The sequence below is a fragment of the Schistocerca nitens genome, chromosome 3, assembly GCF_023898315.1.
Source record: "Schistocerca nitens isolate TAMUIC-IGC-003100 chromosome 3, iqSchNite1.1, whole genome shotgun sequence".
NCBI lineage: Eukaryota > Metazoa > Arthropoda > Insecta > Orthoptera > Acrididae > Schistocerca > Schistocerca nitens.
This window is the reverse complement of record NC_064616.1, coordinates 866,982,901-867,120,720: the sequence shown is the minus strand read 5'-3', so window position 1 is coordinate 867,120,720 and position 137,820 is coordinate 866,982,901. Positions and strand designations below refer to the sequence as shown.

Genomic DNA, 137,820 nt, shown 5'->3' with positions numbered 1-137,820 from the left:
TCTGATACAAAATCTCTCATTTGCCGTATATGCAATTTAAATACCTCATTTCTGAGACCTTTAAAAGTTTACAAGTCATATCAAACAAACATATATTTATAACGGTACTCCACATAAAAAAATGTGCTTTGACAATTTGCTTTACTTTTTTAACTCACTGTCAATAGCAGTGACAATCTTCACTTACTTTTAATTTGTAAGCAAAACACTAATGGCAATCAGACAGCAGAGGCAGGTTTTTTCCTTTTCTAAACTCACACTGTTGCACTAAAGTAGTCTTAATGTGATAATCCTGAATTCCTGCAACAGAGTGTACCTTTTTGTGATACATTTTTAACGAGAAAATTTTCTACGTCACTACTACTGAGACTATATACACTCCTGGAAATTGAAATAAGAACACCGTGAATTCATTGTCCCAGGAAGGGGAAAGTTTATTGACACATTCCTGGGGTCAGATACATCACATGATCACACTGACAGAACCACAGGCACATAGACACAGGCAACAGACGCAGTGGTTAGACACTGGACTCGCATTCGGGAGGACGACGGTTCAATCCCGCGTCCGGCCATCCTGATTTAGGTTTTCCGTGATTTCCCTAAATCGCTCCAGGCAAATACCAGGATGGTTCCTTTCAAAAAGGGCACGGCCGACTTCCTTCCCCGTCCTTCCCTAACCCGATGAGACCGATGACCTCGCTGTCTGGTCTCCTTCCTCAAAACCCACCAACCAACAGGCAACAGAGCATGCACAATGTCGGCACTAGTACAGTGTATACCCACCTTTCGCAGCAATGCAGGCTGCTATTCTCCCATGGAGACGATCGTAGAGATGCTGGATGTAGTCCTGTGGAACGGCTTGCCATGCCATTTCCACCTGGCGCCTCAGTTGGACCAGCGTTCGTGCTGGACGTGCAGACCGCGTGTGACGACGCTTCATCCAGTCCCAAACATGCTCAATGGGGGACAGATCCGGAGATCTTGCTGGCCAGGGTAGTTGACTTACACCTTCTAGAGCACGTTGGGTGGCACGGGATACATGCGGACGTGCATTGTCCTGTTGGAACAGCAAGTTCCCTTGCCGGTCTAGGAATGGTAGAACGATGGGTTCGATGACGGTTTGGATGTACCGTGCACTATTCAGTGTCCCCTCGACGATCACCAGTGGTGTACGGCCAGTGTAGGAGATCGCTCCCCACACCATGATGCCGGGTGTTGGCCCTGTGTGCCTCGGTCGTATGCAGTCCTGATTGTGGCGCTCACCTGCACGGCGCCAAACACGCATACGACCATCATTGGCACCAAGGCAGAAGCGACTCTCATCGCTGAAGACGACACGTCTCCATTCGTCCCTCCATTCACGCCTGTCGCGACACCACTGGAGGCGGGCTGCACGATGTTGGGGCGTGAGCGGAAGACGGCCTAACGGTGTGCGGGACCGTAGCCCAGCTTCATGGAGACGGTTGCGAATGGTCCTCGCCGATACCCCAGGAGCAACAGTGTCCCTAATTTGCTGGGAAGTGGCGGTGCGGTCCCCTACGGCACTGCGTAGGATCCTACGGTCTTGGCGTGCATCCGTGCGTCGCTGCGGTCCGGTCCCAGGTCGACGGGCACGTGCACCTTCCGCCGACCACTGGCGACAACATCGATGTACTGTGGAGACCTCACGCCCCACGTGTTGAGCAATTCGGCGGTACGTCCACCCGGCCTCCCGCATGCCCACTATACGCCCTCGCTCAAAGTCCGTCAACTGCACATACGGTTCACGTCCACGCTGTCGCGGCATGCTACCGGTGTTAAAGGCTGCGATGGAGCTCCGTATGCCACAGCAAACTGGCTGACACTGACGGCGGCGGTGCACAAATGCTGCGCAGCTAGCGCCATTCGACGGCCAACACCGCGGTTCCTGGTGTGTCCGCTGTGCCGTGCGTGTGATCATTGCTTGTACAGCCCTCTCGCAGTGTCCGGAGCAAGTATGGTGGGTCTGACACACCGGTGTCAATGTGTTCTTTTGTCCATTTCCAGGAATATATATATATATATATATATATATATATATATATATATATAACACCTATAAAAAGTACAGAAACACTGGTATTGTGTAGATCTAAAATAGACTTGTGAAGCAAACTAGCATTTTAAAGATACAAAAAAAAGTGATATGTATAACATGTGAAACAGGGCGCATGGAGTGCTGTCAGCCTCCATTTTCTAGGCTCAGAATACTCACAATTATAAGTTTATAATAATTAATGTTTGTGCTCTATGTTAAAAATAATGTTTCAGAATTTGCTGCTATGGAGGAAACTCATGAACACATCACCAGAGCTAAGGCTAACTGAGATATACCGAGGCACAAGTCAGCAACAACTGAAAATTCTCACAAAGGAACCCATTCGAAATTTTCAACAAATTACCAATCTATGTTCAGTCTACGGGTCAAAAATTTTTTTAAATTAAATGGTGCAGCTGGTTATCAGATCACCCATTTTACCATATTAAAGAATTCTTTGAGATGCCTGAGGACGATATTAGCATTTAACAAATTTTCCCATAGTCAACTGCAGTATTGTGTGGTGTGTTTATTTTTTGTATAATTATGTCCTGTATATTCTATCCAATTTTTATTGCACAGTGTTTGTATCATACTACATCATAGGATACCTTATGGGCACTAGCTCTTAGAAATCTTCCTATAGCGTATTTTTTATTGTGGTGCTTAACATATGTACCACAGTTAACTGCCATTAGTTTATTTTGTTATTATATATCCCTATGTATTACTACAACCTATATTATACAACATGATGAAGCCTGTTTCAATGTAAAATTATTAAAGATGAATAAAAATTTTTTATTCATATCTCACAAAACCTGTCACCTGTATGTGAATGTCCAATCCAGTCCACTATATTAATAAATACTTCCCCACCTCCAGAACTGTTAAATACACTCCTGGAAATTGAAATAAGAACACCGTGAATTCATTGTCCCAGGAAGGGGAAACTTTATTGACACATTCCTGGGGTCAGATACATCACATGATCACACTGACAGAACCACAGGCACATAGACACAGGCAACAGAGCATGCACAATGTCGGCACTAGTACAGTGTATATCCACCTTTCGCAGCAATGCAGGCTGCTATTCTCCCATGGAGACGATCGTAGAGATGCTGGATGTAGTCCTGTGGAACGGCTTGCCATGCCATTTCCACCTGGCGCCTCAGTTGGACCAGCGTTCGTGCTGGACGTGCAGACCGCGTGAGACGACGCTTCATCCAGTCCCAAACATGCTCAATGGGGGACAGATCCGGAGATCTTGCTGGCCAGGGTAGTTGACTTACACCTTCTAGAGCACGTTGGGTGGCACGGGATACATGCGGACGTGCATTGTCCTGTTGGAACAGCAAGTTCCCTTGCCGGTCTAGGAATGGTAGAACGATGGGTTCGATGACGGTTTGGATGTACCGTGCACTATTCAGTGTCCCCTCGACGATCACCAGTGGTGTACGGCCAGTGTAGGAGATCGCTCCCCACACCATGATGCCGGGTGTTGGCCCTGTGTGCCTCGGTCGTATGCAGTCCTGATTGTGGCGCTCACCTGCACGGCGCCAAACACGCATACGACCATCATTGGCACCAAGGCAGAAGCGACTCTCATCGCTGAAGACGACACGTCTCCATTCGTCCCTCCATTCACGCCTGTCGCGACACCACTGGAGGCGGGCTGCACGATGTTGGGGCGTGAGCGGAAGACGGCCTAACGGTGTGCGGGACCGTAGCCCAGCTTCATGGAGACGGTTGCGAATGGTCCTCGCCGATACCCCAGGAGCAACAGTGTCCCTAATTTGCTGGGAAGTGGCGGTGCGGTCCCCTACGGCACTGCGTAGGATCCTACGGTCTTGGCGTGCATCCGTGCGTCGCTGCGGTCCGGTCCCAGGTCGACGGGCACGTGCACCTTCCGCCGACCACTGGCGACAACATCGATGTACTGTGGAGACCTCACGCCCCACGTGTTGAGCAATTCGGCGGTACGTCCACCCGGCCTCCCGCATGCCCACTATACGCCCTCGCTCCAAGTCCGTCAACAGCACATACGGTTCACGTCCACGCTGTCGCGGCATGCTACCAGTGTTAAAGACTGCGATGGAGCTCCGTATGCCACGGCAAACTGGCTGACACTGACGGCGGCGGTGCACAAATGCTGCGCAGCTAGCGCCATTCGACGGCCAACACCGCGGGTCCTGGTGTGTCCGCTGTGCCGTGCGTGTGATCATTGCTTGTACAGCCCTCTCGCAGTGTCCGGAGCAAGTATGGTGGGTCTGACACACCGGTGTCAATGTGTTCTTTTTTCCATTTCCAGGAGTGTATAATTACAATAGTCTTTGCCCTATTGGCAAATTCAATACACTAAAAGAAATGTTACATAAAATATGTAGCTACTCGTGAACTGCCGTAGTTGGATATGAACTTCTCGAGGGAAGTACATAAAGCTCTGTATTTAAAGATCAAATACAGCTCCAGATTAATGAAGGAAACCGGTGCCAATGATGTTTGTGCAGACATCGGTGATAAACACGGGATTCAGACCAATGTATCTGCGTAATTCTCTCTGCTCACAAACTTACATAATTAGTCAGTTAAGATTATAAGAACTGGAACACTTTTCTGATGAAAAATTACTTTTAGTTTGGGGAGTGAATATTAACTACGTTTTCAGTTGTGGGAGCTGCATAAGCGGCTTAGGCGCTTCGACGCATTGTGAAGATTGTCACATCTTACATGGGATTAAAAATTCCACTTTTGAAATCCATGCAGAATGAATGATACATCTCCTTGTCCTAAAGGCGAATTTAAGCTTTCGCTATCTGCTACCAGGAAGCCGCTATGACCTGTACATCCGAGTCCAGCCGAGCGCAACCGATCGGCTCACCTGATCGGCAACAAGATGTGCTGTCTCTAGATACAAGTTACATCACCGCTCTGCACCAATGCCATACTTCCACATAGAACTACTGCGACGCATAAACATCTTTGAACTGTATTTATATCGATTCACACTTGACGGAACGGAACGTCAAAAAACTCCACTATGCATTACAAATCGCGCAATTCAGATTTGATATACATGGAACGAGGCGGGACCGAACAGCACGCCAGTGTCACAGTTTCTCGAGAAGGAAGTTTTGATGCTAGAGTTAAGGGGGGGGGGGGGGGGCAGTGGCGTTGACTGCAAACATAAGTAGTTGACCTAATCGTGCTCTCATAAGGCCTGTCCATACGCAACGCTCTGCCTTCGCAAATGACTGCGCACATAACACCTGCAGAGACAGCTCGCTCGTTATGCAGATATAAGATGTCCACAAACGTGGAAGTTGCAGTGAGCAAAATTGCTCAAAATTGTGGCCATCAAAGTCATCTGCGCAGATAAATTGCAGCATATGGACAGAAGATCACTGCAAATCTGGCGCACTTAACGTGTTTGAGGTGGCTGTTTCTTCAGTCTGGAGTTTCTAGTGTATGTGTGCACAGTGAATTTTAAAATCACATACGCACATCTGTTCATTACCAGCACTGAATTTATTGAAATGTATAGATGTAACACACGTTTTTGAAAAAATTAAGAGCAAGAAATGCTGAGAAAGAGATAAGAAGGCGGTGATTATAATTTTTAATTGGAAAAATACTAGTGGTTGACACTATGGCAAACACGGAAATGATAAAAAAAATCGTTGCTGACTGTTTACCACAAAGAGCCCAGCAAAGCAACGAAATCCTAATATATTATGTGGTTCGTAGCAAAAGTGATTTAGAGGAGAACTTTATTATTCATTACCACAGCACTAGAAGTAAAACATTCCAGATAGACTAAAAATCCCTGTCTAGAGTTCGCAACAGACTTTTATATTCTGTCCCAACGATTTATAATAGGCTGTTGGTAGACTTCAGGCAGCGAATTTGAAATTGGGACTCCAAAACAATCTAAACTGTAGTTCATTGACCACACCTACAATTTCTTAGGAAATTCTAAGTTCCAAACATGTCTAAAAGCGTACAAACGTTATCTGTGCTTTCTCACAATTGATATATTACAGAACTGAGATACATTACTTGCCTTCAAGAAATCCTCCTTCAGGACAGAGTAAACAGCTTCCACGCCTGTTGCGTATGATTTCACTCAAAGCTTGTTTCAAAACTGCATTTGAAAATTCTAGAGCCATGTAGCTTCTTCCTGTTGCCATGAATCTTAACGTCACTGCCAGCCTCTCATGTGGAGACAATGTTCTCTTCATACAAGTATTTTTTTATGTTATATGAGGAGTCTGAGCCTCAAAAGATCATTACATATTTCCAAATCTATCTGCTAATAATTATGCCAGTCGTCTGGAGGAACTAACAACGATAAATTTTCTTAATAGCCAAAGCGAACTTCATAACATATGTTCCTGATCCGTATTGTGCACTAATGTGCTGAGAAGTGAAACAACATTTCAAAACATCGATATTTATTTTCTAGCGAAAACATATACAGTGTGTTAACTGTAAGATAGCTGAAGTTCATAAGGATGAGCAGCGAGGAGAGGAAGCATGCCCAGCCACCACACAGACTAACGTGGTGTGAGGAGCCATGTGGCGGGGACTAGGCATGCCTACCCTCTGCAGTGCTCACACTACAAACTGCACTTGATATTTCCGTGTTTCCGTGAGAGTTGAGATCACACACTGAGGTAAAAATCACTGCGAATGCTTCCAGAATGAGATTTTCACTCTGCAGCGGAGTGTGCGCTGATATGAAACTTCCTGGCAGATTAAAACTGTGTGCCCGACCGAGACTCGAACTCGGGACCTTTGCCTTTCGCGGGCAAGTGCTCTACCAACTGAGCTACCGAAGCACGACTCGCGCCCGCTACTCACAGCTTTACTTCTGCCAGTACCTCGTCTCCTACCTTCCAAACTTTACAGAAGCTCTCCTGCGAACCTTGCAGAACTAGCACTCTCGCAGGAGAGCTTCTGTAAAGTTTGGAAGGTAGGAGACGAGGTACTGGCAGAAGTAAAGCTGTGAGTACCGGGCGCGAGTCGTGCTTCGGTAGCTCAGTTGGTAGAGCACTTGCCCGCGAAAGGCAAAGGTCCCGAGTTCGAGTCTCGGTCGGGCACACAGTTTTAATCTGCCAGGAAGTTTCACTGTGAATGCTGTTTTAAACGAAACTGGAATTGTCTTACGCCTTAACATGGTTAATAAAGATTCTAAGCACAGCAATTAAGTACACTTATCGCGAGGAAACGAAACAGTATGAAATAGATACAAAATTTACGATGCAATAAATGGCAAGTTATTTTTTACATTTATTGAAGCTGCCACAAAACTAACAAGCAACGACTGAACAGGCCTTGGAGGCCCAATGGTACCGCCCAGCGGTGAGTCGCCCTCAGCCCTTGGGCTTCACTGCATGCAGATATGGAGTGGCATGTGGTCAGTACACCGCTCTCCTGGCCGTTGTGTTTTCGTGATGGTGCCGCTACTTCTCAATGCAGTAGCTCCTCAGTTAGCCTGGCAAGGGCTGAGTGCATCCCACTAGCGAACAGTACGGCAGAGCTGGACAGTAAGTGCTAGCCAAGCCTGACAACGCTTAACTTCAGTGATCTGACGGGAACCGGTGTTACCACTGAGACTAGGCATCCACTCTTTTTTAAAACGTTTCAGATCATGTGGTCATTCACTTTCACTGTAATGATCTGATGTTTACTTGCCTAATTCTTCCTTATTTACGTCTGATGTGATGTACTAACGATAATGTCATCGACTGTGGAGCTGTATGGTAATATGAATGTGCTTCGAAATAATACAATAACATGTGTTTCCATACAAAGCAAAACAGCAGCAATGAAAGGTACAATATGCGCAAAAAATAGAGGGCTCTTTCAAAGCGATCCCAAACAAAATATCTAAAATGGAAACTTATCAATTCTTCCCATGCGTTTTCAGTGATTTGCCAGGATGATTCTTGGAAACTGTTTGAACCATCCAATGCTATGCATGCCTTGTCCTGTGTACGTATCAGCTCCCAAGGAAGATTTCTAGATGAAGCGAAGTAATTCTTTCTGCTGCCCTTCTGCAGTGTTCAGTCACAAGCAAAATAATATTTTCAGCGTTGCTACGTAGTACTGATTTCGTTATAACAGTGGGCCTACTACCAGACATTGTAGGAGACTCCTGAGAAGTGCCACGTACTATAGCACTCATTTTGATAACATATTGCACACACACACACACACACAAAAGCACCCAGATCAGTGAAGTGCAAAACAACAAAGCAGACGACTCTGACTACCTCACACAGTTTGGTCAGTAACTGTACCTAATATTGGCTGTGTCCAAAAAATAAATGACTGTTGGTCGAACCCTTCTGACATCTACCGACTTCTACTGTTTATGCCGACTAAAAGTTAATACACTATGCATACAAACACATCAAACAGTATTTACCACAAATACTGGCCATGAAAGCGAGCTTTCTGTCATTAACACAATGCATTTCAAATGGCAGCTTGCACACAAACCATCAATGGCACCACAGAACAGACCAGGACTTCATCATCAATAGAAACTTAGGAACAAGTTTTGAAGTTGACGGTGATGGACAGACAGTGTCGTCGTCCGCTAATATTGGACAGTTAAGCTATTCTAGAGGCACTCCTTCGTGCTATCGTAGAGGACTTCTGCTTTGTGTTTTCTGAAGCTTTACTTTATTATTTGCTTAGTTTATGTGACACGTTGCAAATGTAGCATAAGGGCTAGGATAACGAAGAAAAAAGATTTTATCTTACCTGGTCAAAGAAATAGCCTACACTGTATAGAAATCTAAGGAGATTGAACAGTTTTCAATATACATAACGTTTCTTTTAGTGAAATTGTCAGCTCTATTGATTAAAAACACAGTTCTTTGATGTTATTCGGTAGTTAAAGAAAACAATATAGAGAGATGAAGTATTGCTTTCTTAATATTGTTTGACACATTTATCTTGATTAAATAAATGTTGGTACTACGAAATGTCTAAACAACACTTTTTGGATTCTTACAGGTCTCAGCTTTGTCTCAGAACACCTTTATCAAGAACATTCGTTATGAATTTTGCTTTGGCCATTTATAAACTCTACTATCATTCCTAGTTCCTTAATTCTGATAATATACTCTGACTTTTGTATCATGGTCTGTATCTCATTGCCTCACTTTCACCATTCAGTGCTGGGTTAAGTGAAATGAAGCTGTTTTAATGTCTCATCTATTATGAACACAACTACAACTGATGGTGTTGTGCCCTCCCATTCCTTCACGTTCTGTATACGTCCTGTGTGACTCTATCTTGTATCGGTCAGTGACAACTGACTGGAATTGCCACTTTGGAAGGTTGGGATTACTTTCTCCTTGCTTGGACTTGGTAGCAGGTGTAAGCTCTTTGTATCTACTGCTTATAGTACTGCAGAGAGAAATTAGTCAAATGTGAGGGATGCATAATGTCATCCACTAGATCACTATGAATAAATCAAATATGGGAAGGACTTCTTGTCAAATTAATTCTTCTTTATCCAAGACGACTAGTAGCTGTATTGTCTGTATAAGGAAATGTAGTGGCCCCATTGGCTATAATAGAGAAGGAACTATCACATCATAGTTAGCTGTGAAACTATTGACAATAAGGTTTCAATAGCACATCAAAGACTTTCGCAATAGTGGGATAATCAGAAGAAACTACTAGGGATCAAGATCAATCAATGTTAGAAGCACCAATCAATAACCACTCATGCTAGCTATTGAACTGGATAAAAATTTCAATTTGACTTTCTACACTGTTCATGAACACTGTCGAACTGCGGGTTTCCATCACTGGAATCTCTCAAAAATAAAAATAAAAAGCATAGACCATTACATCTCATCATGTAGAAGCAAACATAGCATTCTGCCTCAAGTGCCTTCAACCTGGTACAGATTTGTGGGACTTAACGATATGGTCTCACGAAAAAGTCTTTTGTTGAGACGAAAACCTGTAACACTTGCTTCTCTCTAAATCACGTTCTTGCCACAGCACAAAAAAGACGAATACGCTTGACTTAGAGGCTAGATGATTGAACTCAGAGAAGGAGACATAGCTGAAGCTTCATTCAGGATGCGTTCAGTGGAAATCATTCACTTTTTATCTGAATGGTTACTCAGTATTTGAATACAAACAAACATGCTTGATCATTATTGTCTCGAGACTAGGAACCCTTTTATGAATGAAACTGAGACAATCTTCAGAATCATATCTTCCTCATGTGAGAGGGCATTATTTGACAGCAGTATATTTGTAGCTCCTTCACATTTTCTCTTTGATAAGCGTAGATGATGAGAAGTGTTCCACTTAGTACGTCATAATTCCAATTTCATCAATTATTTCATTAATTTTGAGCTCACAAAAAAATTTAATGATTCCTAAATTGCTCAATCCACAACTGTTCTGGGAAATGAGACTTTGTGACCCTAAAATAAATAAGAAAAATGTTATAATTTACATTTATTTCATTATTCCAAATATTATTTAATTCTTCTGCACTCATGGATCATTATGCCTCGATGAAAATATTTATTTGTCATTGTTCATACGGTCTAGTTTCCATATACTATACAACAATGAAGAAAATACCGTTCATAGATGCTCATTGGCTTTTATAACTGCATTTAGATATAAACCTTTCAATAATTGTAATGTTTCCTGATACAACCTGCACAATGCAAGCATACAAAATATGCAAAACAGGTACATAGTTTCTGGAGGAATGTCGAGGACCAAACGTATTTCAAAATTATTAATTGCAGAACCACTATCAGTTTTTTGAATGTGCGAGTATTTTATCCTCTTGTCCTTAGATGGCATTAGTATTTTTTTAAAATTATTCTTCTAACACAAATAATTGTCTTCATCAAACAAACATGTTATCATTTGTGTTTTAAAATTAATGTCACCAAATGGTGCGTTTTTCCCTGCATAAACGGCTCTAAATAATTTGTACGACCTTCATTACTTGCATAGTTATTGTGTTTCTCCAAAGGTAAACTAGCCCTCAACCGTTGTAAATGATCATTGATATCTTGGATACTGGCACTGGGACAGAATTGACACCTAAATGGGTCCCACATATGTTCTATCTGTAACTCACCTAGAGATGTTGCTGGTCACAGGAGTACCTCAACATCAGACAGTCAGTTCATAGAGACATATAGATGAGCATTGTTCTCTTGAAAAGTGGTACCATAATACTGTTGCACAAAAGGTGACACATGAGGAAGCAGTACGTCCATGACATATCATATTGCCATCAGAGTTCCCTCAATCACTACCAACTGCGACATGAAGTCAAATCCCATGGCTCAGCAGATTATGGTGCTAGGAGAAAGATTGTTGTGCTTTTCTAAAACATTAAAAGGATTGTACGTCATCACAGATAACCATACTCACTGTTGATAGTCATCCATTGCCATACAAAACCGTGATTAACTGCTGAATACCATGTGATATCATTCATTAGCAGTCCATGCTTTCCACTCATGGCACCACTCCTAACATAGCTGTTTCTCTTGTGGTATTAACGGCCGGCCGCTGTGGATGAGCGGTCCTAGGCGCTTCAGTCTGGGACCATGCTGCTGCTACAGTCGCAGGTTCGAATCCTGACTCGAGCATGGACGTGTGTGATGTCCTTAGGTTAGTTAAGTTTAAGTAGTTCTAAGTCTAGGGGACTGATGACCTCAGATGTTAAGTCCCATAGTGCTCAGAGTCATTTGAACCATTTTTGTGGTATTAATGGTAGTCTACGCATGGGACAGTAATTACCTAGTCTAGCTGCTGCTAATCTCTGACCAACGGTGCAGGGTGATACAGAACGTTGCTGTGAGTCCACTGCTTATTCTCAGATGATAGGCACAGATGTGAAGGCGTTATGATGTACTTGGTGCACAATACGGCGATCCTTCCTTATAATGGTCACACCTGGTCGACCATAACCTAGACAACGAGTTCGCCTGTCCTCACATACCCATGTACGATGAGCCAGTCATATCCAAATGCCCTACAGCTCTGGATATTCCATTATTCGACCAACCAGACAACTGGAGACCTACACTGAGTGCTATGTTAGTTGCTGATAACACTATCTCACATAAGTACACAGTATCACCTGTCCATTACAGTTATTATTCAATATTGGAAACTGTTCATGCACCTTACATAGCCCAACAAGCGTGGTATCAATTAAAAATAAGATAAAATTCACTTAATACCTTCCTAAGAATCCATTACATATATCCATTCCTTCCAATGTAACTATATCAGTGTAGACCATATGTGACTTAAATTCAAAGAAATAGTATCGATGACAGTTCTACATCTACATCTACAAGATTACTCTGCAATTCACATTTAAGTGCTTGGCAGAGCGTTCATCGAACCACAATCATACTATCTCCCTACCATTCCACTCCCGAACAGCGCGCGGGAAAAACGAACACCTAAACCTTTCTCTTCGAGCTCTCAGTTCTCTTATTTTCTTTTTATGATCATTCCTACCTATGTAGGTTGGGCTCAACAAAATATTTTCGCATTCGGGAAAGAAAGTTGGTGACTGAAATTTCGTAAATAGATCTCGGCGCGACGAAAAAGTCTTTGCTTTAATAACTTCCATCCCAACTCGCATATCATATCTGCCACACTCTCGCCCCTATTACGTGATAACACAAAACGAGCTGCCCTTTTTGCACCCTTTTGATGTTCTCTGTCAATCCCACCTGGTAAGGATCCCACACCGCGCAGCAACATTCTAACAGAGGACGAACGAGTGTAGTAATAGCTGTCTCTTTAGTGAACTTGTTGCATCTTCTAAGTGTCCTGCCAATGAAACGCAACCTTTGGCTCGCCTTCCCCACAATATTATCTATGTGGTCTTTCCAACTGAAGTTGTTCGTAATTCTTACACCCAGGTAATTAGCTGAATTGACAGCCTCGAGAATTGTACTATTTATCGAGTAATCGAATTCCAACGGATTTCTTTTGGAACTCATGTGGATCACCTCACACTTTTCGTTATTTAGCGTCAACTGCCACCTGCCACACCATACAGCAATCTTTTCTAAATCGCTTTGCAACTGATACTGGTCTTCGGATGACCTTACTAGACGGTAAATTACAGCATCATCTGCGAACAACTTAAGAGAACTGCTCAGATTGTCACCCAGGTCATTTATATAGATCAGGAACAGCAGAGGTCCCAGGACGCTTTCCTGAGGAACACCTAATATCACTTCAGTTTTACTCGATGATTTGCCGTCTATTACTACGAACTGCGACCTTCCTGACAGGAAATCACGAATCCAGTCGCACAACTGAGACGATACCCCATAGGCCCGCAGCTTGATTAGAAGTCGCTTGTGAGGAACGGTGTCAAAAGCTATCCGGAAATCTAGAAATAGGGAATCAAACTGAGATCCCCTGTCGATAGCGGACATTACTTCGTGCGAATAAAGAGCTAGCTGCGTTGCACAAGAACGATGTTTTCTGAAACCATGCTGATTACGTACCAATAGATCGTTCCCTTCGAGGTGATTCATAATGTTTGAATACAGTATATGCTCCAAAACCCCACTGCGAACCCACGTCAATGATATAGGTCTGTAGTTCAATGGATTACTCCTACTACCCTTCTTAAACACTGGTGCGACCTGCACTATTTTCCAATCTGTAGGTACAGATCTATAAGTGAGCGAGCGGTTGTATATGAGTGCTAAGTAGGGAGCTATTGTATCAGCGTAATCTGAAAGGAACCTAATCGGTATACAATCTGGACCTGAAGACTTGCCCGTATCAAGTGATTTCAGTTGCTTCGCAATCCCTAAGGTATCTACTTCTAAGAAACTCATGCTAGCAACTGTTCGTGTTTCAAATTCTGGTATATTCCATTCATCTTCCCTGATGAAGGAATTTCGGAAAACTGCGTTCAATAACTCCGCGTTAGCGGCACAGTCGTCGGTAACAGTACCATCGGCACTGCGCAGCGAAGGTATTGACTGCGTCTTGCCGCTTGTGTACTTTACATACGACCAGAATTTCTTCGGGTTTTCTACCAAATTTCGAGACAATGTTTCGTTGTGGAACCTATTAAAGGCATCTCGCATTGCAGTCCGTGCCAAATTTCGCGCGTCTGTAAATTTTAGCCAATCTTGAGAGATTTATACCAAATAAATTAGTAAGAGATGGAACAAACACCTCATGATACACAAAATGGTCAGAACACTGTTGCAGAAGCGACGAAAAAAGCTTGTCATATTTAAAGGAACATAAAATCTCCAAGGTTACCAACATTTTACAGAAGTTCGAAATTTAGCGTGGATATCAATGTAGCCGGCCGAAGTGGCCGTGCGGTTAAAGGCGCTGCAGTCTGGAACCGCAAGACCGCTACGGTCGCAGGTTCGAATCCTGCCTCGGGCATGGATGTTTGTGATGTCCTTAGGTTAGTTAGGTTTAACTAGTTCTAAGTTCTAGGGGACTAATGACCTCAGCAGTTGAGTCCCATAGTGCTCAGAGCCATTTGAACCATATCAATGTAAGACGCTTTTAATACTTCATACAGTGAAATACGATGTCGACATCTGACAGAAAATCCAAAGAGATTTTGGTCATATGTAAAGTACACCCATGCAAAACACAATGAATACCTTTAACAACTGATAGCAATGATAATGTTGCTGATGACAGTGCCACTGAAGCGAAGTTACTAAATATGTTTTTCCGAAATTCCTTCACCAAAAAATATGAAGTAAATATTCCAGAATTTGAATCAAGAACAGCTGCAAACATGAGTTACCTAGAAGTCGATACCCTCAGTTAGCGAATCAATTTAAATCACTTCACAAAGGCAAGACTTCCAGTCTACATTGTATAGCACGTAGGTTCCTTTCAGAGCATGCTGATGTAAAAGCTCTATGCTTAACAATCATATACAACTGGTGGCTCAGTGTGAATTCCGAACCTAATGAAGGAAAGTTGCACATGTCACACCATTACACAACAAAAGAAACAGAAATAATTCGCTGAATTACGGTTACTTATCGCTGACTTCGAATTGCAGTAGGATTTTGGAATATATGCTGTGATCGAACATTATGAATTACCTAGAAGAAAAAGATCTGTCGACCTATAGTCAGCACATATTCACGAAATATCGTTGTTGTGAAACAGAAGTAATGAGTGCTATCAACGAGGAATCTGGAATTGATTCCACCCTTCTAGATTTTTTGACACCATTTCTCACAAGCTGCTTCTAATCAAATAGCACGCCTACAGAGTATCGTTTCAGTTATGCTACTGTATTCGTGATTTCCTGCCGAAAAGGTCACAGTACGTTACAGCTCGTTATAACTATAAAGTCACCGAGTAAAACAGAAGTGATATCGAGTGTTCTCCAAGGTAGTGTTATGGTCTCCCTGCTGTACCTAACCTATATAAATTATTTAAGAGACAGCCTGAGCAGCCCTCTTGGATTGTTTGCAGATGATGCTGTCAATTGGTAAACTTATCAGGAGACCAAAACCAATTGTAAAATGATTTAGACAAGATAACTATATGGTGTGGAACGGGCAATTGACTCTAAATAACAAAAAGCAGTAGGTCATCTGTGTGAGTACTAAAACGACTTCATTCAGTTTTAGTTACATGACAAATCACATAAATGTAAAGGCTGTCAATTCAGCTAAATATCTAGGGATTACAATTACGGGCCATAAAATTTGGAACGGTCACATCCATATAATTTGGAATGGTCATATGGAATATGTTACCGGGAAGTCGACCAAAGACTGTATTTTATTGGCAGAACACTTAGAAGATGCAACAGATCTACTAAAGAGACTACTTACACTACGCTTGTCGGTTTTCATCTGCCGCTGTTCTTCACAAATAGTACACAGACGTATTATGTGTAACTCTACAACCATGGCGATAAGAATAAAAGGAGACGCCGTGACGTCACTGCTGCTAAGATAAGTGAAGCTGAGGGTAGCCATCTTAATCCGACAGAAAAATTGCTGCTGTAAGCTTGTGTGCATAGGCTTGTCGCTCGTTTTTGGAAGGATTTTGCGCTATTATGGTGACTTGCGTGGTGTTCAGGTGTACGAATCGTTCTGATTGTGACGTGAAATCAAAGGGAATAACAGTTCATGTGCAAGTTGTCTCGCTAAGTGTGATTTTACAACTTGATTGTGAAAGAACATGTACAACATCTTTACTTGTACTATAGCGTATTTTTCTCTCTTATGATTTTATATTTCCTAAAGATGAAAATCGGAAAGCTCTGTGGGAGAATGCCATGAGGAGAAAGAATTGGCGTGCGTCTAAATAGAGCACTATATGTTCTCAGCATTTCGAGAAGAGGACATTGACCAAACTTCTCTTTCAACAGTACAGCTCCAAGAAAACGCTGTACCATCTGTTTTTTCTACACACCCAAAACATTTGCAAAAGGTATGTTAATTCAAAGATTTAAATTCTTAGATTTGAATTTCATGTTTCAGTATAATATGTACATATCGCCGATATGCGAAGTGTTGAGTAACTCACTTTCTGTCTTCATCATGTACCAAATTATAAGCTAATATTAATTTAACTGGCGCAAAGTATAGGCCTAAACAGGGCACTGTGTAGATTTATCAATCTATGTATTTCCGTAAATATTGGTGTCATTGAACATTGTTTCACAGTAGTGTAACATAAGTGAAATGTTACTGTACGTATCACAATCATGATGTATTTATGGGGCCTTGGAATGATGGTAGAGCTAACTTAGTTTTCAGGTTCTATTATTCAGCCGTAACTCCAAAAGTAATTGAATACACATATGAATTACATTTTATCAGTTATGTGAATATTGAAGGCAGTAGTTTGTGAACATCTCACTTTGTCTGGTGTACTGTGTTGTACTACATTTTTATTGCACTGTCTTTGCTAGTTAATGGTAGATATGTTCTAAGAGTAATTGATACAGCATAAGTTTACTTATCTACGTTGATTGTGGGAGGATTCCTTCAGGTCCTTTGAATAAGGAACTCGCCAGATGGAAAGACAGTAAACCAGATCGACCATGTGTCGATAGATTAGAGACACAAATCGGTCCTATGTGACGTGAGGAGTCTCAGAGGCCCGAACATAGTTACAGATCATTTTCTGGTATGGGCACCGGTGAGGGCAAGGATATCTAACACAGCGAAAGGAGCCCGACCCAGGGCACAGAAATATAATATAACAACTTTAGGATCAGTGGAAGTTAGAGAACAGTATCAGGAGAAGATAACTCGGATTCTGGAAAGTGCTGGAGAATATAATAATATCGAAGATCAGTGGGAAGCGATATAAAATGCGGTGGAGACATCGGCAAGAGAGATACTTGCAATTGGGACAAGACAAGTAAGACCATCATGGTTTGACACTGAATGCAAAATAGTAACTGAAGAAAACAGAAAACATATAGAAGGACACTGCGATCACACTGTACGAGGAAGATAGTAGAAAAATACAAAGAAAAACGGAGGATTGAAATGAGGACTCACCAAAGAAAAAAGTGGGAATGAATGAAAGCAAGTGTTAAAGAATGGAGCTCATGAGAAGCAAAAATGAGATAAGAAAATTCTATAGAGAGGTGAATGTGGCACAGAAGCCTTTTGGTAGTAAAACAAGCTCAATAAAATATGAGACAAGGAATATAATAAGTGAAGAGAAGGGAATATGCGAAAGATGGCGCAGGTATTTTGATAGTCTCCTCAACCCTAGAATAACTACACCAAGGAATCCAACAGAAACGAATGGGGAAGAGGACCCAGATAACAACACTACTCCACCAAATACAGAAGAAGTGAAAACTGCCATGAAGAAATTGAAAAACAACAAGACAGTAGGGACAGATGGTATTCAAGCAGAACTGTTTAAGCAAGAAGGCAGAGAGCTGGAGCGAAGCCTTGTGAAAATGGTCATCAGAATATGGGAAGAGGAGGAAATGCCCCAACAATGGAAAGAGGTTATCATATGTCCCATATATAAGAAAGGAGATAAGATGGAGTGTGGCAATTACAGATAGGATCACACTACTTAATTTGATACAAAATATTCTCTAATATACTATTTGACAGAATATTCCCAATCATACAGAGGGAGACGGGGCCGTACCAATGCGGATTCCTTCCCGGGAAGTCAGCTATAGATCAAATATTCACCTTAAGACAAATCCTGGAAAAAACAAACGAATACAGGATTGGCACGCATCACCTCTTTATAGATTTCAAAGCAGCTTATGATAGCATAAATAGGGAGCTCTAGATGAACTGGGAATCTCGAGAAAGTTGGTAAGGCTGGCAAGAATGACAATGAGCGACACACAAGGTAGTGTAAGAATAGGAGGAATGATGTCCAATACAATGAGTATTAAAAACGCAGTGAAACAAGGGGATGCATTGGCATGTCTTCTCTTTAATGCCGCCCTAGAGAAGGTGATGAGAAATGCAAACCTTCTGAATAGGGGAACGATCTTCTATAAATCAGTGCAGATACCGGCCAACGCGGATGACATAGATATAATAGCAACAACCCAAAAAGCAATGGAAGAGAAATTTACAGCTCTCGAACAAACTAGTAGGAAGATGAGGTTAATTATTAATGAACAAGAAACAAAATATATGGCAGTTGGAAAAGCACATTGAGAAAATATGCCAAATACAATAACAATGGGCAATTATACGTTTAAGAGAGTTGAACATTTCAAGTACCTGGGCTCAACAGTTATGCATCTAAATGATACCTCCTATGAAATTAAGCAGAGATTAATACTAGCCAATACAGCATATTTTGCCCTAACAAAACTTCTATCCTCAAGGCTTCTGACTCATACCACTAAATTAACTATCTACAAATCACTTATATAACCAGTGCTTACATATGCCTCTCAAGCCTGGACATTAACCACTAAATATATAGAAACACTGGATGTATTTGAAAGAAAGTTGCTTAGACGAATTATCAGCCCAATCTGTGAAAGAGAAAGATGGAGGAGGAGATACAACCATGAGTTGTATATCATATACAAAGACCAACCCATCAGAAGGATAGTGAAATCACCCATACTGAGGTTGACGGGATATGTGGCTCACGTGAATGATACATAATTACCAAAAAGAATACTACAAGGAAAGGCAGGAGGGCAGAGAGGGCGTGGTCGACCAAGAGCCAGGTGGGAAGATGGAGTAATCGAAGATCTTAGGAAGATGGGATATAGAAACTGGAGAGTATTGGCAAAGGACCGAGAGAAATGGAAGGAAATTGTAGAAGAGGCTAAGGCTCACCATGAGCTGTAGAGCCAAGAAAGAAGAAGACTACCTTCTTGTCAACATTATCCACTGCTGTGGAATATTGAATATACATCAACCACTAACGCAAATTTCGATATAACACACAATTTTATATCATTAACTGTTGGACGAGTTATATTAAGAGCTTGTTTACTGAAAGTACCCATAGCGATACAAAATAGTAGAAATATTTTACATGTACAGAGTTTACATTTTTTAATTAAGTGTGTATTAATTGTAGCTTCATGCATGGGAGAAATCTCAAATTTTCTGCTGAATGCAACAATGGTTTTTGACAGAGTAATGAGTATTTTATGAACAAGATAAATAGATGCTGAAAAATAGAATTTATATTTCTGAAAAGGACTAAGAATAGGAGTATTTAATGGGCTGTAGCATGCTGTTCATGACAAACACTGTAACACCTTCAACCACCTATTAAAAAAACATAAATCTTAAGGGGACCACACCTTGCCTATCTAACCCATGTTAATTTAGGAAAGTGTTTAACCCATTTCTGAAAAAAACTATTTGATGCAGTACCTTAATATTTTACTGTATGTTACATGATGCTAACAGAGTCAACTACACTAAAATCTACTTTATCTATTTTATAGTTTTTAAGAAATACTTTTTTTAATTTATTAAAAAAAATATTAAGGTTTTTCTGCAGAAAATATTTTTTGTGAACTTCCTAATGGGTGAATATTAATTAATGTAGTACCAGAGTTGGCTTTTTATGTTATGCAGAGTCATTGAAAATGTCGTTTCATTTATCTATGATAGTTCCTGATATAATGGGGCATATGTACTGAAAATTTTAGTTTGTGGGAAATTGACTTTAAAGAAGAAACTTTTGAAATTGGTTACTTACAGTTAATTAAAACTGTCCTGCTGCATATGATGGCCCTTCTTTGGCCTCTAGCAGGTCTTCCAGCTTCTTTTTCACCTTCCTGGATGTTTGTCTTGCATTTTTGGCCATATTAGATGCAGCCCAGAGATCATATTTTCACCAGGATTAATTCCCAGCTTTTTTGGTACCCAACACTTTCCAATATTACCACAACTGAATGTAATAACAGCATCATGAACTCCTAGTTTCGTTGTATGCATGCCTACAAATACAGTTTTAGGAAGGTGGTTTCAAATTATGCTGTTGAAACATTCATTTGGGTTCTGTATCTGCCCATGCAGACATTTACTTAGTTCAGGATGAGCCAAGTCTCTGAAAATAGGTTTAATTGCTGTAATAACAGCAGCAGGAAGAGGATGCTGGTGAGAATAAGATTCTCCAGTTACCTGAGCCCTATTGTATTTGCACCACGAATTTTCTCCTGATGGACACAATCCATGACATGGCTTATCATCAGTAGAGGACTCATGGAAGAATATGTCCCAAACATCTCTCTTCATTACCTCCAGGTTTTCTTTATTTCTCCTAATTGCCTGCCCATTGTATACCTGCAAGTTTTCTATTTCATTTTTAGTTAACTGACACTGTCCGGTCAACAGTTTTCCATCTTCTAATTTTTTTCCTCTCGTATCAACAGTTAGTTTTCTCAGCCTTGTTCCCAAACGTAAAAACATGGCCTACACATTCTATTTTGCTAATAATGGCATCTCCATATGGCTTAGAGTTCACCACATTGTTGTATGCCTTACTGTCACCATTGCCCAAATATTTGGTGCACCGTACGCCTCTTGTTTCTACAGAGTGATGAAATATTTGTTGTACTCCATGAACTTCCATCCCACCACTTGTTCCCCTAAAATTAGCCACACAGTTGTGTTCGTTATGTTCATTGACTTTACAACATTTGCAATATTTAGACATTATCTCCACATCTAACACTTTACTGGTGTCTACACTCATGTCAGTCACTACTCCATTAAGAGAAGTATGTCCTCTTTTCTGCCAACTTCAATCAAGTGCGACTGCAATATCCAAACAGCCATCATTTTCTTCCACTGCTTCCCTAGCAGCCAGTTTCATGCTTTCCTCACTGACCTCACATACAGCTTTCTCTAATATTGCAGTCAGTTTTTCAAATTTATTTGGTGGTTGATGTAAGTTCATCACTGAACAAGATTTTCTCCCTGCAGCCATGCCCTTGCCAATGGATCGTAAGGCATAAACTAATCTAGTATTGATTTCATAAGGGCCACTTTAATCTGGTTTTGAAGAACTCATAAATGAAATCACAGCTGAGCATTTAGTGCAAATTAAATCCAAAGCAATTGCTAGGTCTTTTGTTCCACTGGCACTCTCACAAATTTTCACACTCTGTGACTCACCACACAGTCTACATTGTACAAATTTGGAAATTATATCTGATAATATTCTCAAATTTATAACAATGTTACTGCACCCCTTGTCACTTACAGTAAATTCGTTGTAACTCTGTTGCAATGGTGAGAGCATCTTTGATGATGCACTTGATGAAGAATTACAATTAGAAACATCGTTGCCAGGCGACTTAACCTCTTGTACAGAAAGCTTTCTCAACTTGTTTCCTCTAAATTGTCGTTTCTTGAAAATGCCTTTACATTTCGTCATCTTCAATAAACACAACGAAACACACGTAAACAAGCACTGCCAACGAAACCATAACACCTACTCGCAATCACACTTGAACAAAACTAACCACGTGTTTCAAAGCATATTGTTTACAAACTGCAGAAACAAAAGAATACCGACCATTGCATTCCAAGGATAGCCAACACACTCGGGAGTAAAAAAATAATACGTAACGTGTAATGTAGGGGATATAAAGGTCTAAAATATATGCAGAAAAGTGGGTGACAGAAAAGTCGACATGGCACATAAACACAAGTGGTAGGAAAATGCTCTTCAAATCTTCAAAAAAAGTTTTTTTCAGCAAAATCCTTTTTAGAGTAGTTAAATAAAACCTTAATCTATCAAAATATGATGAAAACCGAAAATCAATTTTTTTCGACCTGAACCATGGTGTGGTCCCCTTAATGTTTTCCATCTGTTTATTTTCTTTAGGGAGACAGGAAGAGAAAGCCACCAGTGCGGAAGGATAGCTCTTCCTTTCCATCTTCAGTTTTGGCTACCGTCAATAGAGTGCAGGCTGAGGTAGTTCCTGTTCCTAAGTACACTGCAGGACCACTAGAACTTAGTCAGGCATCCTCTAAAAGTGCTGAACTGAAGAGTAACTATGAACGCCTCATAACAAAAACTGAACAGTAAAAAAACAACTAAAACCTCTTCAGCAGTCTAAGCAACGACTTAAGAAGAAAGTGGCTTCTTCGTGTGCTGTCGTTAAGGTACAGAAATACAAGCATCTTGTGGATGAAAGTATACCTGGAATGCAGACAGACTTGCTGCAGGGGCAAAACTGAGAAAGCTAGTGCACAGGCTGTACCTACGACATACAGCCCAGAACTGTGCTCCTTTGCCTTGACGCTGCATTTTTATTCCCACAGGGCATATAATTATGTTAGGCGCTGTTTTAATACACGTTTGCCACACCCTAGAACGTTATCGAAGTGGTACCAATGTGTAGGTGGAGCACCTGGATTCACATCCGAGACGTTTAAGGTAATTAAGGCAGAAGCTTATCACTCCAAAACAAAGTTTCCGACTCTATGTAGCTTGATAGTTGATGAAACTGCCATCAGGCAACATGTAGAATTTGATGATACATGCTATTATGGGTATATCGACATGGGGTTATCTGTAGACACAGATAATTTGCCCTTTGCCAAAGAAGCATTTGTGCTCATGCTTGTGGCTATTAATGCTTCTTGGAAGATCCCAATTGGGTATTTCTTGACTGTTGGTATAACTGGCGAGCAAAAAGTCGAGTTAGTAAGACAGTGCAATGATCTTGCCAATTCAAGTGGTGTGAAAGTTTTCAGTTAGCAATTTGCAAATGGCTAGATATTTAGGCTCGATCTCAATTGTAAAACTTTGAGAAGTACTTTTTCAGTTGTAGGGAATGATCATGAGATGTCATTTTTCCTAGACCCTCCACATATGTTGAAACTTGTGTGCAATGCTTTAGGAGATAAAAAATTTCTTTGGAATGAGCAAGGTGGTGTCATTTCTTGGTACTTTTTGGAACTATTACATAAATTGCAGGTCAAGGAAGGGCTCCACTCGGCAACAAGATTACTGCCAGTCACCTTAATTTTAAAAAAATGAAGGTGAAACTGGCTACTCAGCTGCTTAGCAATTCTGTGACAGATGCCATACAGTACTGTTGTGATATGAAACTCCCGGGTTTTGAACAGGCATCTACAGCAGTAAAATTTATACGCGTTTTCGACTGTCTCTTTGATGTCTGCAATTCCAGAACACTTTTACAAAGTGGTTTCAAACAGGCATTATATACAGCAAATTTTAGTGCTATAGAGGGATTTCTTTTAAAGGCACAGAGATACATCAAGGAACTCACTGTCTGTCCAAATCCTCAACCAATCAAAGTCGTTGACACAGATAGAAAGACAGGATTTGTTGGATTCCTGGTGTTTATATCCAGTGTTTTACACATGTATAGCAAATTAGTGGGAGCACCAACTCATGCTTTTCTACAGAAGTTCCTACCTCTGTACATATGTTATCAGGGCCACTTGGAAATGTTTCTTAGTGCCATCGAAGTCGTGGTGGTTGGAATAACAACCCCACTGTTTTCCAGTTTGTTGCAGCATACAAGAGGCTTAAATTCATAGTTAGATCCGTGGATCAGAAAAAGGGAATCGCACATCTTTGGAAGAAATTCGCATTCTTACTTTCAGCAGTTCCAATGTTGAAGATCACATAAATCACACATCAGAACGGTAGCAGTTACTAAGCATGGAAAATGGTGCAGCGACACCTGACCACGATTACTTTGCTACTGGAACTTATCTCTCTGAAGAGGCCATCCGATTGTAGTGCACATAGCTGGGTTTGTGGTGCATCACACAGAAAGGACCTTAAAGTGTTAACCATGTTTATCCGTGTTGTGAGGGGGTAGTAGGCGTGTTGCTTATTCTCTCGTTCATCGAAAAAGTAGGGGATGGTTGGTTTTACCATCGAATGATGTTGATATGGGTGTGCGTGTGTGTGTGTGTGCAGAAAAAGTGTTCAGGCGCTATACTACAGGTAATTCAAAAGTTCCATTGAAAAATCTCTTTACCAAATGTGTTTCTGAGGTGCTTAGTGAATTCATATTCAAGCCAGTGTTCAAGGAGTTAACAGACCACATGAAAAATCAGCATTCCTTGGAAAATCATATGATACTGCTGATTAAAGCAATTGCCACACAGTACCTCCTTACACGGTAAAAATATGCTGCCAAGAGAATAACTGATGCATTACATGAAAATAAAATCAGGACAACTTATACAAAACTGGCACTCTTTAAAGGTCAGTAACTGATATTTATACACAGAGATCTAGTATGTGACGTATCTAGTATCAAGCAGTGATTATCTTGAGGCAAACTGAAAATGTCACCTTATTGTATTTAATAAATGATGCACATTCTTCCTTTTCTGTTATGTCTGTGTTTTTATAACCAGCTACAAAAGTTTGTGTTGTCTGTATCGTGAAACTAATACTACTTGCATATTCAGTTTATGAAAATTTGTTCCCAGTGTGTGATGGAGTCAGACAATTATAATTTCACTTGCGTGTAATACCTTTCAAATATACCTTACACAAACAAACATTTATAACTACTTTATATGTAGAGTGTTTCCATCTGATTGATACGCCACCATACCAGTATGGAATACTAGTTTTGCAATAACTTGTGATCTGTGTGCTTCCAAATGGGACACACATTGTTTGGCAGAGTATACTATAGTTTGTTCTAGCCAGCATTGTTAATTAAGTTGCCATCGCAAGCGACAGCTTATTAATGAGAAATGGAATTGTCTCATTTTTGGCACATTGAAATACATTCGCATCATTGTGCAGTATGTTACGGTTTTTGCTTGTTGGTCATTACAAATTAAATTTTTTCGTGACCTAGTCTGGCAGTAGTTTACCCTCAAAAAATCAAAGAGAGATATTAGTGTTCACAGGTGTGCATTATCGTTGCTTTTCTACTTCATTGAGCACTAAATTTGCTAGCAGTCTCTCCCCTAATCCACTGAAATGGAAACTACAGCCCACAACATTTATATCTGTAGTAAGACATATTTTATAAATGATTGCATATTTTCTTATGTTTGTCTGCTGGACTACTTTCCTGGTTATGCAGGACCACTGTGATAAATCATATCTATGTGAAATGCTAAATAGTATTACATTTGTATGAGTCAGGAGTCTTGAGACATTTCTTCCATTCTCAACAAGCAATAGGCGTTTCATTTATGTAAGTGTCATTTGAGCCACCATACTACATTATACAATCCATGGGAGTTAGTTTACTGACTTGTGATAACTTTGTCAGTTCACGTACTTTGGTGAAGATTGATCAGTCTCGATGCATTAACAGGATGCAACAGTGGCTACCTGCGAGAACTTAACTTTTTTCTATGATTCTGATATCGAAATCAAGTAGTGTTGTTTTGCAGAAGTGTTGGAACATGCCATGTTTTGTGTCTGTTTGTTAGTAGCCTAATTACCGTTCTACTATCTCTCTGAAGTTGGTTTGATTAACCTTGTTTTTGTGGCACTATATTGCTGAGTGCTTTGAAGGTTTTTCAGAGGAATATCAAGTAAGCACAGTGTAATTACCAGTATCTACACTCCTGGAAATGGAAAAAAGAACACATTGACACCGGTGTGTCAGACCCACCATACTTGCTCCGGACACTGCGAGAGGGCTGTACAAGCAATGATCACACGCACGGCACAGCGGACACACCAGGAACCGCGGTGTTGGCCGTCGAATGGCGCTAGCTGCGCAGCATTTGTGCACCGCCGCCGTCTGTGTCAGCCAGTTTGCCGTGGCATACGGAGCTCCATCGCAGTCTTTAACACTGGTAGCATGCCGCGACAGCGTGGACGTGAACCGTATGTGCTGTTTACGGACTTTGAGCGAGGGCGTATAGTGAGCATGCGGGAGGCCGGGTGGACGTACCGCCGAACTGCTCAACACGTGGGGCGTGAGGTCTCCACAGTATATCAATGTTGTCGCCAGTGGTCGGCGGAAGGTGTACGTGCCCGTCGACCTGGGACCGGACCGCAGCGACGCACGGATGCACGCCAAGACCGTAGGATCCTACGCAGTGCCGTAGGGGACCGCACCACCACTTCCCAGCAAATTAGGGACACTGTTGCTCCTGGGGTATCGGCGAGGACCATTCGCAACCGTCTCCATGAAGCTGGGCTACGGTCCCGCACACCGTTAGGCCGTCTTCCGCTCACGCCCCAACATCGTGCAGCCCGCCTCCAGTGGTGTCGCGACAGGCGTGAATGGAGGGACGAATGGAGACGTGTCGTCTTCAGCGATGAGAGTCGCTTCTGCCTTGGTGCCAATGATGGTCGTATGCGTGTTTGGCGCCGTGCAGGTGAGCGCCACAATCAGGACTGCATACGACCGAGGCACACAGGGCCAACACCCGGCATCATGCTGTGGGGAGCGATCTCCTACACTGGCCGTACACCACTGGTGATCGTCGAGGGGACACTGAATAGTGCACGGTACATCCAAACTGTCATCGAACCCATCGTTCTACCATTCCTAGACCGGCAAGGGAACTTGCTGTTCCAACAGGACAATGCACGTCCGCATGTATCCCGTGCCACCCAACGTGCTCTAGAAGGTGTAAGTCAACTACCCTGGCCAGCTGGTCCAACTGAGGCGCCAGGTGGAAATGGCATGGCAAGCCGTTCCACAGGACTACATCCAGCATCTCTACGATCGTCTCCATGGGAGAATAGCAGCCTGCATTGCTGCGAAAGGTGGATATACACTGTACTAGTGCCGACATTGTGCATGCTCTGTTGCCTGTGTCTATGTGCCTGTGGTTCTGTCAGTGTGATCATGTGATGTATCTGACCCCAGGAATGTGTCAATAAAGTTTCCCCTTCCTGGGACAGTGAATTCACGGTGTTCTTGTTTCAATTTCCAGGAGTGTAAATAGGGTCTTGTGCAGCAGTGCTCATGCATCTGGGTTTTGATGCTTGGTTTCAATAATACTGTTTTCAGTTAGGACTGAAAAACTCCTAGGTTCAAGACACTGTTGGCCACAAACAGTTTAATTGCATAGTTGTATCTGTAATGGTTTCAGTTCTATTGTTTGGTGAAATCTTGTTTCATAATAATTCATTTTTAGTAAATGTAAGTCGTGATGTGTATATAATAGTATAGTAATACTTTATAAATATTATAAAAATAAAATAAATATAATTTTATAAATAAAAATATAATTTTTTTACATAAAGCTGTGTTATTTTTAAATTCCACAATCTTGTAAACAAGGCAGTCAACTGAAAACAGTCACATTGTAAAAATTTTCTATATGCCAATAACAGGCAATTCGACACAAAGTGGATAACCACAGATCAAGAAAAGCTTTTTTGCTGGAATAAAATTCTGAATATAGTACCTAATGTTTATACTTTATTTCAGTCCCAGTTACCACACTTTTTATGAATGAATAAGGAATATATAGCCAACACTTTTATTAGGACAATGATTTCAAAAGCAAAACCTAGTTTCAATGTTAACAAAACTTTGTCATTGGTAAACAATGAAACTTCTGCTTACTTACTGAGACATTCCACACTTCTCAAACTCTGATATAAGGTTTTGGTCCATGAGCTCTGTCTTAATTCCTTCATCATTTAATTTTGTACCACAGTAAATACCTGTCAGCTTGACAAGAAAGGACTGGATTTAAAAGACTGAAAATTATAAAATATGGAACGACGTAAACAAAGCTCAATGTAAAATGGTTTATACCTAAGTTACCTAAAAACGTGGGACACTGTTGCCCTGTTAAGAAATTTCTTTAATACCAAAATAAGAAATTGGAACCTAAGGTAAGTAAACAATAACTAGAACTCCTTACTAGTATTAAAATGACTCCCATAACAGATGGAAATTGGAACACTGTTATACAGCCTCGGCTAACAGACATGTCATGTAGCAAGTGCTGCTGCCGCAATTGATTTGTTAGTTACCAAAAAAAGTGCTCTAGGTTCATACAAGAGCTGCTGCATACCTCTTAAGAGAAGAAATGTGGGCATTTGTTGATGTGTATATGAATTGTATGGCAAAGAGTTTTGTTTTCTTCCTCAGGGTCAATGTTATCCAAACTGAAAGTATCTTTTTTTGTGGATAACAAACTCCTAATTTATATTTCTTGGGATTCTCCACAGTTCTGTTACATTTGACAACAGAATGAAGTTGTGCACAATGTGACAAGTTGTTGGCTAAACATTAACGCACATTGAGTTGTTTTATCAGACTTATTTATCCGCTTTTTCATTGTTTAAATAATTGACAAAAAACAGAGCATTTAGTTACCTCTTCAGATATATGTGGTGATCAGAACTGCAACCAGACTGTTACACATTAGTAAATAGCTGCTACAATACATCATTCTGAAGTCAAACAATTGAAAAGTATTGGTATGTATGTCAAGAAAAAAGGAAAAGACATTGTCACTTGCCGAAAATCTGCAACTGATTCGTCCAATCAGATTGTTGTATCAGACGATCATAAGAATAACTAAAGAAAGAACCCAAGTTTGTGATTCACTTTTATTACTAAATTAACAAAATTGTATCATTTACATCGAAGACTGGCATATACTAGCTATTCGTAATAATGCACTAAAACTATTTTTAATTGGAAGAAACATGAGATTTCGCCTTTACGAGAATTTATTTTAAACAAAAACTTTGAAACAACCAAGTTGATGACGTTACATACGTATATGGTGCAATTAGCGACTGTAAATACACACAGCACTATAGCACACTGGCAATGTTTTGGTCAAAGTGTCATGGCAGCGAGCCACGCCCCTATGCCTTCATAACGTAGTACGGCTCGGATATAGTAATAATAATAATAATAATAATAATTTTATTGTCATTCGGCCATTACAGCAATAGACAACGTCATATACATACTAAAATACAATTAATAGTTTGAAAGAAACAACAGGTTTCTTGTTAACATTATAGTATTATATTGTTGTTGTTGTGGTTTGATGCAGCTCTCCATGCTACTCTATCCTGTGCAAGCTTCTTCATCTCCCAGTACCTACTGCAACCTACATCCTTCTGAATCTGCTTAGTGTATTGATCTCTTGGTCTCCCTCTACGATTTTTACCCTCCACGCTGCCCTCCAATGCTAAATTTGTGATCCCTTGATGCCTCAAAACATGTCCTACCAACCGATCCCTTCTTCTAGTCAAGTTGTGCCACAAACTTCTCTTCTCCCCAATCCTATTCAACACCTCCTCATCAGTTACGTGATCTACCCACCTTATCTTCAGCATTCTTCTGTAGCACCACATTTCGAAAGCTTCTATTCTCTTCTTGTCCAAACTGGTTATCGTCCATGTTTCACTTCCATACATGGCTACACTCCATACAAATACTTTCAGAAACGACTTCCTGACACTTAAATCTATATTTGATGTTAACAAATTTCTCTTCTTCAGAAACGATTTCCTTGCCATTGCCAGTCTACATTTTATATCCTCTCTACTTCGACCATCATCAGTTATTTTACTCCCTAAATAGCAAAACTCCTTTACTACTTTAAGTGTCTCATTTCCTAATCTAATTCCCTCAGCATCACCCGATTTAATTTGACTACATTCCATCATCCTCGTTTTGCTTTTGTTGATGTTCATTTTATATCCTCCTTTCAAGACACTGTCCATTCCGTTCAACTGCTCTTCCAAGTCCTTTGCTGTCTCTGACAGAATTACAATGTCATCGGCGAACCTCAAAGTTTTTACTTCTTCTCCATGAATTTTAATACCTACTCCGAATTTTTCTTTTGTTTCCTTTACTGCTTGCTCAATATACAGATTGAATAACATCGGGGAGAGGCTACAACCCTGTCTCACTCCTTTCCCAACCACTGCTTCCCTTTCATGCCCCTCGACTCTTATAACTGCCATCTGGTTTCTGTACAAATTGTAAATAGCCTTTCGCTCCCTGTATTTTACCCCTGCCACCTTCAGAATTTGAAAGAGAATATTCCAGTTAACGTTGTCAAAAGCTTTCTCTAAGTCTACAAATGCTAGAAACGTAGGTTTGCCTTTTCTTAATCTTTCTTCTAAGATAAGTCGTAAGGTTAGTATTGCCTCACGTGTTCCAACATTTCTACGGAATCCAAACTGATCTTCCCCGAGGTCTACCAGTTTTTCCATTCGTCTGTAAGGAATTCGTGTTAGTATTTTGCAGCTGTAGCTTATTAAACTGATAGTTCGGTAATTTTCACATCTGTCAACACCTGCTTTCTTTGGTATTGGAATTATTATATTCTTCTTGAAGTCTGTGGGTATTTCGCCTGTCTCATACATCTTGCTCACCAGATGGTAGAGTTTTGTCATGACTGACTCTCCCAAGGCCATCAGTAGTTCTAATGGAATGTTGTCTACTCCCGGGGCCTTGTTTCGACTCAGGTCTTTAAGTGCTCTGTCAAACTCTTCACGCAGTATCTTATCTCCCATTTCATCTTCATCTACATCCTCTTCCATTTCCATAATATTGTCCTCAAGTACATCGTCCTTGTATAAACCCTCTATATACTCCTTTCACCTTTCTGCCTTCCCTTCTTTGCTTAGAACTGGGTTGCCATCTGAGCTCTTGATATTCATACAATTGGTTCTCTTCTCTCCATAGGTCTCTTTAATTTTCCTGTAGGCAGTATCTATCTTACCCCTAGTGAGACAAGCCTCTACATCCTTACATTTGTCCTCTAGCCATCGCTGCTTAGCCATTTTGCACTTTCTGTCGATCTCATTTTTGAGACGTTTGTATTCCCTTTTGCCTGCTTCATTTACTGCATTTTTATATTTTCTCCTTTCATCAATTAAATTCAATATTTCTTCTGTTACCCAAGGATTTCTATTAGCCCTCGTCTTTTTACCCACTTGATCCTCTGCTGCCTTCACTACTTCATCCCTCAGAGCTACCCATTCTTCTTCTACTGTATTTCTTTCCCCCATTCCTGTCAATTGTTCCCTTATGCTCTCCCTGAAACTCTCTACAACCTCTGGTTCTTTCAGTTTATCCAGGTCCCATCTCCTTAAATTCCCACCTTTTTGCAGTTTCTTCAGTTTCAATCTGCAGTTCATAACCAATAGATTGTGGTCAGAATCCACATCTGCCCCTGGAAATGTCTTACAATTTAAAACCTAGTTCCTAAATCTCTGTCTTACCATTATATAATCTATCTGATACCTATTAATATCTCCAGGATTCTTCCAGGTATACAACCTTCTTTTATGATTCTTGAACCAAGTGTTAGCTATGATTAAGTTATGCTCTGTGCAAAATTCTACAAGGCGGCTTCCTCTTTCATTTCTTCCCCCCAATCCATATTCACCTACTATGTTTCCTTCTCTCCCTTTTCCTACTGACGAATTCCAGTCACCCATGACTATTACATTTTCGTCTCCCTTCACTACCTGAATAATTTCTTTTATCTCGTCATACATTTCATCAATTTCTTCATCATCTGCAGAGCTAGTTGGCATATAAACTTGTACTACTGTAGTAGGCATGGGCTTTGTGTCTATCTTGGCCACAATAATGCGTTCACTATGCTGTTTGTAGTAGCTAACCCGCACTCCTATTTTTTTTATTCATTATTAAACCTACTCCTGCATTACCCCTATTTGATTTTGTATTTATAACCCTGTAATCACCTGACCAAAAATCTTGTTCCTCCTGCCACCGAACTTCACTAATTCCCACTATATCTAACTTTAACCTATCCATTTCCCTTTTTAATTTTTCTAACCTACCTGCCCGATTAAGGGATCTGACATTCCACGCTCCGATCCGTAGAATGCCAGTTTTCTTTCTCCTGATAACGACGTCCTCTTGAGTAGTCCCCGCCCGGAGTTCCGAATGGGGGACTATTTTACCTCCGGAATATTTTACCCAAGAGGACGCCATCATCATTTAATCATACAGTAAAGCTGCATGTCCTCGGGAAAAATTACGGCTGTAGTTTCCCCTTGCTTTCAGCCGTTCGCAGTACAAGCACAGCAAGGCCGTTCTGGTTAATGTTACAAGGCCAGAGCAGTCAATCATCCAGACTGTTGCCCCTGCAACTACTGAAAAGGCTGCTGCCCCTCTTCAGGAACCACATGTTTGTCTGGCCTCTCAACAGATACCCCTACGTTGTGGTTGCACCTACGGTACGGCCATCTGTATCGCTGAGGCACTCAAGCCTCCCCACCAACGGCAAGGTCCATGGTTCATGGGGGAAGAGTATTATATTACAGCTGATAAGCTGATAAATTCTCTTATGTCATAGAATGGGTGGAGGACTAGCCGGTCATGAATTGTTTGTTTGAATAATTGTTCAGGTAATTCTTGAACAGATTGAGGAAGATTATTAAACAATTTGTACCCCATGATTTCGTAGCTGTTGAGTGACTTTGACAATCTGTGATAAGGAATATAGAGGCACCTATTCCTTCTTGTATTGTGGCTGTGTACCTTTTCTCTGGTTTTTGTTTCTGGTATTTTCTTCTTCGTATAAATTAGAACATAGTATATGTACAAGTTTATAACAGTCATGATTTTCTGTTCACAGAACAATGGTTTACAGTGTGCCTTATATGCAGAACCAGGAATTATCCTAATAGCTCTTTTTTGCAGTATTAATATGTCATGTACACAGCTAGAGTTCCCCCACAAAATAATTCCATATGTTATTATACTTTGAAAGAATAAAAAATAGGATGTTCTAACGTATTTTTCAGGAACACAATCCATAAGTCGCATTAACAGGTAAATAACTCTTGACAATTTACCACTAATATATCGTACACGTTGACCCCAAGATAATTTATCATCAATGTATACCCCCAAAAATTTGACATAACTTGGATCATCTGACAGAAGCTTGTCTCTAAGACAAGACGTAGCGCCATCTCCCTGTATTCTTACCTCCATGTCTACAACAGTCAATAAAGATAGCCTTTTGAAGAGAGGTCGACAGTACTCTGTGGGACCAGTTTTGTACTTTACATGTAACGCTGATGCTGTTTCATATCTTTTTCAGAATTTTGGTAATTTATGAGCTGTGTCCCCAGATGAGGTCATATGTAACATGTGATTGGAAGAGTACAGAGTGCAGGATGATTATAATTAAAGTTAAACTTTCAAATTGCTGTAGAAATAACACCACTGGTCAGAATGACGCCAAATTGCAACGGAATTTTATCAGAGAAGGGGGAAAACGTACGGCAGAAGAAAAATAAATAGTTACAAAATGTAACAATAGACGGCACTGTAAGCATCGTAATTTAATAGTGGTCGATTACAAATAACAAATGAACCATACAACAATGCGTCAGGTATACGTTTGACGTTAAACAAACTGTACTAGTCAGTGTGGATGGTGTACAGGTGCGATACTGTTAGTTACGTAAGCCCATTCATCACAGCAAAGTCATATCACATCGGATGGGAAAAATTGGTTTTTAGTTGGCCTGAGGCCAAAAACCGCTTAAGAAGCATCAATCGCATCGGTTTTTAATTGTCCTGACGCTAAAAACCGTGTAAAAAGCATCAATATCTGATCTGATTATTATTATTAATTCCCGTGTGACTGGTGCAAAACATGTTCAGTGTGCTGTCTATTGTTTTCTGCAACTATTTATCAAGTAATCGAATTCCAACGGATTTCTTCTGGAACTCATGTGGATCACCTCACACTTTTCGTTATTTAGCGTCAACTGCCACCTGCCACACCATACAGCAATCTTTTCTAAATCACTTTGGAACTGATACTGGTCTTCGGATGACCTTACTAGACGGTAAATTACAGCATCATCTGCGAACAACCTAAGAGAACTGCTCAGATTGTCACCCAGGTCATTTATATAGATCAGGAACAGCAGAGGTCCAAGGTCGCTTCCCTGGGGAACACCTGATATCACTTCAGTTTTACTCGATGATTTGCCGTCTATTACTACGAACTGCGACCTTCCTGACAGGAAATCACGAATCCAGTCGCACAACTGAGACGATACCCCATAGGCCCGCAGCTTGATTAGAAGTCGCTTGTGTGGAACGGTATCAAAAGCTTTCCGGAAATCTAGAATCACGGAATCAACTTGAGATCCCCTGTCGATAGCGGACATTACTTCGTGCGAATAAAGAGCTAGCTGCGTTGCACAAGAACGATGTTTTCTGAAACCATGCTGATTACGTATCAATAGTATTAATAGTGACATACTGTACAGGGTGGCAGTCAGTCAAGTAATACGTTAGGAAATTGGTTCAAAACATTTGTTTCAAAGGCCCAGTCAAATCATTATGAGTTTTCTCCCAGAGCAACTTCCGCTGTGGCTACGTGACACAAGTTGCGTGTCTTCCACAACCGAGGCAGTTCTGTCCAGTAAAAGCTGCTGACAAGAGACACCTTGAGCCCTCTACTGAAACTGCTAGCGAATTCACGCCATCGGCCTTAGTCAATAGTGTGCATGGGATACAGGTCACGTGCGTGGACTCTGGAGGATTCTCCAGTGCAGAACGCAGTTGCCTCTCTCTTTTGTGATCCAGACCTCGAGCAGAACAGACGTCTTTCTTGGGAGACAGAGCCTTTGGCTCTGCGTTCCATGACCGGCCACCAACATCAGTTAACATGAACCGCCTCCCCTTCCGTTGCCCACTTATTTAGTTGTTCGACCTCCTAGACTGGCCTAAACCTGGCAACTTCCGACCCTAGACGCGCCCCTTGTATACCGTACATTGAAATATAGTCTCTTTATTTTTCATAATTCCCTGTTCTATCATTTAACGGCAGTCCTCGATGCCCATTTACAAGTCCTGACCGCTCGACCATTGTCGCCGCAAGCCTTTTGCAACACCCTTCTTCCCCCATCCCTGCCCATGTACAATGCTTTCAAAACACCTTTCATCACCTATTTCACCCACTTATATATAAATGAATCTACTACTATAAGTAATAAATCTCTCCTTGTAAGTTGTCTGAGATGGACCATTCGCATTAATGGGCCAGTGCAAACATTATTTTGGGATTTTGTAGAGTTAGTTGACACAACAACATTTTCAACAAAAGAAGCTCTGCCAAAGAATTTCGATTCACATTATCTAATTGTAACTCCCCTTAAAGCAGATGTAGTGGGGTTTTCCTGTGATGGGGCCTCCATAATGCTTGGTAAGGAAAAAAGTGTTGCAACACAAATGAAAAAAAAAAACTATTTCTTCAAATTGACAATGCTCAAATCATACAATTGTGGACTTAGCTATTAATGATACGCCGAGAGTTGTGGAGGGTGTTGTCAATTTTCATTTTTTTTTTTCATAAATTGTTTACTACAAGCAGCTTGCCCCCAAAAAGTCAGCTATAACTTGAAGAATGTGCAGCTGCTTTAGGACAGGCATTATCCAAGGTTGGAAATATATTCATCATAGGATGGGCAGCTTCGAGCTTAAGAAATGTCAGAGCAGTGTGAGAGAATTACAGGCTCTTAGTAAAGCACTTTGCACGATCTGCGGATTCTCGCAAAAGAGATGGCAAGGAAAGTAGCAAGTACAATGGTCTATGCAAAATTCTGACTAGTAATGAGTTTATTGAAAATAAAGGTCTACTGTAAGATGCTCTAACAGAATTTTCCGAATTATCTTTGTATCTAGAGTAACGAGAGGTCACACTCCCAGATACAGACAGTGCAATTAAGCGCACAATACGTTTTGCAGAATCAAAGATAAATTATCCAGGTCCATATTTAAAGCAAGCTAACACTACAGTGAAATCTCAGTAATTTAAAGACAAAACTCTACAATGTAATAGCGAAGTAAAAGAAATTCACAGTGGACAATTCTTGAGGAGCCTGGCAGAAAATCTAAAGCAGCGGTTAGTGCAAAATGTGAGCCAAGCTTCACACCTTACTTCTTTAGACGTCAAATCCGATGAATAATTGGAAGCACTGTACGAAGACTTGAAAACTGTGACTGCGGCTCATTGGCCTGAAGAAACATACATTACTAAAGGTGACAGAAGGATAAGCAATCTGTATGGTGCAGTTAACAGACAAGAGGAAATATATACATGGATTCGGGGAATATACAAGGTGCTCAGAAACAGTATGAAAATCTTGTAAAGGTGTTACATGTTAGGTTGTGCTGAGAAAATAATGGTTAAGAAACAAAATCGATGCCTTGCGCCGTTTCCAAGCTAATTAGGATTGAAGTTAGCCAATCAGGCCCTTACGGATGCAGAGTCAATTGGCCCGACGGTGACAGTGTTACCAAACGTGTTCTGCGTCTGGCTTCCTAAAACCGATCAAGAGAACGATAAAAAAATTGGACATAGGACGGTAGTAACGATCGAACACGAGCCACAGGCTGAGCAGTCTCGTGATCTATCATCTATCATCTATGAGAACAACTGACACTAATTGTATCTGGCGGCCGCTTTAATTTCCGTGCATGCACAACTTCAGTGCTAATTAACTTGGAAACAGCGAAACGTATCGATCTTTTTTTCTTAACAATTATTTCTCAGCATCACTTACCCTGCAACACACTTAAAAGCTTTTTAGACTGTTTCCGACCACCCTGCATAGAGACAAATGTGATGCCCTTTGATTTGAAACTGTTAATGCAAATTATCTTGCAGTTGCAGTTTCCACCTCTGAGTGCGAAAGGCGATCAAGTGACATGGATAAAGCGTTAACAAAGAAAAAAAAATGGTTCAAATGGCTCTGAGAACTATGGGACTTAACATCTGTGGTCATCAGTCCCCTAGAACTTTAGAACTACTTAAACCTAACACATCCATGCCCGAGGCAGGATTCGAACCTGCGACCGTAGCAGTCCCGCGGTAAAAAAAAAAAAAAAAGTATTCATATTCATTTAGAACTTGCAAGTAATCTTGTTTTTATAAAATTAGTGGGACCACCGCATGATTTTCTGGATTCTGCTCCATACGTCAGATCATGGCTACAAGGAGGTAAGATGACAGCAGAAGAAACGGCATACAGGAAATGTCAACCAAACAATAATGTTCAGTATGAGCCGATGTGGAAAATTTTGAAGTGCTGTGAGTACTAAAAAATATCTTCCAACTAATGCACTGGCACCAAGAACGACTGGGGTGGAATTCCCACCAGTTACACTTACCAGTGTTTAATGCGCAAACCACAGTAACCACTTCGGTCTCACGATTGCGAGTTTCGGTAACGTTTTTGTGACTGATTTTTGAGAGGCTAGTGACTGCATAGTGGAAGTTTTGGGACTTTGAATACTTCACGAGTCCATCATGAGATAAAAGTTTTCTGTGAGTAGGATTGTAAAGTTTGATTGGGAAGTGTGTTAATGCACATTAACAACTTGAACAATATATCGTGTGTTGTGGGAGATACTTTAAGTCTGCTTTGTGAATTTGGCTGTCCGCTACAGTTTAATGAAATAACTAGTGACACTGGTACTGAAATATTTTAGGAAATAAACAGTTTAAGACCAAAGGCATTCAATGGATCGTCTATAATATTTATGATAGACAACTCCAGCTACGTTCTACATATACATCCATACTCCGCAAGCCACCTGACGGTGTGTGGCGGAGGGTACCTTGAGTACCTCTATCGGTTCTCCCTTCTATTCCAGTCTCGTATTGTTCGTGGAAAGAAGGATTGTCGGTATGCTTCTGTGTGGGCTCTAATCTCTCTGATTTTATCCTCATGGTCTCTTCGCGAGATATACGTAGGAGGGAGCAATATACTGCTTGACTCTTCGGTGAAGGTATGTTCTCGAAACTTTAACAAAAGCCCATACCGAGCTACTGAGCGTCTCTCCTGTAGAGTCTTCCACTGGAGTTTATCTATCATCTCCGTAACGCTTTCGCGATTACTAACTGATCCTGTAACGAAGCGCGCTGCTCTCCGTTGGATCTTCTCTATCTCTTCTATCAACCCTTTCTGGTACGGATCCCACACTGGTGAGCAATATTCAAGCAATGGGCGAACAAGCGTACTGTAACCTACTTCCTTTGTTTTCGGATTGCATTTCCTTAGGATTCTTCCAATGAATCTCAGTCTGGCATCTGCTTTACCGACGATCAACTTTATACGATCATTCCATTTTAAATCACTCCTAATGCGTACTCCCAGATAATTTATGGAATTAACTGCTTCCAGTTGCTGACCTGCTATTTTGTAGCTAAATGATAAGGGATCTATCTTTCTACGTATTCGCAGCACATTACACTTGTCTACATTGAGATTCAATTGCCATTCCCTGCACCATGCGTCAATTCGCTGCAGATCCTCCTGCATTTCAGTACAATTTTCTATTGTCACTACCTCTCGATACACCGCAACATCATCTGCAAAAAGCCTCAGTGAACTTCCGATGTCATCCACAAAGTCATTTATGTATATTGTGAATAGCAACGAACCTATGACACTCCCCTTCGGCACACCTGAAATCACTCTTACTTCGGAAGACTTCTCTCCATTGAGAATAACATGCTGCGTTCAGTTATCTAGGAACTCTTCAATCCAATCACACAATTGGTCTGATAGTCCATATGCTCTTACTTTGTTCATTAAACGACTGTGGGGAACTGTATCGAACGCCTTGCGGAAGTCAAGAAACACGGCATCTACCTGTGAACCCGTGTCTATGGCCCTCTGAGTCTCGTGAACGAATAGCGCGAGCTGGGTTTCACACGACCGTCCTTTTCGAAACCCATGCTGATTCCTACAGAGTAGATTTCTAGTCTCCAGAAAAGTCATTATACTCGAACAAAATACGTGTTCCAAAATTCTACAACTGATCGACGTTAGAGATATAGGTCTATAGTTCTGCACATCTGTTCGACGTCCCTTCTTGAAAACGGGGATGACCTGTGCCCTTTTCCAATCCTTTGTAACGCTACGCTCTTCTAGAGACCTACGGTACACCGCTGCAAGAAGGGGGGCAAGTTCCTTCGCGTACTCTGTGTAAAATCGAACTGCTATCCCATCAGGTCCAGCGACCTTTCCTCTTTTGGGCGATTTTAATTGTTTCTCTATCCCTCTGTCGTCTATTTCGATATCTACCATTTTGTCGTCTGTGCGACAATCTAGAGAAGGAACTACAGTGCAGTCTTCCTCTGTGAAACAGCTTTGGAAAAAGACATTTAGTATTTCGGCCTTTAGTCTGTCATCCTCTGTTTCAGTACCATTTTGGTCACAGAGTGTCTGGACATTTTATTTTGATCCACCTACCGCTTTGAAATAAGATCAAAATTTCCTAGGATTTTCTGCCAAGTTAGTACATAGAACTTTACTTTCGAATTCACTGAACGCCTCTCGCATAGCCCTCCTCACACTACATTTCGTTTCGCGTAACTTTTGTTTGTCTGCAAGGCTTTGACTATGTTTATGTTTGCTGTGAAGTTCCCTTTGCTTCCGCAGCAGTTTTCTAACTTGGTTGTTGCACCACGGTGGCTCTTTTCCATCTCTTACGATCTTGCTTGGCACATACTCATCTAACGTATATTGCACGATGGTTCTGAACTTTGTCCACTGATCCTCAACACTATCTGTACTTGAGACAAAACTTTTGTGTTGAGCCGTCAGGTACTCTGTAATCTGCTTTTTGTCACTTTTGTTAAACAGAAAAATCTTCCTACCTTTTTTAATATTTCTATTTACGGTGAAATCATCGATGCCGTAACCGCTTTATGATCACTGATTCCCTGTTCTGCGTTAACTGTTTCAAATAGTTCGGGTCTGTTTGTCACCAGAAGATCTAATATGTTATCGCCACGAGTCGGTCCTCTGTTTAACTGCTCAAGGTAGTTTTCAGATAAAGTACTTAAAAAAATTTCACTGGATTCGTTGTCCCTGCCACCCGTTATGAACGTTTGAGTCTCCCAGTCTATATACGGCAAATTAAAATCTCCACCCAGAACTATAACATGGTGGGGAAATCCACTCGAAATATTTTCCAAATTATCCTTCAGGTCCCCAGCCACAACAGCTGCTGAGCCAGGGGGCCTATAGAGACATCCAATTACCATGTCTGAGCCTGCTTTAACCGTGACCTTCACCCAAATCATTTCACATTTCGGATCTCCGTCAATTTCCTTCGATACTATTGCACTTCTTATCGCTATAAACACGCCTCCCCCTTCACTGTCCAGCCTGTCTCTGCGGTATACATTCTATTATTTAAATCGCAGTTAACAAGTCCAGAAAGAAGTGATAAACTTGTAACCTTTCTAAATAAAAAGTGTTTTGCGGCGGTTTTAAATCGGTCACTAGACTTTATATGATGAGCCAAAATCACGTAAATCCGATACAGTATTATGTTCCAATCCTGAGATACCTGCAAGAAAATAGAATAGAATAACAGCTAGTAACCTCCATCCACTACACATGCGTCACACTGAGAAAGCTCACATTCCAAAGCCCAAGCAACCCATGACTGATCTCGAATGCCTGTGATCCAATATTACACAAAAAAAACCTGTACATCACATCTGCATGTACACTCCACAAGCCAGCTTACTGCATGTGACAGAAGGAGCATCTCTTACCACTGCCGTTTCCCTCATTCCTTGTTCCATTCGCGAGTGGCACATGGGAAGAATGATGGTAAACGTCTGTGGTAGTTCTAATTTCTTTAATTTTCTCATTGTTGTCATTTCGTGAGACTGCTACCCCTGCTGTGTTCATACATCAGGAGTCAGGATGAAAATAGCTCGCTCCAGAACTGCCAGGTTGCAGCAACTGGCCTGCCTTTTGAAGGGCAAGTTTACAAGATGCAAGCAATTGACTTGATATCTTACTCCCACGGAAAGTACAGGGTGTCCCACTCGAAAGAGGCCCCACAAAAACGTGTAGTAATTCGGCTGAAATTGAACCATGCCATTTGTGACGTTGGACGTGGCAACACTGCACTCTGCAACGTCGTTTGATGCAACAGTGTGTTTCCACCCGTCGCTGTGGCTGGAGCTCAGTGTTCGGTGGTAAGTGACAATGTATTGCTATTCCGTCGAAGAGTGCGTGTATCTTTTCAAACAATATTAGATTACAATATTGAATTTGACATGTCAGCGAATGTTTGTTGAAAACTTTGGTGACCAGCATATACCGTCTAAATGCCGCATACAAGAGTTAGTGAACAAGATGGATGGCAGTAGAATGGTATTGGACCTTCACGGCGGTGTAAATCCGCCATTATCGGAAAAAAATATTGATACTGGTTTTGCAGTTGTTCAGGAACTGAATGTCAATTACAAAGACAAACGCGTCACATTTAAAGTGTGATTTCAGCAATTTTTTACTCAGAGGCCAGGAATATTGCAATACACATGGTTCAGTGATGAGGCATGGGTCCAACTCTCTGGCTATGTGAACTCTCAGAATACATGTTAGTGGTGTAATGAAAACCACGTCCGCTGGTGGAGCAAACCCTACATTCACAAAAGATTGGAGTGTTCTGTGCAGTATCACAGTGTTGCATCACCAGACTAATTTCTTTCGAATCTACTGTGACAAGTGCAGTTTACATCGAAATGTTTCGGGAATTTGTAAAGCAGTTGGATAATGAAGAACTTACCCTCGTTGGTACCAACAAGATGGAGCAACGTGCTACATGATTTTATTTATTTTTATTTACTCATCTGGCCGATCGGTGTGGTCGAGCGGTTCTAGGCGCGTCAGTCTGGAACCGCGCGGCCGCTATGGTCGCAGGTTCGAATCCTGCCTCGGGCATGGATGTGTGTGACGTCCTTAGGTTAGTTAGGTTTAAGTAGCTCTAAGTTCTAGGGGACTGATGACCTCAGATGTTAAGTCCCATAGTGCTCAGAGCCATTTGAACCATTTACTCATCTAGTTCTGTTGGACCAAATTGAGGAGCAAATCTTCAAGGTCATGGAACATGTCAGTGCATGCAATTACAACATAAAAGTAATAACAGATAAAATAAAATGTTTATGAATCCAAAGAAGTCAAACCATAACCTCAAGTAAACGCAATCAACAATGTAACATACGAATCAGCTTAATTTTTCAAGGAACTCCTCGGCAGAATAGTGTGACCATGGCTGGAGTCGAATCATTTTTGCCCGGCAGAGTGATTTCGAAAGGACTGTGGGCCCAACGTCAGCTGATTTAACACCACCTGACTGCGCTTTGTTGGCAGAACACTTAGAAGATGCTACAAACCCACTAAAGAGACAGCCTAAATTACACTTGTCCGTCCTCTGCTGGAATATTGCTGCGCGGTGTGGGATCCTTACCAGGTAGGATTGACGGAGGACATCGAAAAAGTGCAAAGAAGGGCAGCTCGTTTTGTGTTATCGCACAACAGGGGTGAGAGTGTCAATGATATGATACGCGAGTTGGGGTGGCAGTCACTGAAACAAAGGTGGTTTTCTTTGCGGCGAGATATATTTATGAAATTTCAATCACCAACTTTCTCTTCCGAATGCGAAAATATTTTGTTGACACTCACCTACGTAGGGAGAAATGATCATCATAATAAAATAAGAGAATCAGAGATCGAATGGAAAGATTTAGGCATTCCTTTTTCCCACGCGCCATTCGAGAGTGGAATAGGAGAGAAGTAGCATGAAAATAGTTCAATGAACCCTCTGCCAGACACTTAAGTGTGAATTGCAGAGTACCTGTAGATGTAGATGTAGACTTTTTCCTCTGGGGGGCCTGAAGGACAAGGTCTACAGGAACAAACCACACAACTTGGAAGATTTACGCGAGAACATTATCCGTGAAATCCAGGTAGTGACACCAGAAGCTCTGGCAGCACCATTCGAGGATCTGCAGCGTCGTATTAAACTGCGCATGTAAATCGAGGGCAGTCAGTTCCAGCACCTTTTGTGATTCATCATTATTTCCCGATGAACAGGATATAACATGTTCATTCATTTCTGATTTTTATGCAAAGCCTTTAAGTGTAATTTAATCAAACGTTTTTTTGTGAGGTCTCTTTCGAGTGGGACACCCTGTGTTTGGGCTCGAACAAACACAATTACAACACAGTCCCGTGACGGATCATTCCACTATCCCTTATTGCACCAGTGACATTCGTTTATCTGCAAAGCTCTGCAGTCGTCCATTAGAGGCTGCTGAGTAGGCCACGCCAAACTCGACGTTTGGCTATCACTACGTTAGTCGAGACCAGTAGAGACGCTGCAGCGTGTATTCGTAAGTGAAGCTGCGTTTTGTGAAGTTACACTATGTGATCAAAAGTATCTGAACATCCCCAAAAACATACATTTTTCGTGTTAGGTGCATTGTGCTGCCACCTACTGTCAGGTACTCCATATCAGTGACCTCAGTAGTCATAAAACATCGTGAGAGAGCAGAACTCACGGATTTCAAACGTGGTCAGGAGATGCCATACGTCTGTATGCGAGATCTCCACACTCCTAAACATCTCTAGGTCAACTGTTTCCGATGTGATAGTGAAGTGGAAGCGTGGAGGGACACGTACAGCACAAAAGCGTGCAGGCCGACCTCGTCTGTTGACTGACAGACCGTCGACAGTTGAAGAGGCTCGTAATGTGTAATAGGCAGACATGATTCCAGACCATCACACAGGAATTCCAGACTGCATCAGGATCCACTGCAAGTACTATGACAGTTAGGCGGGAGGTGAGAAAACTTGGATTTCATGGTCGAGCGGCTGCTCATAAGCCACAAATCACGCCGGTAAATGCCAAACGACGCCTCGCTTGGTGTAAGGAGCGTAAACATTGGACGATTGAACAATGGAAAAACATTGTTTGGAGTGACGAATCACGGTACACAATGTCGCGATCTGATGGCAGGGTGTGGGTATGGCAAATGTCCGGTGAACGTCATGTGCCAGCGTGTGTAGTGCCAACAGTAAAATTCGGAGGCGGTGGTGTTATGGTGTGGTCATGTTTTCATGGAGGTGGCTTGCACCTCTTGTTATTTTGCGTGGCACTATCACAGCACGCGCCTACATTGATGTTTTAAGCACCTTCTTGCTTCCCACTGTTGAAGAGCAATTCGGGGATGGCGATTGCATCTTTCAACTCGATCGACCATCTGTTCACAATGCATGGCCCGTGGCGGACTGGTTACACAACAAGAAATACACTGTAATGGACTGGCCTGCACAGAGTCCTGACCTTAATCCTATAGAACAACTATGGGATGCCTTGCAACGCCGACTTCGTGTCAGGCGTCACGGACCGACATCGATACCTCTCCTCAGTGCAGCACTCCGGGAAGAATGGGCCGTCATTCGCCAAGAAACCTTCCAGCACCTGATAGAACGTATGCCTGCGAGGGTGGAAGCTGTCATCAAGGCTAAGGGTGGGCCAACACCATGCTGAATTCCAGCATCGCCGATGGAGGGCGCCACGAACTTGTAAGTCATTTTCACCCAGGTGTCGGGATACTTTTGATCACATAGTGTATCTGTGTCGTGAAGCATCAGATGTGTCGGTAACTGGTAAGCAACCCTGCTAATATAGTACGATTGGTTGAGATGAAATTATGTGAAACTCTTCTTCGTGAAGGTGGTATTTGTGTAGAAGATGAATCATTCGCATGGTTTCTGGTATCTATTATAACGCAAAAATACACTCCTGGAAATGGAAAAAAGAACACATTGACACCGGTGTGTCAGACCCACCATACTTGCTCCGGACACTGCGAGAGGGCTGTACAAGCAATGATCACACGCACGGCACAGCGGACACACCAGGACCCGCGGTGTTGGCCGTCGAATGGCGCTAGCTGCGCAGCATTTGTGCACCGCCGCCGTCAGTGTCAGCCAGTTTGCCGTGGCATACGGAGCTCCATCGCAGTCTTTAACACTGGTAGCATGCCGCGACAGCGTGGACGTGAACCGTATGTGCAGTTGACGGACTTTGAGCGAGGGCGTATAGTGGGCATGCGGGAGGCCGGGTGGACGTACCGCCGAATTGCTCAACACGTGGGGCGTGAGGTCTCCACAGTACATCGATGTTGTCGCCAGTGGTCGGCGGAAGGTGCACGTGCCCGTCGACCTGGGACCGGACCGCAGCGACGCACGGATGCACGCCAAGACCGTAGGATCGTACGCAGTGCCGTAGGGGACCGTACCGCCACTTCCCAGCAAATTAGGGACACTGTTGCTCCTGGGGTATCGGCGAGGACCATTCGCAACCGTCTCCATGAAGCTGGGCTACGGTCCCGCACACCGTTAGGCCGTCTTCCGCTCACGCCCCAACATCGTGCAGCCCGCCTCCAGTGGTGTCGCGACAGGCGTGAATGGAGGGACGAATGGAGACGTGTCGTCTTCAGCGATGAGAGTCGCTTCTGCCTTGGTGCCAATGATGGTCGTATGCGTGTTTGGCGCCGTGCAGGTGAGCGCCACAATCAGGACTGCATACGACCGAGGCACACAGGGCCAACACCCGGCATCATGGTGTGGGGAGCGATCTCCTACACTGGCCGTACACCACTGGTGATCGTCGAGGGGACACTGAATAGTGCACGGTACATCCAAACCGTCATCGAACCCATCGTTCTACCATTCCTAGACCGGCAAGGGAACTTGCTGTTCCAACAGGACAATGCACGTCCGCATGTATCCCGTGCCACCCAACGTGCTCTAGAAGGTGTAAGTCAGCTACCCTGGCCAGCAAGATCTCCGGATCTGTCCCCCATTGAGCATGTTTAGGACTGGATGAAGCGTCGTGTCACGCGGTCTGCACGTCCAGCACGAACGCTGGTCCAACTGAGGCGCCAGGTGGAAATGGCATGGCAAGCCGTTCCACAGGACTACATCCAGCATCTCTACGATCGTCTCCATGGGAGAATAGCAGCCTGCATTGCTGCGAAAGGTGGATATACACTGTACTAGTGCCGACATTGTGCATGCTCTGTTGCCTGTGTCTATGTGCCTGTGGTTCTGTCAGTGTGATCATGTGATGTATCTGACCCCAGGAATGTGTCAATAAAGTTTCCCCTTCCTGGGACAATGAATTCACGGTGTTCTTATTTCAATTTCCAGGAGTGTATTATCATCGATTATAAAAGGATACTGTAGTAACACTAATGCATAATTTCGATGCTGTAATGATAATGAGGAACACGTCACTGCAAGCGTTAGTAATATGGCAAGTTCGAGAAGAACCGATGGAAGCAGTGAAAGCGAATTCGAGCCTTTTCCTGACAAGAAGCTTAAGGTCGAAATTGTCGTCAAAAATGTTCAGATGTGTGGGAATTCCTAAGGGACCAAACTGCTGAGGTCATCGGTTACTAGACTTGCACACTACTTAATCTAACTTGAACTAACTTATGCTAAGAACAGCACACACATCGATGCCCGATGGAAGGCTCGAACCACCGGCGGGAGGGACCGCGCAATTCGTGACATTGCGCCTCGAACCATGCGACCATTCCGCGCGGCTAAAGCGTCATCGCTATGTTTGGTGTGGACACGCTGATGATTATTATGTCAGAGGATTCAACGCATATGACAAGCTCCTGAAAATGTACCCTAAAATGAAGGCTAAAGGCAACATTAAATGCGTACTGGACTATGTGGCAAAGAAAAAAGAAGGCGATGCTGTTTTGGTTCAAATGGCTCTGAGCACTACGCGACTTAACTTCTGAGGTCATCAGTCGCCTAGAACTTAGAACTAATTAAACCTAAGGAACCTAAGGACATCACAAACATCCATGCCCGAGGCAGGATTCGAACCTGCGACCGTAGCGGTCGCTCGGCTCCAGACTGTAGCGCCTAGAACCGCACGGCCACTCCGGCCGGCCGTTACTGTTTTCGAAGGAAATCATTCACTGCACTTCAGTGTCATCAAGCAGCTTGTAATGGCGAGGTCTGATTAGCGTGAGCTGGTCTTCCGTATATTATTGGCATTTACAACTTTGAGCCAGTGGAAGGCAACGGGAAACCACCACTGGAATCACTTCCCCAGACGCTCATGTGGTGGACCTATCTGACAGGGCTTCCCCCATGACACGACCTGCCGTAAGGCAGAACAAAATAAAAAAATAAAAAAAACTTTGAGCATTGGATGTAGCCAGAAATTTCGAATGTACAAACTTCATAGAGTCTGTTGGATTTATTACTAATTTGAAAAAGGATACTAGGATAATATCACGTCGTATAACTATCCTCCAAACAGGAAAAGATAAAGACGACAAAGAAGAGATGATTCAAAGAGCTTAAACAGGTGTTGCTGAAGATGGGTTCTGTATGGAACTGTGATCAGAATCAGTTGAACTATGAGATTGCTGCCAAAAGAATGCTATCTATGTGAGGGGAAAGAAACACTGTGTCAACGTTGCAATCAGTTAACAGTGCAACACACAGCTGCACCATTGAGGTCGCGATCAACGGACGGACGACTGGGAGACAAATTCTACAGCGTAATCACAAACAGACTGAAAAGCTTGTAAGGACGTTACAGGGTAGGCTGTGCTGAGAAATAAATGTTAAGAAAAAAAATCGATACGTTACGCCGTTTCAGAGTTAATTAGCATTGAAGTTAGCCAATCAGGCTAACACAATTAGTGTCATTGTTCTCATAGTGTAGATGATAGCGCATTAGGCTGCTCAGCCTTTGGCTCGGGTTCGACTCTTACAACCGTCTCATGACCAATTTTTGTATCGTTCTCGTGTTCAGTTTGAGGAAAACAAATGCACAACACGTTTGCCTACACAGTCTTTGGCAGGCCGATTGGATTTCCACGTGAAAGGTCTTGACTAGCTAACTTCAGTGCTAATTAACTAGGAAACGGCGCAATGCACCGAATTGTTTTCTTAACAATTATTTCTCAGCACATCCTACCCTGCAACACGCTGACAAGCTTTTCAGGCTGTTTCTGACCATCCTGTATATATGCTTCCAAGAACCAAATAGAAAGTATGGCTCTGCTCGACTAAAATAGTCCCTCCAAATGCCTTCGTAGATATAAACGTGAGCGGGAAGATGGCGAAAGAATATCTGTAGACGTTTTTCCATAAAAAAATCCATTCTCACATTTGTACACTCTGCTGTCTAAGAATACTGCCAATTCTGGGCAAATTAACTTATGACTATGTTTACATATCTGCATACCATGCTCATTCAAAGATAAAAATACCTTCAATCCTTGCTGATCAGCAAATAATCCTGTAGCTAATATATGGCAAGAAGGCCAGCCTGCTGCCACATCACAGAATATGTAAAATCTTACACATCTCCAAATTATGCATTGATGTAGCAACGGGTTTAGAAATGATAACAGTTAATTCATCTTCAGTTATTAAAGAGTGTGTTGTAGTTAATGTGTAGTAAGCATATAAATAGTAAGAATTACAGGGGAAATCATAGTAGATGTTGCGCCTAACTTACATTCAGTAAATAGTAGGATCTGTAAGAACTGGTCTCGATGCAACAATACACTGCTTAAACAAGTATTCAAACTACTTTCTAGAGCTGTTATTAAATTAATAGCATCATTTCTAGCATTTGATAGATGCTCAGTAGTTCTTAACAACAGAGTGTTTAAATCTAAGTGAGCACTCACAGCATTAAATCCTTCAAACAATTCACAGATGGTTGCATTCATCTCATCACAAATTGTGTTGAAAAGTGTGCTTTTCAATCTGCTCAGTAAAAACTGTATGGTTGGTAATGATTCTTAATACACTTACGGTATTTAATTAGAGAGGTTAATTGAATTCGTACTAGACTGTTGTTCAAGAGCTCAAATTTTGTCTTTAATGTCCGATAGATCTCGCCTGGATAAAGTACCAAATGTACAAAAGGCTTAAGGAACTGTTAATCTCTTGTTCATAATTAGCAAATGTGGACTCTTGCTGCATTTTGGCTATGATCCAAATGTTATACCAAGACGTTGCCGTTTCCAAAATTGTGTCATTATCTTTGACTGAAATAGTAAACCAATTTGTTTCTTAACAGAACTGAATCGTTGTTGAATGTGACTCAGGGATTGTATTTAAGTACAAGCTTAGCATTATTTGTTGAAACTACCACGTCTGATTGTGGTTCAAACAACACACCTGTTGTCTGTAGCACTGTCACTATACCGTTTATGGAACACACTGTCACAGCAAAAATTAAAATTTTGTAAACGTGGTTCATTAGTTCTAAACGTTAAAGTGTGAACATAATGCAAATGTGTATCTTGTGTTAGCCTGTGGAACAAGATTTAGTTATGCTTGCACACTTTATGTAATAGTTGCAACATATATTTGCACAACACATTAACATAGGCACATGGCTGAGAAATAAACACGCACTTTGCCTGCACTCACACTACACATGTCTACCAAGATTGTAGGGGTCTCTGGCATTGGACTGCTCGGGGCATGGCAACGCCTCGGCCTCGATGTCTGGATTGCGATGTTGCTCTGCTCGTTTCCTGGTTTTAGGAATAGCTGGTCAGCCCCTTGCTTGCTCCTCATCTTTGTCTCACAGTGCTATGCGAACTCCATCCAGAAATAGCTTCCACTATTGACTTAAGTAATCTCTGAGCTTAGAGAGAGAGGTATCATCGAATAAGTATGGTGACAGTAGTTCGAGAACTGCACAAACCAGCAAGCAAAAAATACCCTCATATGCATCTTATGACTGAAGGTTTGGATGGCTTATATGGCAGGCACATTTTGTAGATATGAGGGAATATTCACATGAGAATAATGCATTCAAACATATTTTAATGGTTATTGATACACACTCAAAATTTTTCTGGTCATTACCTCTTAAAGCAAAAATGGGGAGAAATATCACATATGTGTTCGAGCGTTTGTTGCAGACAGGGACCCATCGATGCCCAGACAACCTCCAAACCAATCATGGTGGAGACTTTCACTATAGGTATTTTAAGACTGTGATGCAGATGCAGCGGTACAGAATACATCACTACTCAACATTCACCCACCTGAAGGCAAGTATTGCGGAACGTCTGACCAGAACAGTAAAAGGTCAAATGTGGATGCGTTTAATCTTCATGGCTCATAAAAATAGACAGAGATCCTCCCAGGAATAATTTCACAATATAATCGAACCAAATATAGCACAATAAAAATGAGACCAATGGATGTTCCTGATAATGAACTCATGGATGCGGTGAAATTTTTTATTAAAATGCTGGATCCACGCAAACAGAAATTTAATGTAAGTTATTTCGTATGTACCACAAAACACAAGACAGCGTTTGAGAACTCATACTTACGAAACTGGTCAACAGAGATATTTACAGTTTCAAAGGTGCAGAGAACGAACTTTAGAACTTATATCTTGAAGGATAGTAAAGGTGAAGAATTGGAGGTTGTTTCCACACCGAAGAGTTGCAGAAAAGCTCTGAACTGGATGTGTTTCTTGTGAAGAGAGTCATAAGGCATCGAGGAACTAGAGTGTTGGTCAAGTGGCGTGGTTTTCTTGGAGCACAAGTCATTTGGATAGATTCTAAAGATCTGCTATATAATGGGGTGCGCAGTCCACAACCACCGCAGAAGCATATGCATGCTAGGAAATGCACAAGAGGAGGTGGTGGCGTTCTAGACAAACTACCGGTGGAATTAAACATTCTGGGATATAACTACTGTGGACCAGGAACAAAGCTTCAAACACTAGGCACGAGGTGATAAGGGGATTAATCTGCTCAACGAAGCATGTATGAAATACAACATTGTGTACGCTGCAAATAAAGATCTCCCAAGTCGTCACATTGCAGACTAGATTTCAGCTGATAAGTCTAAGGATATTGGTATAGGTCAACGCATTGCAGAATGAGTGGGAAAATTTAAGTGGGGTTTAGGAGTGAAGAATTTCAAGCTAGCTATGAACGCTACACGTTTTGCACTAAAGAACAAGAAGATGAAGAAAAAGAATGGGAAGCAAAAGTGTTTGAAGGTATGTATCCTGACAGCGATGTATACAGCTAAAAATGCTCTGAAACAGAAAGGAGTGGGAAGAAGAAGAATATCGGTTAATGGTATATGGAACGCCCTATGCTTACAATGTTAAATTGTGCTAAAAGTTAGGAACATTTTCTCATTTGTTATTTGGACAATACTCTTGATTTTTTTTACAGAACACAGAGATATGTTCTGCTTTTATGTTGAATTATTAATTTTGAAAAAATAATGTATAGTTTTTCAGATATTTTATTTTATGTAAATGTTAGAATAAGTTATACATTTTAACAAGTATTTTGAAATTTACATCCATTAATACAAAATAATTCCACATATCTTTTAATTCACATATATTAGAAGGTCTTAAGGAACGACTACAGAAAATTTCATCTTTCTACTATAAATAGGCCCTGAGAAAATGTACCTTATACACAAAAAAACTAAAGTTACAGGAAATTAGCTTCAAAGTTTTTACTTCAGCACAAGCCTGCTCCATAGCTTGTATCATCAGAATCGTCCAACAGCTTCCTCTTGATGGCTCTGCTATGCTGTCTAGCCATCTTTGAATATACTTTTATGGCATTATCTGAAGACCTGAGCCGTTCCTTGTCCAAACAAAGCATAGCTGCGGCAGTTCGTAGTCCTACACAGAGCCCCAACTTCTGCAGAACTTTGCACTTTGTTATATTGCCCTGATTGAATGATGAAACAGCATCATAAACGCCAAAGTGAAGTGTGTTTATACCCACAAACACAGTTTTAGATAGTCTGTTCCATATCACATGGTTCACACACTCATTTGGATTTTGAGTCCGGCCATGAGGACATTTCTTTAGTAGACTAATATCTGCGAGGTCTCGGAATATTGGTTTTATTTCATCCATTATGGCAGGTGGCAGGTGATTCTATTGTTTCTTAGTTACCTTGCCTCTGTTGTACTTGCACCAACTATCGTCTCCTTTTGGACATAGCCCATGTTGGGGATTCTCATTGTTTGAAGCTGTATGAAAAAACAGAGCCCAGACTGCTCTTCTCATTAATTCTGCATCTGCTGTATTCTGTCTTATTGCTAGACCATAGCACTTCTGAATATGATCTATTGTAGCATCTGTCAGTCTATTTTTCCCATCTAAAGTTTTTCCATCGCTCAATTTCTTGCCTTTCATGCTAGCCTTGAGCTGTCGAAGTCTTGATCCCATCCTTTTCTGAACATGGCCAACACACTCCAGTTTGGAAATTTTCACATCGTTACCATGGGGTCTCAGTTCCTCAATTTCTTTGAAAGCCTTTGAGTCACTATCTCCAAGATAATTTATGTATCTAACGTTGTACCATTTTACTGAGTGTTGATAAATACTTCTTACACCAGCAACTTCCATACCACCACTTGACCCATAGTAATTTGCCATGCACTCCTCTTCATGTTTATTTTTCATTTTCTCCTTGCATCTGCAATGCTTGGAAAGTATTGCCACATCAACTACCTTGCCAGTGTCCACACTTGTAGCTGTTACTACAGCATTCTGAGATGTGTGGCCTCTCTTCTGCCAGCTTTCATCAAAAGCTATGGACAAGTCTCTGCTATTATTATTTTCAACAACTGCTTCCTCAACAGCATCTTTCATGTTTTCCTGTGCCACATCTTCTACAGCAGAGCCTATTGCAATTATGTGTTTGTTAGATTTTGAAGGTGGAGGAGGGAGGTTCATCACACCATACAGCATGGCACCTGCAGCCCTGCCCTTTCCTATACACCGTAATCCATAAACCAGTCTAATGTTTATATCGTATAGTTTACCTGTATATGCAGTAACATGTGAGGAATTGAAGAAAGTAACACAGTGTTTGCAATAACTGCACATCAACTCTAATTCACAAGCAAGTCCTACATGTAAGTTTGTTATCAATGAAACACCACATTTTCCACATTGTTTGCAGCACACATTGTTCTCCAAAACGTCTGATAATAAAGAGACGTTAATTACCTCATATTTTGTAGTCCCAGCATTTAGTTTCATGTATTCTTCTTCAATTCCAGCTAGTTTTCTTCTTGAAGCACTTTCCGGTGTAGTGGCAGCAGCATCACTCAATGTAGCACTACCAGTGTTGAGGTTAGTCGCTACTGGGGCATCAGATACTGATGAAGATGAATCAGACGAATTTTTAGTACACTTTACTTTCTTGCGCCAATGTACACGCTTTCTAAATACCTTCAGACTAGGTCTTGGCATGTTGAAGGAAAGAAAACTCAATGACTTCTCCACATACGACATTCACAACAATGACATGGATGTACTCACAATGGAAACAATACAAATGGTGCAGAATCTATTGTCAACTGTCTAGCAGTGTAGCCAACAGAAAAGCTAACTCTCTTGTGCTCAATTATATCTCTGGCAAGGCTGTCTATATCAGGTATATTTCACGTCTCATATACAAGGTGCGGAACATCGTGTGTCGAAATTATTTTAAAAAATTATTTAAAATAGTTCTATTCACGTCATCCAAATATTTTATACATGGTATTAAACGGGAGAGTCTAAATTTTTCGAAAATGCATTTACCCAAAAATCGATTTTTTCATCGAAAAACTCATTCTGAATATCCTTAAAGCACCTCGAGTTCCATCAATATCAAAGACGTCAGATGGTTTTCTTCCATTCCTCAACCCAGCTGTCTCCGCTCTCTCGGCGGTGGGGTCCCGCGCTGGTGGTGCTGCTACTATTGGTCGAACAGTCAAGAATGCTCAAAATTCCCAAGTGCAGTTAGAAGAGGCAAGTAGACATAAGCACATGATGGAAGCCGCAGACATTGAAAAGGACTATACTTGAAACTGTACTGGAAAGAACTTGGTCTATTCACAAATAAAAAAAAATCCCGTTAGCAGGTCTACCAGGATGTGCACTCACAAACACTTATCTACTTAAAAAAATTCCTGGCAGATTAAAACTGTGTGCCCGACCGAGATTCGAACTCGGGACCTTTGCCTTTCGTGGGCAAGTGCTCTACCAACTGAGCTACCAAAGCACGACTCACACCCGGTACTCACAGCTTTACTTCCGCCAGTACCTCGTCTCCTACCTTCCAAACTTTACAGAAGCTCTCCTGCAAACCTTGCAGAACTAGCACTCCTGAAAGAAAGGATATTGCGGAGACATGGCTTAGCCACAGCCTGGGGGATGTTTCCAGAATGAGATTTCACTCTGCAGTGGAGTGTGCGCTGATTCCTGGCAGATTAAAACTGTGTGCCCGACCGAGATTCGAACTCGTCCCGAAGTTTCTGAAGTTAATTAAGCTCAGTCTTGAATTTTATTGTCTTGAAAAGTAAATTATGAACTACTCCAAGTGAAGTGAATGATTAGCTTTCATTGAATTAGTACTTTCTACTGGAATAATCATAGAGCTGGACTAGTGAAACTATACTGGTTTATGGGTCCCCATCATATTCTCCACCTATTAGAAATAAAATTTAACTATCACTTCTGCTAAGGAAAACTTATATATGTAGAGGAGTTTAAACAGTGTATTTATGATATTATTTCTCTTTATTTGCTGTTTTTCATGTCAGTTAAGATAGAAGCCCCTCATGTCCAAATTTAGTGATGCACTTCATGCAGTAACGTTTAAGTATTTGATTAAGTAATGATCTTGAGTGTAGCTGTCATTAATATGAGCTTGCTGCAAATTTGCTTTCTATAATTACTGGAGTGTGCGTTATTGGTAATGCTGCTAAACACAGTTCAGAGTGCACTGTACCAGGTTGTATCCTGTGCACTATTCAAAGGTAAATATTAATTAAAGTAACTTCAATGACCAATATTCAATTTTCTTAAACATACATTTCCAAATTAATGTGCCTAATTGGACTAGGGACCATTCATTTTTTTCATTAATTTATGATTTTACCACTTTCATTAACTGCCAAGGTTAAAGTACGTTTGGTTTTTTTCTGTTAATTTCACCATATTCAAAATTATAATCCGATACCTTTGTCCATTAGACATATGGGTGGTCAAAATTCTAAATCCTCTCAGAGGGTAACATTAGTTTATTTCATGGCATGTTAGTGTTATAACTGTGCTGCCGTACCGTAATGTACTGATCTTGTATGACCAACAAATGGCATGACATGGTGTCTGCTTGCGTGATACCACTATTAACTTAACCTATCCTTGTATGACCTGTCCGCTACTGCTCTTACTACCTGACCCAAGCATTGCAGAGATTTTTTTCCCTTGGCACTTGCCTTGGCACTTTTCTCCCTCTGCCCTTCAAACAGCTACCCTTCATTCAATTTTCATCCCAATCTATCTCTAGATGAGTGCATATTAATGGTTAACTGTAACCAGACATACGCCAACATTGCAGTACCACATCCTGCGAGACCTCACTTTAATGAAAACTAGCCCATACACAGAGATGGCAGTAGACCTTTTGTGTTGGCTATAATGCCAGTGTGGGCGTGGTGAGGCTCCACCTCTTAAAAACCCAATGCAATATACCTTCCAGTGACAGTTCAGACATTGGGCTATTTAGAGTTCTGTATTGTGGGCCAAAATATTCAACTTGTTGGTTTTCGCACTGACGAAAGTTCCTGTTTAGCATTCATAATAATATGCTTCATGTCCTCAAAGTGGTCCATATAGCATTTTGAGAGGTATGCATACAGTAAATCGTTTGTACTCTGAAACTGTTCTATCCACTGGATCACCTGTGTAGAAGGGGTAAGATAGCAGCTGATTCAACTATATTCGACAACTGCAAGTTAACCAATGCCAGAATCTACCTGAATTCAAAATTCGACCCATATGGTAGTTTACTTCTCCAACTGGATGTATGCGAGGTTCTGTGCTTCCTACTATGAAAGTGCTGAAGAAGAAGGAGGAGGATGTTGGCTCTCAGGGTTTCTATGATGACGAACATAGGCAGTTCATATTTAAAGATGTCTCATTTGTAGCATACACACAATATGCTGGAATAATAGAGACATTTTCAGCAAACATTGCATCACTGAGGTCTTTCAAGGATGTGAAGTGTGCTGAAATACGAAAGAGTGCAAAATGTTTAACAGATTTCTACCATGGAATTCACTGGGATGATCCTCGAATACCCTATAAAGATATGGTGACGTCCCTTAGATTATTCGACCACATGGATGCCATCATCTACATGAGGAGGAAGGAGAAGATTTCATGGATGTGTCAAATCTTCAAGTTTGCTGTTATTCATGACCTTGTATTCGACAGGTGTCCAGCTCTCCATCGACTCAAGAAGAAGATGTGTCAAAATAGGGCTGCTGTGTCTGCTTATGGAAATGTAAAATTACTTTTAAGTTGGATGAGAAATAATGAATTTTTACATCATAATATGTGTGTACTTTATTATTGATTTCACCTTGATGCATGTAGTTCATTCCAGATACTGTGCTTGTGATTTTCCTCAAGCAGTAGCAATATAATGTTAAATATATTTGCTATATCTCTTTGGATATGGTCACAGTCGTGTACTATCTGTTCCCATACCCAAATACTGGCAGCACCATGGAGAAAGTCCCATGCCACCATTTCATGTATTTTATTTTAATTCATCTTAAACATCACCTCCCTCATGCTTCAAAGGGATACCTTGTATGTATTGCACAGCCTTTATACACTTTTGTGAGGGTGGAGATTTGTGAAATAACAGCAAAGATGTATGATAGTGAACTTACGAAATATTTATTTTCAGTTACTAGATGTGTACTTATTTATTTTCAGGAGATTCATTCCACTCCCTCACATATCTCTTTCTGGTCCTTGTGTGTATGGTCTCTCACATTGTCCTTGACTGCTGTGTGGCTCTATATGAGTGTTTGAAAAGAGAATGTGTAAAGGTTAGTCTTTTTATATTTCGTAAGCTCACTCAAATAATTCACTAAAGCAGAACATTTTCAAAACTATAACCTTGTGAATGATCCACTTCGATGGGATCATAAATTACCTACTTGATCAATGGAGTGTACATTTCAGGAATAAAATTTTTGTCTTCCAATATCCAAACATTGCAAGCATTATCCTCTGCCAAAGTTTACATAGTTGCTTCTTGGATTTTACATTTAATTTCTTTTTATTTGCTGCTTGCGACAATACTCTAAGTTCTGAAGGAACATAATAACCAAACACTTGAAATTAGTCATTAGACTTCTGCATCATTTCCAGGGCATTTTTCAAAAGAGAATCAGAATCTGAGTGTGTCAGTTTCTGGCTTTTTGCAAGGCTTCTGTTTCCACACAGTTTTCCTCCAAAATAGTAGGCCTATTCGTTTCATGTATATTTTTTTGTTTTCTATGTTAAATATCATAATGTAGTATGTTTCTTACTATTCATATGGGTAAATTTCAGATATATTATTTATTTCTATATTTGAAGGTAATTTCAGCTGAAGAAGGATGGCTACAGATTGCTAACGGTTTTGAAAACAGATGGGATTTTCCAGGCTGCAGTGGTGTTATGGATAGAAAACATGCAGTCATTTAGGCTCCTAAGAAAGAAGACAGTGTGTGCTGTGTTCTGAGGGACAGATAGTATGAGCATTATGCTGTTAACAAAGGTTGGACCTGCTATAGTGTTCTATACATTGTTGTGAGCAGTAGTGGTAGAATATCTGATGGTGGAGTTTTTATAAACTGTAAACTGTCAGGATGACAGTGTTCAAAAACTGCAGACTGTCAGAATGCCTTGAGCATAAGACTTTGACTTTACCAGTTCCTCGAATTTTGGCAGGTAGAACTGTCCAGATTATAGATCATTGTTGCTGGTCGTGCATTTGATTTAAATATATATTATGAATCCTCGCCCATTTAAGAGGCCAGCAAATGCAAAATCAAGTGTTTAATTAAGGGTTGTCTAGAGCAAGAAGTGTGTCTGAATACTTTTTTGGACCTATCTCCACTTGCATATCAATATTAAAAACTCCACCTCTTTTGAACCCAGAAAAAAAACAAGGAAAAATATCAATGAAACTTGTGGTCTCCACCCTTTTTTAATGACAGAGTAGAGTAGCAATCCTTTTATATGCCACATGGTACATTTGATGTTTGAGACTCACAAACTCAATGGGAATGGCATAAAGACAGATGAGCAGTAATAAATGTACCACTGGATCTCCTAAACGTATATAACCAGCCACAGTCAACCAAGAAAGTGCGAAATGAATGTACAGATTACTTTGTTTCACCAGAAGGGAAAGTAGACTGAAAATACCAACATGTTTAAAATTTCGCTGAGTTTTTGAAGTTAGTATACATATGCATGTTTAATGGAAGTACTAAATACTATTCGTGAAATTTGTTTCACTTGCCAAATTATTCTGTTTCCATGAGTTTGCAGGGGCGAAACATAAATGTTAGTGGATCAAAATATTGCCACTTACTTGTGTACACATAACATGTACTCTGTCCATTTTTTCGTTTTCTCATTTTGTTGACTTCTTGTCTATGTTGTGCGTGCAAATTCTGATTTTTTTTCTCATATTTCGGCGTCTGTTGTACCGAAATCTGCCGAATTATTTTCGAAAGCGAACTTTTTTAAATTCTATTTTTGTAGTCTATGTGATTTGTTTCCTCAGAGTTCTGGGAAGCATTCCACTTTTTGTATTAACAACTGAGTTTTCTCGCAATTCTACACGAATTTCGTCATCAACACTGACATTTTCGTATTATGATCACAACACAAAACTTCTGCAAGCTGACGAAAACTTCCAGCAAGTAGCACTAAACTGTATGCGCTAACTTGCGGAGGCCACTTCTGCAACCTGACGAAACTTGCGGAAGGCGACTTGCTTTGCATGTTTGCATGTCAAAGGACTTGTAAGCGACCTGCAGAAGTTGGCTTGCTAGTGGACACAGAACTTAAGGCAGATTCACATAGGCAATTAATGTGACGCCACAGCTTGTGGCTGTCTGTAGTGGTACCGTAAGCTGCCATTCACACAGGACGCCGCAAATTCTACGTAATTGCATAGCTTTCAAAATTGCACCAACTGAAATCATATGGACGGGTATCTACGTTATAGTGCAGGTTATGGGAGTAGAGCTGTGAAAACAGTTAAATACAAAGAAGACAAAACCTAAATGTTAGATCCGAAAATAGATTTCGCTCAAAGATAAATCAGGGGCACAGAGACATTTATAAAAGGAATAATACTCGAAGACAAAAATGCTATCGGCTATGGCAAACTAACCAACAGCTAATATGTAAATATCATCTGCAGACACGCCACTCCTCGAAGATTTTAAAATCTTATTGTATTCGTTGATCTACGCATTTCAAATAACTAATTCTTAGCTGCCACATTACACTCAAGGTCTATATCCCGCGTATAATGCCGGCCGCGGTGGTCTAGCGGTTCTGGCGCTGCAGTCCGGAACCGCGGGACTGCTACGGTCGCAGGTTCGAATCCTGCCTCGGGCATGGGTGTGTGTGGTGTCCTTAGGTTAGTTAGGTTTAAGTAGTTCTAAGTTCTAGGGGACTTATGACCTAAGATGTTGAGTCCCATAGTGCTCAGAGCCATTTGAACCATTTGAACCCGCGTATAATCCACAATTTACACAGTGCTTGGTTTCACAATTCACGAATTTCATAGGACTCGCTTTTTTGGTTGCATATTAAGTTTATTTATTTGTTCATGCAGAAACGGTTCAAGATTGGGGGTTATATCGTCAATGGTTTCACGCACACTCCTACAGGAATTAAACGTAGATGTTCCTCTTGTAGTTCCAGAAGCTGCAAAAGACAACCCGACGACCACTGTTTTGACTTCTTTCAGTAATAAAATGAAAAAAAAAAGTGAAATCGAATGGGGTACAGCAACTATTACTCCCCGATTAACGCTGACAGAATGATCGTATTTTGAAATAAAGCCACCAGGGAGCAATGGAGGAAGGAAAGTGGCGTAACGAAGCACAACCAAGTTGAATTTTTTGTGGTATAAAAAAGTTGCGTCTCTTAAGTAGCGCCACTGAAATTGGGGAGTTGACAACATACAACTGCAGAATGCCGCTAAGGGTGGCGACACTTTGTTGCGTATGTGAACCCGACTTTAACAGCAAAATCGCAGCACCTGAAGGATAGATCGTCCAAATTCTGCGCACAAAATGAGAACAAAAACTCAGCTCGACACCCGGAAACACAACATTAATCAATCGCGCCGAGAAAACCTGAGATATTATATAGGCCCCTATACATTACTTTTCCCACACGCCTGAAGACCATCTCATTTAGGATCGGTGGAAGGAGTATTAGCTTATCAATTCCTTTGTAAGTTTGAACAATGGAAAATCCAGGATGGATTGTAACAATATTATGAGAAGGAAAGTTGCTACTCGCCATATAGCGTAGATGCTGAGTCGCAGATAGACACAACAAAAAGCCTGACACAATTAAAACTTTCGGCCATTAAGGCCTTCGTCAACAATATATATATATATATATATATATATATATATATATATATATATATACGCAAACGCAATTCACACACACGACTGCAGTCTCAGGCAGTGTGGTTTCAGTTGCTTGAGACTGCAGTCGTAGGTGTGAGTTACGTTTACGTGAGTGTGTGTATTATTGACGAAGGCCTTAATGGCCGAAGCTTTAATTGTGTGAGCCTTTTTTTGTGCCTATCTGGAACTCAGCATCTCCGCTTTTGCAATTTTGTGTTTCTGTCGTTTTCCACATACTGAATGGTCTCCTCCTTATGGATCTGACATAATCCAGACTATGCCTATAGAATTCTGGTACCAGAAATAAATGACCTATTATAGCGCTACATATTGCTGATGACATTAATTCGTCAAAGGAAGAAGAATTTAATCAAGCCTACACGACACAATGTCTGTACGGTATTAAACTACTGGTAAATGCATGGGCAAGAATTATCTAGCATCCATACATACTAGTACTTAGAATGAGTTCTTCGAGAAGTCTTTCACTAGGAATTTAGTGGAAGTGTCATGATCATTAACGCCCATTTAACAGCGACAGTCAATCTCTTGTTCATCATGACTACATCACACGTTCCTGGGGAGAAAGAGCATATTAATCCCTGTAGCATATTAATCCTCGTAGGTCCACAACACCGATATTAAATTTATGAACTTCAATCCACTGAGCCAAGCTACAGTTCTGGACAAAGAGAACACAGCTAAAACAAAGTAACGCAGCGGTCTTCCAGAGTTGCTCTGTCACATATGCATAGACATACAGCAAAAGCGTGAGAGAAGTAAAAAAAATTGTAGGAACTTCCACAAAATGCAGACAGCGAAGTACGATTACCCACAAAAATCTATGCTGTTTCTTTTGTAAACTTTTTTCACTATACTTAATGTGTTATTTATTGATCCTACGGAGCATTTGATGGTGGTTAATCGTTATATTGCCGAGTATGTTTTTCGTTTGTGAGCCACTTTTGTGTCGAGATCGCATGGAACCGACAGAAACTACACTGTGGTTCCATGCGATAAATAAAGCTACTTTGTCTTTCGTACGGTTTACTTATGTTACCGACAAACTTTGACATTCCTGGGCATTGGCCTTTGTAGTTTGTACCTAGGTTCAAGTGTGTTAGAAGTACGTCTATAGTGACACGATGAACAGTGGGTGAGTGTTGAAGCTCATTTCGTGAATAAAACAAGCGATTAAGTCTATTAAATCGTTGTATTTGGTTTGCAATATTTTCATTTCAACAATAGTATCATGATCGTTACTGGAAAGATTATTTGTATATCTTAAAAAATGCTTTATGCACAGTTCTACCATGTGGTATAAAGGGAGGCAGCATTTCGTATTTAAAATAATAAATGAAGAAATTCTTGCGTCTCTGCCGCTTGGTTATTTCAGTTTTACGCTGCAAAGTTAATTGTAGTCAAAGTGTATGACTATTTGTTAATGAACTCTTTAAGTTTCACTCCTCCCCAGTATCATCAAATCGTGGCCAAATTTATATGATTTTATCCAATGTATGAGACCTAGAATATAACGATCAAGTCGTCAAGTTTAGTACTATTACGTCAAAATGATAGAATCCTATAATTTCGTTTTGAGTTGCATATTAGGAATATTATTACTGACATTACTGGATACATTGCTCAGAACATATTATAATATAATGATGGTATGCAATTATCCCTGTCAACTGAGTGTTGCTGGCTCTAGTCGGGAGGGGGGGAGGGAATGGGGAGGCTGGCGGTGGCAGTGGCAGTGGCGGCAGCAGTAGCAGCTGCAGAGGGATATAGAAATAGGAGGGGAGAGATGCTTGTGTAATAAATACGAAAACAAAAAGACCTCAGTGATAACCTAAAGCTCGAATTCACAATAAATGCCATACAGATGCTACAAACACCCTTGTATGTTTCAGAAGCAACCCTGGCATTTGGAATATACATTTAACATGCGCTGAAATAAAATTGATAGTCAGCCTAACGATACAAACAAATCCTGTTTGTTGTGACTTGACTGGAGAAATAGTACCATGTCAGGGATGGGCTGATAATTTTATTGGTGTTTTGCCATATTTGTCGTGTATTCCAGTCCAGCCATAATTTCTAGTAAACTTTGGGTCACAAAATAATTGTAATACGTTTTTAAAATAACTTCTATTTTCAGCACCTTTAATATCATAGTGGCTGCACATGTACAAAGATGTCTTAATGACAAATAATATTTTAAAGTAAATGATTACAGCTGAAGGGAAAAAATCACAGAAAAGGATCTTTCAGACTTATTTACAGGATCTTTGCCTCAAAACTAGAACTGTGCTGTGATTAGTCTCATTCACTTTAAAGAAAGCAGACAAGACACACAAAGAAATTATAGACATATCAGGTTAGGGAACAAGCTGGCTTTAAAAGTGGATACAGAATAATGGACCACTTGTAAGCCATGAATGATAAACTGGAGCATTGAATATGAATTAGTGCTTTGCCAGGGCTTTGTGGTTTCTACAAAAGGGTTTGACTCAGTTTCAGCAAAATAAGTACTAACAGCCCAGGTAAATATTTATTCATATTAGTATTGTGAAGTACATGCGTATCAAAGCTACTTGCATAATGCTGTAGTAGTGGTAAGATAGTGGATGAGCTTTCCGGAGAACAGCAGTTCAGATCCCTTGCCAGCTAATTTCAGTTTTCCATAGTTTACCTAATTTTCTTAAGACAAATCTCAGGATGAGTATTTTGAAGGGAAATGGCCAATGTCCTTCTTTATTCTTCCCAACCAGAACTTGTTTTGTTCCTAATGATCTTGTTGACTGGAGGCTGTAATCTAATCTCCCTTCAAAGCTGAAGCTTGCATTAGATCTAATTATTGAATTGGGAAAATCAGAATGGAAAGAAGTCTAGCAAGGAACTGCCATATCCCCAAATCTGTAGAGGAAAATTTAAGACACCTAAGCTGAAAAAAGTATGTGTTAATAAAACATACCTGAAACTGAGCAAAATTTCAGCATGTAAGAGGGAATGTAGTGTGACACTGAAAATGTGGGTTGTGCCAGAAGACATACTTGTATAGCCGATTGGTAAGATGGCGGCCTGTGAAATGCACAAAATCCAGATAGGAATCCCAACCCTTGTACAGATTTTAAACTGTCATTTCAGGAAGTTTACTGTGCAAGTTTGAAAGTGGGCCTTAGAATCAAGTATAATGTAGGCCTATAATCAACACAATACAGAGGATTACCTGAAGCCTTCTATACCACTTTGCCAAACTGAAACAGATCTGTCACCTTTCAACATAACCTAACCTAGGCCTTAGTTGTGTCACCACAACTAAGATTTTATATTCGTGTTTGTTGGCTTCACCAACTCACAACTTTCAACCTTTAGGTGCCAGTTCAGTTGTAAGCTGGTGAAGCAATGCCAGACATCTCAATTAAACCTAAATGTCTTGGTTCTAACTGCATGTGATGTTAGGGATGACAAAGTTAATGGCTCTCTGTTGTGTGAATGTTATAGTGACACACTGAGAAACCACTTGCAGTTTTTTTTTTTTTTTTTTTTTACACAGTTTCCCAATTTTGGAAAAATAGCTGTTCCAATAGGGAGGCAGGGTTGTAGCCTATCTGCGATGATATTCATCTGTATATTGAGCAAGCAGTAAGGGAAACAAAAGAAAAAATTGGAATAGGAATTAAAGTCCAGTGAGATGAAACAAAAACTTTGACATTTGCCAATGATATTGTTATCCTATCAGAGATGGCAAAGGACTAGGAAGAGCAGTTGAACGGAATGGCTAGTGTCTTAAAAGGAGGATATAAGATGAACATCAACAAAAGCAAAACAAGGACAATGGAATGTAGTCAAATTAAATCAGGTGATGCTGAGGGAATTAGATTAGTAAATGAGGCGCTTAAAGTAGTAAATGAGTTTTGCTATTTGGGAAGCAATAACTGATGATGGTCAGAGTAGGGGGTACATAAAATGTAAATTGAATTGGCAAGAAAAGCATTGCTGAAGAAGAAAAATTTGTTAACATAGAGCATAGATTCAAGTTTCAGAAAGCCCTTTCTGAAAGTATTTGTATGGAGTGAAGCCATGTATGGAAGTGAAACATGGATGATAAACTGTTTAGACAGGAAGAGAAGAGGAGCTTTCGAAATGTGGTGCTACAGAGGAACGCTGAAGAGAATTTGGGAGAAGAAAAATTTGTGGTACAACCTGATTAAAAGAAGGGATCAGTTGGTAGGGCACATTCTGAGGGATCAAGGGATCACCAGTTTGGTACTGGAGGGAAGTGGGGGGGGGGGGGGGGGGGGGGGAATTGTAGAGGAGGACAGAGAGTTGACTACAGTAAGTAGATTCAGAGGGATGTAGGTTGCAGTAGGTACTTGGAGATGAAGAGGCTGGCACAGGATAGAGTAGCATGGAGAGCTGCATCAAACCAGTCTTCAAACTGAAGACCACAACAACAGTCAGTCTGAGTTTTTCTACTAATAAAGTATTATGTCTGCAGTGTTGTGTGTGTATTTTGGGAGAAGTTGTATGGAAGTCCTTTTTATCCTCTTCCTCCCCCCCCCCCCCCCTCCTCCCTCGATGTTATGTTTCTGTTATCATTTGCCATTTAGTGGGATGTCGTCATGGTAAGGAAAAACGTTGAAGTAATTGATGAATAAGGGGTGCCCACACAACCTTTTGCACACAAGTGAGGTGAGTAAACTGTGTTTCTTGCTCCATCTAATGAAGTGCTGCTTCATGCAACAACTGCGAAAGGCAATAAAACACATAGTACCAGGATCATCTGTATTTTCATGTTGACTGTGAAGAGTAAATTCATTTTGTTACTTACGCCGCCTCCTCTCCAATCCTCATTTTATGTCAGTGTTCTTGCTGTTAATGTTATGAAATGTCTCAATGTAACAGCAACTGTCATTTTAAATTAAGGCATTTGGGATTTATCCCAGCATCTCGCCACGCAGATTGCCGATCAGGAATTAGTTAGCACAGGTTGAACAGCATGAGAGAAAAATGAACACTTAAGTGTCTCCGTGCGATTTCGGTTATTTTATTACAATGATGGTTTCTCCCTGTGTAGGTGGGCACGAATAATATATAATCGGATTTGGAGGAGAAATTTGGTAATTGAAATATCATGAGAAGATCCTGCTGCAACAAAAACACCTTTGTTTTAATGATTGTAAGCCCAGTTCGCATGTCATATCCATGGCACTGGTCCCATGACCACCTCTGGACTTTTTTTTATGTTCTCCATTAATCCAATCTGATGTGGATCCCACACTGCACAGCAGCATCCAGAAGAGGGCAGACAAAGTGTGGTGTAATCAGTCTCTTCAGTAGACCTACTGCATTTTTAAAGTGTTCTGCCAATAAATTGCAGTCTTTGGTTTGTTTTCCCCACAATGTTATCTATGTGATTGTTCCACTTTAAGTTATTTGTAATTGTAATCCCCAGGTATTTAGTTCAATTTACAGCCTTTAGATTTGTACGATTTATTATGTTATTTAAATTTAGCAGATTGCGTTTAGTATTCTTGTGGATGACTTCACACTTTTCACTATTTAAAGTCAGTTGCCTCTTTTTGCACCATGCAGATATCTTGTCTATATCATAATAGGATTTTCTTTTGAAGTTTAAAGATTGCGCTAGGAAAAAACTACCTACATCACAAAAGAATAGTGGTACAACAAATTTAAACATCTGTTAGACGTGTAGTTCTCTTTGGTTATCCCTCACTCCAAATTCCTATTTCTGGTGTTGATTCTGTGCTGGTACTAGATATATCACTTATGCACTGCTCCTGAAGGAAGGATTACATAACTTGTTTCTTTCAAGTCCATATATTTAAATGTGGTTTTCTGTCCACATTTGTAGTAATGCACAGTTTGTGTTTGGAATGTCTCCTTACCCTCTCCCTTAAAACCCACATCCTTTCGTCTTTCCCTCTCCTTCCCTCTTTCCTGATGAGGCAACAGTTTGTTGCGAAAGCTTGAATTTTGTGTGTATGTTTGTGTGTCTGTCGACCTGCCAGCACTTTCATTTGGTAAGTCACATCATCTTTGTTTTTAGATATATTTTTCCTACGTGGAATGTTTACCTCTATTTTATATATATATATATATACTCAGCAGTTACTGCATCATACCGTTCCACAACAAAACTCACAAAATTTTGTTATATTAGCATACAACAACAATCGCCTCTTACAGTGAATTGATTCTGATTTACTCTGCATTATGTAATGTGTTTTGGGCTTACCATTGTCATTAAAACACCTTGCTTCTGTATAACATATTGAATTAAGCTAGATTATTTTTTTAGCTTATTGTTGTTACTGTGGGTATAATTTATCAGTACAATAATATAACTACATAACTGCTCTTAAAGAAGCACTTAAGTGTAGTACATTAGAGTTCATTAGTATTACGAAGCAGAAGCTTACCAATTGGTGTTATTGCCTTTCACGGGCAAGTGCTCTACTGTGTTTCAAATCAGCATATACTCCGCAGTGGAGTGAAAATTCATTCCGGAAATTTAAGATGTAGTCTGACAGCAAATGTGTCTTAACTTGACTATTGGGATGATGTTTGATACCAAGATTTTTCTATTTTTTTTAGTGGAGGCAACGGTTGCACATACTCTTACACTTAAAAGATAGTGGGAAGTGTAATTCAGCCAGTGTGTGGAAACAAGAGAAAAATCTGTTGTAAACTTGGGCAGCTGGTTCATTATTTATGGATGCAGTGGCTTTTCACATTTCAAATGATTTTCACCTGTGTTAGGAACCAAATAAAACAAAAAAAATCTACTTACTTATTGGCAGCAGACTGATGCATTTGAGCAGGAGTTGGCAAGAGCATTAGGGTAGCTCTCATTTGGTAAGAGAGAAAAGAATGTGAAGGAATGGGGCTTTTCAGGACTTGAGTCACAGTCCTACCCATGAATCTAGTAAGTGAAGAGAGATACAGCTGAACAAGGGAAGAGGAAAATAAACAGACATTCAATTTTTGTACAGACTCTTATTTTTAAATATTATAGTGACAATATTTCTACCTGTCTGTGTTACCTTGTCTTTACTGTTTGACAGGTAGTTAATTATAAAATGTTTACTTTTCTGTATTTGCAGAAAGCTGGTTGGTCAGACTCTCTTTATAACAGGTGCCAGCAGGGGCATAGGAAAGGCAATAGCAATAAAAGCTGCCAGAGATGGTGCAAATGTTGTAATAGCTGCCAAAACTAGTGACCCACACCCAAAGTTGCCTGGCACAATTTACAGTGCAGCTGAGGAAGGTAATGTAATTAATAATTATCATTATGCTAATTTTAGATTTCCTTGACTATTTGTAAAATTTATTTTGATTTGTTGTTGTTATCTATAGCCCATACCATTTAGTCTATTAATGACCCAGTCTGTTATATCTTTGTAGTTAACCATAAACCTCTCAAAATGAAAGGCACGTTCTACTCTGGAATTCCACTGTACACCTTATAATATTGTAGCATAACATGTAATTTCCTGGTATTTTGTAGTACCACAACAGTTTTGTGAATGTGAATCCCTCCAGGGGATCCACAACTCTTTTGTGGATATGTGCATAGCGAGCACGGGACCCTGAGCTAATGTGGCCCTCCTTCCTTTCCGGGCTGCATACCTTCCTTTTCCGCATCCTTCCCTATCCCCCATCTTCGGCCCCCCTCCCCTCACCTCTGGCTCTTTCCTTCCCCTTCTCCCCCTCTGGGAGTATGGTTTGTGCCTACGTCCGGAGACGGACGCTCGTAAATGTAACGCATTCTTTGCCTTCTCTGCTTGTATGTCTTTATCCTTCCTTCGTCCTTCTCTTTTCCTTACCTCTTCTCTTTACCCTTTTCTCAGCTGCAGCGTTTGAGACCTCTCCTCTTTCCTTTCCCTTTCTTTGTATTTCCCTTTCTCTTTCTTCCTCCCTGTGCGTGTCTGAAGGCCGAGCCACGCATTTTCGTGCGTAGCCGGTGACGGGGTAACGCGTAATTCCCCGCCCCGGGTAGACAGGTAGGACACGTACATACCCCCTGGTAATGGCCAGGCCAAGGGAGGGGTGATTACCCGAGCTGATACCTTCCGAAAGTGCCAATTGGTCCCTCCGTCAGTTTGTCGGGAGGTGTGACCTGAGGTGTGAACAATCACCTAAGGCGGGAGTGCCCTCGGAGAGGGCCCCCACAAGGGAGGAGCGCGCCATCGCAGACGCCGGTAATCATGGGGGACTCTTCCGCAATGGTTTCCTCACCTTCCACTATGTCTGCTCACAAGCATAAGTTCACTGAGTCTCAGCCACAGACAGTTCTTCCATCGTTGCCACAGTTCCTTGTTGTTTCTCGGTCTGACGAAGGTCACGACTTTTCCACGGTCAACCCTTTCATTATTCAGAAAGGTGTCGACGCAATTGCAGGTCCTGTAAAGTCTTGTTCCAGATTATGGAATGGCACCTTGTTGTTAGAAACAGTCAGTGCCCTCCAGGCACAAAAATTGCTGCATACTTCACTGCTCCACACCTTCCCTGTCCGGGTTGAAGCGCACCACACTTTAAATTCCTCACGTGGAGTCATTTATACACGCTCCCTCGGCAGATTGTCTGACGAGGAAATTCAGCACTACCTGTCTGACCAGGGCGTAACGGCTGTTCATAGAGTTATGAAAAGGGTTGACACGAACATCATTCCAACCCGCACTGTCTTCTTGACATTTGACAAAGTTCAACTCCCATCGAAAATCAATGCAGGCTATGAGAGAATTTCCGTTCGCCCTTACGTCCCAAACCCTACGCGTTGCTATCGGTGTCAGTGGTTCAATCACACCAGCCAGTCCTGTTCCAATCCGGCCAAATGTGTTACGTGTGGCAAGGATGCCCATGAGGGTGCTTGTCCACCTCCAACCCCTCGTTGCATCAACTGTATGGGTGACCACGCTGCTTCCTTTCAAGATGACCCATTTTTAAAGACGAAAATGTCATTCAGGAAACCAGAGTGAAGGAAAAGGTGTCGACCTTTGCTGCTCGAAAATTACTCGCCAGTCGACAGCCCACTGTGCCTCAGACAGGAAAATACAGCACTGTCCTTGCTTCTCCTCAGCCAACAAAGGAGGCGGCCAGGCAGACTTGTGTCCTCACCTTTAGTGCCATGGTCGTCAGATCGGCCAGCGCAAAGATCGCCCGTTCAACCTCACCACTTTCGCCTGCCCACTCTATGGCTCACCCTTCATCGGGTTCTGCTAAATCTCGAGCCCAAAAGTCAGACACCAAGGCTTTGAAAAAAGAGCATATTCGTGAAGATTTTTTATGTACCCCAACTTCACAACCATTGGTTCCTCCTTCATCTAAACATCATGTTTCAAAGAAGGCTAATAAGAAACCCAGTTCCTCTCCTTCTCCGCCATGGCGTGTCTCATCTACAGCACCACCTGGCGGTAACCGGCCTCGGCCGTCTTCTGTGTCGCCGAGGCCCACTGCTGGCGGCCGATCAACCGGCCGATCGCCGGTGGCAGGAGCTGCTCCTGAACAACCTATGGATCAGGATCTTCTGCCTTCGGCTGAATGCCATTCCATGCTGTCGGTCACAAGCTCTGAGCAGTCGTTGAGTTGACAGCAACCTTGGTCACATTCCTCCATTTTCTGTTCACCCTATGTCCATTATCCACTGGAATATCCGCGGCATTTGAGCCAATCGGGATGAATTGTCGATCCTCTTACGGTCCTACTCGCCGGTCATCTTCTGTCTTCAGGAAACAAAGCTGCATCCCCAAGACCGCTTTGTTCTCCCCCATTTTCAGTCCGTCCGATTTGATCTCCCCTCTGTTGAAGGCACTCCAGCCCATGGAGGACTGATGATTCTTCTCCATGATACTCTCCATTATCACCCAATCCCCTTAAACACTTCCTTCCAAGCTGTCGCCGTCCGTCTTTCCCTTTCTGGATACACGTTCTCTCTTTGTACTGTATACATTCCATCGTCCACACCAATGGCACGAGCTGATCTCCTTCATCTTCTTGGTCAGCTTCCACCCGCCTATTTGCTGGTTGGGGACTTCAATGCCCACCACCCGCTTTGGGGATCTCCACATCCTTGTCCACGTGGCTCACTATTGCTAGACGTCTTCCACCAAGCGGATCTAGTTTGCCTCAACACTGGGGTCACTACATTTTTGTCTGCTTCCACGACAAATTTATCTCATTTGGACCTTTCGGTCGGTACTGTTCCGCTAGCTCGGCGCTTCGAATGGTTCGCCCTTGATGATACACACTCGAGTGACCACTTTCTACGTGTCCTTAGACTGCAGCCTCAACTGCCATATATGCGCCCCCGACGCTGGAAGTTTGCCCAAGCCGATTGGACACTTTTTTCATCTCTAGCGACATTCGATGGCCGTCACTTCCCTAGCGTCAACGATGAGGTCACACATATTACCGACGTTATTCTTACAGCTGCAGAACGTTAAACACCACGCACCTCCGAATTGCCCCGGTGCCCCCCAGTTCCTTGGTGGAACGAGGCATGCCGTGATGCAATACGTGAGCGGCGACGTGCTCTTCGTGTTTTCCGCCACCATCCTACTTTGGCCAACTGTATCCGCTATAAGCAGTTACATGCGCGATGCCGTCGCGTCATCCGCGATAGCAAGAAGGCAAGCTGGAAATTCTTTATTAGCTCATTTAACACCTTCACTCCCTCCTCGGAAGTTTGGAGTCGGATTCGACGGTTATCAGGCGCGCCTAGTTTCTCCCCAGTCTCTGGGCTCACTGTCGCGCATGATACATTAGTGGACCACGTCGCAATTTCTAACTCATTGGGTCAACACTTTTCTGGGATTTTGAGCTCTTCGAATTACCCGCCAGCATTTCTCCAGAAGAAACATGTAGCGGAAGTGCAACCTCTTGCTTTCTTCTCTCAAAATCGCAAAAGCTATAATACTGTTTTCTCCATGCAGGAACTCCAACATGCACTCTCTTCTTCTCGCTCCTCCGCCCCAGGACCGGATGGTATCCACGACCATCTTGTTGCTCTCTCCACTTATATCATGAACAATTTTCTCTGGAAACGCCAAACAGTAGCAATATTTTTTGATCTGGAGAGAGCATACAATACCTGTTGGAGGACAGGCATCCTCCTCACACTGTTCTCTTGGGGCTTTCGAGGTCGGCTGCTCCTTTTTCTTCGCGAATTTATGGCAGAGCGCACATTTAGGGTGCGGGTGAACACTACTCTCTCCCGTACTGTCTCCCAAGAAAACGGGGTACCCCAGGGCTCTGTGCTGAGTGTTGTACTGTTTGCCATTGCCATAAATCCAATTATGGATTGTCTCCTTCCTGATGTCTCGGGCTCCCTCTTTGTGGACGGTTTTGCGATCTACTACAGCTCTCAACGGACCAGCCTTCTTGAACGACGTCTTCAAGGATGTCTCGATCGCCTCCACTCTTGGAGCATCGAAACCGGCTTCTGTTTTTCTCCCAGTAAGACCATTTGTGTTAATTTTTGGCGATGTAAGGAGTTTCTTCCACCCTCCTTACATCTAGGACCTGTCAACCTTCTGTTTTCGGACGTCGCTAATTCTTGGGTCTTATGTTTGACAGAAAACTGTGCTGGTCCTCCCACGTTTCCTATCTTTCGGCTCACTGTCTGCGATCCCTCAACACCCTCAGTGTCCTGACTGGTACCTCCTGGGGAGAGGACCGAGTGGTCCTTCTCTGCCTCTATCGCGCCTTAGTGCGCTTGAAATTGGACTATGGAAGCATAGTTTACTCCTCTGCTCGGCCGTCTATTCTTCGTAGTCTCGACTCTATCCACCACCATGGATTACGTTTAGTGTCTGGAGCTTTTTACACCAGCCCTGTGGAAAGCCTTTATGCCGAGACTGCTGAACCTCCGCTGTCCAATCGGCGAGCAGTCCTTCTGAGTCGTTATGCTAGCCATCTGTCTTCCATGCCTGCTAATCCAGCCCATGACATTTTTTTCGACGCCTCCTTTGATGTATGGTATGCAGGCCGCCCCTCCTCCCTACTACCACCGGGAGTCCACTTCCGTCAACTGCTCCATACTGTTTCCTTCCGCTTTCCTAAAACCTTCTTGACAACTTGGGGTACAGCACCGCCTTGGCTCCGTCCCCAGATCTGCCTGCTCCATGACCTTTGTCGATTTCCCAAGGATGGTACCCCTTCACTTGTTTATAGTCGGGCATTTGCTGCTCTATGTGCACAAATGAAGGAAGCCACATTTATTTACACTGATGGCTCGAAAACGTCATTAGGTGTAGGGAGTGCCTACACCCCAAATCAATTTTGGCTTTCCGACCAGTGTTCGGTTTATACTGCGGAGCTTTACGCTGTTCTCCAGGCTGTCCATTACATCTGCCGCCATCAGCGGATACAGTATGTTATCTGTTCAGATTCTCTCAGCTCTCTCCTCAGTCTCCAAGCTCTTTACCATGTGCACCCTCTGGTCCACCGGATTCAGGACTGTCTGCGCTTGCTCCACCTGGAGGGTGTCTCGGTGGCGTTCCTCTGGCTCCCGGGACACGTTGGTATCTGTGGAAATGAGGCGGCCGATATAGCGGCCAAGGCTGCAGTCTCTCTTCTTCGGCCAGCTATTCAATCGATTCCCTTCGCCGATCTACGGAGCGTTTTATGTCGTTGTGTTGTTCTTTTATGGCACGCACATTGGTCGACACTTCCCCATAATAAATTGCGGGACGTGAAAGCTCTGCCCCTGCGGGTTCGGGGGTTAGAATAGGCCCGCGGTATTCGTGTCTGTCGTAAGAGGCGACTAAAAGGAGTCTCAAATGTTTCGGCCTTATGTGATGGTCCCCTCTCGGGTTTGACTTCCATCTTTCTAAATTATTCCGCAGAGCGAACCAATTGGGGAAGGGCGCCTTACATGGTGCACTGTATCCGTCGTGCATTGAGACCTTTAGCCGGCTTTTTCGTCCTTGCAATGGTGTCCCGCTCGTTTTCCATCTCTTGGGCGAGGATACGTCCCTGGGTGCGATTACCACGCTGCACTCTGCAGTTTTGCTTTTAACTGCGACGACGACCTTGGACATTTTTGCACCTAAGATCCAGCACGATAGCCAGTCCGTTGTGGTGGGGCCGCCATGTACCCTGTTGGTTGTAGCCCCCTGACAACACAGGGATCGCTCTACTAATGCCTGCACCGTTAACTCCCCATGTATGCCAAGGAGTAGATGCCCATCTCCCTGGGGCATCAGGACTCCCGGCAATGGCCATCCTGCCAGGTGGCTATTGCTGCGGCTGGGTGGCGCCCGTGGGGAGGGCCCTTGGTCGGAATAGGTGGCATCAGGGCGGATGACCCGCAATGAAGCGTGGGACATCATCTCTCGTTGGCGGCCAGCCACCAGCAGTCTCTAAGCGTTCGAGGGCTGATTTTAAATCTAACGTTTATGACCCCAAATCGTTCCCATCCCTGGCCACACCATGGGAGGAACGAAAGGCAATGAATGACAGTGACGTGTATTCGCCCAGGTATCTCGTCTGTACCAGAGCTGATGGTGACTCATTTCTATCCGTGAAGCCTCAGTTCTTTGTAGAGCATTTTGAGGACAAGTTTGGGGAGGTGGAGGGCTTGTCCAAAATGCGCTCTGGGTCAGTTTTGATAAAAACGGCATCCTCTGCCCAGTCACGCAGGTTACTTGCTTGTGACAAGTTGGGGGATGTTAACGTTACCATCACCCCACATAAGAGTTTAAATATGGTCCAGGGTATTATTTTCCATCGGGACCTACTTTTGCAGTCTGATGACGAGCTGCGCGCCAATTTAGAGTGCCGAGGTGTACATTTCGTCTGGCGCGTTCATCGTGGTCCGAGGGACAATCAGGTAGCTACCGGCGCCTTCATCTTGGCCTTCGAAGGTGATAAATTACCAGAGAAGGTCAAGGTGATGGTCTACCGATGTGACGTCAAACCCTATGTCCTCTCGCTGTACTTCTAGCCTCACATGTCGAGATTGTGGACGCCCATCTCATCCCGATACTCCATGTGCTCCGCCTCCCGTCTGTGTCAACTGTGGAGAGCCTCATTCACCTTGCTCGCCGGACTGCAGTATCTTACAGAAAGAACGCAAAATCATGGAATATAAGACCCTGGACCGACTGACCTACACTAAGGCTAAGCGGAAATTTGAACGGCTACATCCCGTGCGCATGATGTCATCTTATGCCTCCACTGTCACTCCTGCTCCAGCTCCTTCAGCTGCAAGACATACAGTCAGCTCTCAGAGTCAGAGGACCTCACCTGCCCCCTTGACGATGGGGACCCCTTCTCTCGCTGTTGCTCCCACACCATCTACCTCGGGAGCAGCACCCACTAAACCACTGGGGACACCAGTCCCCACTTCTAAGCCGGAGAAGCGTAAGTCTTCTTCGGCTTCTCTCGCTCGGAAGGGATCCCTTGGGTCACTCCCTTCCCAGGTTCCTACCAACGGCACAGCAGACACCAACCAGTGGCTGAAGAAGCCACAGGTCGCTGGTCATCGGGCTTCGCGATCCTCTTCGGTCCCGGAGACTGACTCCAATAAGCCCTCTCAACGACGACAACCAAAGGAGCAGCGAGAGAAAAAGACTTTGAAGACCTGTAAGACCAAGACACCTGCGGTGGCACCTACTCCACCGCTCCCTACAAGCTCTGCGTCGGAGGATCAGGTGGAGATCCTTGCGTCCGCTGAGGATCTCAATCTCGCCGGTCCCTCAGACGCAATGGATAGCACTTGCATGGGCGCTCCATCAGAGGCAGCAGGTGACCCAGCGGCGTAATCTGCCTTCCCAGTCCCGTCACGCCTTTCTCCGCCATGGACAATACCATCCTCCAGTGGAACTGCAGCGGTTTCTTCCACCATCTAGCTGAGCTCCGACAACTTATCAGCCTTCACCCTTTCTTCTGCATTGCTCTTCAGGAAACTTGGTTTCCAGCAATGCAAACCCCCGCCCTCTGTGGCTATCGGGGTTATTATAAGAACCGGGCAGCTTATGAAAGGGTGTCTGGTGGCGTCTGCATATATGTCCTTACCTCTCTTCACAGCGAGTCTATCCCTCTACAAACAGCTTTAGAGGCTGTCACTGTTCGGGTGTGGACGCCACAGGCTGTTACCGTCTGCAGTCTTTACCTTCCACCGAATGGTGATGTCGCGCAGCATGTCCTGGCTGTGCTGATAGCCCAATTGCCGCACCTTTCTTATTACTGGGCGACTTCAACGCCCGTAACCCTCTGTGGGGTGGGTCAGTGGCGACAGGTCGAGGCGCCACCATTGAGCATTTATTGGCACAGCTCGATCTTTCGCTGGTAAATGATGGTTCCTTCACACACTTCAGTGTGGCGCACGGCACATACTCCGCCATTGACCTTTCGATCTGCAGCCCTAGCCTCTTCCCATCTGTCCAATGGAGAGTGCATGACGACCTGTGTGGCAGTGACCACTTTCCGATCTTTCTGTCACTGCCACAGCGTCAGTCTTCTGGGCGCCCTTGCAGGTGGGCAATGAATAAGGCTGACTGGGACTTGTTTTCCTCCATTGCCGCTATTGAGCCTCTCTCTAATGATGGCATTGATGCGGTGGTTCAATCGGTCACCACGGGCATCGTTACTGCTGCCGAATCTGCCATTCCCCGTTCTTCTGGGTCCCCTCGGCGGTGGACTGTCCCTTGGTGGTCACCTGAGATCGTTGAAGCGATTAAAGATCGCCGGCGGGCACTCCAGCGTCACAAGCGACATCCCTGCATTGAACACCTCATCACCTTCAAACGGCTGCGTGCGCGGGCCCGCCGCCTTATCCGCCGAAGCAAGCAGGAGTGCTGGGAGCAGTATGTGTCCACCATTGGCCTCCATGTCACTCCATCGCAGGTCTGGGCCAAGATTAGACGCGTCTACGGCTTTCCGACCCCTGTCAGCGTCCCTGCACTCTCACTGAATGGAACAGTTTGTACTGACTCCGCCGTCATTGCAAACCGCTTGGCAGAGCATTTTGCTATGAGTTCCGCTTCTGAGAATTACCCCCTGGCCTTCCGCTCCATTAAAGAGCGGATGGAACGTCGGAGCCTTTCGTTTCGCACCCACCATCCAGAATCGTACAATGTTCCATTCAGTGAGTGGGAATTCCGCAGTGCCCTTGTCGCTTGTCCTGATACCGCTCCTGGGCCAGATAGCATCCACTGTCAGATGCTGAAACACCTTTCAGTGGACTGCCAGCGACAGCTCCTCGACCTTTACAACCGTATTTGGGTCGAGTGTGAGTTTCCGTCGCAATGGCGGGAAAGTATCGTTATCCCCATTCTCAAACCAGGCAAGAACCCTTTGGAGGTGGACAGCTACCGTCCCATTAGCCGCACCAACGTTCCTTGCAAGTTGCTTGAATGGATGGTGAGCCGGTGCTTGAATTGGGTACTGGAGTCTCGAGGCCTTCTGGCTCCGTCTCAGGGTGGGTTCTGTAAAGGCCGCTCCGCCGCCGACAATCTGGTGAGCCTGGAGTCGGCCATCCGTACTGCCTTTGCCCGCCGTCAGCACCTGGTCGCTGTCTTTTTCGACATGTGGAAGGCGTACGATACGACATGGCGTCATCACATCCTTTCTAGGCTTCATGGATGGTGTCTTTGGGGCCCTCTGCCGATCTTTATCAGAAATTTTCTGTCGTATCGTACCTTCCGCGTGCAAGTCGCGGCCTCCCATAGTTCCTCCCGAGTCCAGGAGAACGGGGTACCTCAGGGATCTGTCCTCCGTGTCTGCCTGTTTTTAATTGCCATAAACGGGCTCGCTGCAGCGGTGGGACATTCTGTCTCCACTTCCCTGTATGCTGACGACTTCTGCCTTTACTACAGCTCTATTGGCATTGCAGCTGCTGAACGTCAGCTACAGGGCACTATCCGTAAGTCGCAGTCTTGGGCTGAAGCGCATGGGTTTCAGTTTTCGGCTGCCAAGACCCGCGTAATGCATTTCTGCCGGCGACGCACTGTCCACCCGGAGCCGCGGCTTTATCTTGATGGCGAACTTCTTGCTATGGTTGAGACGCGTAGGTTTTTGGGTGTAGTTTTTGATGCCCGGTTGACTTGGCTGCCTCATATTCGGCAGCTTAAACAGATGTGTTGGCGGCATCTAAATGCTCTGCGATGCCTTAGCCATACCAGGTGGGGCGCCGACCTATCTACTCTCCTACAGCTCTACCAGGCGTTAATCCAGTCTCGTCTGGATTATGGGAGCCTGGCTTATGGCTCAGCATCCCCATCTGCATTGCGGGTGCTGGACCCAATACTACACAGCGGGATCCGACTTGCCACTGGTGCCTTCCGCACCAGCCCTGTGGACAGCATACTTGTGGAGGCAGGTGTCCCTCCACTGCGATTGAGGCGCCAACATTTACTGGCCGCTTATGCTGCCCATGTTTTCAGCTTTCCAGGGCATCCAAACTATCGTCTCCTGTTCCCGCAATTGGTTGTCCATCTGCCAGAACATCGGCCCCGGTCAGGTTGTACGATCACGGTCCGCATCAAAGAGCTTCTCTACGGGCTTAGGGTTCTCACTGTTCCACCTCCTTTCCGGGCCACTTTGCGGACACCCCCATGGTGTGTTCCTCGCCCTTGCCTTCGGCTCGACTTGGCACAGGGCCTGAAGGACTCAGTCCCTCCAGAGGCCTTCCGCCGCCGCTTTTATTCCATCCTGGCCACGTATCGGGGCTCTGGCGTTGTATACACTGACGGTTCGATTGTTGCTGGTCGTGTCGGTTATGCGCTAACTCTAGGGGACCATTCCGAACAACGTTCCTTGCTGGATGGTGCAGTGTTTACACTGCTGAGCTGGTCGCAATCTTTCGTGCCCTAGAGTATATCCGCTCCTGCTCAGGTGAGTCCTTCGTTATCTGTAGCGATTCCCTGAGCGGTTTACGAGCTCTCGACCAGTGTTTCCCTCATTCTCGTCTGGTGATGACTCTCCAAGCGTCCCTGCATACTCTTGCACGTAGCGGCCGCTCTGTGGTCTTTGTGTGGACCCCAGGCCATGTTGGGATACCTGGCAATGAGAATGTTGACCGCCTGGCGAAAGAGGCCACCAGTCAACCACCTCTGGAGATTGGCCTCCCGGCGACTGATTTGGGGACACTATTACGCCGCAAAGTTTTCGATTTCTGGGACACTGAATGGCGCAACCTGCCCGTGCCAAACAAACTCCGTCGTATCAAGGAGATGAAGACTGTTTGGCGGTCATCCATGCGAGCCACCCGCAGGGACTCAGTCGTCCTTTGTCGGCTCCGCATTGGCCCCACCCGTCTGATGCACAGTTATTTACTGTGTCGTGAGGATCCACCTCTTTGTCGTTGTGGGGCGTCCTTGATGGTGGTCCATATTCTGTTGGAGTGCGCCCTTTTAACTGTGCTCAGACAGACTTTTGCGCTGCCTGATACGCTCCCTGTGCTTTTAACTGACGACTCTGCCATAGTGGACTTAGTTTTACGTTTTATTCGGGCAGGGGGATTTTATTGCTTAATGTAAATGTGTGTGTTTTTGTGTTGATTCTGGCCTATGGCCTACGATTGTAGTCTGCTTTTTTAATGTGTTTCTCGGTGGTTGGCTTTTCCCTTTTTTCTCTATGGTCGGCCAACCACCGTCACACTCGGTGTGATTTTAATTTGTTTTGTCCTTTGTCGGAGTATTTCTAGTCCTGTGTCATCTGCCGTCTTTCCTGTTGTTCGTTTTTTTTTTAGTCTCTTTGGGTAGTTTTAGGTTTTTGGAACAAGGGACCGATGACCATAGCAGTCTGGTCCCTTTAATCCCACAAACCAACCAACCAACCAACCGTGAAAGCTCTTCCTTGTGCTTGGACCTCATCCTCCCGAACGCATCGTCGGGAGGAGGTAATTTTAACTAGACTCCAGATAGGGCACTGTCTTTTTAGCCATCGACATCTTTTAAGTGGCGATCCTCCCCCACTCTGTCCCCACTGCTCTCAGCTGTGGACGGTAAGACACCTTTTAATTGAGTGCCCCTATTTTACTCTGTTAACGCGCCCGTCTACAGCTGTCGCCTGATATATCGTCAATTTTAGCAGATGACACGCGCTTGGCCGATCGCGTTCTCGAGTTTATTAGTGCCAGTAAAATGACGTCAGTCATTTGAAGCTTTTTTTGGGGACAACCAACCTCTTTCTGTAGGGGATTTTTAAGCCTTCCTTCTGCTTTTAGTTTCTCCAATTTTTTGAGTTTCGCTCCCATTGCTGCTGGTTTCCATTTTCGGTTTTTACTGTTTCCTAAGTCACGGACCGGGCGCTAATGACCATAGCAGTTTTGCAAAAAAAAAAAAAAAAAAAAAAAAAAAAAAAAAAAAAAAAAAAAAAAAAAAAAAAAAAAAAAGGTTTTGTGAATGCTGCTGTATTCCATGTATTAAAAGGAGGATTATTAGATTTGATATACCGATGTTAAGTTTCTTCCACAGAGAAAGTTATTCTGAGAACATACTGGAAGCAGTAAGCCTACATAGAATTTATCTAGTTGTAAAGAAGTGCACAAACATCACTGTTTTATATAAAATATACTTCCTGCATCCCTTCCCATTTGTATAGGGTGACAATTATTGAACAATATGAAATAAAATAATCATAACTTCTGAATGGTTTGCATTAGGAGTTTCAAACTGCATGGTTGGTGGTGGGGAATGATGGGAATTAGTATGCGCATGCACACGTTCTTTGTTGTTGTCGGCAATTTGCACATGAAAATGTCATGGTACACTGTCCCTGAGCATATAGCGCTCCCATACAGAATTCAAACCCATCAGCCATTAAGTCCCAGGGCCATGAAACAGTGATTGTTTTTTGCCAACACTATTGTCCACACAATTGACGAACAGGACTTTGATGTGAATGTTGTTTGGTTTAGTGACATAGCCCACTTTTATTTGGACGCGTTCGTCAGTAAGCAAAATTGGCGCATTTGTGGGACTGAGAATCTTCATTTTGTGATTGAGAAGTCTTTTCAACCTCAACTGACCGAGCGAGGTGGCGCAGTGGTTAGACACTGGACTCGCATTCGGGAGGAGGACGGTTCAATCCCGCGTCCGGCCATCCTGATATAGGTTTTCCGTGATTTCCCGAAATGGCTCCAAGCAAATGCTGGGATGGTTCCTTTGAAAGGGCACGGCCGACTTCCTTCCCCGTCCTTCCCTAATCCAGAAAGAGACCGATGACCTCGCTGTCTGGTCTCCTTCCCCAAACAACCCAACCCCCAACCCTTGATGCGTGTCATCCTCAACTGGTGACTGTGGCGTGCAATGTCCAGTCACAAAACAATCAGTGCTGTATGCCTTGGTAGCAAGGTGAGTAAAGAACGGTACATGAATGTTTTGGAAGATGATTTCATCCCCATTATCCAAAGTGACCCTGATTTCAACAAGATGTGGTTCAAGCAAGATGGAGCAGCTTGACCCCATATAAGCTGGAGTGTGTTTGATGTCTCAGTGGAGCACTTTGGGGACCACATCCTGTCTCTGGGGTACCTGGGGGCCACTGGAATGGACCTCAATTGGCCACCATATTTTCCAGATCTGGACACATGTGCCTTTTTGTGGGGCTGTGTTAAAGACAAGGTGTAGAGCAATAACCCCAAAACCATTGCTGAGCTGAAAACAGCCATTCAGGTGGTCATCGACAGCTTCGATGTTCAGATACTTCAGCGGGTCATGCATAATTTCGCTATTCGTCTGTGCCACATCATCGCCAGTGATGTCGTAACCTAAATTTGAATATAGTTGATGTTTACATGTTAAATAAAGTGTGTGCATGCTGTAGTTTGTAACTAATTTATGTCTTTTCCCTGTAATTCAATAATTGTCACCCTGTAGAACACAAGGCAGAGAGAAGACAAATATTTGAGGATTGTACTCTTAACTGTTGATCACATAAATGTAAACTATTCAGATACTGAAAATGACATGTGGATATCTGTTAATTTTTCTGTTGTACAACTAATATTTCATTATTATTTTTAAACAGTGCCAGTTTGTACCATTGTTCTCTCTCTCTCTCTCTCTCTCACACACACACACACACACACACACACACACACACACACTCTCTCTCTCTCCATTACTAATCGTCTTTTTTCCTTAATGAATAATATTTATTTTAGTTATGATTAAGGGGATAAGATTATAGGGCTCGGGTCAAGACATGAGAGACTGACTTCTGTGGTTCCAGAATAGAATAAAGAGTTGACAACATTGGTTGTAAGTGCTAGTCTGAGATGAAAAGGTAAGCTGCAGCGTACCAATCACTGGTCTGATAAAGGCCCTCCTCCTGACACTCCCCTCAAGTAATATTACTTCATGATCACAAAAGATGTCTCTACATTAAGAGATTAATTATTAAATACTGTTTATTGTTGTTTTTGTTGTTGTTGTTGTTGATGATGATAATAATGCAACTGTGTAAGTAATTTTTAAATGACTAATAATGAGCTGGGAATATGGAAGGTGGTGCACATAACCTTGATGCAAATTGGCCTGATATACACTCCTGGAAATTGAAATAAGAACACCGTGAATTCATTGTCCCAGGAAGGGGAAACTTTGACACATTCCTGGGGTCAGATACATCACATGATCACACTGACAGAACCACAGGCACATAGACACAGGCAACAGAGCATGCACAATGTCAGCACTAGTACAGTGTATATCCACCTTTCGCAGCAATGCAGGCTGCTATTCTCCCATGGAGACGATCGTAGAGATGCTGGATGTAGTCCTGTGGAACGGCTTGCCATGCCATTTCCACCTGGCGCCTCAGTTGGACCAGCGTTCGTGCTGGACGTGCAGACCGCGTGAGACGACGCTTCATCCAGTCCCAAAGATGCTCAATGGGGGACAGATCCGGAGATCTTGCTGGCCAGGGTAGTTGACTTACACCTTCTAGAGCACGTTGGGTGGCATGGGATACATGCGGATGTGCATTGTCCTGTTGGAACGGCAAGTTCCCTTGCCGGTCTAGGAATGGTAAAACGATGGGTTCGATGACGGTTTGGATGTACCGTGCACTATTCAGTGTCCCCTCGACGATCACCAGTGGTGTACGGCCAGTGTAGGAGATCGCTCCCCACACCATGATGCAGGGTGTTGGCCCTGTGTGCCTCAGTCGTATGCAGTCCTGATTGTGGCGCTCACCTGCACGGCGCCAAACACGCATACGACCATCATTGGCACCAAGGCAGAAGCGACTCTCATCGCTGAAGACGACACGTATCCATTCGTCCCTCCATTCACGCCTGTCGCGACACCACTGGAGGCGGGCTGCACGATGTTGGGGCGTGAGCGGAAGACGGCCTAACGGTGTGCGGGACCGTAGCCCAGCTTCATGGAGACGGTTGCGAATGGTCCTCGCCGATACCCCAGGAGCAACAGTGTCCCTAATTTGCTGGGAAGTGGCGGTACGGTCCCCTACGGCACTGCGTACGATCCTACGGTCTTGGCGTGCATCCGTGCGTCGCTGCGGTCCGGTCCCAGGTCGACGGGCACGTGCACCTTCCGCCGACCACTGGCGACAACATCGATGTACTGTGGAGACCTCACGCCCCACGTGTTGAGCAATTCGGCGGTACGTCCACCCGGCCTCCCACATGCCCACTATACGCCCTCGCTCAAAGTCCGTCAACTGCACATACGGTTCACGTCCACGCTGTCGCGGCATGCTACCAGTGTTGAAGACTGCGATGGAGCTCCGTATGCCACGGCAAACTGGCTGACACTGACGGCGGCGGTGCACAAATGCTGCGCAGCTAGCGCCATTCGACGGCCAACACCGCGGTTCCTGGTGTGTCCGCTGTGCCGTGCGTGTGATCATTGCTTGTACAGCCCTCTCGCAGTGTCCGGAGCAAGTATGGTGGGTCTGACACACCGGTGTCAATGTGTTCTTTTTTCCATTTCCAGGAGTGTATGCCTGGAATGATTTGGGAAATTCATGGAAATGCAAATCAGCTAACAATCATGTCACATTGGTGCAAGAACAATAATTTCAGTAAGTTACAATAGTGTAAGTCAAGGTCAAATGGACCTTTGATATTCCTGCTGAGTTTAGAACTATGCTAAGGAAAAAGCTTCTAACATGATTGCCAACAACTGTTGGAGATAATTATATGCTTACATCAGAAGCTGTTGGTGAAACAGTGTCATATCAGGATAAGAATGTACACTTGTAAAGGATTGAGAGGTGTCAACTGAAGTATCTCAAGGTTATAAGTACTTACCACAATTCCAGACTCGGAAGAGATTCATAAGCTTATGATGTTAAACTATCGTTGGCAATTCAGAAGTGTAAAGAAATTGATAGCATTTGAGGCGAGTTAATGTTGAATTATGAAAGAAGAGGATAAAATTAAACAATGGAAACTCCAAGTAGACATATCAACAATGTAGGGAAAGATAATTGCTATTTACCATGCAGGTGATGCATTAAGTAGCAGAGACTTACACATAAGCTTTTGACCACAGCTTTCATAAAAAAAAGAGAAATACACACCATTCATTCACACAAATAAGCACACCACACGCACACATGACCCCCAACACCAGCGGCTTGGGCCAGAATGGCAGCAGTTTGTGTGTGTGCGTGCGTGCGTGCGTGCTTGCTTGCTTGCTTGCTTGTGTGAATGAATGTGGGGGGTTTCTCTTTTTCTGATGAAGGATGTGTCTGAAACCTTATGTTTGAGTGTCTTTTAATTGTGCCTGTCGGCAACTTAACATGTCATCTTTATGGTAAGTAGTAATATATCTTTTCCTACATTGTTGAAAAGAATAACATTGAAATTTTCAGAGGAAGTAGCCTCTGAAACAGGGTCTCTTGGGGTAAATTAGTATAAGAGGAGTGGAATATAATAAAGAACAAAATCTTAAGGCGAGAGTGGCCACTATAGAAAACAAATCAAGGTAAACTCAAAATTGCAATATATAGACACACACATAAACTGGGAAATAATATGATTATAGAATTAATTGACATTTCTCATAGGTAGCTTAAAAGTAATTCTAGTAAAGAGAAAACATAAAAGTCTGTGGAGTGCACTTGGGGAGCTTCTGTCAAGTGCAGAAGGATGCGAAAAATTGACAGCCAGAGTGTGTTAAAAATCTCTTTGGTACAATTTGATGAATCACTGAATGATATGAAATTTCGAGACTCACAGGTCTAGAATGACAAGGGTGGGACAGATAGTTGGCCATGGCCTTATAACAGGGACCTTCCTGGTATTTGCATAAAATAATTTAGGGAACTTAAATCATAGCTAACACTTGGTTCAAGAATCATAAAAGAAGGTTGTATACCTGGAAGAATCCTGGAGATACTAAAGGTATCAGATAGATTATATAATGGTAAGACAGAGATTTAGGAACCAGGTTTTAAATTGTAAGACATTTCCAGGGGCAGATATGGATTCTGACCACAATCTCTTGGTTATGAACTGCAGATTGAAACTGAAGAAACTGCAAAAAGGTGGGAATTTAAGGAGATGGAACCTGGATAAACTGAAAGAACCAGAGGTTGTAGAGAGTTTCAGGGAGAGCATAAGGGAACAATTGACAGGAATGGGGGAAAGAAATACAGTAGAAGAAGAATGGGTAGCTCTGAGGGATGAAGTAGTGAAAGCAGCAGACGATCAAGTAGGTAAAAAGCCGAGGGCTAATAGAAATCCTTGGGTAACAGAAGAAATATTGAATTTAATTGATGAAAGGAGAAAATATAAAAATGCAGTAAATGAAGCAGGCAAAAAGGAATACAAACGTCTCAAAAATGAGATCGACAGGAAGTGCAAAATGGCTAAGCAGGGATGGCTAGAGGACAAATGTAAGGATGTAGAGGCTTGTCTCACTAGGGGTAAGACAGATACTGCCTACAGGAAAATTAAAGAGACCTTTGGAGAGAAGAGAACCACTTGTATGAATATCAAGAGCTCAGATGGCAACCCAGTTCTAAGCAAAGAAGGGAAGGCAGAAAGGTGGAAGGAGTATATAGAGGGTTTATACAAGGGTGATGTACTTGAGGACAATATTATCGAAATGGAAGAGGATGTAGATGAAGATGAAATGGGAGATATGATACTGCGTGAAGAGTTTGACAGAGCACTGAAAGACCTGAGTCGAAACAAGGCCCCGGGAGTAGACAACATTCCATTAGAACTACTGACGGCCGTGGGAGAGCCAGTCCTGACAAAACTCTACCATCTGGTGAGCAAGATGTATGAGACAGGTGAAATACCCTCAGACTTCAAGAAGAATATAATAATTCCAGTCCCAAAGAAAGCAGGTGTTGACAGATGTGAAAATTACCGAACTATCAGTTTAATAAGTCACAGCTGCAAAATACTAATGCGAATTCTTTACAGACGAATGGAAAAACTGGTAGAAGCGGACCTCGGGGAAGATCAGTTTGGATTCAGTAGAAATGTTGGAACACGTGAGGCAATACTAACCTTACGACTTATCTTAGAAGAAAGATTAAGAAAAGGCAAACCTACGTTTCTAGCATTTGTAGACTTAGAGAAAGCTTTTGACAATGTTGACTGGAATACTCTCTTTCACATTCTAAAGGTGGCAGGGGTAAAATACAGGGAACGAAAGGCTATTTACAATTTGTACAGAAACCAGATGGCAGTTATAAGAGTCGAGGGGCATGAAAGGGAAGCAGTGGTTGGGAAAGGAGTGAGACAGGGTTGTAGCCTCTCCCCGATGTTATTCAATCTGTATATTGAGCAAGCAGTAAAGGAAACAAAAGAAAAATTCGGAGTAGGTATTAAAATTCATGGAGAAGAAGTAAAAACTTTGAGGTTCGCCGATGACATTGTAATTCTGTCAGAGACAGCAAAGGTCTTGGAAGAGCAGTTGAACGGAATGGACAGTGTCTTGAAAGGAGGATATAAGATGAACATCAACAAAAGCAAAACGAGGATAATGGAATGTAGTCTAATTAAATCGGGTGATGCTGAGGGAATTAGATTAGGAAATGAGACACTTAAAGTGGTAAAGGAGTTTTGCTATTTAGGGAGTAAAATAACTGATGATGGTCGAAGTAGAGAGGATATAAAATGTAGACTGGCAATGGCAAGGAAATCATTTCTGAAGAAGAGAAATTTGTTAACATCGAGTATAGATTTAAGTGTCAGGAAGTCGTTTCTGAAAGTATTTGTATGGAGTGTAGCCATGTATGGAAGTGAAACATGGACGATAACTAGTATGGACAAGAAGAGAATAGAAGCTTTCGAAATGTGGTGCTACAGAAGAATGCTGAAGATAAGGTGGGTAGATCACGTAACTAATGAGGAGGTATTGAATAGGATTGGGGAGAAGAGGAGTTTGTGGCACAACTTGACTAGAAGAAGTGATCGGTTGGTAGGACATGTTTTGAGGCATCAAGGGATCACAAATTTAGCATTAGAGGGCAGCGTGGAGGGTAAAAATCGTAGAGGGAGACCAAGAGATGAATACACTAAGCAGATTCAGAAGGATGTAGGTTGCAGTAGGTACTGGGAGATGAAGCAGCTTGCACAGGATAGAGTAGCATGGAGAGCTGCATCAAACCAGTCTCAGGACTGAAGACCACAAAAACAACAAATCAGGATGGCTGGTTGAAGACTGGAGCCTTTACCTTCCTGAATACAAGGCCATTCTGTTTAAAACAGTGGCACCCCATTAAGTTTACACCTAGTATACAATACTCTTTTACAAATAAGTTATTTAATAGTGATAAAAGGCCACACTGTTCATTTCTCACTCCCTGTCACTACACACACTATACACTGAGGTGATAAAAGTGGTGGGATACCTCCTAATATCATGGCGGACCTCCTTTTGCCTAGCATAGTGCAGCAACTCGATGTGGCAAGGACTCGCCAAGTCATTGGAAGTTCCCTGCAAAACTATTGAGCCATGCTGCCTCTATAGCCATTCATGATTGTGAAAGTGTTGTCAGTGCAGGATATTGTGCACAAAATGACCTATTAGATTATGTCCCATAAATGTGCAATGAGATTCATGTTGGGTGATTTGGGTGGCGAAATCATTGGCTTGAATTGGCCAGAATGTTCCGTAGGCTAATCGTGAACAATTGTGGCCCCATAAAAAGTCCATCATAGTTGGGGAACATGAAGTCCATGAATGGCTGCAAATGGTCTTAATGGAACTGAACATAACCATTGCAAGTCAGTGATCCATGTAAACACAATGCAAAATCTCTTAAAGCTTGTTAAATAAAACAAATGTAATTAACATTCTACATATTTATTTCTCAACAGTCACCATAGCAACGAACACATTTCTCCCAACGAGAGACAACCTTGAATGTGCTTTTACTACTTAATCACTATCAGAGCCCTTTTAAGTTTTGGAAACAGATGAAAATCTGATGGAGACATGTGAGAACTGTATGGAGGATGACGTGACAATGTACCCAAGATGTTGGATTGCTGTAGATGTCACAGGACTCAAGTCGTCTGGCATTGTCATACTGAAGGAGGAGGTGCTCTCTGTATGGGAACTCAGTTCAGGCATGCTGTTTCTAATGCACTGACGTAGTTACGTTGCACATGGTCATGTTACATGCTACAATATCAGAACCCTCTAGTGCAGAGGGCAGCAACTGTATGGCATTAAGAATACAGATGTCAAATGTTAATAACATTTGTTTTATTTTAAAAGCTTTAAGAGTTTCAAGTAAAAAATTGAGGTGTTACTTTTCAGCACACCCTCATATTACTCATTACTCCATCTTAACTCTGTTCACACATTACCTTGTGGTCTATTGAGTTAGCAGCCTGTCCTTCATGAAATGTTGTTAATGTGCCAGCCTTTATGAATTTTACTCTACATCCACTGCTGACAATATCTAATGACTCTAGTGGTATACACGCTAATCAGCCAGAACATTGTGATCACCTACCTAATAGCCAGTTTGGCACAGATGACAGCGGCGACATGTCATGGCATGGAAGCAATGAGGCCTTGGTAAAGTCGCTGGAGGGACTTGGACCCACGTGGGCAAACAAAAGTTGCTTAACTCTTGTAAATTCTTGGGAGGGTGTGATGAGCATCCCAAATGTGTTTGCTTGGCTTCAGATATGGTGATTCGGGGGTGGGGGGTAGCACATCAATGGTAACTCACCACTGTGTTCCTGGAACCACTCCATCACACTCCTGGCCTTGGGACATTGCGCATTATCTCACTGAAAAATGCCGCTGCCGTTGGGAAACATAATCATCATGAAGGGCTATATGTGGTCTGCAACCAGTGTACAATACTCCGTGGTCATTGTGGTGCCTTTTACAAGCTCCACTGGACCTATAGATCCCACGCGAATGTTCTACAGAGCTTAATGGAGCTGATGCCAGCTTCTCTATCTCGCAGTACAGGTGTCGACGAGCTGTTCCCCTGGAAGAAGACAGATTCGCGCTCTCCCTTCGGCACGGTGAAGAAGGTATCGGGATTTGTGAGACATGCGACGCTCTGCCACAGCACCAACGACCAGTGGCAATGGTCACATGCCCATTTCAGTTGTAGTTGCCAAAGTCACGGTGTTAACATCGACACATTTATAGGTCATCAGCTACGGAGGGTCACTATTAGGGGTGCTCGGTGTGCTGTGTGTTCAGACATGCTTGTACTCTGTCCAAGCATTAAAGTCTGATGCTAGTTTTGCCACAGTTTGCCGTCTGTCGTGTTTTATCATTCAGTCTGTCCGACATCTGTAATAAGGGGTGGCCATCCGACCTCATGACATCTGGACGTGGTTTTACCTTTGTTGTGCCACGTGTTAAAGACACTCATCATAGCATTCCTCGAACATCCAAGAAGTCGTGCAGTTTCCAAAATGCTCGTGGCAAGCCTCCAGGCCATCACAATCTACCCTCAGTCAAACTCAAATCGTGCGCCTTCCCCATTCTACACACAGACAGCATGCTCATTGATACTGCATGCACCTTGCATGTGTCTCACTAGCAATCATTCCTTGCCAGGTGATGCTGTTAGCGCCCATACAGGTTTATATCGATAGATTGGTGGTCATAATTTTCTGACTGAGCAGTGTATAGGCTCATATCTGTTTTGATACTTTGCAAGCATATGTATTGCTTACTAAGCAAAAATATAAAAATGTGTCCAATGCTTCCCAGACATTTTGTAACACGTCAACACAGTGCTACCATCTGCAGTCTTCTGGATCTTTTGGATTGGTAGGGTTTGTTGAGTTTTGGATGATAAAAACTCGTGGAATACATTTTGATTCCTAGGAAGAAATTTTTGTCTATGATTCTGCAACTAATTGATGGTAGATGCATTGGTCTCCATTTTTTGCATCTGTGGTGCCATCTTTCTTAAAAACTGATGCACCCCAGGCCAGACATAGAACCAGTTCTTCCAACAACATACAACTAACAGCATTAACAAGTGGAAACAGTTGTCTTGTGCAGCCAATGTAAAAGTGTACAAGAAAATGGAAAGACAAGGTTGAAATATGAACAATATTATGAAAAGGATAGGTTGCTACTTGCCATAAAGATGACACATTGAGTTCCAGACATGCACAATGAAAAGACTGTTACACACTGAGCTTTTGGCCAAAGCCCTTTTCAGAAGAGAAAGGAAAACACACACAACTGCCATTTCCAGTTACTCTGGCCAGACAGCAACTGTTCTGTTGAACAAAAGCAGCAATCTGAAGTGGGGCTGGGAAGGTAGAGGGTTAGAAGGGTATATGTGGAGGAGAGAAGAGTGCTGTCTGGTGGAGCACGCAGGGACTAGAAGATGGCAGGAAGAGGTCCAGCTGCATCGTCAGGAGGCTGGGGGGGGGGGGGGAGGGAGGAGGGAAGGGGGACATGGGGATCAGAAAAGGAGAGGAGCAGAGAGGGGAAAAGACCAGTGGGTGTGTTGACAGAGAGCAGCACACAGTGAGGGGATCTGATTTGGGAGGAGGTGAGAGGACAGATGGGGCACAAACTGTTGAGTGGAGGCTGTAGGGACAGTAAGTTATCACAGGTTCAGGCCAGGATAATTTAAAGAGCAGAGAATATGTTGTAAGGACAGCTCCCATTTGGGTATTTCAGAAAACTGGTGGTGGAGGGTAGGATCCAGATGGCCCAAGTTGTGAATCGGGCATTGCAATCAAGCATGTTGTGTTCAGCTGCATGTTGTGCCAAGGGTTGTCCACTTTGCACTTGGCCACAGTTTGGTAGTGGCCATTCAACCTAGTGGACAGCTGATTGGTAGTTATAGCAATATAAAAAGTTGTGCAGTGAATATAGTAGAGCTGGTATATGACATGGCCACATTCACAGATGGCCGGGCTTCTGATGGAGTAGAATAAGACTGTCAGGACTGGAAGAGAAAGTGTTGGGTGGGTGGATTGGGCAGGTCAAGTACCTGGGCCTTCCACAGAGGTGTAATCCCAATGGCAAGGGGATGGGATTGGTAGTGACAGTGGGACGGACTACAGTGTTGCAGAGGTCGGTTGGGTGACAGAACATCAATTTTGGGGGGGGGGGGGTGTATCTTGGGTAGGTGTCCATTTCAGGGCACGAGGATAGATAATCAAAGCCCTGATGAAGGCTGTGATTCTGCTGTCATCCAGTACCACCCCAGACTGGAACAACTTAACCACATCGTTTGTCAGGGCTTTGATTATCTATCATAATGCCCTCAAATGAAGGACATCCTACCCAAGATCCTTCCCACCTCACCTAAAGCAGTGTTCCATCACCCACCTTACTTCTGCAGTATTCTTGTCCATTCATATGCCACTCCCAGTCCCAAGCCCTTACCATGATTATCATACATCTGCAGAAGAACCAGGTGCAAGACCTGTTCAATCCATCCACCCAGCACACCTATTCCAGTGCTGTCATAAACTTACCCTGCCCCATCAGAGGCCAGACCACCTGTGAAGGCAGGCACGTCATATACCACCTCTACTGCAATCATTGCACAACTTTCTCTATTGGTATGACTATCGACTAGTTGTCTACTGGGGTGAATGGCCACTGCTAAATTGTGGCCAAGAGCAAAGTGTACAACATACGGCTGTACATAACACGCTTTATTTCAATGCCTGCTTCACAGCCCGGGCCATCTGGGTCCTCCCCTCCACCACCAGCATCTCTGAACTGTGCAAATGGGAGTTATCCTTCAAACACATTCACTAATGCCAGAGTAATCCAAGCCACAACCTACAAGCCCCCCCAGGGGGTCCACAACTCTTTTGTGGATACGTGCGTAGCGAGCATGGGACCCCGAGCTAATGTGGCCCTCCTTCCTTTCCGGGCTGCATACCTTCCTTTTCCACATCCTTCCCTCTCCCCCATCTTCGCCCCTCCTCCCCTCACCTCTGGCTCTTTCCTTCCCTTTCTCCCCCTCTGGGAGTATGGTTTGTGCCTACGTCCGGAGACGGACGCTCGTAAATATACCGCATTCTTCGCCTTCTCTGCTTGTATGTCATCATCCTTCCTTTGTCCTTCTCCTTTCCTTACCTCTTCTCTTTACCCTTTTCTGCGCTGCGGCGTTTGAGACCTCTCCTCTTTCCTTTCCCTTTCTTTGTTTTTCCCTTTCTCTTTCTTCCTCCCTGTGCGTGTCTGAAGGCCGAGCCACGCATTTTTGTGCGTAGCCGGTGACGGGGTAACGCGTAATTCCCCGCCCCGGGTAGACAGGTAGGACACGTACGTACCCCCTGGTAACGGCCAGGCCCAGGGAGGGGTGATTACCCTAGCTGATACCTTTCGAAAGTGCCGATCGGTCCCTCAGTCCATTTGTCGGGAGGTGTGACCTGAGGTGTGAACAATCACCTAAGGCGGGAGTGCCCTCGGAGAGGGCCCCCACAAGGGAGGAGCGCGCCATCGCAGACACCGGTAATCATGGGGGACTCTTCCGCAATGGTTTCCTCACCTTCCACTATGTCTGCTCACAAGCATAAGTTCACTGAGTCTCAGCCACAGACAGTTCTTCCATCATTGCCACATTTCCTTGTTGTTTCTCGGTCTGACGAAGGTCACGACTTCTCCACGGTCAACCCTTTCATTATTCAGAAAGGTGTCGACGCAATTGCAGGTCCTGTAAAGTCTTGTTCCAGATTACGGAATGGCACCTTGTTGTTAGAAACAGTCAGTGCCCTCCAGGCACAAAAATTGCTGCGTACTTCACTGCTCCACACCTTCCCTGTCCTGGTTGAAGCGCACCGTACTTTAAATTCCTCGCGTGGAGTCGTTTATACACGCTCCCTCGATGGATTCTCTGACGAAGAAATTCAGCACCACCTGTCTGACCAGGGCGTAACGGCTGTTCATACTTATGAAAAGGGTTGACACGAACATCATTCCAACACGCACTGTCTTCTTGACATTTGACAAAGTTCAACTCCCATCGAAAATCAATGCAGGCTATGAGAGAATTTCTGTTCGCCCTTACGTCCCAAACCCTACGCGTTGCTATCGGTGTCAGCGGTTCAATCACACCAGCCAGTCCTGTTCCAATCCGGCCAAATGTGTTACGTGTGGCAAGGATGCCCATGAGGGTGCTTGTCCACCTCCATCCCCTCGCTGCATCAACTGTATGGGTGACCACGCTGCTTCCTCTCGAGATTGCCCCGTTTTTAAGGATGAAAAGCTCATCCAGGAAATCAGAGTGAAAGAAAAGGTGTCGACCTTTGCTGCTCGAAAATTATTCGCCAGTCGACAGCCCACCGTGCCTCAGACAGGAAAATACAGCTCTGTCCTTGCTTCTCCTCGGCCAACAAAGGAGGCGGCCACGCAGACTTGCGACCTCACCTTTAGTGCCACGGTCGTCACATCGGCCAGCGCAAAGATCGCCCATTCAACCTCACCACTTTCGCCTGCCCACTCTATGGCTCACCCTTCATCGGGTTCTGCTAAATCTCGAGCCCAAAAGTCAGACACCAAGGCTTTGAAAAAAGAGCATGTTCGTGAAGATTTTTTACGTACCCCAACTTCACAACCATCGGTTCCTCCTTCATCTAAACAACATATTTCCAAGAAGGCTACAAAGAAACCCAGTTCATCTCCTTCTCCACCAAGGCGTGTCCCATCTACAGCACCACCTGGCGGAAATCTCCCTCGGCCGTCTTCTGTGTCGCCGAGCCGCACTGCTGGCGGCCGATCGCTGGTGGCAGGAGCTGCTCCTGAACAACGTATGGATCAGGATATTCTGCCTTCAGCTGAATGCCATTCCATGCTGTCGGTCACAAGCTCTGAGCAGTCGTTGAGTTGACAGCAACCTTGGTCACATTCCTCCATTTTCTGTTCACCCTATGTCCATTATCCACTGGAATATCCGCGGCATTTGAGCCAATCGGGATGAATTGTCGACCCTCTTACGGTCCTACTCGCCGGTCATCTTCTGTCTTCAGGAAACAAAGCTGCATCCCCAAGACCGCTTTGTTCTCCCCCATTTTCAGTCCGTCCGATTTGATCTCCCCTCTGTTGAAGGCACTCCAGCCCATGGAGGACTGATGATTCTTCTCCATGATACTCTCCATTATCACCCAATCCCCTTAAACACTTCCTTCCAAGCTGTCGCCGTCCGTCTTTCCCTTTCTGGATACACGTTCTCTCTTTGTACTGTATACATTCCATCGTCCACACCAATGGCACGAGCTGATCTCCTTCATCTTCTTGGTCAGCTTCCACCCGCCTATTTGCTGGTTGGGGACTTCAATGCCCACCACCCGCTTTGGGGATCTCCACATCCTTGTCCACGTGGCTCACTATTGCTAGACGTCTTCCACCAAGCGGATCTAGTTTGCCTCAACATTGGGGTCCCTACATTTTTGTCTGCTTCCACGACAAATTTATCTCATTTGGACCTTTCGGTCGGTACTGTTCCGCTAGCTCGGCGCTTCGAATGGTTCGCCCTTGATGATACACACTCGAGTGACCACTTTCCATGTGTCCTTAGACTGCAGCCTCAACTGCCATATATGCGCCCGTGACGTTGGAAGTTTGCCCAAGCTGATTGGACACTTTTTTCATCTCTACCGACATTCGATGACCGTCACTTTCCCAGCGTCGACGATGAGGTCACACATATTACCGACGTTATTCTTACAGCTGCAGAACGTTCAATACCACGCACCTCCGAATTGCCCCGGCGCCCCCCAGTTCCTTGGTGGAACGAGGCATGCCGTGACGCAATACGTGAGCGGCGACATGCTCTTCGCGTTTTCCGCCACCATCCTACTTTGGCCAACTGTATCCGCTATAACCAGTTCCGTGCGCGATGCCGTCGTGTCATCCGCGATAGCAAGAAGGCAAGCTGGAAATTCTTTATTAGCTCATTTAACACCTTCACTCCCTCCTCGGAAGTTTGGAGTCGGCTTCGACGGTTCTCAGGCGTGCCTAGTTTCTCCCCGGTCTCTGGGCTCACTGTCGCTCATGATACATTAGTGGACCCCGTCGCAATTTCTATCTCTTTGGGTCAGCACTTTGCTGAGTTTTCGAGCTCTTCAAATTACCCGCCAGCATTTCTCCCGAAGAAACGTGCAGCGGAAGTGCAACCTCTTGCTTTCTCCTCTCAAAATCGCGAAAGCTACAATACTGTTTTCTCCATGCGGGAACTCCAACATGCACTCTTTTCTTCTCGCTCCTCCGCCCCAGGACTGGATGGTAGCCACGTCCAAATGTTGCTGCATTTATCAACCCATAGTCTGTGTTACTTCCTTCGCCTTTATAATCGAATTTGGACTGACAGTACTTTTCCCAGACTATGGCAGGAAGCTATCGTCATTCCTGTTCCGAAACCTGGAAAGGACAAACATCTCCCCTCTAGCTATCGCCCCATTTCTCTCAGGAGTAGTGTCTGTAATGTTTTGGAGCATATGGTGAATTACCGTTTAGCTTGGTGGCTGCAATCCCGCAGTCTTTTAACACCTGCCCAATGCAGATTCCGAAAGCATCGTTCTGCAGTTGACCATCTTGTTGCTCTCTCCACTTATATCATGAACAATTTTCTCCGGCAACGCCAAACAGTAGCAATATTTTTTGATCTGGAGAGAGCATACAATACCTGTTGGAGGACAGGCATCCTCCGCACACTGTTCTCTTGGGGCTTCCGAGGTCGGCTGCCCCTTTTTCTTCGCGAATTTATGGCAGAGCGCACATTTAGGGTGCGGGTGAACACTACTCTCTCCCGTACTTTCTCCCAAGCAAACGGGGTACCCCAGGGCTCCGTGCTGAGTGTTGTACTGTTTGCCACTGCCATAAATCCAATTATGGATTGTCTCCTTCCTGATGTCTCGGGCTCCCTCTTTGTGGACGGTTTTGCGATCTACTACAGCTCTCAACAGACCAGCCTTCTTGAATGACGTCTTCAAGGATGTCTCGATCGCCTCCACTCTTGGAGCATCGAAACCGGCTTCCGTTTTTCTCCCAGTAAGACCGTTTGTGTTAATTTTTGGCGACGTAAGGAGTTTCTTCCACCCTCCTTACATCTAGGACCTGTCAAACTTCCGTTTTCAGATGTCGCTAAATTCTTGGGTGTTATGTTTGACAGAAAACTGTGCTGGTCCTCCCACGTTTCCTATCTTTCGGCTCGCTGTCTGCGATCCCTCAACACCCTCCGTGTCCTGAATGGTACCTCCTGGGGAGCAGACCGAGTGGTCCTTCTCCGCCTCTATCGCGCCTTAGTGCGCTCGAAATTGGACTATGGAAGCATAGTCTACTCCTCTGCTCGGCCGTCTATTCTTCGGCGTCTCGACTCTATCCACCACCGTGGATTACGTTTAGTGTCTGGAGCTTTTTACACCTGGAGCTTTTTACACCTGGAGCTTTTTACACCAGCCCTGTGGAAAGCCTTTATGCTGAGACTGCTGAACCTCCGCTGTCCAATCGGCGAGCAGTCCTTCTGAGTCGTTATGCTAGCCATCTGTCTTCCATGCCTGCTAATCCAGCCCATGACATTTTTTTCGATGCATCCTTTGATGTAGGGTATGCAGGCCGCCCCTCCTCCCTACTACCACCGGGAGTCCGCTTCCGTCAACTGCTCCATTCTCTTTCCTTCCGCTTTCCTAAAACCTTCTTGACAACTTGGGGTACAGCACCGCCTTGGCTCCGTCCCCGGATCTGCCTGCTCCATGACCTTTGTCGATTTCCCAAGGATGGTACCCCCTTCACTTGGTTATCGTCGGGCATTTGCTGCTCTATGTGCACAAATGACGGAAGCCACATTTATTTACACCGATGGCTCGAAAACATCATTAGGTGTAGGGAGTGTCTATATTGTTGGCGACACCCCAAATCACTTTCGGCTTCCCGACCAGTGTTCGGTTTATACTGCAGAGCTTTACGCTGTTCTCTAGGCTGTCCACTACATCTGCCGCCATCAGCGGCTACAGTACGTTATCTGCTCAGATTCTCTCAGCTCTCTCCTGAGTCTCCAAGCTCTTTACCCTGTGCACCCTCTGGTCCACCGGATTCAGGACTGTCTGCGCTTGCTCCACCTGGGGGGCGTCTCGGTGGCGTTCCTCTGGCTCCCGGGACACGTTGGTATCTGTGGAAATGAGGCGGCCGATATTGCAGCCAAGGCTGCAGTCTCTCTTCTTCGGCCAGCTATTCAATCGATTCCCTTCGCTGATCTACGGAGCGTTTTATGTCGTTTTGTTGTTCTTTTATGGCACGCACATTGGTCGACACTTCCCCATAATAAATTGCGGGACGTGAAAGCTCTTCCTTGTGCTTGGACCTCTTCCTCCCAAATGCGTTTTTGGGAAGAGGTAATTTTAACTAGACTCCGGATAGGGCACTGTCTTTTTAGCCATCGACATCTTTTAAGCGGCAATCCTCCCCCACTCTGTCCCCACGGCTCTCAGCTGTGGACGGTAAGACACCTTTTAATTGAGTGCCCCTATTTTAATCCGTTACGCGTCCATCTACAGCTGTCGCCTGATATATCGTCGATTTTAGCAGATGACACGCGCTCAGCCGATCGCGTTCTCGAGTTTATTAGTGCCAGTGAAATGACGTCAGTCATTTGAAGCTTTTTTTGGGGACAACCAACCCCTTTCTGTAGTGGATTTGTAAGCCTTCTTTCTGCTTTTAGTTTCTCCAATTCTATGACTTTCGTTCCCATTGCTGCTGGTTTCCATATTCGGTTTTATACTAAGTCACGGACCGGGCGCTAATGACCATAGCAGTTTTGCGCCCTAAAACCAAAACAAAAAAAAAAAAAAACCTACAGTAACCTACTTTCCTCACATCCTCTGCCCAATGGTTTCTGCCCCCTGTTCCCTATTACCTCCTCCCAATTTACATCCCCTCACCATCACTGTGCACCGCTCTCTGCCAGCACACTCACCAGTCTGTTCCTCCCTCTGCTCCTCTTCTTTTCCGCTCCCTGTTACTCTCAAAGCTTCTTGATGCTGCGCCTGGCAGCCTTGTCTTGCCACCTTCTAATCCCTGCATGCTCTGCCAGACATGGCTTTTCTCTCCCCCACCTGTACCCTCCTATCCCTCCACCTTCCCTGCCCCACTGCAGACTGCTGCTTTTGCTCAATGCAGCAGTTGCTGTCTGGCCAAAGCAGCTGGAGATGGGAGTCATGTGTGCACGAGGGGTGTGTGTGCTTGTGTTGATGTGTGTGTTTTTTCCTTTCTTTTCTGGAAAAGGCTTTGACCAGAAGCTCAGTATGTAACAGTCATTTTGTTGTGCCTGTCCGTAACCCAACGTGTCATGTTTATGGTGAACAGCAATCTATCCTTTTCAGAATGCTGTCAATATAAAAGTGTAGTAAGTATATCATCTAGTGCAGTAGGTTTGTTATTATTGATTGGCTGTAATGGCGTTTAGATTCCATGATTACTTGTCTTGTTTACTCGTATACCATAGTATATTCTTCTTTCATTTTACTTAGTAATTTCATACAGTAAGTTTTACATTGAATTTCAAATAAATTCATCATCTGTTGTCAAATGTTGTGGTTTTTATATTTGCATTTTTGTGTTATTTGTGTCTGCACACAGGTTTATCATACATTTAACAAAGTACTATACTCTCGTGGCATTAACCAAGTTTTATTACCGCTTTTTAACATCGCCATTTGGCCAATATGGGCTAACCTGACACAGCATGTTAAAGTATATTAGTAGCATTTCAGGTGTCATTTAGGAGGTTATTTAGTTTTCAGCTGAGCACTATTGTTGGATCTGCCATTATTATGTTAGAGAACTTTCCTAACATTATAAAATAATGAGAACAATGTGACTAGTGCTTGGCTAGCTATAGAGAGAATGTTGATATCAGTGAATCAGTGATATATTACTTTCGTTATGTTGGAGATGTTGCACAATAACATTGACTGGAGTACAGGTTTGAAGTACATCAAACCAACCTTATAGTTGACGATAAAAATTGCCTTTTTTAAAATAGAATACTGTGCCATTGTAAAATTATTTGTTTTCAATAGTTCATCCAAACTCAATAAGGTTCTTGTGGGTATACAAATTATCAAGAACACCCTGAGGAAGCTCATTTGCAATACTGGTCAAAATGTTAGAGAATTTTACACTTTGACAGTTGGGTCACATAACCAGAAGAATTTTATTGTCTGTGACAACGGCTGCAGAAGCCTCTGCTTACAGTTCATCCAAAGGCTTATAATGGGTCTGTTACTTCATTTCCTACAGTAAAGAAATAGTTGGCAGTTTCCTACAGTAAAGAAATAGTTGGCAGGATTAAAATGTGGCGTAGTTTTCTTGAAGATAATTAATGAGAAAGACAACCTAAATGGCAACCGTGGACATAAGTATAAAAATGTGCAGTAATGTATTGACTAATTGGGAGGTACAGTTGAATGAAATAGTTCTATCTGCATATTATTATTATTATTATTATTATTATTATTATGACAAAAAGTGCTTTGACTGTGAATAAGTGAATGGATTTAATCTGTGTCATGATGAGGAGGTAGCAAGATACGCTCCTGTCAAATGGGCTGACATGAGGAGGTGCAAAAACTGAATGGAAAAGAGGAAAAATGCAGTTCAAGAATTAATAGGAAGAGAGATGTGAATTCTTCTATCTGTTGTGTGTCTACCTTCTGCCAACAAGAAACTGCCAGTATATAACGATACTATTATTGTGGAACAGGCCTCAGTGCACTTGGTTCACACAGCTGCTGCGTACACAGCCCAATCATGTTCAACAGTAGAGTTCTTGATGCTGTTCGTTATGGTATCGTAGGATCTCAGATGTCAGCAAAAGCAGATGCTGAATCAAATTTGACCAAAGGCTTCAGATTTCTGTTGACTGACAACAGGAGCAAGATGACACAGTGGAGGAAGAAAACAGAAAAAATGGAGTAGATAAGTAACTTATTGTCCTTCCAGCCCATGGTTCTGCTGCTCCCAAGTTTTAGTTGGTATTATCTGCTGCGTAAATAGAAAACAATTCACGATTAACTAAACTGAAATACATTGGATGCTTGTGTGCACAGTGACCATTGAATATTGAAATTTAGAGGAGGACAGCAGTCAGTTGCAACAATCCATAATTTATTGCAGATCTAGATTTAGACTATAACGTAATCATCAGTGCATTATCAGATTAGTCATATAGGGACCAACATGTCGGAACATAAACTTGTGGCAAATGACACGAGCGTGACAAATTACATTAGTCATTACATGTCAGAAACAAAACTAAGGCCATTGCAGTTGGAGTTTTGTTTCTGCCATATAAAGTCTTGTCATTTATCACAAGTTTATACTCCAACATGTTGGTACCTACATGACTCTTCTGGTAATGCACCGATGACTGTTATTGTCAAAATCTAGATCTGCAATAAATTATGGAATTTTTGCAGCTGACTGCTGTCCCCCTCTAAATTTGAGAATTCAGGAATAAACCTTCTGTGGTTAATTAATAATAAAGGGTGGGCTATAATTAAACTTTCACTACTTGAGCCAATGGAGATAGAAAATTATTTACCATATTGATACCTAACTTTATAGAGATAATGCTCAGACTGTGCAGTACAGGATTTGCGGTGTTATTGGTGTCACAAGACTTGCTGTTTGGCACTGGTACTGCTATGATGACATAGTGTTGAAACACAAGCAATAGTGTGCATTACAGTTGCAGACGGTCAGCATGGATCTGGGCAAGGTGAGCTGGGCTTTTACTCATAAAGTTGTTTTATCAAAACAACAGCAATAGTTCTGCTGCTCTTCGCAAGTATTGATGCATTAAAGGGATACCGAGAGGACTGCTTTCAAGACTGGGGGGGTGAAGAATGATTCAGAAGTTTGAATTAATTGGTGATTTGGCCATTGCTCCTGAAAGAGGCTGATGGCCAGTTGTGCCACAAATTGTTGAAGAAGTTACTGTTGCCATGGCTGAGAAAGCTGGACTCAATGTGTGATCTTAAAGTGGTGCATGAACTATGTCATAACAGCTGAATATTCCGTGGTCCACAATTCGAAAAGTGCTGTGAACAATTTTGAAATGATGTCCGTATAATCTTCCAGGCTGTCATGGATGCAGATGGTCATCACATTGAGCAACATTTGTAACCTGGTATGTACCAGGGCTATCCACAAAGTACATTACGTTTTGGAATTAAAAATAAAGTATTGGAAAATTTTTTTATTATATACAGATGAAAGCCACACTTAAATACTACTTTTCTACATAGTAGGTAGGGATGCAGGATGACTTTGTTGTGGCTCTGGATGTGAGGTATGAATTGTTTGAACATCCATTGTACTTAAGTTTTGTAGCCCTCTGACTTCCAGCTATTCCCCCATCCAAAGAAATTTATGGTTGGAAAAAAAAAATGGAATCCATTGATGATGGCTAAAGTCAGCCATAGGTGGTTATAATGCAGACCATCTCATTCAGAGATGGAGCACCTGTATTTAATATATGAAAAAATGAATGCTACTGTGAACAGAATTCTGTGTAAAGAATAGAGTGTTCAGTATTCAGTGATGTATTCTAGCAGTATTATTAAAATAATATGACCTTTATGACAGACATTTTTTTGTCTGTTAGGTAAGTAGCAAATGTATAAATAATAAATACATAAATGTGTCATACATACTCTATTATGCAATAATGCAGTTCCTAATCCTGACTTTCTTGTGTAGCTCTAAAATACACTGAATAATGACATGTTTTCAGGGAAACACATTTCCTCTTTTCTATGCAACATTTATTCGGCCTGTTGATGTGGATAAGTGTATTTTGCACAGTGAAAAAATGTGTAGTGATGTGCCATATTATTTTCAGTTGAGGCTGCAGGAGGGAAATGTCTGCCATGCATTGTTGATGTTCGTGATGAGAAGCAAGTAATTTCAGCTGTAGAAGCAGCTGTTAAAAAATTTGGAGGCATTGACATAGTGATAAATAATGCAAGTGCAATTTCACTTACTGGGACCCTTAATACAGAAATGAAGAGATATGACCTTATGCATCAGATAAATACCAGAGGCACATTTTTGGTGTAAGTATTTTAAGGTTGAAGTATAAAAAAATAGATCTAACATTATGCAGATGATGTAGTGAGGACCCACTACATATTGTCCTTATTAATGTTTTTGTGTGTGGTGCGTGGGGTAGGCGTTCGGTCTGAGGTGCCTTCTCACAGTCCGTGCGCCCCCCCCCCCCCCTCCCCCATCGGAGATTAAGAGTCCTTCCTTGGGCATGGGTGTGTGTTGTCCTTAGCGTAAGTTAAAGTTAGATTAAGCAGTGTGTAAGCTTAGGGACTGATGACCTCAGCAGTTTGGTCCCATAAGATCCTACCACAAATTTCCAAAATGGTTTTTGTGCAAAACTTTCATCATCGTTGAAGAGTTTCCCCAGAATATGATGCCAAAACAAATTAGGGAATGAAAATAGGAGAGGTAAGTTATCTTTTTGAATTGTCATCTTCAAAGACTGCTATTACCCGTAGGGAAAAATTTGCAGTGCTGAGACATTTAACATGATTTGCAACATTTGAATTCTAATTCAGTAAATATAAAAACCCAAGAATTTAGAATATTCTGTTTCATTTATTGATTTTGTCTCATGCATTATTTCTAACAGTGTGGTGAGGTCTTGAGCAGTAAAAAAAATTGGCTGTGTTGTGTTTTAAGTCGGTTCAGTGACAATCCATTAGCAGATAACCATTTAATAATGATAACTACAGGCAACTGACAGCATACATATCTTGATATGATTGATATACATATCCATACATAAACAGTAAATGCAAAGATTTTGCAAGTAAAGGTCTTTCACAGTTCTGAGAATTTAGTATAGAGTGAAGACCTTATATTCTGCAACATGAGTTTGTATTGGTACATAGTGCACACCAACTACATAGTGCTAGTATTGTAACTGAGGTTACAGGCAGTGTGGAACCACTATCAGGAACATGTTCTGGAAACTGGGTTGAGATGTTGGGATACCATATGTCATTTACCACTGACACCATGTCACAGACTACACATACTTGCATTGTGTAGAAGCAAAGTTAACTGGGAAATTAAATGACACACTGTGGTTTTCAGTAATGAGTCTTATCTGACGATAGCCTTGGAAGCTAAAAGCTGGTTCATAATTAACTATTAAATATTATTGTGGAATGGTAATACTGTGTATTCAAGTTATCAATCTTGTTTCTGTTTGTAGCTTTCAGTCCAGGGTCAACATATTCATAGATAATTTATTGAAAGGTTACAGGAAACAGCCAGTGATTCTTGAGACCTGTACCTCTCCAATTCCTGGAATCAAAGTGCAGGAAGCTATTGGCTATAACAGCAGGACTGATCTGTTAATTGGTGAAGGGAGGCTGAATGCATACCAATATGTGACAAGAATGTTAAACTTTGTCGTCAAACCCTTTATGACCATGGTACCAAATAGCATATTTTTGCAGAATAATGAAAGACCCCACATTGCAGTTCACACCATAAACACCATGAGGAATGTCTGGGATGTGATGATGGAAGATATATATACTTTCATATCTTCCTCAGCCAGCACTCTTCATGAACTGATATTTTTTTACCAAACCACAATGAATACAAGAATGTATTTGTGCCCGTGGGGGTCACATCTCATACTAATGTAGATGATGGACACCACTTCTGAATGGAATGAAAATTTAATCATTTAATACATCTTATGTGACAAACATCTCCAGTTTGTAAGCAAAGCATGTAAGCAAAATAAAGACTATAAGTAACAACTCACAGTATAGATGAGCCCTTAAGTAGCAGAAAGTCACGTAAACAATATTTGGGACTTGGAACTTGACATTTGGACAATATTAAACCAGAACTGCCGGCCGGTGTGGCCGTGCGGTTAAAGGCGCTTCAGTCTGGAACCGCGTGACCGCTACGGTCGCAGGTTCGAATCCTGCCTCGGGCATGGATGTGTGTGATGTCCTTAGGTTAGTTAGGTTTAAGTAGTTCTAAGTTCTAGGGGACTGATGACCACAGATGTTAAGTCCCATAGTGCTCAGAGCCAAGCCAAAACCAGAACTACCAGTAACTTATGAGCCAAGTCATTTGTTTAGGGAACATATTTACTTCTGTTTAGTATATTCCATGAATGATCAAGGAGATGATTCAAGGAGAATGAGATATTTGGTGAATAAGAATATTTTTACTAATTTCATTGTTACACATAATGTGGTACACTGGATTCTATTATAAAGCTCATTCAAAAAATATAACATACATATGTCACTTTTATTTCAGATCAAAAGTGTGCTTGCCATACTTGAAGAATAGCAAAAATCCTCATATAATAAATATTAGTCCACCATTGAACATGTCTCCTCATTGGTTCAAAAACCATGTTGCATATACTATGGCCAAATATGGGATGTCAATGTGTGTCTTGGGGATGGCAGATGAATTTAAGGAAGATGGAATAGCAGTGAACGCACTGTGGCCAAAAACAGGTAAGGAAATGTTGCTTTGTGATTTCTTATTTCTGAATTTCGAAGTGGCCAGCTGGGAAACTGAAATACTCACTTCAGGTTTCTAGAGAACATTAAGACTGACTGAAAGTTGTTCTCCCTGCAGTATTGATACTGCATAAAAAAATGAACTGAAATGTCATGTAAGTGCATAAGAATATGTAAATGTCTGTAAGAAAGCTCACGATTGGTGGTGGCATGGGATAGATGGGTGATATGGGACAGAGTAAGAGGCTGTTGTTAGTCAGGAATTTTGGTGTATGTTGCAAGTATTATTTCCCACAATCATAGCTTGTTTGAATATGCTGAATCCTTGCTTGCAATGTGAAAAAATCACAGTATAATCTTCTGGACAGGTGTTAAAAAAGAATTTAATTGCAATCAAAATGACTGAAATTTCCTTTTATATATTACATATTTATTGATATATTACATACATTTAGAAACAGGTATATAAAAAGATGGACAAAATTTCAAAGCATTTGGTGAAGAACTTTGACATTTAAGACTTTGAACAAATGACTGTGAGATTTTTGCTAACAACTTGTCCCCTTTATATACCATATGGTACTCCAGTAGGAATATAAAATACAGGTATTGGAATGTAATATTGGTCAAAATTAAGTCAATTGACCGATTACTTTCAAGTTATGTGAACACAAACTATGCAGCCTGAATTTTTGTACATAAAGATTTACAATGGATAAATTATGGCTTACCTACAGTACATTGCAAGCATTTTATAAGAAACTTCCTGGCAGATTAAAAACATGTGCTGGACTGAGACTCGGATCCAGGACCTTTACCTTTTGCAGGCAAGTGCTTTACCAATTGAACTACCCAAGCACAACTAAGACCTGCCCTCACAGCTGTCCTTTCCTAGCCTATGAAAACTTGGACTTACACTTAAAGACAGTGAATGGAAATTTGCGAGTCATTATACAGCGAATACACATGATTAAAAATTAAGGTTGCTGTGTATTAAGTCCTTTAGTTATAGCTGTGTTGAAGCTGACACAGATTTTATTCACACCACTACATAACTTGTAAATAAAATTAAAAGGCAAAATAATATTACACTAGCCAGAGCAATTATTGTTTGTGCTTCCCAAACACTAAACAAGTTGCACTTCGTTTCTATTATGTTTCCTTATAAGTCTTTTATCCTAATTTATTTGTGAGAAAGTGTTCATGTGTTCATTGGAAATAACAAATAGAAGATGCATAGTATAGTGTCTGATTAACTCTCTGGAAATAGAGCCTAATGTAGACTAGCAGCTATATCTTACTTCATAAACTTACACTAAACATCATTTGTAAATATGAATAAACTGATACTAATACGTTCAGAATTCTTAAATGACACTTTTTATCATGACAGTTTCACCCAAAAAGAAATAAATTTTTGTAGTAACACTGTTCACGTTTACGTCGCACTTCACTTAGCGTAGACCGGGACTGTGTCCTAGGCATGCCCGATGTTGACTGACTGGGCACGGCCCGTGCTGCTGGAGTTGTTGTTGTTGTTGTTGTTGTTCTTGTTGTTACGCCGGCAGAGGTCGCGTCCGAATTCTCACGTGCCCTCTGGTGGACGGGACTCTACTTGCGGAAACTACCGCCCGTGACGCGCCGTGCCAATGTGCGCCTCCCGCGATCTTTCTGGTGGCTACTACTCCTCCTCCTTCGGGGGGTGAAGCCACTGTGATCCACTGCGTCGGAAGGTGGAGCATCGGTTAGGAGCGATGACCTCCACATCCATTGGATGGCTGGAGTCGAGGGGATCTGCCAACCCTCGAGCTGGAACCTTCGAATACGGCTGGAAGTGACCCACACGAAGAGGCCCCCGTCGTCCCACAACCGGAGCTCGGGACAGAACGGGTGACAAGCTGTCGAACTCCGGATCCCGTTCCACCTGGGGAGGGGCAAGACCCAGTGGTGGGGACGAAGGGGAAGGGACAACCACAGGTGAATTAGCCCCCTGAGAAACCGAACCTGCTAGGGGGGCCGGCTCTCGCTGGGGCATCTCGAATGATGGCGATGCCGGTGCTGGAGCTACTGGAGGCTGCCAAGGCTGAGAATCATCGCAGTGCGGCAGTCACAGCGGGGAGAGGAGGTAACGTCCCCTGTGAAACAAATACAGGTGCCGGCAATGGGGAAGCCGGTGTCCGAGAGGTCGGAGGGTGGGTGCCCGAACGTGGACGTAGCTGATTTTGGTGACGACGTACCACCCGATCCCCCGCCTGCAAGGTATAGAGCCGGCGGCCATTTCGGCGCAGGACCACCGCCGGTATCCAACGTGGATTGCGACCAAACCCACGGGCCCAGACCGACATACCCAGTGGAAAGCCAGGTACTTCGTTTTGTGAAGACTGGCGAGGACCAGGCCGGAGGAGGTGCAGCAGAGTCCTAGGTTGACGCCCATGGAGGAGCTCTGCGGGGCTGCGGTCGCCCATTGGTGTGGTCCGGTATGCCGTCAAGAAAAACGTCAAGGCTTCCTCTGCAGGAAATTAGTGCACATACTTTTTCATCTGCGTCTCAAATGTGCGCACCATGCGCTCGGCTTCCCCATTCGATTGTGGATGGAAGGGGGGAGAGCAAACGTGCCGAATACCGAAGCGCCTACAAAAATCCTGGAAGGTCTGCGAAATAAACTGCGGTCCATTGTCTGAGACCAGGGCGATTGGCAGACCTTCCACAGAAAAGATTTTTGCTAGTGCCTGGATTGCAACTTCTGAAGTGGTTGAGGAGCAGCGAACCACATATGGGAATCGGGAATAAGCATCAATGACAATGAGCCAAAAGCCATTGAGAAACGGGCCCGCAAAATCGATGTGAACACGTTCCCATGCTTGTGTTGCCGGCGGCCATGAAGAGAACGCTGCCCTGGGAGATGCTTGTTGGCTCACACACTGGGAACAGGCGGCCACCAAGTGCTCAATTTCTCTGTCAATACTGGGCCAGTACACATGTCTGCGAGCCAAGGTTTTAGTACGGGAAACACCCCAGTGCCCCGCATGTAATAACGTGAGGACCTCCCTTCGTAAACCTGCAGGAACAACCACGCGAGGAGCTGTATCATCGGTAGCCAGAAGGAGAACTCCTTCCAAGACCGAGAGGCGGTCTCGTAGAAGAAAATAATTACGAAGAGGGTCCGAGGCCCGGCCTGGAGGGCGGGAGGACCACCCCTGCTGAATGAGGCGAACTACTTGCCGGAGAACCGGGTCAGCCGCCGTTTCCCTGGCGACTCGAGAACTAGTGATCGGAAAGCCATCAACTGCTTGGCGGGATGCCACATCCAAATGAAAACACATAATCTCCTCTCGATCGAACGTAGGATCCGGGCCCACCGGAAGACGGGAAAGAGCGTCGGCGTTGGCATGCTGTCCTGTAGGGCGAAAATGAATGTCATAATGGTACTTAGAGAGGAACAAGGCCCAGCGCTGTAGTCTGTGGGCCGCCCTATCCGGAATCTGAGAGGTGGGGCCAAATGACGATATTAACGGCTTATGGTCAGTGATTAACTGAAACTTCGTGCCGTACAAGAAAGGGTGAAACTTGGTAACAGCGTAGACAATGGCCAAAGCCTCTTTTTCCACCTGGGAGTAATGGGCCTGTGCGGGACTAAGCGTTTTAGACGCAAACGCCAGTGGTTGCTCAGAACCGTCTGCATTGCGATGGGCCAGGACCGCCCCCACCCCATACTGCGAAGCATCTGTAGCCAGGACCAACGGCTTACGGGGATCAAAAGTAGCCAAACAAGGGGCTGAAGTGAGGAAGCCCTTCAACGAGGTGAACGCTCGCTCGCATGCAGGCGACCAATCAAAAGGAACACCCTTGTGCAGAAGGCAGTACAGGGGGTGGGCTATAGTGGAAGCCCTGGGAATGAACCAGTGGTAATAGGCTATCTTGCCTAAAAAAGCTTGTAACTCTTTCAGCGAAGTGGGCCGAGGAAGGTTGACGATACCTTGGACCAAACTTCCTAGTGGCTGTATGCCATGCCGAGATATGGTGTAGCCCACATACTCAATGGACGGTTGGAAGAAGGTTGACTTATGCAGGTTGCAACGCAAGCCCACAGACCTGAATTTGAGAAAGAGGGTGCGAAGGTTGTGCGAGTGTTCCTTCGTGCTGCGGCCTGTGACAATTATGTCATCCAGGTAATTAATACAATGAGGGATTGTCGACATGACATGCTCAAGATAACGCTGGAATATCGCCGGGGCACTGGATATTCCAAAAGCCAACCGCTGGTATTGGTAAAGGCCAAACGGGGTGTTGACGACCGCCAGCCGTTTGGAGTCCTCATCAAGAGGTATCTGATGATAAGCCTCCGACAGATCGATTTTCGAAAAATATTGGCCACCCGCCACGGAGGAGAACAATTCATCAGCACGAGGCAAAGGATAGGTATCCACCACCAATTGGGAATTAATGGTGGCCTTGAAATCGCCACAAAGACGTAAGTTTCCTGAGGGCTTCTTGACAATAACGAGGGGCGAAGCCCACTCACTGGAAGAAACGGGAAGAACGACCCCTAGGGCTGTCAGCCGGTCTAGCTCTTCCTTTACCTGAGGGCGGAGAGCCACGGGGATCTGTCTCGCGCGTAGAAAACGCGGGCGAGCCGACGCCTTCAACGTTAAGTGAGCTTCAAAATCGGAAACACGCCCCAGGCCCTCCTCAAAAATATCTGGAAAGTCTGAGATCAAAGATTCCAATGAGTGATAGGGAACGTCTTCGGAGACCAACTGTATGGTGTCAGCAATAGAAAAACCGAAAGCCTGAAAGGCATCCAGGCCAAAAAGGTTAGCGGAGCTCGCATCACTGACAACAATAAAAGTAATAGGCCGAGTGACTGATTTGTAAGTCACGTCGGTAGTGAATTGACCCAGTAGGGGAATGAACTGTTGACCATAACCGCGTAGACGCCGGTAAACTGGCGCCAACGGGGGCGATCCAAGGTCGGAATAAGTTTGTGCATTCAACAACGAAACTGCCGCCCCCGTATCTACTTGCAGTTGTAACCGGCGCGACCGAACCGACACCTCGATAAAGAGTTTGTGGGCCGATGTGTCGGGAGCCTGGCCCGATGAAACTTCCTGAATGTCAACGTCCATGTCCTCTGTACCTGCTTCCTTCGATTCTTTTGAGGCTGAGCGGCAAACTTTAGCAATGTGACCTTTTTTTATTACATTTGCGACAAACGGCCCAACGCTGGGGGCACTCTGACCGATCGTGATGTATATAGCACGACGCACAGGACGGCAACGGGCCGGCGGCCGGAATTCTGTGTACGCGCCGTGCGGGAGCGGCCGTAACGGCCGGATTGTACCGCTCGCACGTCGTCCACCCCGGACACAGTGGACGCGGCCGCGCCACCCTGAACCTCCGCGACGTCGCACCACGCTTCCAGCTGTTGACCTGCCGCGTGAGAGACTTCATACGATTGAGCAATGGACAGAACTTCCTCGAGGGAAGGGTCTTCTAACTGCAGGGCCCGTTGCCGGACCTCCCTATCAGGGGCCGAACGAACAATGACGTCGCGTACCATAACGTGGGCATACGACTCTCGCGACTGCTCCGTGACAAAATGTCACTTGCGACTAAGACCGTGCAGGGTAGAGGCCCACGCCCGGTAAGACTGATGGGGCTGTTTCTTGCATTGATAGAACTCGACCCTAGCCGCCACAACATGCGTGCGGCGGCGATAATATGAAGACAGCAACGAACACAATGCGTCAAAAGACAAGGACGAGGGTTCCTGCAACGGCGCTAGCTGCCGCAAAACTTGATACAGCGAGGGAGATATCCAAGACAAGAAGAGAGCACGACATACCTCCGCCTCGGCAACATGAAACGCCTGGAAATGCTGCCGAAGGCGATGTTCATATGCGTCCCAATCCTCCGCCGTCTCGTCATACGGGGGAAAGGGAGGAGGGAACTGCGCCGGAGCAGACGGCGTGGAGAGCAACGCCGGAAGTACTTGTTTCATGGTGGCCATGAGTTCCGTCTGCTGCGCAACCAAAACTCGCACCAAATCCTCCATGCCGTGGAGAAACTGCGAAACCGGAACGACGACGCAACACGCGAAAGAACGACCCTACTCGTCGCCAATTGTGTAGTAACACTGTTCACGTTTACGTCGCACTTCACTTAGCGTAGACCGGGACTGTGTCCTAGGCATGCCCAATGTTGACTGACTGGGCACGGCCCGTGCTGCTGGAGTTGTTGTTGTTGTTCTTGTTGTTACGCCGGCAGAGGTCCCGTCCGAATTCTCACGTGCCCTCTGGTGGATGGGACTCTACTTGCGGCAACTACCGCCCGTGACGCGCCATGCCAATGTGCGCCTCCCGCGATCTTTCTGGTGGCTACTACAATTTTTCTATGCACTGGTGGTAATCAGAGCAGGTACAGTTAACGTACAAACATACCATAATTTGACCCTTGAACAGACTCCTGTATGGACGACACAGTAATAGACATCCCTGGTGTAGAAGAACAACTGAAAGAGTTGATAACAAATAAGTCAGCAGGTGTAGATGGAATCCCATTTCAGTTTTTCAAAGAGTACTCTACAGCATTGGCCCCATACATAGCTTGCATTTATTGTGACTCTTGCCCAGTGCAAAGTCCCAAGCGACTGGAAAAAATACAGGTGACTCCTCTATGCAAGAAAGGCAAAAGAACGGACCTACAAATTTACAGACCAGTATCCCTAAACATTGGTTTGCTGCAGAATTCTTGAGTGCATTCAGTTCAAATATAATAAACTTTCTTGAGACAGAGAATCTTATTTCACAAATCAGCACGGTTTTAGAAAGCTTTGCTCATGCAAAACTCAGCTTACCCTTTTCTCATCTGATAGACTGTGAAATATGGATGAGGGGCAACAGGCAGATTCCATATTTCTAGATTTCCAGAAAGTGTTTAACAATGTGCCCCATTGCAGGCTGTTAAACAAAGTACGAGTATATGGAATAGATCCACAGGTATGCCAGTGGCTCGAAGACTTTTTAAGCAATAGGATCCAGCATGGTGTCCTTGATGGCGAGTGTTCAACAAAGACGAGGGTATCTGCATCTACCTCTACATCTACATCTACATCGATACTCCGCAAGCCACTGTACGGTGCTTGATGGAGGGCACCCTGTACCTCAGCTAGTCATTTCCTCTCTTGTTCCACTCGCAAATAGAGGGGAAAAGCGACTGTCTATATTCCTCCATATGAGCCCTAATTTCTCGTATCTTATCTTCATGATCCTTAAACACAATGTATGTTGGTGGAATCATTTGGCAGTCAGCTTCCAATGCCGGTTCTGTAAATTTTCTCAATAGAGTTTCTTGAGAAGAACATTGCCTCCCCTCCAGGGATTCCCATTTGAGTTCCCGAAGCATCTCCATAACACTTACATGTTGTTCGAACCTTTCGGTGACAAATCTAGCTGCATGCCTCTGAATTGCTTCAGTTTATTCCTTTAATCCAACCTCTTACAGATCCCAAACACTCGGGCAGTACTCAAGAATAGGTCACACCAGTGTCTTATATGCAGTCGTCAGGTGTGCCCCAGGAAAGTGTGATAGGACTGCTATTATTCTGTGTGTATATATATATATATATATATATATATGATTTGGCGGAAATTTGCGGTTGTTTGCTGATGATGCTGTGGTGTATGGTAAGGTGTCGAAGTTGAGTGGCTGTAAGATGATACAAGGTGACTTAGACAAAATTTCTAGCTGGTGCAATGAATGGCAGCTAGGTCGAAATGTTGAAAAAAAATTGTAAGTTAATGTGGATGAATAGGAAAAACAAACCCATAAAATTCAGATACAACATTAGTAGTGCCCCACTTGACACAGTCTTGTCATTTACATATTTGGGTGTACGGCTGCAAAGCAATATGAAATGGAATGAGCATTTGAGGATTGCAGTAGGGAAGGCTAATGGTTGACTTCAGTTTATTGGGAAAATTCTAGGAATGTGTGGTTCACCTGTACAGGAGACTGCATATAGGATGCTAGTGTGACCTATTCTTGAGTACTGCTTGAGTGTCTTGGATCTGTAACAGGTCTGATTAAAGGAAGATATTGAAGCAGTTCATGGGCAGGCTGCTAGATTTGTTACTGGTAGGTTTGAACAACACCCAAGTGTTACAGTGGTGCTTCAGGAACTGAAATGGGAATCCCTTGAAGGAAGGCAACATTCTTTTCGAGGAACACTATTGAGAAAATTCAGAGAACTGGCATTTGAAGCGGACTGCAGAACTATTGTACTGCCTCCAATGTACTTTGTGTGTAATGACCATGAAGATAAGATACGTGAAATTAGGACTCATACAGAGACTTGCACAAACTAGTTTTTCCCTCGCTTTATTTGCGAATGGAACAGAAAGAAAATGGCTAGTAGTGGTACAGGATACCCACCGCCCCACATGCTGTACAATGGATTGTGGAGTATTTATGTAGATGTAGATGTAGAAGTAGAGTATGAAAATCTAGTGTCGTAGTCTAAAGCTACATAAATACAGCCATGAACCCTCATTTAGAATATTAATTATTGTGAAATGAAGTGGATGAATTGATGGCATGAAATGAATGGATATGAAGTGTCGTGGAATGATATCGGAACAAGCCTTTCAGGTGTGTTGAACTTGCAATATGTAGTGGCAATAGAAAATTTGTGCCTGACCAGTATTCAAACCCATATTTTCTGGTTATTATGAGCAGTTAGTTGCATTAACCATTGAACTGTCTAACCATGCCTCAAAGCCTGACTCAAACTTTCATTGTCACTGACAGTACTAATTTTCTCAGTTGTCACTTGTTAATTACAGTGCAGGTTCAGCATATCTAACAATTTGCATCGATAGCACTTCATGTCATTCTGTCTCCATTGATTTCACTCCCATGGAACCATTCACTTTATTTTGGAACATTTAATTCAGTTCGAATTAGTGATAGGGTAGTTCACAATAATCCACACAGTCCATTCCTCCAGTGGGATGTAGCCATGGGATAACCTGCAGTGGTGGTGGTGGTGGTGGTGGTGGTGGTGGTGGTGGTGGTGGCGGTGGCGGCGGAGGCGGCGGAGGCGGCGGCGGCGGTGGTATTGGGAACCATTAGTGGAACCATCAGTGGCAACAGGAGGTTGAGTCAGTCTTGGTAGTGTGGTTAGGTAGCCTAATGATTAAGACAGTTTCATGTGCAGTGCTCTCTTACCAACTGGATGCCAACATGTCAAATCTTGACTCAATACCAGATATGCTGCCAGACTGCCAAGTGCTCAAATGGCATAATTGTTCACAAAAAGCAGGAAATCCACATTCAAGGTCCAATATCATAAAATTTCAATTGTCTCGGCATATTCATTAATTATTTTACTTACGGCTTAAAAACATTTGACATCTTGCCAGTGAAAGGCAAAGTTTTGGGTTAGTTGCCAGTCGAGAACACAATTTTAATTGGTTATGATGTTTCAAGATTCTAGTATCTTTACTTATTCATTTACATCAGGAAAAAATTCTGTTTTGCAGGTGTATTTCTTTATTATCTAGCATGAATCCTCATTATTGTGAAGTCCCCCCCCCCCCCCCCCCCTCCTCTCCCCCCTTATTGTAAACTTCCACAATGCCAAGCAGAAACATATTTTTAACAGATACCAAAAACTTGCATTTCACTAACTGTGTGCCATATATTTTCCTTATCAGTAACAAATGATATTCCTTAACTGTAAAAAATCTCAGTGGTTCTCTTCGTCCAGTGTTTTCTTTAAGTATTTTCATGAAATCTGTGAATTATTACATCAGTTACTCTTTACACAAAGAAGATGAAAGTGAGTAAAAAATAAAAGAACTTCGCATGTCTGTTGATATGTCCCTAGTATTGATGCGCGCCACATAGATTTGCTGGTAGTGGCTAGGAAACAGACCGTGGTGATAACGTCTATCAGTGGTGCGAGCAGTAGTTGCTTGGCGACAGGCAGTGGAAGCAGTTGCTTGTGCGACTCACAGATTTGAAATGCAACATACTGTCAATTGGGGCCTGGTGTGTGAAGTGACAGAGAGGAAGCGGCAGTGGCTGTTGTAATTGAGAAGTGCAATTTAGGTAATGTGGCAGGACCCTGGTACAACCTGCTACGAGCCAAGAACAGCAGGGATACACTAAGTTAAGTATCCTTCACTGTCCAGTTGAAAGCCAGTTACAGGGTTCAGAGGTTTCCAATGGTTCTTTGTTGGTTTGTCTCCTTGAATTTGGTTTCGTAACTGTCATAGTGTTAAGTGTCAAAAAATTTTATTCGAACAGTCAGTACAAAACTGTATCAATTCGTGAGTAACTGCCACAGTATGTTAGCACATGTAAATATAGTTGAGCATTTTAAAGCAAGTTAAAGAATAGATGTTAAAGTGTGTTAGTGGCTGAAAATTTCATTGGAATAACCAGTATAAGGCTGTATCTGCTTTGAGAATAACTGCCACAGTGTGTTAGTGTACCTGACTGTATTTCAACTTCTGTTGCAAGTTGAAGAATAGATGACACAGTGTGTTAATGGCAAAAAAGTTCATTGGAACAGCTAGCAGGGTGTTAGTGCCTATAAATGCATTTGAATGTGTGTGTCTAATTAGCAAATATGTGCTACTATCTGTTAGTAGTGGTTAACTCATTTGAGAAATACTGTGTAAAACTGTTACTACTTTGGTAGTAACTGCTCCAGGCTGTAACATTTGTAAATGGAGTTGAATTTTGCTCCTTGTCAAAGTATGTCATACACTGTTAATGGTCGGACAGTTTGCATGAGGTGTATATACCAGTTCGTTCTTCGAAGGCAACTGCTCTAATGAACTGCTGATTGTAAAATCATTGAAATTTCAATACATTCTTTTCAAGAAAGAGTAATTGCTGTTGTGGGCTAGTGCCTGTAAATTGCATATTGAGGAAAGTCTTAATATTTTAAAGTGTTTAATATTCAGCATATGTTGCGTAACAGAGTAATTGCTGCAGTGGGGTAGTCTCCATAGTTCTTAGCTGGTGTTAAAAAAAATAGTTTGTGGGCTAGTGCCCATAAGTTTATACATTATATGTTAATTTTAACAAAAGTAATTGCTGCAGTGGGGTAGGCCTCGTAAACTTAACTTAGGGGAAAGTTTCTAAAGTAACTGTTGCTCAGTGACAAATTGTTTGTAACTTGGTTTGTTAATAAATTGTTGTTCTAAATGTCCAGTGGCTTCCACGCCAGGACCTCATGTCCTAGCTTACCAGCTCTAAGGTACTCGTACTTCCATCTTTTCACCCTGTGTGCGACAGTGGTATCAGACCTAACGAATTGCAAATTTAGAGAAAATATGAAATAGTTTCACTAAATTAAAATTAATTTTCAGGATTACAATCAGTTCTCAGCTGTTGCAACAAATTAACCAAAAATCAAATTTCTCATCATTTTCGAAATAAAAACTGTCGAAACAGGCCGGCCGAAGTGGCCGTGCGGTTAAAGGCGCTGCAGTCTGGAACCGCAAGACCGCTACGGTCGCAGGTTCGAATCCTGCCTCGGGCATGGATGTTTGTGATGTTCTTAGGTTAGTTAGGTTTATCTAGTTCTAAGTTCTAGGGGACTAATGACCTCAGCAGTTGAGTCCCATAGTGCTCAGAGCCATTTGAACCATTTTTTGTCGAAACAGTGGCATAACAAATGATCAACACATTCTGCTTAATCAGTGTCTTAGATGTCAAATGTTTTCAATCTGTAAATAAAATAATTAATGAACATGCTTGACAATTGGAAATTTGTAATACCAGACCCCAAACACAGATTTCCTGCTTTTTGTGAGCAATTAAGCTATTTGAGCAACAGTCAATCTGGCAGCATCTCTGGTACTGAGTCAGGATTACATATGTACTTTGGTGTCCAGTTGGTAAGAATAATGTGCATGAAACTGAAGATCTTGATTTGTGCACTGTTCCAGCACATAGTATCAATTTGTAGGGAATTTCCATTGCCGACTACACTAACCTGAAGTCTTATTCCGAATGCTCTGTGTTTGACTCGGTCCATTAAATCACATTTTTTTATTGTGTTGTTTGAAAATCATTCTTTATCTAAGCCATGATGACAATTGTGTGTCCGACCTGCACAATATAGGGGTCCAGGTGTGTGTGTTGATGACTCAACATTTCTGCTACAGAGTTAAGTTTCTGATTATTTTGAGACATTTTACAAGCAAACATAAACATAAAACTATTCCTGAGTTTTAAAGTGCTTTACAAATTGCCGAATAACTTTGTTCCAGCAATTCATACTGCTGCAATTGAGATGCTAAGTGGCCCAGAATCAGGAAGATACTCGCGGAAACCAGAAATTGTTGCAGATGCTGCTTATGCAATAATGACAAAAGACCCAAAAACCTTTACAGGAAACTTTATAATTGATGAAGACATTTTAAGAGAATGTGGCATTCAAGATTTTAAACAATATGCTGTTGATCCAGGTAAGTGAAACACATCAGTTTCAACAACTTAATTTTAAAATATTTTTAATAGTGTTAAAACATTTACAGTTTTGCTAATTTTCCTTATTACATGTTATGGTATTTATGTGAAGGTGTGCATTTGTATGTTGCAAGCGTTGATTACATTCTTTTCAACAGAGATATTTATGTTAAATGTTGGACATCTGATACTAGAAATATAATAGAAAGGAAGTTACTACTACTGTAAAAGTGTTGCACTAATATTAGAATTAAGATTGTTCTTTGACTCCTGAGATGGCGGAAGATTAGAGTTTAATATTATGTTGCCAGCAAAGTCATTGGAGAAGGAACACATGTTTGGCTTAACAAGAACGGGGAAGGAAATTAGCTGTGCCTTTTCAAAGGAATCATCATGACATTTTCCTTACACGATTTAGATATACCATATAAAACCTAGAACTGGTTAGCTGAACAGAGATTTAAATCTCACTCTTTCAGAATAAAACTCCAATGTGCAAACCAGTGCACCACTTCATTTGGTTCCTTCACTCTCCCCCAACTCTATACTGCTACAGCGAATTCTTTCCCCTTTTCTTCTACAAATGAAGCTTGTATTCTCTGAATGTGCATTTTTACTTGGCTAGCCAGTTTATGAATTGTAATGAATGGTACATCGTTATCACTTGTTAATGATGTGCAGAAAGCACTATCTGTTTACTTATGTATGAGTAGAATTTCTCTGCTTTCAACATCATGGTCATGCAATTTCTATCTAGTACGTAGTGATATCTTGTTTGGTTCTTCTGAGAAGGTAACATCTGGAAATTATGAGTAGTTCCTAGCAACAGTGGTCAATGTCTTCTTAGCATTCTTCACTATAGTTTGTTGAACATATCTGTGAATTCAAACTCTGACTGAACAATCCTAAATAAAAGGATCCAAACCACCACACAAGCCTTTTATGGGTGGTGGTCTTACTGACTAAGCTACCCGGGCTTAATTCACAACATGCTTTCAAAGCTCCAACTCTGTCATTGGCTGTCTCATATTTCTTAAATGTCGCAAAGGCTTTCTGGCATCCCGTACAGCACTAGCACTCCTTGAAATAAGGATACTGCAGAGAAATATCTGTTAAATATTCTAAACGGAGTACAGTATGTTGCTGAGTGAAAAATTCATCCTAGAAGGCTATAGGATTTTCTCAACTATCTCCTTTCGTCAGGGGCTTTTAATCCAACACACTTTGTATGAGTGCTTCTGGGAATTTTGGATAATAAGATTAATTACTGGCAGAAATGAAGCTATGAAGGATATCACAAGTCGTGCATGGGTAGCTCAGTAAGAGGATTGCCTGCAAAAGTAAAGGGTCAATTTGAGTTGTGGTATGACACAGTCTGTTAATATATCAGCGAAAGCTTGCAAATTTCAGTAGCTTTGTACACACTCTCTCTCTCTCTCTCTCTCTCTCTCTCTCTCTCTCTCTCTCTCTCTCTCTCTCTCTCTCTCTCTGTACATCACTAGTATGTACTTGTTTACTGCTATTATAGTAGTTAATATTATCATACAATGTTTCATGGGCTGTAAAACTCATTAATATATTGGGGTATAATGGGAAGGTGTGCACGAGTGGCTCCCTGCTGGTGGTGGGCGGAGAGGAAGGTGATGTAGGCAGCCAATTTGTTGCCAAAACTCCTCATTATAATTGTACACGAATTCATGGGAGTGTATCTGCAGTAGGCAGTGGTGGTGTCCCTTGGACCCGAGCAAGACGGTACGGACATGCCGGCAGCACGAGATGTGATGATGGGGCAGTAAAAAGGCAGCCAGTAGCCAGGGCTAGGCACACATACACAGTGGGGTTACATGGGTGATGAACACGGAACTAGAGGCAGAAGATTGGCGTTGGGTGGCAGTGGTCCCCCACAGTGCGGATCTGGCTGGAACTCACTGTGCGGCCTGAACCATGAGGTGGCAGCAGAGAGAGTGCTCTCGCTGCCCGGCCTCAGGCCGACAGCGGTCCTTAGCTCACAGCTCAGATGAGGTGGCTGGGCCTGCATCATAATTACAGCAATGACTGCTGTGGGCTGTGTGTCATCACATGGCCCAGCTGTACCGACGATGGTGGGCTGGACCTGGACATTTAAATACAACTGCCCAGGGCCGACTCTGTGGAAGAGACTCTGTGGAAGAGACTATGTTTCTATGTCCCTTGGAAATGTGAAATGTGGAACAGATTCCACTGACTAGAGTCTAGCTGTTGTCATGTGGCAGATGGTCAGTGTCGCAGACTTGGCCAATGGCTCCTGGAAATGGCTGGCACAGATGTGGCTATTTCTACTGAGGTTTCAGTATAGGTAGTAGTGACCAGCTGACAGGCTGTTGCTGTGGCCTGATTATAGTTCTGCTGTTACATGCTGTTAGTTATATGCCTCTATGTTAGAATTAATATTGTAAATTACTTCACTAAATTAATGCATATTTTCTCAATTTGATGGTGCTGTCCTGTATTGCCCAACGAGTTTTGACTGTGACTCAAGTACACTGACTTGCAAAAAATAGTCTTCTTTTTAATGATGGTTCACTGCATCCTGTATGTAAAAGGGGCATGGCATATCATCAAAAAACAGCATCCATACTGTCTTGTATGGTGAACTAATGTTCAGTGATATGGTGTGCGAACTTTTATAGGCTTTGAGCCTCTTCTGATACAGGCTTAAGTGGTTACTGCATGGTACCTTCTGAGAATCAATTCTGCAATAAATGGAGATGCAACAATTCTTGAATGCTTGAGAGCAGTATTTATGTTCAGTTTTATGTTGGAGATGTATATAAGTTTGGGAGAGCCAACAGAATTAATAAAAGTAGTAAAATGTGTTCCTTTCATTTATGTTGTTTGTAATGTGTCCTTTTTTTTTCCAGCAAATAATGATAATTTAATGCAGGACTTTTTCTTGGACTACAACCCAGAAGAAGGTGGACATAAATTATCTGTTTCAACACAGAAAGGCGGCCAAATAGAAAAAATTTTTAATGCAATTCGTCACAGTATGGGGCCAGAACTAGTTTCTAAAACGAATGCAGTTTTCCAATTTGAAGTGAAAGGTAAGTTGCCTTGACCTTAGATTAAGCAATATAAAACTGACTCTTTTTTTATGTCATAATCAAATAATTATTGTAGTGTTGTAAAACTGCATGTGCACTCTTGCCATTTTCCTGGCATTGCCATCCCCTGCTTGATGGGACCTGTTCATCGCTGACTGGTTTCATGGTGGAGCACGGCTCTTCGCACCCTCAAAGGTTGTCAATGATAGTCTTCTTTTCTGAGCTTTGCACTTCAAGATGGCCTTTGTAAGAATCCATCACTTCTCAAGGAACACCTCGTGACCCATTTTGCAACAGCATTAGTGTCAGCCTCCTATCCAGCCACCTTTCTCCTCTGGAAACAGAGGCTGAAGCTCTCCACTTATATTTTACCCCTTGTCAGGTGGAATCCTATATTGAACCTTTTACTGAATGGGAACTCCTTCAGGCCCTCTCTTCCATTCACCATTCGGCCCATGGCCCTGATTCCATCCATAGCCAATTGCTTCAACACTTCAGTCCTCCACAATGACAATATCCCCTCCATATATTTAATCATATTTGGCTCAATGGAGAGAGAGTATTGTGGTTCCTGGTCTTAAGCCCAGCAAGGATCCATTGTTCCTTGATAGGTACCAGCCAGTAGGTCTGACCAATGTCCCCTGCAAGTTACTTGAATAGATGATGGCTTGTTGGCTCAGTTGGATCCTCGAATCTCCAGATTTTTTTATCTCCTTACCACTGCAGCTTCTTGGAGGTGCAGTCACCAATCAATTATCTGTTTCGATAGGAAACCGCAATTTGGCAGACATGTTCTCAGTGTCACCATCTTGTCGCAGTTTTCTTTGATCTTAAGGCCAATGACACAGCTTGGTACCATCACATTCTACTTGCATTCCATGAGTGGGGTATTCGGGGCTCCCCCTCCTGATTTTTATTGCCAGTTTGGGTTGGAACCATTCTCAGCTCTCCAGACTCAGGAGAATGGCATTCCACAGGGCTCTGTAATAAGTTTCCTTCTTTTTCTCATCACTGTTAATGGACTTGTGGCTTCCACTAGACCATTGGTCACCCCTGCTTTGTGTGTGGATGATTTCTGTATTTTAGCTTGTTCTCACCTGGTGGTCCCTGCGGAGTGACAGCTCCGGGGTGCCATCCAGTGCACTTCCTCGAGGACATTCTCACACGGTTTTCAGTTCTCTCTCCATAAGTTGAGGGTAGCATGTTTCTGTTGTTGTACTATGGTCCATCCTGATGCCCAGTACCTGACTGCAGTCCCCGACTTCTGTTTCTGGGTCTTCTTTTTTGACAACAAGCTTACTTGGTTGCACATATTCGCCTTCTGAATGTTGGCTGCTTTCATAAACTGTGTCCTCTGCTTCCTTGCCCTCACTTCTTGGGGTGCGGATCACTTGACCCTTCTCTACCTTTATCAGGCATTAGTTCTGTCTTGTTTGGATTATGTTTGTTAAGTTTATATATCAGCTACCCCTTCCATGCTGCTCATCTTGGACGCGATTCATCATTGTGATATCTCTCTAGTCACTGGTGCCTTTCGCACTAGCCCTGTTGATAGTCTTCTGGTTGATGCTGTGATCCCTCCCTTTCAGTTCAGTGGTCCCAACTGCTGGTTTCCTATGCCATCACTACCAGCCCTTCCCCTGCTCACCCCTCTGCTTCTCTCTACCAGTTTCCATCTCCCCACCTTGTCTTCTTCCCTGCTTTCTTTTCCGACCACCCCTCCTTGGTTAGTTCCTCAGACCTGGATTCAGATGGATCTCTTCTGAGGTCCACAAACCTCCCTTGCTTCAATGGTTTTCCATTGTTTGTTCCATCACTCTTATGAGAGTTTGAGGAGGCCACTGTTTTTTGTACCAATGGCTCTAAATTCACCAGTCACATGGGGTATACCTTCATGTCTTCCACTGGCACAAGACACCATCTCTTGCCTGTCATGTGTGGGGGTGTTTACTGAGATTTGCAGCTTTATGCCAAATCCCTTTTTGCTCAGTTGTGGACTGACTCCTGGGGGCTACCTCCTGTCTAATAAAGTTCGTGCAGTCAAGGAGACTCCCACCACTGTGATGTTCTTCCCTCTGCCTCTCCCGGTGGGAATCTACTCTCCTGTGCCATCTTTGTGTTGTTGATGCTAGGTTGATCTGGGTTTTTTTAACTCCATGATGAGCCTCCTCTTTGTAGTTGCAATAGAGGACTAGGAGAAATTATTTTATACTTCTTAGTCTGGTCTAAAATTGTGCTATATTAAAAATTCAGTTTTATTTAAATAATTAATACTGTTCTGTTAATTTCTTTTGCCGTCCAGCCAGTCGTTGTCTTCAATTACCCTAGTTTGTCATTAGTTTGTTCAGTTTTGTTTTTGGTTTGATTATTAGACATTATTTTAGTCTTGTAATTGATTTTCAGGCCTATTTTCAAACTTTGACTATAAAGTTCAATTCTTATTGAATTTATTTGCACTAGAGCCAAACAGAAAAAGCTCATTAGCAAAACAAATGTCATTCTGGTATGTTCCAGTAAATTTTATTCCTTCCTCCTTTTCCCAGGTTATGGATCAAATGACTTTATCTAGGACTGCTGAAAATAGTTCTGGTGCTATGGAAACTTGCCTGACTGATATTTCAATTGTGAATGTTCCACTATCCTTATAAATTGTAGTGCAAGATGTAACATTGTCATAAACATTCTTTACAATATTAAAATATTTATAGAAAAGCATTTTTTTCCATCAACTGTATATATTTAAATTTATTCCTGACTGATTTTGGTTATTTCAACCATCATCCACTGGTAGAAAAACTGCACTGAGGTGACAAAAGTACTGGGAACTCCTAAGATCCTGTCAGACCTCCTTTTGCCCATTGTAGTCAAGCAGCTTGATGTGACATGGACGTCCCCTGCAGAAATATTGAGCCCTGCTGCCTCTATAGCCATCCACAATTGTGAAAGTGTTGCCAGTGCAGGATGTTGTGCACAAACTGATCTCATGATTATGTCCCATAATTGTTTGATGGGATTCATGTTGGGCGATCTGGGTGGTCAGATCATTCACTTGAATTGTCCAGAATGTTCTTCAAACCAATCATGAAGAGTTGTGGCCCACTGACATGACATCGTTGTTTGGAAACATGAAGTCCACGAATGGCTGCAAATGGTCTCCAAGTAGCCGAACATAACCATTTCCAGTCAATCATCAGTTCAGTTGGAACAGAGTACCCAGTCCTTTCCGTGTAAACACAGCCCACACCATAAGGAGCCACCATCAGCTTACACAGTGCTTTGTTGATAATTTGGGTCCCTGGCTTTGTGGTGTCTGCACCACACTTGAACCATAGCATCAGCTCTTACCAACAGAAATGGGAACTCAACTGACCAGACCACAGTTTTCCAGTCATCTAGGCTCCAGCAGATATGGTTATGAGCCCAGGAGAGGCACTGCAGATTATGTTGTGCTGTTAGCAAAGGCACTTGCATTAGTCATCTGCTGCCATAGCCCATAAACACCAAATTTTGCCACACTGTCCTAACGGATGTGTTCGTCATACGTCCCACATTGATTTCTGTCATCATTTCGTGCAGTCTTGCTTGTTTGTTAGCACTGATGGCTCTATGTAAATGCCGCTGCTCTCGGTCATTAGAAGGCATAGGGCACTGTGTTATCTGTGGTGATAGGTAATGCCTGAAATTTGGTATTCTCGGCACACCCTTTACACTGTTGATGTTGGAATATTGAACTCACAAACGATTTCCGAAATGGGATGCCCCTTGCATCTAGCTCCAACTACCATTCCACATTCAGAACCTGTTAATTCTCAACATGCAGCCATGAGCACATTGGAAACCTTTTTACATGGATCACCTGATACAAATGACAGCTCTGCCAATGCACTGCCCTTTTTATACCAAGTGTATGTGATACTATCGCCATCTGTATATGTGCATATTGCTATCCCCACGAATTTTGTCACCTCAGTGTATAATACAATTGGTATATGAACGTATCTCTATGAGCAATATGCATTTTTGATCCAACAGATGTCATAATTTTTCTTTAAATTGGTTGTGGTTGAAATAGCCGAAACCAGTCAAGAATAAATTTACATGTATACAGCTACAGCTAGTTACCTACACAAATCTTTGAATGCCACAGTATGTTAAAGCAAGGCATAGTTTCTAAAGGCCAGTTAGTATGGATTTTGATGAAATGGCTTTCTTTAAACTTTACATTAAGGCAAATTGGTAATTAAAACTTACTGAATATCTTGTACATTACTGAGAGGTGGATAGATCAATAGTTCTTTTATGTCATGTCTGTCTCCTTTATTGTGAAGCAAAAAAATTACAACATTGCTCAATTTTTTTAAATTGTCATCTTTTTCAAATGTTCTGTGAATAATTTTGCAAGTTTCTTTTGTAATAATTTCCATCCAGCTTTATTAATTTCAATTGAACCATCTCTCAGCAGCATATTGCTTTATAGGCCTCATCTGGCATTATTTCCAGAATGCCATTATTTTAATTATTTACTAAGTACATTCTTATTCATCTCTTGAGCTGTACAAACATTTCAAAACTCTCACTTTATCTTTAATAGCATTTCCACCTCCAAAATGTAAACAAGGGAACTTCAATATTAGCTCTTGACTTATAATGCTTTTCCCATTTTGTACTGTTAATACAGCTTGATTTGAACTCTTCGTGCATTTCTCCCTAAACACATTGGAGACTCCCACATTACCACTGAACAGAATATTGCAAGGCCAGTTTGTTGGAAGTTTGCGTGGAGAGATCAAAAGTAACTGCACACCCGTATGTAACACATACTGTGGAATTGATCACTAGATGCCACAAGAGGCAGACCTGCCAGTATAAAAGGAGGCAGGAAGTATTATGTTGTCAGTAGAGCAGTAGAGAAGCAGTAACAGCAGAATGGTTCGGTCAGGAGAGATTAGTGACTTTGAATGTGGACTAATTGTTGAATGTCACTTGAGTAACAAATCCATCAGTGACATTTCAACCCTTGTAATGCTGCCCAAATCAACTGTCGATGTGATTGTGAAGTGGAAATGCAAAGGAACCACCACGGGTAAACTGAAACTAGGCGAACCTCATGTACTGGTGGACAGGGACCATCAAGCATTGTGGAAGTTGGTTGTAAAAAAGAAAAAAGTATGGGGTTCTGTGGTCAAGAAGCTCCTCATAAGCCAAGCTATTCTGTAGTCAATGTTTAAGTGATGCTGGAGGCAGGTGTAAAGAGTGATGATGCCTATGGGCAGTGGATAACTGGAAATGCATTATTTGCAGTGATGAATCATGCTATACCCTGTGTGGCAATCTGATGGAAGGATCTGGCTGTGGCTGAATGTCGGAGAATGTCACCTGTCATAATGTGTAGTGCCAGCTGTGAAGTACAGAAGTGGTGGTGTTACAGTGTGGGGGGGTGTCTTTTGTGGTTAGGATGAAATCCCCTTATTGCATTTAAGAAAATACTAAATGCAGAAAGATATGAACACATTTTGCAGTGTTGTCTGCTGCGTACATCAGAAGAACAGTTTAGAGACAATGAGTGAGTAAATCAGCAAGACAATGCCACCTTGTCATAAAGCACAATTTGTGAGGCAGTGGTTTGTGGACAATAACATTCCTGAAATGGGCTGGCCTCCCAGAGTCCTGACCTGAACCTTTGAGATGAGTTAGAACATAATTTCCCGACAAATCCAAGTGTCTAAAATCACCACCTTATCTGGTTTCGGCTTTAGAGTAAGAATGGGCAGCCATTCCTCCACAGACTTAGACACATCATTCAAAGTGTCTCCAGCAGAGTTCAAGCCATCATAAAGGCGAAGGGTGGACACACCCCATGTTAATGCCCAGCAATAGGTGTCCGGATTCTTTTGACCAGATAGTGTGTGATAGCAACGTCAAGTTTTCTTGACTACACATGTTTGTAGCTCTTTCTACACACCCACACACACACACACACACACACACACACACACACACACACACACACACACAAATGGGATTGCCCATCAATTACAGACCAGACAACAGTAGTAACACATGCACACTCATAGTGTGTTGAAGAATGAGTGAACAATGACAAAACTCTGAAGGGCTTGCAGAAAGTAAACGTACAGCTGCATTGTGTTATGCTGCTGCAAGTAGACATGTTATAGTCATACCTAGGGAGACAGTCGCATTGTAATTCAATTTGTACCCTTTAAAGCAAATCACGTATTTGAGATACATTTGTCAAATAATAAGGTGAGACTATTTGAAGAAATGCATGATGGACTGTCCATGTATATCTGAGGATGAGAAAAGGTAGTGGTCACATAGTGGAAGAATGTTGGGGAAACAGTTTTCTCACCAAAAGACCTATCACAAAGATCTTTTAGGGGGTATTTTGTATGCAGTACCTGTCAGGCACTTGGGCACATATGGCACATGGTAGCTGTGTATAGTCAGCATATATTTCACATATAGATTTCATAAACTTAAATGTGAGCCTTTTTATAGTACAGCAGTCAGGGACCTTGGTGTGTTTGCTCATTACATTTGTGTGGTGTTTGAAAAAGTCACCATGAAGCCACCAGAAAGCTGCTGTATGTATTATACAATTTATAGACACTTAGTTTGGATCAAGCTATCAGATTCTGACTGGCATAAATCATTGGTACAGGAATTACTGATACAGGAAATCCACGGGCATTAAGTATAGCGACTCTGCTGTCAATACGATACCACAAAAAATTTTATATGATTCATCAATGTTTGCTGATGCCAGTCACATATTATATTCAGGAAATGTGGGCACACACACACACACACACACACACACACACACACACACACACACACACACACACACTGAATTCTGTACTTATAATTATTCTCAGTCAGATGATGTCGGAGAGATCAAAACTAGTTGTCAATGAAGGATATTATCCTTACTGCACCTGTGTGGTGGTTTCATAATGCAATTTGCAAATTCTTGTGAGATGGTACAACATTGGATTTTATAGCCGAGACTAATATTTTCATAGTAGTATCATTGTCCTTATCATCATTATTTCAGATTTTAGTTTTTGGTTAAAGGAACTTCCCTTCACTACTACAAGTATTTCATGATGTCAACACCAACAAGAAAGTGCTAATCTTCTCCATATGTCAATGATAAGCAAACTGGTACTATGTGCCCTTGATGTTGAGTTTTATCTCATTTAACTGACACTTCCTGTTTTGGGAATCTTGTGCAGTGTGTGTGAGATTCCATCAGAGACAATATTATAAAAATTCCTTGACCTCACTGTTATCAAGGTTAGGTTAGTGTTGTTTTAACGTCTCGTCGACAACGAGGTCATTAGAGACGGAGCGCAAGCTCGGGTTAGGGAAGGATGGGGAAGGAAATCGGCCGTGCCCTTTCAAAGGAACCATCCCGGCATTTGCCTGAAACGATTCAGGGAAATCACGGAAAACCTAAATCAGGATGGCTGGAGACGGGATTGAACCGTCGTCCTCCCGAATGCGAGTCCAGTGTGCTAACCACTGCGCCACCTCGCTCGGTACTGTTATCAAGCAAGGTGGCACAGTGATAAGGCACAGGACTTGTATTCAGGAGGACATTGGTTCAAATTTCCGTACAGCCATAAAGATTTAGACTTCCTCTATTTCCCGTAAGTCACTTAATGCACCTTCCTCTGAGAGAACACAGGCAGTTTCCTTTCCTTCCCTTCCCTTTCCCGATCCAAGCTCGTGCTCTCTCTCTATTAACCTCAATGTTGACAAAACATGAAATCCTAATCTTGCTTGTTGCTGTACCTCATTGTCATTGTCTAACAGTATAAGTAGAATGTGAGAGGGGGGGGGGGGGGGGGAGCAAGAGCATGAGCAAGAGCAATTGACGTAGAGATAAGTAATTAGTTAATGTGGTGTATTCCACAAAACATTGAAAGCATTGGGAAAGAATTGTGATCAATGATCACTTTGCTGCTGCCCTCAACTCACATATAGTTCATACATCTTGCTCAGTGGCAACCCAGATTTACTCAATAGGATTTAGGATGCTCAGTGGCAACCCAGATTTACTCAATAGGATTTAGGATAGCTTTCACCTACATTTTTTTTTCTCAGACCATTATGACACAGATCAGAAGCAATAGAAGGGTTCTTTGCCTTGCTGAAGGTGCACATCATATGATCAATCAGTAGTCTGTTCCTACATCATTCACCAGTCAGTCATCTACAAGTATTCTCAACAAGTCACTGTACTGTGCACAACAGAGGGTATGTCATACCGATATTAATTTTTTGTCTTCTTGGATTTATGTCGTTAGAGAGGGGAAAAATGTCTGTGTGTACTTACTGTGTATGTGCTCTAATCTCTCTTGATCCTCACATGAAATACATGATGGTGATAGCAGAACTGTTGTTTAATCTTTCTCAAATAATTTACTACCCAACAGTGTTTTGCATGAACTAATTCACCTTTCTTCCAAAGATTTCAGTTTGTTTCCCCCCTAACATTTGTTTAATTTTCATATGGGCTTGTCAGACTTTCTACAATTATTAGCAGTGCATATCTGAATTTAGGCAATGTCTGATGTCATGTGTACATGATAAGGAATCTAAATGCTAGAAAAATAATATAAAATTGGGCACACTTAGTGTTTTGCGTCCGATTTCCATTACAGATGCACTACATTTACCTTCAACCCAACAAATCTAAGACATCCATTCACTTTCTCTGATACTGATTTTATGTGTTAATCCCATTTTATGTCACTTGTCTGTATTACCACTAAATATGTGAGAGATTGTGTGTTTACTCCCATGCAAACATCCTCCCATGTAAGAATACCTCTATAACTTGCTTAACAGTGCCCTATTGGGAAGCAGGATGAGGTGCCTCATGTGGTTTTTAACATACCCATACCCATGCCCTACCATCAACATTTACCAGTGTCTACTTCCACGTCAGCCAAATAAGCTAGCTCAGTGTATTTAATCTGCTACCTGAAACTACTTCAGCTATGACTTGTATAAAATATGTTGTTCAAAATTATATTTCCTAATCATGGGAATGATCAGCTTCAGCAGCTCTTACACTGCTTGTACTCTGTTACGTACTCAAAACCCATACTATTAGAAAGAGATTCTGAATGTTACTCATGAAAGAGTTGCCATTTGAAAAAAGTAATTCATTTAACATGTACTATAAAATGTCACACTGAATAGGAAATTTTGGGACCACTTGCCACAGTAGAACATCCTGTCTTTGCTGTGTCACTAATGTGACTTTTAGAATGTACCATTTTCTTTATCATGTCCCAAAACAGCATAGACGGTCATTTTGTAGACTGTCCATCCTGATTTATTTCTTTTCTACATGCACACATTTACTGATCATATGTGCATCAATGATTAACCACAAATTCATCATATTCTGAATTGTCTGTGAACTGTATACATTATTTTTTGTCCCTGCATGATTTAAAATTTAATTGCAAAAGATCTTTTGTGATTATTGATTTTAGGTCCATTGAGTCTAAATTAAATATTGAGACTTTTCTACTCAGCATTATACAAAATTAAAATTTGGTAATCTACACTCATATCAGCCTTTAGCTCATTAGCACAGTATGTCTTATGGCACTGTAAAGCTACAGCCATATTGCTCTCTGTAACTTTTGATTGACATTTTATGTATAAAAAAAGGTAACTTCTGTAGTTTCTGTCTATTTTTTTTTATATATATAGGTGCTGAGGAAGGTGTTTGGCATATAGACTTGAAGAATGGAAATGGGGCGGCAGGAAAAGGCAAGCCAGCTTCAAATCCTGATGCGATTTTATCAATGGATGCAGCTGATTTTTACAATATGTTTTCAGGTCAGTTACATATAATAATTTTAAAATAATTTATTTGTCAATTCTTGCTGAAGATATCTTAATTTGTATCAGAGGGCTACCAAAACTTACTTAAATTTCACAAATAGAAAGTTAAAGAATTTCACATTAAAGGAACAGTTTAAGGAAAAACATTCAACTGTTAAAGGTCTTCATTCTTCTCTCGTGTGATCTTTGCCAATTACTTTGACATCTACATCATTTTTCAAAGGGTGACAAATCTTTGTTACTGTTACATTCATTTGTTGTCATTTTGGATATATTTGTTGGATGTCAGTGCAAATGTGTGACCAAAAAAGTAGTGTCTGAAAGCTAAGCATTAATCTGGAAGAAACTGAAATGAAAAGAAAAAAGTGTGCAACAATTGTAAATCACAGATTACACCTGAAACTGGGCTTGTGAGATCTGCATAAGGAGTCTGCAAGACAGTTGTCTTCAGGAAATGCAGTTATCTCAGGAGGTAAAGTTTCTTCATAAGTTTCTGCACTATGTTTCCCATGCCCAGCATTTCACAGAGGAAGCTGTTCGTCGTGGAGTCAGCGACACTGAGATTGGACAGTGAACAAAAGGAGGAATGTGCCCTTCACAGATCAGTCCCACTTCTATTTGTGGAATGACTTCATTACATATTCATGTGGAGAGAAAGTAGTTTTTGGTACATACAGAATCATTGTGGAGAGAGGCTGGTTTGGTGATGGCAGTGATAGTGAGAAAGCATAGTGCTGCATTTGTGTACTTCACTACCCAGAACCAGACAGATGGGACCTCCACTCAACGTATTTCCATGAATTAGTCTGCACACACAGTTCTTGAAGCTCTTCATATTGCCAAGAATCTGGCAGCTAGGGCCTGGCCACCTCCACACACTTGTGAAGCGGTCGGGTGGTGAGTGGTGGTGACATGCCATGGAGCCGAGGGCAAACACTGTAAACGGTTTCAAAGAACTATTGAGTTTCATACATTGCATAGTGAGGCAGGCATGCCTCTCCTCGTTGACTCTGGTTGGGGCTGATGAGTGGGCAGGGGCTTCTGCCTGATGCTGCTGAGCTGGTGCCTTACACTGCTGACGCCAGCAGCCTCTGTAGGTCATGGCCATTTATGTCAACAGCACTCTGTGTTGTGCTGCAATTGTGTCCCACTCGGGAGACGGCCCCTCAGCACACAAGTCATGTTGGAAGCTTGGGAGAGTCATATCTGACACCGATATGAGTGAGTGGGTGGTATGAGGGTGTTGTCAGCTATGTGTTATTGATAGAGTTGTGTGTGTGTGTGGAGTGTCTTTTTTGCTTTGACTTCATGTAGTGTAACACAACACTTTTCTAACAAGTTCCATAACATCAAATGATGGCAGCATAAGACTGTTGAAACTTGTCATTTTGGAACAATATAAGGATCTAGAATGTGATTCCAGTGTATGAAGTGTGCTATTCACTTCCATAGGGACACTCTGCCTAGTGTGGTGACACCCCACCTCTTGCTACAAGATTACGGCTGCGTGGCACCACTTGCCGCTGAGCTCAGCTGTCACCTCTGCACAATCCCCTGGCATGTTCAATATTGTGATCTACATGTCACTATACTGGCAGCTACCTACTCATGGCTGTTAATTCAATGCTCCATGGTAGCTTCTTTGCTGCTTCTCATTACTTTTGTTAAATATTTAAAAAATTTTTGTCTAACGACTGGGTAGCGGCCCCACACTTAAAGGACAGTCGCACGTCAAACAAATCCTGCCCTTTTTGGTGAAGAGAACATGATGACATTGATCCAGGTTCTATTCCAGGTATTCCCTTGTGCACCTTCCGTGCAACTCTGCGCCAGGTGGAGCTGTTTCAATGTTTTTCAAGTAATTTTCATCCATGATTACAAAATGAAACGGGGAGTTTTAAGTTCCTGTGTATCATCTGTCTTAGATCAGTGAAGAGCAGTGAACACAAGAAAGCATTTGAACTTATTTTTCACACTATCATTGGTTTTAAATTGTTTGAAATTAATTAGTGTTAGAAAAAGAATGAGTGAAAGTTTTTTCAACTGTCGATGATCATATTTATTAGAATATGTTTCTCATCTTTGTGTAATTACACTGTTTTCCATGTGCACATAAAAAAAAAGTCATGTCGTGGTATTCCAGAAAGAGTTTAACATGAATAAAATGTTGTTTCAGGAAAATTAAAGCCAGCAGCTGCATTCATGTCTGGGAAATTGAAGATCACAGGAAACATGCAGAAAGCTCTTAAATTGGAAAAATTAATGGGGCAGCTAAAATCAAAGCTGTAATGCTCATTTCAGAATTGCACACAGAAACCATGACGTTGATGGCTATGTGAAAATATTTTCTACTTTTTTATGCTCATCTGTAAAGTGAATATATTTTTTATAAGATGTTTACTGCAAAATGTTTTGTGCTTCTCATTGTGTGATCATTGCATTTTATTTTTATAAGAGTAGATACTTCTGCCAGTTTAATGGAATGGATCCAGCATTTTCTGGTGAGGATGGCCTGCGTGTTGAAGTGTGTTTGCTGTTAATTTCTGTAAAACAAACAGTGGTTTAAGTAAAATTTTCCATTATTGGGATTGCTAGGAGTGATATAAGAAGTGTGCAGCAGTTTTCTTTGTTGATGAGAGAAAATGGCATTATAAATAATTTCAGAGTTGCTGGTATATTAAGAGAATACTGGATTTGAAACATGCAGCGAGAGTATTTAAATGAAAATTTGAGTAAACACAACCGCAATGAAATTGAAAACTTAATATGCAAGGTTATGCTCATGTACATCACCAATCGTGCAATGTTTTTCTATGCTGTAGCACTCATACTAACTTGAAGTAAAATTCAATACTTCATGTATTTGCCACTGAAAGTGGACTGACGTCACATGACAGAAAAATAAGTGATATTTGTCTAGGTTTCATGCCAGTTTCATTAAAATTGGAAGGTTAGAAGCTGATTGTCATTGCCACATTTATTTGTGTACATGGTTATGCAATTTGTTGGATTCTTGCCAGAATGGATGTTTTAAAGTTTATGATTTACACATCATGCAAATCATAAGTTCAGTATCGGTTCAGTATTTTTCTGGTTTAACTGTTAATATTTGTACATGTTGCAGTATTGTATTATATAATATATTTTTACAGCTTTGTCTCTTTCATTTTACATTAACACCATCCCCCCAAATCATATGCAGAACAATGATCATAGTATTTATAATAACTGTTTACAACTCAAGACACTTAAGTTCATTACATGTTAATACAAAAAGTTTCCAGTTAACACTCTTAAAATATAAAGTCAAGAACTGTTGGGCAACTTTAACTCTGATCTTTATTCATCTGTGAGGATGCACACAGTGCAGTTTCATGCCTCAACTAGAAGTCGTGTCAATACCATTTTGTAACAATTTTTTGAAACCCCCAAAAATAAATAAAATATTAGTCTTCAAAAAAATCTCAGATCACTACAGGTATCAGACTTCCTTCAGAACAAAAAAGGCAAACCTAGAAAATATTCGGAACAGGGGAAAATTCTCATGTGTTTTATTATTATTATAAACAGTATTATAACATTTCAGGAAAAGTTGCGAAAAAATCATGTTTATACATCATCAGAAACTGACAAAGTAGATAACAAAATCAAATGAATGTGGACTGTTGCTGAGATGGCGGGGGGGGGGGGGGGGGGGGGGGGGATATGAAAGAAGCTACTTTTTCTGATAAAAGAGAACGGGAACAACAAAAAAGACAGTTCACATGTATCATATATTTTTAATTGCTATTGTTTTAACATATTATTAGAAAATTGATTCAAGAAATTTGAAAGAGAATGCAAAACATTACACCACAAGCAGTTTTGCGACTAAGGCCAGCACAGCTGTTCAAAGTGTCGTCATTATCAGCAAGATGATGCATTATCTGAAGGTGTCCTACTACTAGAGGCATATTTTTAATAAATTGTTTTTTACTAATTTTACATTTTAAATACCAAGGAGTTTTATTAAACAAAATTTCTCATACACAGCCATCTGAAAAATGGAAATAATGATGACAATAAGAACTTATAGTTTTGAAGGTCATGTAAAATCAGATCCAAATCCAAAGGAGGCGTTGTCAGTAAAGTTCATCAGTTAGTACTGAAAGCACATTTATCACCAACACCAATGTACAGCAAGAATAGGACTTACCTCCTGAACAGTGTGTGCAGCCATTTGTACAAACACAGATTCTTCTAGACTATGCAAATATTACAAATATAAGATATTTCAAGAACCTTCAACAAATGATAAATTCTAAATAACGAATAATTGCTGGTGGTTAGGTTTGAATTGGCAACCTGCCACACACCAGCCAGTGACGCTAACCTCTATGCCGCACTGCATGCACACAGTTGTGGCATTCCTCCCTCTCCTGGAGAAATAGCGATCCACCATTTGAAGTTATCATTGTAGTTGACTAAAACACCGTGCATCTAGATGCTGTCAACGGTACTCTGTATGGCAGCGCTGGTGGATCATCACATTGTGGTAGTGCTGTTACATCCTCTTCATTGCGATGAGCATCAAAGGTAGCCCTTCCTGTCAAGTGCTTCTTCAGTTTCCTTGAATATGTGACATCCGACAAGCAATGAAGGATAAGATGTGGCCCAAAGTAACTCTTTAGCAACATTTCTGATAGTCCCTCTTTCTGCACAGGCATAAAAATGCACATCAAGTATCCCAGGCTGTATCTCATTGACCTGTACTTGGTGCATTAGTGCTCTCAGCCCTGCTCCTGGGCACCCAGGGTCCAAATGTGAGCCAATTGCCTTGCATCATCAGTCAACCTGTGCATCGTCTAGTTAAAATGGAAACAGTGTATCCATTGTTGATTTGGTCTTGCAATTGTGGAACAGAAAAAAACATTGTGAAGCCTGTAGTGTCTTGCTTTGCTGTATTACATGTGAATGTCACAATGTGTAATATTGTATCCCAATCTGCCAAAGTCTTAGTAAAATGTTCTGTGGATGGTAGGCAGTTGTCACCCTGTGAGTGATGTTGCAGTGTGAAATTACCTTTTATACTAGCTTCAAATGGGAAACTTTTCCATAATTGGAGATTGTCACATGGGGTACTCCATGCTTCATAATGATGTCTTATACTTTGACATTCAGCATAATGGGTAAGGTAGTCAGTGCAGACTATTATCCATAGATTCCCATTTGTCAACTTTGGGAATCTTCACAAGAGGTCAGTTCCAGTATGGTGGAATGGTGCTGCTTCTGCCTGGATTAGTACCGGATTCCCCAGAGGTAAATGCAGCACATGCTTTCAGCATTGGCATTTCATACTTTTTGTTCTGTACCAGGTGTGACAACACCACAAGCCATCACTGTTGTAACAAATGTAAACTTTATGAGCTGATGGTGGTGCAACGACAAAACCAGGAGCTCAACTCAGGAAGGGAGAACAAAACTCTGTGTGAGTCTGTTGATGGGGGGAGCAAAGAGACTGAATACTGTCTGCATAGAGACAAGATGGAGATAAATATGGATGTGACCAATGTGAATGACTGCCATTAGCATGCATAAACAGCATGGTACGAGGTGAGGGACTGGTCCTGAGGTAGTTGAAACTAGAAAAACTGCTGGGCCAGGTGTATCGTCACCAACAGGTAAACACTTAAGTCAATGGCTCTGCTGATGTCATGTTTCGTGTGCTGACTACATGACAGCATTCTGCTGTGATATCCATGCCAGCTCATCTGTATCTGTCTTGATGTCTGCTAGCGGTGATGCCAAACGTACTGTGGCTCATGTAGTGTTTAACGGATCGATAGAGACCTGTTCAGTGATACCTGTGTCTGATTCTGTCTAAGACTCTTCAACAATCTCAGGTGACCAGATGTTGGAGTGTTGTGGAAAACTTCAGCATTGCTGGCTACAGATGAGCTGGGATCACAAGCAACAGTTTTAGCTGCATCAGATCATAGTTCGTCATATGTAATATTCCATATATTAATTGGAATCCTCCTTTGGTTGGTTCCTCCTTCCTCAAGACTTATGTTTCCAGCTGGATCTTCCCTCTGTGCAGCAATGACTGAGATTTCATTCACACTGATGTGTACCTCAAAAGGATTCCTTGAAAGACAGTTGGCATCCTTGTGTTTGCATCGCCGTTTGTCTGCTACTGTGATGATGTACTCCTGAAGCCTTGGTGACTATCTCGCCAATCAACCCAATGGATCCTGCAGGCTAGTCAGCCAGCAGAGAGAATGGTGGTTCATCACAACAGTGAATGGTTTGCTAAATATTACCAAAACTTGTTGATGACCCAAACAACTGCAAGGCAGTTTTTATTGGTTGTTGAATAGTTCATCTCCGACTTGGAGAGTACGTTGGAAGCACAAGCTATCACCTTTTCAGCACCTTGTTGAACTTTAACTAGAACTGCACCTACCCCATAATGGCCAGCATTAGTGGTAAGTTCTGTCTTGGCATTCTCATCATGAAATGCAAGAACTGAACATGATTTTAGTACCTCCTTAAGGACAAGGAAAGATCTTTCTTGCATCTTGTTCCACACAAATTTGGTATCTCCCTGTGGTAGCTCATACAAGGGATGTGCCTTGGTACAGAAGTCTTTTATAAATCACATTACACAGTCCAAATGGCATAACTGTAATCTTACAGAAGCCATTAGGAGTAATAAATTCAGTATTTTCCAGGTCAGCCTAGATTTTCCAGTTGCCTGCTGCATGTCCATACTTATGAAATACTATGTTTCTTTCAAGCAGTCTAGGGTATGGGGTGGTCAAACTTTTTTGCTCAAGAGTCAATACTGACTGTGGGGTGGCACTTTGGACTGTGTATGTTCCGATTTATTATTAATTGGTAACATACATGAATTAGTATGTGTTACACTAGCTATTGTAAGGGTGTGATACATTGGCTGCTGGATCCTAAGACTCTGATCATTGAAAGTTGACACCATTTGGAACACTTTGTGTCAACTGTTTTCTGCTTCAGATTGCGGGATCATCAGTGACCTCAAGTTGTGACTCTGCAATTTCCTGTAATTGTTGTGCTGTCTGTGTGAACAGATGATTAATGACAGTAATTATTCTGGAATGAGAGACCAATCACAAATGTCTACTATATGATTTGAATGTGTGTGGCAGCCAGAAATGTCAGACCAAGTACACAAGACTATAGCAGCCTTGAATGTCCACCCCATACATCAGGAGGTACAGCATTAATCTGGTTATAAGAAGAGGTTTCCTCCCAAATTTGTCATTCAAAAATGTACAGGGTCATCTTATATTCACAGATTAAACTATTGCTGCTGCAGAGTTCAACATTTTTATATTGTTCAGTAGTATATAGGAGTAGTCGCACATTTAGAGATGAAGCTTCGGCTGTTGAAGCCACGTGCAGATATATTTTGAAGAATTTGGAAGGCCAGAGCGTGGCAAATGATACATCCCAAACAGGTTCGAGATCTCCTGATACACTG

General features: G+C 42.7%; 1 protein-coding gene across 2 annotated transcripts; it reads left to right on the top strand.

Moving 5' to 3' along the window:
• Positions 1–61,601: 61,601 nt before the first annotated feature.
• Positions 61,602–133,470, top strand: LOC126248905 (hydroxysteroid dehydrogenase-like protein 2). 2 transcript variants are annotated; one of them, XM_049950381.1, is made up of 8 exons: positions 61,602–61,733; positions 68,045–68,208; positions 102,183–102,396; positions 104,642–104,847; positions 117,144–117,341; positions 120,243–120,425; positions 130,185–130,313; positions 132,496–133,470. In XM_049950381.1, exons 1-8 carry the CDS (start codon positions 61,720–61,722, stop codon positions 132,606–132,608), a joined length of 1,221 nt encoding a protein of 406 aa, XP_049806338.1. In that variant the 5' UTR covers positions 61,602–61,719; the 3' UTR covers positions 132,609–133,470. The 2 variants fall into 2 exon arrangements, with proteins under 2 accessions (XP_049806338.1, XP_049806339.1); XM_049950382.1 differs by lacking the exon at positions 61,602–61,733 and adding an exon at positions 61,853–62,067.
• Positions 133,471–137,820: the final 4,350 nt, after the last annotated feature.

What these genes read in the sequence shown, in the direction of transcription:
- LOC126248905 (XM_049950381.1), top strand. An exon ending in TTACAGTGCAGCTGAGGAAG is followed by an intron (nt 68,209 to 102,182) that starts GTAATGTAATTA and finishes TATTATTTTCAG; the next exon opens with TTGAGGCTGCAGGAGGGAAA. An exon ending in TTTTTACAATATGTTTTCAG is followed by an intron (nt 130,314 to 132,495) that starts GTCAGTTACATA and finishes ATGTTGTTTCAG; the next exon opens with GAAAATTAAAGCCAGCAGCT.